Raw genomic sequence first — 143,703 nt, 5'->3', positions numbered from 1 at the left:
GCACCTGAAAATATGGTGAGCCTAAATTATCTTTAAAACAAACAAAACACTAAATATACTTAAACATACGAGACGTGGGATTTATTATAAATAACAATGGTTATAGGTAATGTATATTAAAGCTTTTTCAATTTTTTATGCTGAACATATAGTATTTACGTATGTGCTGCTGCTGCTACCTCTTTAATACTAAGGTACACTGGGAGCCGCATAATGCCAAACCGTGAATGGACAGGACTAAAATGGAAACCGTCCTTCTCCCTCTTAGCATATTTGCTGAACAGCTGAACCTCACTGGACTGGATCCAGCCCTCACTGAAGGGAATGGAAAAGAACAGCACAGCCAGCTGGACCGCTTATCCCAAACCAGGCAGGGTTCGGCAGCCTGTGGATGGCCCCACAGGGCAGGACTCTGCAGCTGGGGAGCTGTGATCGGAGGACATACAGTGGTCTTTGTAGTACATGCATGTAATGCTGCTTCTGAGTTTATTCCTCGTGTCTCTGGAAGAACCAGCCTTTTATGTCCTTAAAATGCTACACTCCCACTTCTCCTCCCTTGCCACTGGGCCACAGGTTTTAAAAGTATAATTTGTCTGATAATACAGTAGCATTTGGTCCTCTTTTTCTTTAAGTGAAAAGTTTCTTTACAAAAGGGAAGAGAAAAGCACAGACTTATTCTTAAAGAATCCCAAGAACTTGTCAAAAACAACTACAAAGTTAGGGCATGGATTTAAACTTTACTTGTTTTTCTACAGCTTTTTGCAGAAAAGGTGAAGTGTCAACATTTGCTTTGAATATCCAGACTGTGAGTATTAAATGTTAACAATAAAACAGTCAGATGCTTCATGCTATTCAAACTAGGCTTGATTCTTCAGAGCTTTATTTTATGGAAGGCTTTTTGTGGATATATAGAGAGATGTATACGTGCATGCGGATGCTAAAAGACAGACAGACACACATTCACACAGGCAGCATTCATCCTGCAAAGACTGCACCTCATCGGGGCTATACGGACGTCAGTGGGCTGCCGACCATCCCTGGGCACGCAGCCAGCGCTGTCCCTCAGCGAGACCTCCAGGCTCACAAGCATCTTGTCAGCCAAGCGTCTTCCCAGAAAGATGGGTGATTGGCACAAGGTGTTGGATGCAGATTTGGGATCCTGGACCCCATCCCAGGAAAGCCATCAAGCTGGGAGTGTGGATGTGCCAGTTATGGGGGCTCATTTTTGGCGATGCAAGTGGTGAATGCGAACGACCCAAGGAGGCCGGGCTGCACACAGACGGTGCTAGGGTACTGCTTCCTTTGAGCGCTGCCGTAGCAGTGGTCTGACACAATACATCTTAAGGAACATTTATGCTGTGTTCACTGCGCATTCAACTGTGGCCACTTCAAAGGTTTAGCCAAGTATTTTATGGCCATGGTAAAGGCTTCTTATTGATTTAAATTGCAAGCCTGGCTCCCGTCAGCTTCACTTGAGGGCAAAAATGCAATAAAATATCCCACAGCAGAGAGACAGACGTATCGCATTGAAAATCTTGAGAGATCCTTTTTACTATAATCACCTTCAGCGGCATGCTGTTTTCCTTTTTTTTTTTTTTTCCTTTCTCCTATAAGGACAAGGTTATCTTAGAGATGTGTCCATCTCTATAGATTTGGGAGGGGCCACACTTACAATCTGCCGGCGGGTCTGTCCAGTGGCAGGCATGAACCAAATCCCGTGGGGTTTAGGTTTTTCCCTATTTGTCAGACACAGGCATGACATTGCCGGGATGACATTGATAGATTGGCAAATGCTACCGTGGAGTTACACAGTTTGGTCGTACGGTCATTTGCATATGCAGCGATCAAACCCCAAACGACTAGGAGATGTGCGAGGCAGGGGGGACCCTGAGTGTGGGGGACCCATGCCCCCCATTTGGGGACCCACTGTTGGGACCGGGGGACACCATCCCTGCTGCAGTGCCTGGGGAAGGAGAGATGTCCATACGAAGCATTGCTTGTCATGTTCTTGCCGTGGTGATGCTCTGGTGGAGCTGCAAAGGAGGTCTCCTCGTCGGGGGGCCGTGAGGAGACAGGCGATACTTGCTGTGTACTTCACAGGCAGTTTCTTTATAATAATTTACCTGAAATGCACCCGAGGTGAAGATAACCTCCGGACACATCCGGAAAATAGCAAATGACTGCTACGTATCTGACATTTGAAATAACATGTTTCTGGAGAGTTGACATTACAAGAGTCATTTCACTTCAAAATGTTATTCCTAATGTAATTTTTTCAAATTCATACAAGGCACTCGCTAGGATTCTAGCGCAGCACCGGAGTCGCTCGAAAGACAGAGGTCAAATTCATTTCATTTCTTTTATGTTTTCCTCTCCCCGCTAGATGAAACAAATGATTGAGCCGGGGACGCTTGGCAGGTCGGCGGCCGCGCTCGGCGGCGCCGTCGCGAGATCGATTTTTCCCCGTCCGGGGGGCGAGCTGCTTGGCTGACATCTGTCGCCGTTGTCATGGCAGCCCACGGCGCGGCCGGGGTCAGGCCTGACAGGGAGGCCTCCCCGCCTCCGCCCGCCGCGCTTCAAGGTTAACAGCCAATGGACCAAAGAAATAGGCAATTATAGCGCAGTCAATTCTGGTTAGGGAAATACCCGAGAAGTAAATATATCTGATAAGCGGATGGAAATGAAGCGGCCCGGCGTGGGTTATGGGGGCTGGCGGGGGCCTCACTGCCTCGTCCTGCCTCTGGCCCAGTGGCCTCCTTCGCCTGCCTCCAGCTCTGCCCCTCACAAAGGGTGGCTTTCCTCGCTTGCCCAAGGACAAGGACGGGCTCCATTTGCTGAGGGAGACAGGCAAAGGGGTGTCTCTCCCACCGCCCAGTCCTGGGGAGAGAAGACGGCTGAGGGGCCGCCGCCATTTTGCACCCTGCACTGAGGGCAAGGAGAGAGCTTTCATGCTGAGCACAGGGCATCCTAAAAACCTCCTGCGGCCGGCCCGCAACCTCACACTGGCTTTGATGAAACACCATTGCTGCTTATGATGGAGAGTGCTGTATAATTTTTAGTCGATTTTCTTGAAGCAAGACCTGAAAGGTGAAATGCGCTGGAATAGGTTGCACAGAGAGGTTGTGGAATCCCCCTCTTTTGAGATCTTCAAAAGCCATCTGGACGTGGTCCTGGGCAACCTGCTGTAGGTGTCCCTGCTTGAGCAGGATGACCTCCAGACGTCCCTTCCAACCTCAGCCATTCTGTGATTCTGTGTGGAAATAAAGCATGGAAATTTCCAATTACAACAAGCATATCTCAGGAGTGCAGCTCCTGGCAATGTCTCCTCACAACACATTGAAGTTCATTATAGCAGTTATATTTCTGTCACCTGCCCTTGATGGCATCCCCTCGCTGCTAACCCCCTCCCAGCAAGCTGCAGCCAGGTTGTCTCACCCTTGGGCACTTTTAGTCACAAGGCAACCCACTCAGGTAGCCCCAGTGCAGGCAGGGACGGAACTGGATGGACTGGGGATTTGGACTGGCATGACAGTCCCCAAACGTGGGATTGCATAAAGACTGCAATCCCACAAAGAGGGAGAGCCATGATTCATATCTACATGGTGCAATTATACCTAAATACCATTAAATTATTACTCCATGTGACTATATAAATGTATAGCTGTACATATGTGTATGTCATAATGTGGGTGTCTGTTCTGTTGATGGCCTAGCCATCACAGATAGGCTGGAAACACTTTTCCTCCACCTCTCCACGCCCGGAGAAAGCACCAACCCCCCCATCCCCAAGAGCTGCAGGGGCTGCACTGTCAGAAATGCTTGCATTGGTTCTCGTACTGTGGGTGTAAGCCTGCCGAAGCCAGAGCCCCCTGTCAATCACCCCCAGCTCCCAGGGGGACCGGCGCAGCAGAATGGGGGCTTGTTTGTCTCGGCAGCTGCAGCTACTCCAGGAAGACCGTCTCTGAATCAATGAAAACATTCAGTTTTAATGACCGCAGAAAATAAATCCCGCAAGATCATGAGTTTGTTTCAAATGGTGCATCAAAAGCAATGCTGGCATTTCCTTCTGAAGAATTTTTCCCAGCATCTTGGTGTGGTAACCATCTTTCTCCCTAACCTTCTGACTTTAATCCAGAGCTGTAACTGGAACAAGATGAAACTTTCCATTTCTGACAAGAGTACAGCAAACAAGAGCTAATGTGAAATTTTCAGAATCAGACCCAGTTCTGAATGGCTTCCCTTTCTGCATGCATAGGCCAGGATCCCTTGTGTCTGCAACTCAGGTTGATTCATCATTTCTTCTGCCCATATATGTTTCTTGCTCTGTCACCTACAGGGCTCCTGTGTCGCCCCTCCTGTGCTCAGCCATGTGTGAATACAGGGGTCAGGGCAGGGAGCTGAGGTACAGATCACTCCTCTAGCCTTAGTGCAAAGGTCCAGCTGCCAGTGCTCTGCAGAAGTGGTGTACTCAGGGCCAGAAAGCTTCTTGCTGGCATTTATGAGACTAAACTCCTAACCTCTTTCCTATCACTTTTTGGATTTGCCTTGCACACAAAATAAATTACTTTTGTGTATGTTGTGTTTCTAAAGACATTAAAGTTTGGGAAGCCAAGCTTTGCTCCTTTTTTTTTTTTTTTTTTCTTTCCTAAGGCTTTCTTCAGATTTGCCCTAAGCAGTCTTTTCCACCGAAAAATAGCTTACAGAGAACAAAATGCTGTTCACCAGACTTGTTATTGATGACAAAGGGAAGTACCAAATCCTGAAGATTTTTTATTTTAGTTATTAGTGTCTCAGCTGTCATCCTGGTCTGAGATTCTGCTGATCTTCTGTTGCCCTACTAGCTTTCTGTCAGTCTCCTCAGCATACTGCCTGGGTACCCAATTATTTGACATTGCCCCTCAGATGCCCTCTGGACTCATTACATGGCCATTAATGTCTCTACGTTACTGTCTCCATCTGCTAAGGAATTACTTTCAAAGTATACTGTGTTTTCCCTAAGATCTCCCTGTGGTACACTAAAAAAGAAATATTTATACCTAAGAAGGTCACCACCTCTATTTAGTCACCTGTTGAATGGATTCAAGATGCTTTGATTGCAAGCTTTCTGGGGCAGGGCTTGCCTTTGTGTCACTTGTAGATATTCAGTGCCTAGTGAAATGATCCTGTGCTTCAGAGGGAGTCTTCATCTACTGCTGAAGCAGAAATAATAAACACACAAAAAAAATATGCTTCCCAGATCTGGGGTCAGAGTGATACCATTTTTCCCCATTTTGGTCACATTTGTTGTCCCACAAAAAAATGATTCATGAAGTCATTTAATTTCTCAATCCTTTATGTGATCAACACAGTGAAATTTATAATGCCCATATACTCCGTGGAAGGCACCAGCATGTTGCAGCATTTTAACCTTTTAAATATTCTGTATTTCAGCTGGCTAGCCATCCTACCTCTTCTGCACAGTTCACTGCAGCTGTAAATAGTGGAGGAAAAAGAACAGACACCCAATCAAATTACAGAAAGCTGAAAAGGTCATAACTGTACAATTTACTACTACCTTTTCCAAAATACATGAGGCTTTAAGATCCCATTATTTTCTCTTCAAATGCTTAATTAAAAGAACCAAAAATTGTTTAACAGAAGTACATTTGTGGAAAAATTAGTAAGGCAGTCCTCGTATGAGAAGTGTCACCAGCGTAACTGTTTCTTTACAGTCTTAATGTCAACTACTCCTGGTCTTCCTTTGTTATTAAGAGATGACTTGATGCGTGCCAGGTCCTGCAGCTGCCTTCCCTGATTTTTGGTGGAGCATCACAGCAAGTGGCCAGACCTCAGCCCCTTACCCTTCCTCTGCCTATCTGTTCTTACATGCGATTTGGTGATAAACTGGCACCTTTCTTCAGGAAGAGAAATTTTGCAAACATGCAAAGTTTGCTGCACAGCTTGCATCATACTGGAGGACAGTAATAAGTAGGAAATGAAGAAAACAAGAAACTGCCTTGAGCTTTTGGGACACCTAGATAACACTACCAGCTGCGTTCACTTGAGTAATATGCGTGGAGCCTTCTTTTAGCCTCTGTAAGTGACATTGGAAAATAGCCTTCCATCCATGACTGCAACACGGCCATTTGTTTTGCAAGTCTGTTTGGTCTTTTTCCTGTCAGGATCAATGTCTATAGAATTGCAAGAGCCTCCTCATCCTCTCCCCCTAGCTGTCCTTCCATCCATTGTAAATAATTCAAATGATTCCTGTCGCAGACAGAAGGCAGCATCGCTGCTCTCCTCCTCAGTGCATAAAGAAATAGCTCAAAGATGACAAGCTGCCACAGCTCTGTCGCCCCCAGGTGTGGGCTGCTGTCCTGGGACTCCGTGAATTGCAGGCAGAAAAGTCATTTTTGCTCTGTGTAGCTTATTCAGCCATTTCAGCATGTGGAAAAGAGACTTCTGCTACTTTGCCATTTTAGCTGACTGTTCTTTTCTGTGAAAACATTGGCAAATAATCGTTAGGATGTATTTGCTCTGAGACTTCGCACTTTTTTCTTTCTGTTGAAATCACATTTATGTCATGTTATGAATTTTCACATGGATATCTTTGACAGTAAGTTAAAGCAAAAATAGCAGAAAATGAACAGAAGATAGACACTGTATTTTTTACACCACATGTGAAATAGGGAAAGGGGACAAAAATAAATGTAAAAGGCATAATGGAAATAACTTCTCTCCTATTTTTCCACACCTATCTAATGGAAAAGTAAGTTTAAAGAGTACAAGAATAGTATTCTTTCTGTCAGGCTCTAGGTATATTTTCCTACTAAGGAAAAAGAAGTAAAAGCATGTGGAAGTTTCCTCATTTGTTTTTTGGATTTTTTTTCTTTTTCTTTTTTTTTTTTTTTCTTTTTCTTTTTCTTTTTCTTTTTCTTTTTCTTTTTCTTTTTCTTTTTCTTTTTCTTTTTCTTTTTCTTTTTCTTTTTCTTTTTCTTTTTCTTTTTCTTTTTCTTTTTCTTTTTCTTTTTCTTTTTCTTTTCCTTTTCCTTTTCCTTTTCCTTTTCCTTTTCCTTTTCCTTTTCCTTTTCCTTTCCCTTTCCCTTTTCCTTTTCCTTTTTCTTTTACTTTTACTTTTACTTTTACTTTTTCTTTTTCTTTTTCTTTTCCTTTTCCTTTTCCTTTTCCTTTTCCTTTTCCTTTTCCTTTTCCTTTTCCGTTTCCTTATCCTTTTTCTTTTTCTTCTTCTTTTTCTTTTTCTTCTTCTTTTTCTTCTTTTTCTTCTTCTTTTTCTTCTTCTTCTTTTTCTTTTCCTTTTTCTCTTCCTTTTCCTTTTCCTTTTCCTTTTCCTTTTCCTTTTCCTTTTCCTTTTCCTTTTCCTTTTCCTTTTCCTTTTCCTTTTCCTTTTCCTTTTCCTTTTCCTTTTCCTTTTCCTTTTCCTTTTCCTTTTCCTTTTCCTTTTTTCCTTTTCCTTTTCCTTTTCCTTTTCCTTTTCCTTTTCCTTTTCCTCTTCCTCTTCCTCTTCCTCTTCCCCTTCCTCTTCCTCTTCCCCTTCCCCTTCCCCTTCCCCTTCCCCTTCCCCTTCCCCTTCCCCTTCCCCTTCCCCTTCCCCTTCCCCTTCCCCTTCCCCTTCCCCTTCCCCTTCCCCTTCCCCTTCCCCTTCCCCTTCCCCTTCCCCTTCCCCTTCCCCTTCCCCTTCCCCTTCCCCTTCCCCTTCCTCTTCCTCTTCCTCTTCCTCTTCCTCTTCCTCTTCCTCTTCCTCTTCCTCTTCCTCTTCCTCTTCCTCTTCCTCTTCCTCTTCCTCTTCCTCTTCCTCTTCCTCTTCCTCTTCCTCTTCCTCTTCCTCTTCCTCTTCCTTTTCCTTATCCTTTCTTTTTTTTTTTCTATTTGGCCCCAGACACATACATGGGGAGGATATAACCGTAATGGGGCTTGGATGGAGGGGGTCCTGCTTACATCAAGTTGACTGAAGCATTGTGGGGCTCTGTTTAGCCAAGAGGGACTGAACCCAGCACTGGTATGCATTTGTGCTGTCACAAGACAGACGTTGGTCATACATACCAGGGAGCAGACAGCAATGTGTGCAGTAGGCCAGTGGGCAGGGATTTTCCTGAGGTTACCTTCAGGCTGTGCACTGTATGAGGATTCACAAATATGACATGTAGAATAATACCATTGATATAAAGATACCACTTCCAGATTTCTTGACATGCAAGCATACCAGCTTTCTATTCACTGAGCTCAAACCATTGCAGACACAATTCTCAGGTATGCTATTTTGTTTGAAAAACATCTAAACCTGGATTTAACATGCCTGGTAATGGAGAAGTGTCCCCAGCTTCCATTAAACCATTCTCATGGTCAATTACTGTCTGTGCAAACACTGCAGTATTTACTTGATAAAAAAAAGCTTTTGTCCTCAACTTTAACTTGTACCCATTTCTTCCTACTTCCTACTTCACTTCTTTGTGTCTCTTTTTGCTTCCTCATCTCCTTTTACTCTCAGCTATTGTTTTTCTTCTTCATCTCTGTCAGCTTCACTTCTTACCCAACTTTGATCGTGTCTGTCTTCTCAGCCTTTTTCTCCTTCTCCATTTCCTCTCACAACTTCCCCACTTCTGAATTGATCTGCTTTGCAGAATTTCGTTGTGTCTGACTACAATTGTGGCACACAGCCAGCTGTGATTTAGTCACCAGCAATTTGTTGCTTTACCATGATGAAATCCTGCCACAAACAGAATTCCATCATATGAGAAGAATTTCCTGTATGGAAATTATAAATTTGGATGAGAAGGATATTTCTACTGTGGTAACCCCTCCATCTCCACCCCATTCTTTGCAGAGACAAAAATTGCATTTACTTCAGTGTACGGGAATGCCAAACTGGTCCTTTTGGAGAGGGGAAGAAGTAGTGCAAACTACTGGTAATCAAGATAAATCAAGCCATGACGTAGAACATAAGCACTATGCTCCATTCAATTCAGCTAGGGAGCTCAACTTCTTCAGCACTGTAGGTTATTTTCCATTTGTAATTAGAGCAACAAAGAAACAGCCTTTCCCTGTTCTGCTCCATCAGCACAGCCCCAGCAAACATCCTCATTTTCAATAACTCTTCCCCTTTATCTCACTCTGCCTGATGCCTAATAAGCTGATTGCTATTTACTTTGGACCAACAGCTAATCTGTTAATGATTGATTTTAAATTTTTACAGCCATTTGTCTTTGGCAGGACTCGAGAGTGTGAGCAGCAGTCTTTCCTACCTGATGAATTGGCTTTTCTTTAAAAAAAAAAAAAAAAGAAAAATAAGATTTAAGTCAAAAGTCTTCACTGTTATGTTTTGCTGACAAACAGCTGATATGCAGTGAGCAAAGCTTAGAAGAAACAGCAAATCTTCATACAAAATTCATCAGCCTTTGAAACCATCAGCAAATAATATAAGTGGACATTTTGTTAATAGTTGTAGAGGGGTAAAGACCTACTTATGAAGTAAAACATAATTGTACTATAAATTCACAGGGTTTAAAATTCTTAATTAACAAAATTGATGCTCGTAACCAGGACTAGGTAGGGGAATATGAACTAATACAGCTACTGTCCTCCAAAATGATCTAAACTGTATACCATATGATATATGTATTACCATGATATATGCCTAAAAGTGAATTTCATTTCCCATTAAAGGACTGCCAAATAGACAGTAGTTATTTTAATTGGTACAACACAGCAGTGCTGTGCAATTTAATCGTTGATTCTAAAAATGGAAAAGTGAATAATAACGGCTTAGCCTGTATATTCTGAAAAGAATAGGAAAAATTCTATACCAGGAAGCTATGCATATTTATAAATGTTGTTTCTTCAATGAGCCACTTAGGGATAGGCTCTGCAAGGAAATAAATCATGTTTAGAATGACTATAGCACGTCTCACGCGTAGATCTCAAAGCACTTTACAAAGCCAGGCAAGTTGCATGATTATAGTTTTGCAAAGGGGAGAAGCCAAATATCAAATGGGCGATTTCCCTAACATCCAGAAAGACCCAGATCCTGATTTTGGTTCAAGACCCACACTGGAACATAAACCTAATCCAGAACACCTGTGAAGCCACTTTATGCTAAACTATCAGTAAGTTTTAACAATAAATGTCTATTAATCAGTGAATGACCATTCTCTGTGTGTGCATATATATATATATATGCCTATTTTTAAAGCTTTACATGTGTGTATGTATACGTGCCCAGGATACAAGTACCTAATCAAGGATAATCTGCCAGAAACAAGAAGGCGAGGATCCAAGTACATAATGAAGGATAACCTGACAGAAACAAGGAGGCAAACTAACAGGTTGTGCAGCAGGTCTGACTCCTCACTGGCGATGAGATAGCAGAGGAAAAGAAGGTAGTTTGATTTTCTTCAGTCCTACAACGCAGCTGTGGTACCACAGGTAGCCTCAGACAGGCCAGAGTTAGGGAAGTCTAAGGACTACTCCCAGCTATCCCCAAAAACAGGCCAGTGCAGATGGAAGTTGTGATCCACTACTTCCATATATACATTCTGCATAATTTGGCTGGAATAAATGAGCTGTATCCAAACATAAACATCCCAAACCTCTCAGCTCCCGGGCTCAAAGCTTAATATCTAACACAGAAACTTTGAACCTATGGCTGGCTTAAAATGAAAAGTAGCATTTTCTTGAAGAAAATAAACACAATTGTAATTAATACAACATTTTGGTAACAGCAGCACAGGGCACCGACCATCAGTAGGAAGGTTTCGTGTTCCAGTGACTGGTTGCATAATTGCAAAGCACCAAAAAGGACACACTGAACTGTTTGAAAGATGGAAGTTCTAATCTCATTAGTATTTTAGATGCCACAAGATGTGGAAGCTCCATCTGCCGCCAGCAATGTCATGGATAGAATCGGGACGGCTTGGGAACAGGACTCATGGGCTTCCACAATGGTCTATTGACCTTCTGGTGAAGCAGATACCATGTGACAGAGATTGCCTATCTCAGCAGACAGGATGGAAACAGGAGAAAGTGTTAAATATAACCAGGTAGACAGTGATGAATTGACATGCTGAAAAATCGAACGCTTCAGTAATCAGCCTAAGGATCTGATATCAACAACATTTTTCAGTTTTGTCCGAATTCATTGAAAGGTGTAGTTTAGCAAGCTCACTTCTTGTTGGTAAGACCTTTCATCTTTATGCAGGTTTTCTGATTGGATTCTGAGACGTCACCACTGGGCTCCATGTCATTGCTGTTCTTTGCATAGAAAACAGACAAAACATTTGCATGGGAGTACAATGGCCTGCACAAATCCAGAAATGGCTTGACTTACAACATCCATTAAAAATTTATGACCTTTCCCTAGTTCCAGTGAGAAGTTAGGGCCAAATTTCATCCCAACATTTACAAATATGGTTGTGCAAAGCTTCCAAGTGATTTCCAAAACACATCTGTGGTCCTGATCTGACATCAAGTACACATCTCACCAGGAAAGAAGGAATCTGTCTTCAGGCTTTGCTGCAAGTTGGAGACAACATTTATTGAAGCAGGCTCCATGGCAGTTCCCCAAGAGAGGATTTCAGCAAACTGCAGGTGGCCTGGGGGAGCAATTTATCCATAAATATACTTTCACAGGTTTTTTGTCCAGTTTGAGGCGAGGTAATGTTGGATACCCTCTTGCCAAGTTGGAGATGAGTTCCATCCTCACAGCTCTGAGTTCTTCCCTGGATGAAAGCTGTTTACTGAAAACTTGAAACAATGAAATATTGCAGGTATATTTAGCACACTGAAGGTTTTGTAACTATAACTCTAATTACAGAAGTCTAATGAATGTCTTTATGGCTTCATTAAATCTCTGGGATATTTATATTATCCAAAGAAATAATCTCCATCCATTAAGAGTGCATAAATCCTGAAGCAGAACTTTAAAAATTGCTATAGATATGCTTATTTCATTGCAAAACACGTATAGAGAATTTAAAGAAATCCATTAATAGGATTATATACCTTTCTTCTAAAATATATTTTGAGCATAATATTTTACTACAGAGGTCTGATTGCTAGCAAAGAAATGCAGGAGAAGACATTCTAAAGTAATTACTCAGATGGTCAAATGGACAAAAATTGTTCAAATAATGTTTGAAAGATCTTTCATAAGGGAGAATTTTAGTGTACTTTCTGTCTGTGTAAAGAAGCCAGGTTCCCTTCACCTCAAAATTAAATGCTAGGAGTGCAAATGTCAGAAATCTGGAAGTGTAAAAAAAGGAAAAGAAGGATTTTTTTTTTTCTCAGAGTATATTTATCTCGAGCGTGTGCACAGGCATTAAAGGTTCTTAGAACAGCTATAAATTGGATATGCAAAGCACCAGGTTTGCAACAAGATATGCAGTTTTTATGGAATTGATTCTGTCACCCAGACAAAGGGGCTGATGCCACCTGAGATGCCCTTGGGCAGCTGTGCTAGCCTTCATCTACCACTCCAGAAAGGCCTGGGTCTCCCAGGCAGCCAGAACAGCCCCCTCGAGTGGCCAAGGACATCTCCAATGGTACTAGACACCCCTGTGTGGATAACTGAACTTCACCCCACCTATCTTCAGACACATCTCATGCAGTGTTAGCCCAGAAGACATCACATAACTCAGTCCCTTGGAGCTCTTCAGGGCTCCGCTCTTCTTCAGATACCCACCAAAAAGTGGGTCTCACCAGCTGAAAAAAGCACTTCTGAGGTAGCCAGGGATTTCATGCTTTCCTTTCCCTTCCCCACTTCTGAGGAAAAGTAAGCCTCAGATCCTTACCTGCCCTGATTCTCTCTCAGATACAGTTAGATCCTGACTGCCAACATGAAATGATACTTTCCATTTTCTCTTCATTTCTCGGGAAGGGGAGATCATATATATGTATCCTGCCTCTCAAATCCTATATGGGCCACATCAGATCCATGTTAGGTTTTATACTATTGCATCATTTCCTACTAACATGGCAAAAAAAAAAAAACAAAGAGTATTCTCCCCAGACTGACTGGTGTAGCTAGGAACCTCCTCAGGAATTCATTGTAAAATTATATTTATATGCTAATCTCAAGTACAACCCAAAAGTGCATGAAGAGTACATGTCAGGTCCTCAGCACTGACTATTTTACTCTGCACATCTGCTTCTATTGGGCAGCACCATGTGCTTATGTAGGCATAGCACAGATAACTCTGCACAGCTCAACAAATAAACAAGCAAACAAATAAATAAATAAATAAACATTTAAAAACCATCAGATGTCTGGGGAGAAGGTAGAAATTTAGAGCTGTGTCTTCATGCTAACCATTCTCTTCATCTTCCTTAACAGAAAAACAAAAAAAAAAAGAAAAAAAAAAGATTTTTTTTGTGCCTCACCCCAGCCTTACTGAACTTAATAATAGTGACTCCTTGGATTTCAGACAGCTTGGGTCAGATCTTTAGTACATTTCTATATACACTAGGGACTGGCAAAAATGCCTTAGAGCAAGATATGTAAGTAGCTTGACCTGGTTAACTTATCAAAATGATTGCATAATTACTTTTTAAGACGTAAACACTGGGCAGTGGAGGAGTTCTTGCCTATTTATGTCTTCAAAATGAGCCTATATACCTTTCTGGAGCATCCATTTTAACTAACTGTGGCTTAACACTTGGGGATACTTCCCTTCCTCTTAGCAGTAGTGAAAGGCTGCAAAGCTTTTCAGTGTTCGGTGTATGTGTTTTTTTCTTTTATATCTCAATTTCATGATGCACGTGGTTATGAGTGAAGGAGTGAAAAGGGCCGTTGGCTAAAAATGGTGCTAAGATTTGTGGGAGGGAAGTTCTTGAGCAGTAACAGTCTTCAAAATTATCAAGATAGGGTGAACTCATAGTATATATGCGTATGGAATGTGCTGGGAATGTTTGCAGTAGTAATAAAGATTGTCTCATATGGAGTTGGGTTGAGTAATTTCTACCTAAATGCAACAAGGACATCAGTTCTGATATTTGGGATCTCTGAACACTAGCATCATCTTTAATAGTCAGCTGAGATGGTCTGACCTAAACATTTGTTTGGAGGCATATTGTGAAGCAGCCAAAGACAGATTTTGTGAAGAGCTTTTCCAATGATTTTTTCCCATTTTGGAACACTTCCCACTTCATAGAGTCACAGAATGGCTAGGGTTGGAAGGGACCTTAAAGACCATCTAACTCCGACCCCCTGCCATGGTCAGGGATGCCACCCACTAGATCAGGTTGCCCAGGGCCCCATCCAACCTGGCCTTCAACACCTCCAGGGATGGGGCATCCACAGCTTCTCTGGGCAACCTGTTTCAGAGCCTTACCACCCTCTGAGTGAAGAATTTTCTCCTGAAGTCTAATCTAAATCTATCCTTTTTTAATTTAAGACCATTCCCCCTTGTCCTATCATTATCCACCCGAGTAAAGAGTCCCTCTCTATCCTTTTTATAAGACCCTTCTAAGTATTGAAAGGCCACAATGAGGTCTTCCCAGAGCCTTCTGTTCTCCAGGCTGAACATCCCCAGCTCTCTTCTAGGAATGGGCAGGCTGGAGCAGATCACTCTTGAAAATCAATTAGTGAAATCCTGGGAAGGGAATACTCTTACCTCATGCATTAAGAAATATGGCAGTTGATTAGACATTACTGATCCTTTTGAATGTGATTAAAGTAGTGTTATGTGCACTATAAATACGGTGATATCGTCCAATAAAATTGCAAACTTTATAAATTTTGTCATTCTAGGAATATAAGTAGAAATGGCTATTTTGGATTTAAGTTCCTGAATATTGTTGATGATCTCTGGATCTTTCTTAGTTTTCTTTGGATCTCAGTAGCATGCATTTTACCTCCAAAGATAAAATGAGGTCAGACTTTTCTGCCTGTGAAGGTAAAACTATGCAGAAAATGAAAATGCTCCCAATATTCTTAATACGCATCTTTTCTCTTGACTGTCAGAAGTCAAGGAATTTAAACTTTTTAGAAAATAGTATATTCTAATGGAATTTTTATAATGAACTTCAGTGGACCTGTGAAGCCAATATATTGCAACTTTAAACAGCCTTTCACCATAGGGTCCAATTGTCAATGTATAATGTATTAATTTAAGTTGTAATTGCAGTCAAAGACTTTCTCTCCTTTTCAATTAAACATACTCAGAGTATTATGAGTGTCTTCTGAGACAGCTCTGAGGAGGCTGATGGGCCTCCAATTTTAAATCTCTATTTAAAATTTCATGTTTTCTTTTCCGCTCATCTCTTGGAACCTTCAGTATCATCTTTATTTATTAAAAAAATCAAGCTCCCAACATATTTTCCTACTCTAAAGGCAAATCTACCTGCAATGATAAAAATGATCTGGCCCACTCTAAGTGCATTAACATTTACAAGTGCTCTGCACTTAGCAATTGCTGTTACACTATTACTTTCCATAGGTCCTCCTCTTACAGGAAAAGTGAGAAGTGAATGACCACAGCTGGAAAAAAAGATGGTGTTGCACACATATGGGTAATTTTCTTTGGCAGTTGTTATCTGAGGCTCAATTTTAGAAATTTATGTTGAACCTGGTATGTTCTAGTGACTTCAGACACAGCTTCAGGCCACTTCAGTGGCCAGGCCAACTGAAACATTAAAAAGCTTGATCCACAAGTTGTGTTTCTAGATGGGCAGACATCTCATGAGTGTTTGTTTGAAGATCATTCAAATTTTATTACTCAGAGCAAACATCAGTAGCGCTTATTTCTCCTTCATCCATAAAACACCCTTACTTTATTCTCTGTAAACAGTTCATCAACCTGCTCACTCTAATCCTAGATGCATTCACTGATGTTTATAATCCTGTCCTGTGCACACTTCAACCCATTTAATTTTGTACTATACCCCCTCTAATTTCATCCTAATATAGAAATCAGCTTAACTCTCGCAGAAACTCAGGAAAATTAGGAGAAATTATATAACACAGAAGTAATGTTCCACTAGGACATAAAGGTTGTCTTTCTTGTGGTTCACTAAAGCTACTCCTCTACAATGAAATCGGACCCCTATTTCTTTCTACAGAAACAACATTCACTGTAACTGCAGCTGCCATCTTCCAGACTTGCTCCTTTTTCATTTTCTGCTCCTGCTTCCATCTTGTGCACTGTGTTTCTCCTGGCCTTTTTCTATCAGTCTTCTGCGTCATTCCTTCTTTCAGAGAAGAAACAAGTCCATGATTTAAGATGTAACGCCAACTCAGAAATCTTCTCTGAAACATCTGCTTTAGCAGTCAGAAGGGAAATTTCTAACATGAAGTGTGGTTTAGGCATCAGACTCCTTTTACCTGTCTGTGCAGGGGTTCTGCTGTCTGGATGGTATCAGGTAGAACCTGATAGCAGAGTAAATAGATAGCATGGCCCTGAAAGGACCTTTTTCTACCTTCAGACTATTGATTTTTTTTTGACTGTGCCTCTCCTGGAGTTGCATTTACAACCTATTTTTTTGTCATCTTTTCTCCAGTCCTTGCAATTCTAAAGCCTGTGTAAGGACCAAGGCTGCTGCAAGCAAGAGACACTCTCTGGAGGATAAACACCAACACTGACTTCTTACCTGTTTCTGAAGGCTTTCCAGTCTTCTGCATGGTCTTCATGGCTGTGGCACAGGAACTACTTATCCTAAACCTGTTAAACCATTGCTGTAAGGATTGAGACATATTAGAAAAGTATGCGTTCTGTCCTAGCTGCACATTGGTCATGGGTTTACCAAATCATTTCAGCTCTTTTTGTCCCAGTTTCCTCATCTGTTCAAGAGGAGGTTTACAAATATTGGAGAGGTATTTTTGGAGATGGAAGTCACAGAATAAATAGGCATTATTATGGCTTGGGTCTGCATCCCTTCTCATCCTGCTCTTCATCCCTTCCCATCCTGCTCTGTACGACAGAGAGTTTTTCTCTCTTGCATAAGAAGTTGATCTCTATCTGGAATGACTTTTCCTCACTTTGACTCTTGGCGCCCTAGATGACAGTGGCAAAACTTTGGTGTGACATCCTGCTGTTTTGTGAACACCGTATGGAGAAATATAAATGTGTATTTATCCACAGTTTCTTTATACAGATCTGTATATGCATGTGCATACACAAATATAAGCTGTCCAGTCTACAGAACGGCACTGTTGAAGACATTCCTCAATTGGTAGAAAGGATGAGAAGAGTGTCCATGTTCCTGCAGCACCCAGAAAGGTAAATATGCCTGAAGTGGGCCAATTTGGGTTCTTCCACTAGGAACCACAACAACTCTGGTCTCAGTGGATCTGCACAAGACACCGTCATTATCCCCGGATCATTGACACAATAGACCAAAACAGCTCCAGTCTATCGTGTCAATGTGCACTTAGGGAGTCCTTAATCCATGGATCATTGGCATACAATGCTGTAAAATCTCTGTAGGAGATGTTATGGTGTAGCGAGTCAATGCACACTTAGGGACTCCTCCATTTGTGAATCATTTACAGTGCATCGTGCCAATTTATACTCGGGGAGCCTTTAATCTGCAGGTTGGTGCATTTAGAGTGGCCCTGTATACTAAAAATACTTGTAGACTTGTTGTAGTGTAGATGCAAAGTTCACTTTCTTAAATAAATTTCAGTTTGCTCAAAAAGGACATCCTGAAGGCATACAGATTCCAGTGGCACAATGATGCATCATGTCATAAAAATCCATAGCTTGCTGGGTTCTAGGGAATCTTTCAAAATCTCATTGTAAGAACAAAGGCCAAAAAAAGCTGCAGCTGTAACCTGTATGTTTCTGACCCTCCTGCAAGTTTTTAAAAAATGCTTGAGCCAGTCTTTTTAACATGCTGCTTACAAAATAAATTAATCCCGCGGGCCTTCTGTGCTAAAGGATCATTGATCATTTTCATAAGAGCACAGAAAGTATCCTTTTCTGCAAATAATGAATGAGTCGGTGATCCAAAAATGTGAAAATTGTGGCGGCTAAATACTTACCCAGGTGATGATTTTTATTTTTAAGTGGCCTTCAGTTTCACTGCACACATTGGAGAACTTGCAGACGCCCAGCTACCTAATGACATCTGCTCTTCCAGTCAAAAAGCCATCATTTGCTCCTATGGTGTCGCAACCACAAGTGGATCCGGTTACTGAAAGCAGAAAAAAGACAGCTCTCCTTTTAAATATCCACCCTCCAGTCTTCAGCCTGGTATAAATCACTGTCATTCCATTGACTTCAGTGGGTTTATGCCAATTAACACCAGCTGACAGCCTAGCCCCATATTTAGTAAAAACTAGTTTCCAAGGCTAATGGGGTTGAATCAGACCTTTTGCTTACCAGGCAGCTTTGCCACAGGGAATTTTTCTTTTTTTTTTTTTTCTTTTCAAAAATTGACTTAAAAATTACTGAAGGCCAGTCTGACCTGCCTTGTTATTTACGATCCTGCGGTTTCTTTTATGAGGATGGAGTATGTCAGTGATGCCCCTTGCCACCGGTGAGCACCACTCGGCTGCTGCCTCCCTCCCAGCCGTGCACTCAGCAGGAGGGCACAGCACGTGCAAAACACGAACCTTCCTCACCTAGTAAATCTACCTAAAGCCGAAGCCCTCCTCTTCCTTGAGACTATGACAAAATGCTGCGGGCTCTCAGCCTGGGATGAGAATGATGTTTTGGGGGGCTTTCCTTGCAAATCCAGCGTGGGCAAAGCGTGGCCACCCGGGTTGCTCACTGCTCACGACTCCCGTGATACCTGTGTGTATGTGGGCGCGGGTGGGCGTGCAGCAGCCTCAGCTGCGTGCTCCCCGGCTTGGAAACAAAAGCACTTGACAGGGGCAAGAGTGCAAGCGCAGCAGGAGCTGGGGAGCCAGCCAAGCAGTAATCCAGGGAGTCAGTAGATCAGCTGCGGGGCTGGGGGAGCGAGGGGGGCGGCGGGGAGGGAGGGGGAGAGCTGGCAGGTCTATTTGAATATCAGGCTCTGCCACACTCGGGGCTCCGCTGACAACTTCATTACCTCCGCGTATAAAAATGACTGCAGGGTAATGCAAATGGCTCGTGCGGCGCGCGCTCGCCCGCGTCCTGCGTGCCGGCTGCAGGCCGAGGAGAGCCGGCAATGACGGGGCCCGGAGGCAGACGAGCTTTTGTCCAATTTAATAGGATATCTCTTGGAGGCATGGTCCTCCCCTCCCGCTCCCCATGCATTATGGAGTCCAGTGACCCGGCTTTTCAGGCTCGGGGAGGGAGGGGGCTGTCTCCAGCTTGACCTCCTCTGTCAATCAGGGGAGAAAGAAAGCTGGGGGAGAGGGAGGGAGGGATGCCCATCTATCTATAAGAAATTTCTAATGAATGTTAAGCAAATTTCCTACAGCCTGACATGGTGATCTAATTAATATTATAGAAATGTCGACGGAATATCATTCCGCAGATAGGATTTATCACCTTGAACTGCTGCATAACTGATGGTGAAGGAATGGGCACCCCCGTCCCCCCTGATGCTGATTAAATTAGACATAAGCATCAATATGTTACTTATTGGAGACTAGAATTTCATGCTATTACTCTTCAGTTAATCAGAGAGCTGTATCTTTTTTTAAAAGATATCAGACTCCCAGTTCTGCTTGTCTGATAAAACAGATGAAGGGTTTGGCTATATGACACTCACTGTGGGGGGGAAAAAATCCCAAAGAAATGTGACCTCAAGCAGGCTGAGAGGTCCTGCGATGACCTTGAGGAAGCTCATCCTGAACACATGGGACCCAAAATGCAGGGTGGCATTGATTCAGATGCAAGGAGCAGCAGCATCACCTTACTGCCCTTTTGCCGAGCATGAAAAGACCGGTGAGGAGGAGAACTGCCGTTCCTCTGCCCAAGATGTTTGGAGACGAGTACCCTCCTGCTGCACAGCATGCGGCCAGGTGCAATTCCCTTGGGCAAGGGCACCCAAGAGCTGCCTCTTTCTGCCTCTTGCCCCTGCCAGCCACAGCCCACCAGGCTCCGTCATTCACCTGCCTGCCAAAGCCTACAGACCAAGCCGTAAGCTTTTCCCATGAGCAGTTTCATCCTAATCATTCATTATTAATGAATGTGAGTAGCAGATTCCTCTTTCCACGGCAGTATGTAACACCTCGGGTTGATTGTTTTCTTTCTCTACCTCCCTTTGTTTAGCCTCCGTCATCCTTCCTCAAAGGATGTGCGCAGGCAGCAGTTCCTCTCCCAGAAGCTTTGTTTGGTGCTGGGAGATCAGGGCACCTCGGTGCTGGAACAGCATCAATGCTGATACCAGCAGTGGAGATGACTGACTTTTCCTGTGTCTAATGCCTAACAGAATGATTATGCAAAAAAAAAAGAATAAAATAAAATAGAATGCGTTAGCTGTCATTATATTTTGCAGCGCCGTGGCCATCAAAGAAGTCAGAGCTGCTCAAGAATGTGTAACTAGACGAAATGGGATGAGGCTGAGCATAGGAAAATTGTGACAGAATATCAGGAAACATTTCCTCACCGTGAGGCCTTCAATTGTGTAATGGTCACCCCAGGGAAGCGATAGAAGTCTTGGCACTTGAGTAATTTAAAATTAGACTGGGGAAAGCACAGGGGAATATCCTGTTGGGAGCAATCCTGTATTGATAGTTGAATAGGCAGAGTCACCTAATTGGTCTTTTCAGGCAGAAGTGGGAGGCTGTGATGACTGATCTGTCCCCTAGGCATTAGGTTGCAGAATGACCATTTTGCATCACTAAATGCCTGTTCCCGATTTTCTGGTTGGGCAGTTTAATGCATTTCTAAGCTTGACTAGCAGAGATGAATATTGTTGCATCTTACATGGGGCATAAAAATGTTCAGCTCGAAAGAAGCTCTTACGGCAGATAAGAGGATTTGTGATTCTGATCCCAAACGTTGTGATTAAAATCTAACAGTGTGATGCAAAATGTAATGAAGGGCTGTCAGTATCCTCTCGTTCATGGCTCGATTTCACAACCCACTTAATTTTGCAGGGCTACCAACAGCAGCGACCCTCCCAGCCCGCGACGCTGGCAAGCCCTACCTTCCCTTACCACCTTCTCCCTTGGGCCAGCACTAAGTGGTGGCAGGGCTGCAAGGTCAGCTAGATCTCTAAAAATGCGAACTTACCCTGCGACACCCCCTGAAGACGTGCGCTCAGCCAAATCAGCTCTCAGAGCAGCTGCCTGCAGAGCTGCATGGATGCTGAGGCCAGCAGAAGAAGGGAGGGATACAGGAGAGCAGCTTCGGGTTGGGGGCTTTCGCTGACAACCCAGGCTGAGGCCAGCTTCTGCTGATCAGCAAGCCTGGTCCTCCTTATTTTAACACTTTGGGAAAAAAAAAATAAATAAAACGAGGCACAGCAAGCATAAGCACTTTGCTGTGGCCGTGTGGTCGGTCCCCAAGAGCTCTGGCTAACTCAGGACCAGAGTATGGTGCCCTCCCCTCTCATCTCCCCATGGAATTTGGGTCCAGCACAGATTTGCAGCGTGGCATTCAGCTCCTCTCCTGGAGCAGCCCAAGAGCTGGGCTTCCAGCCTGAGCTTTCTGCAGCCCAAGGAGATCCTGGGTGTCTCCGGAGGGCGCTTCACCTCCCGTGTCTTAGGCTTAGCCTCAAGCACCAGCTTTAGCACAGCATGGGTCTCAATGGCTGTGCAGGGAGCCCAGATGACTAATTCAGATGAGATACCTAATTTTCAACAGCTAAGGCAAGATGGGGTGAATGCCTGTCTTTGGATGTAGGGAATTAGCCCGTGAAGAGCTCGTGCTAATGATAAGTTTCAAAATGATCTTGAAATATTGTTTTAAATATACATTTAGCAATCAAATCTTCTTTTGGAGTGGGAGCTCTGAAAAATACCTTTTGGGACTGAGGAATGTTCTTCATGGTCCCACAATGGCAGTTCTCTCTCTCAAACAGGTGTTTCATCTATCTCACGCATCCCCCCAAGGTCCCAAGAGGCACAAACTCACAGATTAATTTTGCTTTGTTTTTTATTAACAAGGACTTTTTTTTTTTTCCTTTATCTGCAGAAAGCAGGAACAACTTGATGGCAAGCGAGGAGCGGGGAGGGCAACGTGGGCCACTGCCCGGTTGCCAAATCCAGCGGTTTGGCTCGTGCAGTCCTGACTCCAGGCAGCTCCTGGCTGTGGCCACCCACCTTGGGCAGCTCAGGAGGGTTTGTGATCACACCAAAAGTGCTCCCGTGTCCCAAGGGAAGTGAGAGCTGGGCCGTGCATTGGCTTGAAACGACATGCAGCTGCTGAAGAGCTCCGCGCTGAGGGCCGTCTGTTTGCAGGCTGACACCCAGCACACCTTCCCAGAGCAACTTAAAGACTCCTCTTATTATAGATATAAAGTGGCGACGAGGAGAACGGGTAGCGATTTACTAACACCCTTAAGTGATGAAATGCAGAGAGGGAGCAATGGTAACTTTCCTTCTCGGCGACTGCTCTAACCTACACTAATGAGTAGACTGTTAGGGATTTTCTTCACTTAGCATTTCTCATTATTAATAAATTTTGCACTGACAACTATAAAGTGAACACTTTGGATTTATGCACCTAACCTAATTACATATGCTGCATGTACGCATTTCATTATTTACTTGACAGATTCATTCCTTGATATCATAAATAATTAAAGAAGGATCAAATATTAACAATCAGATACACGTTAATTCTACTCAAATCTGGGGAAACAAACACATTTTATTTTCTGTTCAATAAAAACAAAATAAAATGCTTTCATTAGAAGGATTTAAAAAATAGGTAAAGTTCTCTACTGTCATTTTTATTTTGCATAGAGTGAAAATTAAAATGTCCAGCTGCTATCCAGTCCCTTTCCAGGAAAGCACACGGCAATTTTAATAAGCATAAAAGGTTAGTAATTCCTTTTTGACGGTTCCTAAATGAAACATTTTGCATTAGTGTTTGTCAGGAAACCTCAGAGGGATGTGACTTCAAATGTAAAGTCTGATCCCGTCCCCAGGAATGTCAACAGCAAATTCACACCGACTTCAGGCAGGACAGCATCCAGCCCATTATTTCCCACATGTTAGCAGTTCATTTTTTCAGCCTAAAACCCCAAATTCTCCCCCACCCACGGGGCTGCATCAGTTGCACAAGGGCCTGATCCTGCCCTGCACTGGGTGCCTGGGGGTGGAGAGGAGCCCTGCGTGCACAGCACCCCTGGGGTTCAGCCCCGCTGCAAACGCCAGGCGAAATTCAGCTCCTGCCCCTCCTGGTGCATCCCCCGTGCAGGAGCAGCCACCCAGGGCCTCCAGAGCCAGGTCTCTTCTCGGGATTGCTCCCACTTCAGCCCCGAGTTATAATTAAATCTTCAGGCGAATTATTTGTGACGGAAAGCTGCTCCCAGCCACAAACCCATACGAACTGTCTTGCTTGCTGCACAATTTAAATTGGTGCTTAAATATTTTTATACACGTTATTCAATATCTCCATTTGATCAAGAATATTCTCCAATTTGAACAAATTTACTTTTGGATATCACATCCCACGATTCCATCATTTTAAAGGTGTTAAAAATTCATAGATTGCCACATTATTCATCATGCAAGATTAATGCCAGCCTGACAGGTTTTGCAAAGACCCGTGTTTTTTCTGTTTTTTTTTTCTTTTTTTTTTTTCCTAAGTGCATATAGCATATCTGCATGAGATGTACCTCAGTTGCTGAATATTGATTATTCACATCTCCTTTCTTATTTCTGATGCTAAAGAGAGAATATTAGGGTGTGATTGTCAGGGTTAGTGTCGCTCTGACCTACACGTGTACTATTAATAATTTATGAGTTGATTTGAAATAGATCTTGGTGAAATGAGCTGGCAATAAGCAGGGCTGTCTAAGATGACAAAGATTCAGAACAGGCCAACTCATGTACACCAGCATCTCAGTTTCAATCCGAAAACAAAATGAAACAAAAACTCCCTGTGCCTTATGCGGTAGTCGGGGATTTATTGCTCGAAAACACAAAAACAAAGCACTCTTCCATATTAAAAGTTACGTCTGGATGATGCAATAGACACGTTAGTCAAACTTCTTAAAGTGCTGAGCTTATTCAGCTACATAAATGCGTACAGGACGGATGGATGGGCAATAAAAGGCATGGCAAGCTGCTGGCCAGCCCCGCGTTGCCCGGCGAGCATCTGCTGACAGAGCCAGCTTGCAGCCTCCTGCCTCCGATCAAGGGTTGTCTCCCTGAACATGGAGATAAGAGCAGCGAAGGCCAAGCTCTGCAGGGGCAGCTGCTGGGCTGGGTCGAGGATGCCTGGCAGCTCACGGGATCAGCCCAAAAAGCAGCACGGCGCCAGCTCGCCTGGGAGCAATGAGCCCCATCGGCTGCATTGGGTTTTTCTGTCTCTGCCTTCTCCTCTTCTCAGCTGCAGGGCTCAAAGTGTCCGTGACTCAACGAGGTGCATTTCTGGGTTCCTTGTCACAGCCACATCCCCTTAGCTGGGGTGGAAATATGCCACAGAAGATTTTATGTTTTATTTTTTTACATGTTGTGATACAAAAACAAACGCGGAAAGCAAGCATATAACCGACCTTAACATTAAGGAGACTGCCACCTAAACCACAATCAGGGAACTGTTAGGCACAGGCAAACTAGTCACTACCTCACTCCAAACCTGAAATAAAGATGTTCAGCCACGGAAATTACATCCAGCAGCACAAGCTGCAGCGGCAGAGAGCGGCGCGTCAGCCCCACGCGGTGACACGTGGACAATGCGACGGGATGACACCGCTCCTCTCGGTGGGAGTGCTTTCTCTGCCAGTCTCCTGGGAGTTTTGTAGGAAACCTTCCCTCTGAAGGTGGCAGTGAGCCCTTTGGAGGCCTGATTAATATTCCCTCTCGGTGCTGCAGCCCGCAGGTGGCTGTTGTCTCGCAGCCAGCACTGTGCGCAGTAGCAGTGGGAGCAGGGGCTCAAGAAAATAAAAATCCTTTATCTGCCTGTGGGGTTTCTGCACGTGCACTGTGTCAATACCTGCCTCTGCAAGAGGGGAGCTTGAACTCCTCCGACCTGCCCAGGGAAACTACAAAGCATCACACGATCCAGCAGTGGAAACAGGCAAGTGGCTCCCAGGACGGTGCCGCCTCTCAGCACTGCTCCCCGAGGAATTGCTGCTCGAAAAACCCCATCAAAGCAGCGCAAGGAGGGGACCAGCAGGAGCAGGTGACCCAGCCACAGGTCACATCCCCAGTACGACCCTCAACTGTGGAGGTGCCCAGGGATGTGGAGGACAGCGACACCCTGGGCTCCTCCTTGCCGTCTGGGAAGGACACAGAAGCAGAAAGCTGTGGAGGATATTCTCTAGGATCTACATTTCACTTCGGGAATCCATATCTTTGGGGCCTCCTTCTCACATTATCACCCCACACTGCAGCTGGGAACTAGGGCAATGCCTCCAAAGAAATTCCAGGTGCTGCGAAGGGTGATGGCCACAAGTGCAAGCACATCACCACCGACACCGTGCACTGACTGCCCAAACCATTTTTCACTAAGTTTAGCAGCCAGGCCTACACTTTCTTGGGTTTCACCCAGGGAAATCCCAAGTACTCGGTTCACAGCCCAGCAAAATGCTTTGTAGGCTCGTAAGCCCAGAAATCTCATCTGCTAGCAGGATGCGGCACATCAGCGCACATCCAACTCATCAATCCCACATGTCAATGAATTTGCCATCCTCAGAAGGAAATGCGAGCCTCGCCTTTTCACAATGGCTCCAACATCATCCAGGAACAAGGAGGGACAAACTAAACCAAGGCATTTCCTAACGTGTCTCTTCTGTGGGAAAGAGGAAAGATAACATTGTACTTGGGGCTTTTGGAAAGGACGAGAGCTTGCTTATTTACAGGCAGTGGCCCGGGCTGATAAATGCGTTGTAGGAAGCCGTGGTGATTAGCAAGAAGCAGGGCAGGAGGGAAGAGCCCCTAAAGCTCCAGGCACAGCACAATGCTCTGGCCTTGGCACAGTCTTCGCCTCCTGCTCAGAAGTCACCGTCACTTGGTACAAACAACACAGAACTGGGCGCAAGCTCGCAGGGCCTTCTGGTGAAGCATTTCTGTCACCACCCAGAGAAAATAAAAAGCAAAATATGAAAGCAAAGTATGAACCTTATAAGATTCATCTTGGTTTTAATTAAACGGGTTGTTGCAATATAGAAAATATATATATATATATTTCTAAATGTTTGGAGTCGATTTCTGAGACTTGCTTTTACAGTGGGATGGGAGGCCATGTCGTGCTTCCCATCGGCAAAACAAATCCGCCAGGTGTGAGGAGATCTGCACCAGCAGAACAGGGAACACAGCTTTTATACGGTGAGGTTAAAGCCCAGGTTTGCAGCTTTAGTTCACACAAACAGTCTTACCCCTGCCAGCAGTCCCAATTATTTTAATAAGTTCTCATGGATGGATGAGTAAAGACTGAAAGAGCAGGCCAAAATCAATCTGTCCTGTAGTTTTCAGCCAGTGTCAGCCCTTCTTCCTTCGGTCCAGTTCCAACGATAACACCAACATTAACGGGACTGCGGCACTGCTGTATGGGTCCCTCTGAGAAAATTCTGTCAGTGCAGCTTATTTAACCACCATAAACAAGGTGCCCTAATTGCCTCTTTCTTCTCACCTCTGTTTTTTACTTTATTTTTTTAATTAGCCAGCGGTACGAGTAACCCCCTGTTTTTCCAAACTGGGCATAAATCTCTGTCCGGAATGCTTCAACCTGAGGGATAATTAGGCCCAAGTTTCCAGATGCAACAGATGTCTGGGGGAGTTTGGTTTCCCAGCGCCGGAGTTCAGAGTGAAGCAAATTCCTTTCAGGTGTTTCAAGTCAAACATCAAAAACCAGGGCCCCGCCACTACCTCCTCCAAACGCTTCGTGCTGGTGGTGAGGGCGAGATTTTTTGGGAGGAGCTCAGCACTTGGTCCCTGCCATCGGGGGAGAGGAAGGGTCCCGGCTCCTCCCTTGTCTGCAGCAGATCCCCCGGACATCCCCACGCGTCACCTCACCATTCCTCAGTTTCCCCAGCTGTAAAATAGCAGATCCTGTTTATGGCACGCAAGGCTGAATTAATCCCTCGTTGCAAGGGACTTTGAGAATTCAGGCAGGAAAGCTTTATCATAAACACAGAAGAATTAGTGACTTCCTATATCCAGCCATTGATATGCAGGCTGTGATGCCAAGGGGTTGCTTTGACTTCCTAACAAAATTCAAGCCATCCAAAAGTCAAACTTGCTTCAGAAGTCCCTTTTCTTGTGTGATTGTGTTTGCAGCATTTTGATGGATGGACAGACAGCCACACCCCACCTCCCTTCCCAGTGCCCTCGGCCTGTACAAACAGCAAGAGCTGTGGATCTTCTACAGAGGGGAAAACAATAAAGGAGAAGATTCATATAAACAGCACATATAAGGATTTTTTTTTTTTTGCCGTATAATAGGAAGCCATCCTATTGCTATGTACAGTTTACTCTTCCACCAAAGAACTCTCTTGGGGCTAAGTACTGCTGTCCCAAGGTGGACATGCGTAGAGTTGTTTTCCTGTTGGGGCACCCAAGGGGAGACATGTCAGGGGAGTGATGGTCTCCTTCAGAGGATGAGCCAAAGCAACAATATCTGGATAGACAGCCTCCCTATGCGAAATTTAGCCTTTGACAATAGCTCTCCCGACACCTTGGGTACCTCAGTCTCATAATATGAAATAATGGAGCCAGAATTTGGCGATCAAAAGCAAGAAATAGTCATGTATCCATGAAAACCCAGTGCAGGGAATTGAGGGGCTAAAATATCTCAGGGGGTCCAGACCCAAGTGAGAGGTGTTGTGAGGAACTCAGGGCCTCATGGTCAAGTGTTTGACATCCTCACCTGACCCAGGCTTTTAAGAGACCTTACCTACATATGGCTGCTGGCAGAAAACCTTTTTTAGTGTGTATTGCTCACATAGAGCAATTGATCTTAGAGGTCTTTTCCAACCTAAATGGTTCTATAATTATTAACCATTATCATGCATTGAGGACTCAGGACTTAAAGTACACATAGGAACTCCAAAAACATGAATTTTTAGAATAGTAGGAAACAAATCTAGAACTTCATGCACTACTGATTGTCTTTCAGAAACGGACATGCATTTTAATTGCAGTTGGAAATTACTGTTTGAAAATGTTCTTTAATTTAAAGCAGGTATTTTTCTGCTTTCAGGAAAAAAAACTAACCATAACACATTCACAAAGGCCACCTATTGGTTCAAACAAGAATATCATTTTTAATCTGAATGGCATTCAGAAGACAAAATTTTTTCAGCTTCAGGGTAAGCAGCACAATGCTTTTTTTCCATTGACTTCAGCTGAACCAGCCACTGATACTTCTTAACCATTTCTACTCTGAAATTTCCATTTTGCATTTACACATAAACTGAACCAGGCCTTCTGTACTGGGATAAGGTACAAAATAGCCAAAGCAAAGATGGTTTTGCTCAGAAGGTGTAACTGTGGTGGGTTATTTGGTTGATAGTTTTCTGTACTCTGTTTCTGTACTCTGTTTTACTCTGCGACCAACCATCAAAGAATAAACTTAGTGTAAGAGTCAGACCAACCACCCATCTCAGCTGATGACTGTTCTCTTACCTACAAGCAATAGTGGAGTGGAAGACACTGCTAGTAATGAATATTAACTATTTATTTTGCAAGCACCAAAGTCATGGGTGACACTGACAAGTTACACCGCTGTGGCGCATTTAAAATATACCCATGGAAAGAATCAGCCAAAGCACAAACACTTATAATCACAATACCCAGATGAGTTTTAAAATGCTTTGTTTGGTTCTTTTAAACAATGCTAAGCTCGGACATACGCCGGCACGTTTAATTTAACACGGAAATTAGTTCTGCCTGATCAACATTTTAACAGGAGGATTAGAGCTAAGTGTGTAGCTGCTGTAGAAGCCACGTGCTTTGCCGCTCCTGGTCACGAATAAACATGCAGAGACTGGGCTGACCAGGGCCCAGCCCGGCCATCGTCTGGTGGCTGCACGCAACGAGTGGGTGAGCTCGCCCTCCCGTCGGGGGGCAGCGTGGCACGAGCAGGTCCCCAGCACCAAGCACTCGACCCCAAGCTGTGGCTGGGTCCAATCGTCCCAGCACGATGGCAGGAAACAGCACCAAGGGGCCCAGGTGAGGCTGTCCAGGGGATTTGGGCCTCACAGCCCCGCTTGCTGCTTTCTGTCCTCAGCCGGCACCTGGCACCACTGCTTTGAATGGCCGTGGTTCTCCTGCCGGTCCCCCCTTCCTCGTTCGTGCTCTTCCCCCGGCTGTTATCCAGAAATGACCCACAGGCGGACGCGAGTGACCACGGTGGGGTCACCGAAAAGCATCGAGCCAAGAAATGACCGGAAAAGGGAAAACGCCCCCGCCACCATCCAGTGGCAGCGGCCTGGGAGCGGGCACCCTCCTGCAGCAAGAACGCGCCGGTGCCTCCTGGAAGCCTGGGGGCCGCGTGCCCAGGGTCAGGCTGCCAGCAGAGGCCGCAGCACAGAGCCCAGGCCTCGCCCCAGGCCTCCCATGGGAGGACGGGAGCCCCAGGTGGAGCACAGCCCCCTGCCCTCGCCTCCGGCCAGCACAGGACTGCCAGCGCTCGCCCTCCTCTCCCTCCCATGCTCCGCTCCATACACAAACACATTTCTCTTTTTCATTTTTTTTATTTATTTATTTTTCGCCTCTTTCCCATTCGCCCTGTAATGCCGAGCAGGGCTGCTGATTACAAAAGAGGCGGCTTGACTCCAGCAATAGGTCTTCTTCACTAATCCTCACTGTCACGGAAACTCCAGCTGCTGCAGGAATAAGAGGCTCAATCCATATTTGCCAGCTCTAATATGAAATCTGTCAGGGCCCAAATTAATGAGTTCCAAATTCCTTACATCACGATAACAGGTTAAGACTGGTCAATTAATTACACAAATCCTCCCCGACTCATTGTGCGTTTTCGGGCGGGATTGTGCCTTACGTAACGCGGCGACACCAGGCCCCCGACCCCCCCCGGTGCCATGGGGAGGCTCCGTCCTCCGGGAGGCCATGGGGGTGCCCGGTGCCATGTCAGCCTCCCCGAAACCGCTCCTGTCCGAATGGGACCCGACATGATGCCGTACTCTGTGTAAATAGATACGTGCATGGGTAATGAAATAGGGTATGGCGAAATACATACGAAAAATGACATAACATTTCACAGAAATTTCACAGAATGTTAGGGAGTGGAAGGGGCCTTGGAAGATCATCCAGTCCAAGCCCCCTGCCGGAGCGGGAACAGCTAGATCGGGTCACAGAAATAATAATAAAAGGATGAAAAATAAAGCAAAATAAAATAATGTAAAATAAAGTAAAATAAGATTAAAATAAAATAAAATATAATAAAATAATAAAATAAAAATAAAAAATAAAATAAAATAAAATAAAATAAAATAAAATAAAATAAAATAAAATAAAATAAAATAAAATATAAAACAAAATAATAAAAAATAATAACAGAAAGGGAAAAGGGAAAAGGGAAAAGGGAAAAGGGAAAAGGGAAAAGGGAAAAGGGAAAAGGGAAAAGGGAAAAGGGAAAAGGGAAAAGGGAAAAGGGAAAAGGGAAAAGGGAAAAGGGAAGGGAAGGGAAGGGAAGGGAAGGGAAGGGAAGGGAAGGGAAGGGAAGGGAAGGGAAGGGAAGGGAAGGGAAGGGAAGGGAAGGGAAGGGAAGGGAAGGAAAAAGGAAAGGAAAGGAAAGGAAAGGAAAGGAAAGGAAAGGAAAGGAAAGGAAAGGAAAGGAAAGGAAAGGAAAGGAAAGGAAAGGAAAGGAAAGGAAAGGAAAGGAAAGGAAAGGAAAGGAAAGGAAAGGAAAGGAAAGGAAAGGAAAGGAAAGGAAAGGAAAGGAAAGGAAAGGAAAGGAGGCAATAAAAGAAAAAAGGGAAAAAGAAAAAAAGCAAAAAAGAAAAAAGGGAAAAAATGAGAAAAGGGGAAAAAAAAGGAAAAAAAAAAAAAAGAAAAAAAGGAAGAAAATGAGAAAATCCGATCAGATCGCGGCGGGGCTCAGCACCACAGCAGCCCACGGCCCCGCGCAGCGCCGCGTTCAGGGAGCGCGCATTGAGCGCGCGGCCCCGCCCCGCCCTTGCCGCTCCCGCTGCCCCACAGCGCCCCCTGGCGGCGCGGCGGCGCGGGGCGGGGCCCGGCGTCTCCGCCCCCTCCGTGCCCGCGCGGAGGCGCGCGCCCCCCCCCCGCGGTTGCCAGGGGCAGCGGTTGCCACGGGTTACGGGAGCGGGGCCGCGCTCCCTGCCTGCCCCCCCCCGGGGGGCCGCGGGCACACGCGTGGGGGGGGCGCGTGGGGGGGGCACACGGGGACACGGCGGGGGGGGGGGCGGGGCGGGGCGGGAGCGCGGCGGGACCAGGTAGGGCCGGGCCGCGGGCACCGGGAGGGGGCTGGGGGGGGGGGGCACGACCCGGGGTGCTGCCTGCCGGGGCCGCCCTCGTCCTTGTGCTTTTTTTCCCTTTTTTCCATTTTCCTTTTTCTCCTCATTTTCCCCTTTCTCCCTTTTTTCCCCTTTTCCCATTTTTTTTTCCATTTTTTTCTTTCCCCTTTTTTCCCCTTTTATCCTTCTTCTCCCCTTTTTTCCCCCTTTCTCCCTTCCCCCCCTTTTTTTCCTTTCCCCTCCCTTTCCCCCTACTTTCTCCCTTTCCCCTTTTTTCCTCTTTTCTCACTTTTCCCTACTTTTTCCTCCCTCTTTTATTCCCTCTTCCCCCCCCCCCCTTTTCCCCTTTCCCCTCTTGTCCCTCTTCCCTTTTCCCCTTTTTATTCCTTCCCCCCTTTACTTTTCCTTTTTTTCCTTTTTTTTTTTTTTTTACTTCTCCTTTTTCCCTTTTTTCCCCTTTTTTTCTTTTCCCCCTTTTTCTTCCTCCATTTTTTTTTTTTTTTGTTCCTGCCCCCCTCCCCTTTTACGAAGCCCACCCTGCGGTGGGCACATCTCCAAGCAGCGATGCCGGGGTCCCAGCAGGGAGGTGTTATCCTGGCCGGGAAGGTTTGATCCCAGGGCAGCACCGAGCAGCCGGAGCAGCAGAGAGGAGCTCAAGGAGCCGAGAGGTCTGTCTGGCCCGAGCCATGCCCTGGCTCTGCCCTCGTCTCTTCCCTCGAGCACCGCACCGGGGCCTTCCTCAGAGAGAACCAGCTTGGGGCTGGAAATCCTCATTTACGCTTGGGGCAGCACTGTAAAATCCAACGGGGAAAAACCCTCTGCAGTGACACCGCCACTGATCCTGATCCTTCAGCTACAAGGAAACACGCACGGCTTTATTCCAGTCACCGCCGGACACGCTGGCTGTATCTATACCCTATATTTTGACACGTCACAAATGCTGTGTACTTCTATCATTTAAATATCGTACCGAAAATAACTGCAACATATCACATGTCAAAAAAAAAAAAAAAGAACCTCAGGCACAAAGCATTGCAGTGTTACATAGTAGGATTTAAGAGTATAAACTTTCTTAATGCTTACAAAACTGCACCCTTCTTTAAATTAGGATTTTCTTTCCCTAGGACAGTTTCACATCTTCCTAGAGAGCATATTTCATGACCCCATATAAGTAACAGGTTGCTTAATACTAGCTCATAACATCCTGAAGTTACACGTTACACAATTTGATAGTATAGATGACTGGAGTTATTTTTATTTTACCAAAAAAAAAAAAAAGGGCAACCAAAAGCAACTTACTACGTATGTACACATCACAAAAATAGCTGAAAAGTAATTATACAGGGTAAGTCATAAAGTGAATAGGATATTGATAGAGGGGAAAAAAAAAAAAAAACCTTAACGGCAGGTTTAAACACAGGATAAAAATGGTTACATGATTTAATTAATTAAAAATTTTCAAGAAATCATTCCATAAAATGAGAATATAACATCTACACAGAGATAAAGTGCAGCGTTTGAGTGCAATTATTTGAGTACAGAATTATTGCCATTAGGTGAAATTGGCAACAGCAATGAGATGAAACTAGCAAACCAGAGCTTAGCCTGTTTGAAAAACTAGCAGGAAATAGCATTATTCACAACTAAGGAATAAGAATCGAAATACCGCTGCTGTTTTTCTAAAAATCAAAGCACATGATGGTGTTGAAAAATCACATCACTCAAGTCACAAAAGACACTGAATGTTTTATATTTAAATATAAATTTATAATGCATTTAAATGTTCCCAATTAAGATGTCCTAAAGAATTTACATGCCCTTACATGCAGTTGATGCAAAAAGAAATACTAGAACATAGAATGCTTTTCCCTCCCCTTTAAAAGGAAAAATTCCAGTACTACTAGCTCTACAAACAACATTCAAAAGATAAATATTTAAACAAATTTATGTCAAAGGCAGGAAGAAAGTTCTGCTACAGTACTCTCGTTTTTGAACAGTGACAAAGGAAATAACAGAATAACAACAGAGCTATTAGAAAACAAATATTTATTTCAGAAACATCTCCATTTGGAAAACACGTGCCAGCACACAAACACAGATCAGCTCCTGGAATGGCAAAAAAATAGCCACAGAGGCTGGCCAGTCCTTGCGTTTCTGCAACGTGTGTCAGATACTGAGGACATGGTAGCAGGGCAGAATTGTAAAGTGCATCGTTTAATTCAGTCTTTTAAAACAAAATAATAATTAAAAATTAATAATAATAAAAAAAAATACTACCCTACCCAAGTCCTGTGTTAAATAAAAGCATTAATATATTTCTCAGATACGATTCCAGGTTTTGGTTTTTATATTTTCCCCATCTTTTAAATACATTTTCTAAACGATTTTTTCTAGTAATTTACCACCTTAAAAAAAAATAATTGAGCAATCAAACCATCTCCATGTGGCAGTAATAGCAATTTTTAAGCTACTTTTAGTGATAACTTGTTGCTTTAATTAAATGTTATCACTTTTGCATTAAAATAGCTTTGCTGCTAACTTGCACACAAGCTGAGATGGTGAATAGATACATTTGTGCAATTCAATAAGACTAAGCAAAAAGAAACAGGGGTATTTATCTTATGAAAGTGCTACCATCAACAGAAAACAGTGGCTTAAAGCAGTTACCTAAGAGTTGTTATCCTCAGGCTATTAAAACATGTTTCTAAAATTACACAAATTCCCAGCTGGATGCTTTAAAAAACCATGCCCACACATGCCTATGCTACCCTTTATTAGGTGGCCATTTATTAATCTATTGTTGTTGTAATTCACGGGCTTAAAATGCTTCTTCTTTGAAAGTATCCACAGATTTCTTAAAAATGTACGTATTTCTTAAAAATATACGTATTTCCATTTTTAGGCCGGGCGCTGAAGTATATGGGAGCTGCGCTGGGGCGATTGGACCCCCTAGCTCTTTTTAATAGCGGTTAAATGTCAAATATAAATACAACACCACGGCGAAACATACTCCTTTGACAGAGCCTGGGACAAGACACTGCGCAGCTGCTGTTAACAATAAAGAACAAAACTGACGTTTAATCAAAATGAGCGTTGGTGGTTACAACGTTGTGCTCGAGCCTGCCTTTTGTTTGTGGGGGGGGGAAAAAAAGTCGGTAGTGCAACGTGCTAACTACAGCGACAATGAAAGCAGCAGCTCCAGTTATTCCCAAGGACTGGAGGCCCACGTTTGTGCAGCACGTTACAGCTGCGTGATGATCATCGCGTCGGGGTGGCAGATATCCTCCATTTAAGCTGCCGAACTAAAACATCCCTCCTGACATCTTCATGGAGGTGCCCGAAGTTAAAACACGTTGGGCGGAATCCTGGCCCTCGTGCAGCCAGTGGAAAATTCAGCCGCTGGTCTTAATGGACTTCATCCAAGATTTTTCACTGGGAATGAGTATCCATAATTTCCCTGGGAACTGAGAATCTTCAGCAACCCCAGAAATGATGTCATTTTTATTAACATTTCCAACTTCTAAGCAACCGTGCTCAAGAATTTTGGCCTTCAGTTCTCATACGCGATAAAACTAGGCTTTCCATAAACATTACAGAAAGACCAGAGGAAGATGTATTTATATCTCGAATTGTCAGCAGCATATAGTTTGTACAAATGTTGTTTTGCTAATGTTGCTGAGCTACTTGAAAAAGTTAATACCTTGTGGGGTATGTAATTTCATCACCAATGTCAAATGACTTCTGAAGATGAAACTTCTCTGCTGCGAATTACAAAAAGATGCTTTGAATATATTTGATATGACCAACTTTCAAGCTGAGGAATTAAGTTATCTTTATTTTTCCAGATCTAAGACATGCATTCACTACGAGAAATATTTTCACAGCCATGCCAGTCAATGGAACATGACTGACCCAATACTGAGATTTTAACAGTTACAGAAAACTAAATGTAATAGGTAACATGTAGACCTGAATCGATGCACATAATAAATCAAAGGAATAACATCAAGGTCTGTTTGGAAAATTCTGTAAGGACATGTGGTTGTATTGGCAACGAGTCCTTTAGGTATGTGTTACTAGCAAGTTGCATTTACGTGGTATACGTAACTAGGAAATACATCAGAAACTACTCTGTGCTGTCCTTGGGATAGGAATACAGAAATGATTTTTCATGATTCTTCAGAAGCTGGGCTTGCTTTACATCCACAAGAAATGCTGTCATCACTAGGTCCAAGCCCGGAGGATGAACTGCAGAAAAGGGGAGAGGGGAAAAAAAAAAAAAAAAGAAAAAAAAAGGAGGAAATTGGTTTTCACAACACACTCAAAGCCTGAGTAACAGAGGAGAACTTTAATTATCTCCAGTCACAAAGAGAGACAGGAAATTTGGACTTTTAATTAGCCATTTGGAGTGCAGTTGGATATTTTTTTTAGCAAGATAATTTAAACGCGAATAATTCAAGTCTGACTAAATGAAATTCACATAATCAGAATGCAGATAATTGAATTTCTACTGCATTCATTAATTCAGTGTGGAGGTGTGTGTGAAGACTTCTATGATGAGCTGTCACAGCTCAATAAAATCTCAGTCAATTAATTTTTTCATTATCTTAGTATTACATCAACAAAAAAGTGAAGCATGCGCGTGTGTATGTATATATAATCTCAGAAAGTAAGGAAATACAGAAATCACCTCTCCGAATCAGAGTCTGCATCATTTTTTCCTTTTTTTCTCTCTTCATCTTCTATAGGAAAACGTCTGTTCAAAGAGGCAAACTTATGAATCGCATCAGCGACAGAATATTTGGTCTGTCCAGATACACAAGCTTCCATATCTTCTGGACTTAGCTGAGTCTGTAGGAAGAGGTGAAGCCTACTGTCTGAAAGCAATAATGCATTTTGTAGAATCCTGGAAAAAAGAAAAAGAAAAGCGAAATCTTTTTATAGAGATACACACACACATTCCGAAGCGTTTTACCAGAACAAATTCTAAATGACGTCCTGCTTTTAAGTTTTTATATGAATCCTAAATCAGTTACAGAAGGTAATGAACATATTAAAATGATTAGGTGTGTGTTACTTACTTACTACATTATTTGGAGTTTTAGGTGAGTAAAAACACGAGGCTAATAGTTAAGCACATCTGCTATAAGAATAACTTCAAGGACATTTCTCCCATTTAACCATCTGTTATTACCACATGGATCAATTAATGATTTTTAGGCAGTTGGAGGTATATACTCTTATGAAAATTTGCTCTCTGATTGATAACTGTCTATATAAATTTTTAAATGGCTAAGCTTTTCTTTTTTCTTTGGTGGGGGAAAGAAATGTGTACAGAGACAGAGGACTTAAGACACACTCAATGCCAGGACTTTGAAATGCCTGTAAGCAGTAGAGCTGACACTCGCCAAAATCTGTTTACACTTTTACAGATACGTATGTTTAAGCTAGAGTGAAAATGCTGGTACTGAACAATATTTTAAATGCATCTATAAACTGTTTTCAGGGAACCTTAAATACTACTTCATTCTAGCTATGCTTTTCAAAAGCCCATTTTTATATTTGGCATATATATATTCCGAGTCAAGTCTTCAAATACATTTAGCACAGAGCATTTACTTACATACAGTATGAGTAAAGAAAGTACAACACATTCCAGTAACACAGAAAGTTGTAGAGGTACTTTTACAAGGAGTGAGAACTGCAGATTATTATCACTATTTTGAAAAAAAAAATGCAACCTTCCTGCAGCATTTATCTACAGAAGGAATTCTTCAACACATATATCCTGGAATATATAACAAGAGACTTTTTGTTTACGTGTACATGTAATTTTTTTTTATTCATATGACTAAAGTCATCGGAGCCTATGACCATGCCAAATAATGCTCCATGAAAATTACTTAAATATCTTTAAGCAAACCATAACTATTAAAGTCATTATGTACCTATTTCTACCCACTTAGGTTACAAGTAGTTACCCAAGAAGTCATCACACCATGCAATAGGAAACAAGAAATGACATTAATGCAAGAAGTAGTAAAAGCAGTAAGAAATTGTGCATTTGATAGGTACTCCAACTAAAATGAAATGTATAAGTGATTAGTTCCTTCTATCAAACAAGATTAATGATGTGCTTGGACTGAAACATTTTAAAATACAAATACATTCTGAAATCCATGCTCTTAAGTAGCCAACATTACAACAACATTTAATTAATATACTAAAAAATGTCTGGCTTTATCTAAGCCTATAAAATTCTGTCAAATCAAAATAAATAATAAGAGATATCTAACTGAAAACGTAGGATATTTCTGTACTTGCATATTTCATTTGCCTAGGAAAACACACACACACTCCCAACCACATAATTCAAACTTTGTTATCTTCCAATGAGGAAATATCTCCAATGAGTCTAATGATCTACCAGGTGCGTATAAAATTCAGTCTCAGAAGGACCAGATTTTGCTAAAACTCGAACACATTTTCATTCCTCCATAGTCTTTTTAATCCTATATAAAGTCTTACAATTTTACTTAAAAATAAATATAGCAAATAGAGTATACCTCCGTGAAATCAATGCATGCAGTGTTTAAATACACTGAAAAACTTCTTAGCAGTCAAAGAAGCAACCAAACTCTGAGTAAAAATGATCCAAAACACAGAATTTACAAGTCTACACACCTTGACAGCAACAGCCTCATGAATAGTTTGAAAAGTCATCATTCACTGGCCACTAAAAGAGAATCTCAGCCTTGACTCTTGATAAACATAAATTCCAAAAGACGACAAACATTGCGACAAAAAGTAAAAGACAAAATATCATCCCACACAATAAATCCATGCTTATAGTTTATGCACTTGGAGGAGTAAATTTTCTCCTCCCTCTCTTCCTCCTCTTAGAAACAAAAAAAGTACAAAAAAAAAACAACATCTCAGAGCTTACTCTGAAGTAACTATGAGTTACTAGTTTTCCCAGGCTTGGGAGCACAATGAGGGGATGCACATTGCTGCAATTCTAACATTTGCGTGTCTAATACAAAGTAACACAGCAAAAGCCAAGATATTAAATTCTGCCCATGGCATTCAGTTTCACAGATTTTCCTCTTCCTCTACCTTCAAAAGTTTCCTGCCAACCAGCGAAAACACGAGTAACTAACTGCTCATGAGATTACACTACACTTACAGCTTTGTTGCTGTTTGAAATGTATTTTATTTTCTTTATAAAATAATGGGTAATCTTTAAAATTGATTTTAGACGGTTTGAGGCATTACACCAGAGAAGTAATGAGCACTAATGTCAATGATATTGGACACAAATTCATTTTAGCTTTATTTCATGTCCAGTACAATTCTGCTAAGCCTTGAACTGCTAAAGCCCTGTTATTAACTCAGCGGTAACCTAACACAGGGAACAGCAAACAAAAGTGATAAGAGTACAGACTGATCAGGACCTCAAGGCTACCGTCCTTTTTCTGCAGCTATAATTCAATTTCCAATTTTACTTTACATTGGACTCATTATTTCACAGTCATTTTCTTTTCTGCTTCACAGTGCCATCTGGAGGTGGAATGAGTGAAGGGAAACCAAGGGGAAGAAATAGAAATGTGGGCAAAGCTAATCCCACATGTACATTTGGGGGCGGACTGTAGGACACCAAACAAGCAATTCGTTTAAAACCCTCCTGCAAGCAAATATACCAACACCTTTCACCCAGTCATATACCCTTGAAACACTTCTTCCTCCTTTTAATTAAAAAATAACTTCTGCTTTCCCCCCTCACCTGAACCAACAGGTTAGATCGCTTTTTAATTGCATCCTTCAAGCAATCAAAATGAAAAATAAATGCTGTGCTATCCATAAGCATTACATTTTCCTGTTGGAAATGCTCCCGTTCCAAGGAAACAACCACACGTTTGTCACCAGATGTTGTAGTAACATTAAGTGCTGGTACAGCAGTTGCCTTTACGGGCCTTCACTGTCCTGGGGACACGTTGTGTGAGCTGTTGGGAAAAACAGATTTGGCTCCAAGGCCTTCAAAATCTAAACTTCAGAATGCAACATACAAATGAGAAAGGCAGGAGAAAAGGTCGAACACCCTGATGCTCGTACTCAGATACACGTGTGTGGGGTTTGAACGCAACCAGTAGCACTCGCGGTGTTTCTCGAGCAGTTTTATTGCAGCGAGTGTCAATGCCGAGCTGCAGTTACAGGGATGTGAGTCAGTTCTCTCTGCAGTCGTGCTAATGCAAGAGTCATGGCTCACTGTGCTAATTCCTATAAACTGACTGGACGCGTTCAAGAGAACAACAGACTTTCTATGCATGCCTAGAATAAGAATGCAAGGCTAAATCCTGCAAGTCTTTATCACATCAGTAGTCATTACTTGTCAGAGATCTCACTCCTCTCTGCCAGATTGCTCACATGCATAATGACTGCTTATGTGATTAAGGGGGCTGCAGGATAAGGCTCTACGTTTGAATTAGAGATAATAAAATCATTATTTATTCGTGGCCATGCGAATCTTTGTTTGTAAGCTTTCAGTAAATGCCCGTGATCTCTAGACCTTTAAAGAAGAAGGGCAGAAAATGCGACTTTCCAACCCGAAGAAATAAGGTCATTTTTGAGGAAACGCCGGGTAGTGTATGAGGAGCATTTCTCCTTCCCCATGTTACAGCAGAGCATTTACAAAAGACAAAACATGTGCTTTGTCTTATTTGGACAGGGTCCAAAATCTGGTTTTCTTCAACATGATTTTATTAGGTATATTATACACTGTTCTGCTGGAGGAGAGCAACATATGGCCGAACAGTACAACTTAATCCTAACTAAAGATTTCCTGTATCTACTGTAACCTAATACAATGACAGATGCACACTTGTATGTGTGTGGAAGGTTAACACTCCGATTTTGTTTTCAACAAATTTACTCTGCCCATTTACATCATATCATGAGGGAAAGGGGAAAATAAAACTTGAGAGACAACAGATCACAGCCTGGGCTGTGGTGCCCTCTATCGAACATCCGCTCAGCCTCTCGCAGCGAGCACTGGGCTCCACAGCCCGCAGTAAACAAAGCTTCATTTCCTCCTTTTAAAAAGCCTACTGCGCCTCCTCATTCATTTTTTATAACAGAGGAAATGTTACTGATAGCAAGCAACTGTGAAGCAACTGTTTAGGATCTGATAATGAATACATTTAGGAATTAACCGACACATGCCTGCAAAGCATTATTCACCGCAATGGATTTGCTTCCCTTGCCAGAGAGGAAATAGTTTCAAGGTTTTGCTCCGAACAGCTCCACTGGAAAAAGGCAGCCACCATCCACTGGAGGAAATCCTACCTGCCCCATGGCCACCAGTGCTGCTGCCTGTTCTGCGCTGACAAAGGAGCCTCTGAGGCCCTGGGAGGCTGGGATCTATCCTCTTCAGAGCCAGTCTCCCACTTCCCACATCTGCCTGTCCCCGTGGGGACTTCTCAACCCCTACACCACCTTGTGCTTGCGGGACCACAGGAAATCTAAATCCCAAAGTTAAACCTGTGCAGCTAAACAGGGATGAATGCAAAAGGGATCTTACAGAACCCAGTATTATAAGGTAGTGTTTTAATTTGACCTCCAATTTAAGAATAAGCTTTTCTAGTGAATCTACAGACATCGTCAAATCCATGAGGATACCTACCAGAAAAAAAAACATACATCATTTTCCTTATTCTTACAAAGTAATTCATAATTGAAAATGGGCTGGCTGGCTTCCGTTAATGCAAATGGGCTTTTGAAATATTAAATTATGCCCAGACAAGAAGTAAGCCTTACAGCTCTTCATCATTCAGAGATAATAACCTATAAGACAAGCAGGTCCTACCCTGTATTTGTGTGGTAAAGCCAAAACAAAATGCGAAACCCACTTCCAGACTTCACCAAACTCTAAGGCTTCCGTTTAGTTTCCAGCTTTCGGCATGCTAAGCATGAAGAAGCTACAAAAAGGCCCTTTCTGAGTGCCTCACCATGCTACCTAGTTCCATAGTGGCATGTGAAGGAGGACAGGAGAACTCTATAGCTGCCTACATACAGGTGATGTGAAGGTGCTCCCAGGTCACAGACAGGAACTGACTCCTCTGGCACGTGGCTACCGTCCTGGCAGAGGCTGCAGCAACCTTCTCACACTGAGCAATGGGCAGAAACAGAAATGGTTTAAAATCTGAACTCCATTGTCGGGTATGGCTCGGATCCTGATGCTCTCAGAGTGTACTGAATATAGCTTGGGTTCCTGTATCACCTTGACAGATACACATAGGTTAGGATCCAATTTCTTCCCTCTGTCACAAAGAAATATCAGCAAGGGCTGAGAGCTTGTGCACGACGACTGCTGCCATTGCTGGGGGGAATGAGGCACTCAGCTTTGTGGTTCTGAGTGACACCACGCAACACAACTGCGTCCTGGCTCCTTTCCCACTCCTTCCCAACATACCAGGGATGTCCTCCCTTCCCTTGTCGCTGCCACACTAGAGAACTTGTAGCATCCAGACCCGGACCTTATGTAAAATCAACTCTGTCAATATATATATATATATATATATATATATGTATGCATATATTTCTTCTGACTTTGCATAAACTATATATATACACAACTCTATATATAAACTGCCAATACGTAAAGGCAGAAGAACTGGAATGGTGTCAGCAGTACTAGCTGGAGCAAGTCCAAAATCAGCAGTGATCACATGCAAGATTTAAAGATATTGCAATCGTCAACGAGTTCCACAAGAGAAAGAAATCATAACCTTTGGTTGAGACTTATTAAAAAAAAAAAAAAAGAATAAAAAAAGAAAAAAGCATCATGGCAGTCTAGTTCAGCCAATAAAAACATGCCTTCTATAAATAGCAGTACATCTGACATGCCAGCCAGCAGAGGGCAATGGTACGGCACATAATTTGCCAAGCCAATTCATCACAACACAACTGTATCTCTGCAAATTCCTTCCAACTATTCCCCCGGGCTGAGAGAAAAGCCAACACCTTTCTAAATGGCATCCAAGTTCAAACATTTAAATCATCTCCTTACAACAGAGATGCCTCTTTTCTCACTCCTGGTCTAACGGCAGCAAGGTAAAACGCTCAACACGCTGTCATTTTCTTCTGTCAGTACCCATTTAAGACACAGACATCCACAAAATTGGAGAGTGATGATCTGTTTTTAGAGAATCTACCTCTGCGCTTTGCCTTCTGAAGCACTGACAGCAGCTGTAAATATTTCTGATGCTGCAATATTGTACCGTGTTAACAGATGAGCCTCTTCGCTATTTTAAAATGTGAGTGATTTTGAGAACGCACTGCTCCGTGGGGCAGCACACCTAAGGCTGTGTAAGCACAGTTAAGAATTGCTCAGACACAGGGACCTGAACTACCATACTCTAGCTGACCATTAGTACTAACACCCCTAGAAGCACAGTCACTATTTCACTGTTTTTCTCTCATGAGGTGAAGAAAAATAACTCTAATCCTTTTCTCCTTTCCTTTCCCCATCTTACATGCCCTCAACCAGTATGTAGTGACCACCCTTTTGGCACAGATCCTGTATATAACTGTACACAGAAATATTCCTGCAGCTCCTGCAATGGCTAGCTCCTCCTGCCTTCAGTTATTTAGCCTAACACACATACCTTAGGACCGATCATTTCTTGTCTGTTATGGAAACCTGTAACTATAACATACTGAGTGGAAAAACAATGGGTCCGCTATTCTTCTGCCCCCCTGACCACAAGGCCTAAAACCTACTAAAATGATTATTTTTTCCTTTGCTTACGCAGTTTTGATTCATGGGAACACTGATAATAAAAGAAGATGAATGTCTCTGTTCTGTTTTACCATGCCCTTAACCCGAACAGTGGCTAAAGACAACCTCCAAACTCGCTCACAGTTCCTGCCATAGCAACCCTGAACAGATCTGCACTCATAGCAGCAGTGGCAGGATATTAAGAGAACGGCAGAGAAAGCAGAAGATTACACCGACAGGGTCCCTGCCACTGCAGATGGTAAAGGGGTTACAGCATTGCAGTACTAAAACTAACACAGTGCCTCCTTGTAACTCAAGTCAGAGGCTAGCTAAGATTGCACTGCTCCTTTACACTACCCCTTTACATAACCGCACAGATGAATGATCTTACACAGACTGCAGCTGTAGTGAAAATTATCACAGCTGCTAGAGCTTGTTTATGTCAGTGGGACTGGTAAACACAGTAATTGGCATTATAGGAAATATATGTGTTAGGAGATCTCACTGTAGAATTTTCCCAAGCCCCCAGCGTTTTAGCGCACAGAGACGTTCACTTTCCATGAATATAAAGATGGCAAGAAGTCTATTTATTTTATAAGAACATCTAGCTCTTTCTTGGAAGCTATAAATAGACATCACTATGAAAGACCTTTCAACCTTAGTACTGAATCACAATGCAACATAAATCCAAAGCAATTAATTTTAATCAGTCAATGAAACACAATGGGAAAGCCCAAGTTGAGGTTTCCTTGCAACCAGCATTGCTGAAGGCACGTATGTGAAATATGACTTTGTGCAAATAAAGCAAAAAATAAAACCAAATGAGTTGCATATCTAGATGACCACAAGGTGGCTCTCACGTACCGGAGATGAGTTATGTTCAATCGGAAAATTGATGACATCATAAAAATGCCAACATCTCTATGATAAGCTGTACTTACTTTTCCAGGAATTCTTGCAGACCCTGCCGACGATGGTCCACGTGATGCGGATTGTTCATATTGAAAAAGGGAGATTTAGATGGCAGTTCGGGCACCTGTCTTTATAAACAACAAGCAAACACACAATTAAAACCAAACCTGAAACAGTGGAGAAAAATGCTGCAAGAAAATGCCAACCCCTCGCATTTGAAATTCATGAGCCAGGTTCTAGAAGCTCATGAAACTGAACTGGAGAATGCAAGGTTGAGAAACTGGAGGGCTTCTGACACACCTCAAAAGGAAAAATAACTCAGATCTTTCTGGTCCAGCTGTTAGGCCTGCAATTGTGGCTGGCTGGGTAACTTATGGCCTTTGAAGAACCTAAGCACATGCTAAAGCACACAGAGGAGGTACACCTGTGCTGTTGTTACCAGTCAGTTTAAGCAGAAAAACCTCAGCTCAACACGGCCTAGTAGCCTGCCTTGGCCAGATTGTCCTTTCTGCTACCTGTATGTAGCAACAGGAAACACAGCTCAGATCTGTCAGAAATTAGACTGGGGTTCACCAAATAAAGGCCATCAGTACAAATCACTTTTTCTGGATTTAAAGCACGGAAAATGCCTTGTAAGGAATAAACTTGTATGGGTGCGAGGGTGCACTTCCAGAAAGCATCCTGCATTCGTACTTCTCATTTTTACAGTTCTCAGAATTAAGATAAAACAATGCTCCTCTTCGACGTCTTACTGACAGATTATTTTGTAGATATCTACTGAAACAAACCAATCATAAAAAGTTGCTCACATGAGCACAGCATTGCTCTGAAGCCTCTGCCGAAGCCAAACAAATTCTCGAAAGCGTCGTCTGACACAGGATGTTTTCCTTGTAAAGCACATACTGTTTGTCTGTTGAGAAATTAAAAAAGAAAAAATTACATGTAAAGCAGATTAACCTGACATGCAGGCATGATACCAAAAAGCGTCTGAGATTCTAAGCCTTGACACACCAATGGAATGCTTGATAATTAATTCAGTTTAGGTTAAGGACTATGGTTTATCTCAGACAGTACTGATGATAGTTTCTATAGTTTCTCAGTGAAATATATTCATCTCTTTTTTTCCTTTTTAAAGGAAGAGATCAGGATAATGGCACAACTTGCAGTAACGAGAAAAAAAATCTCAGAAAGAAAAATTTTAGCAGACAATGCCAAACTTTGCTAGGAAAAAAAATATATATTTAGTTTTCTAGTTGAAATCCTGCGAACAGCTGTTCTGACAGTGTGCAATCCTCCTTAAATCAAAGGAACTGACATAACTCCTTTCTGCAAGCAGCAGCATTTGGTAACTTTCCCACAGAACACTACTACTCCACTAGAAAATGTCAATTCATCAAAAGAGAAACAATTCATGGAAATGAGATGCTTTTTCCAACTTTTCTGAAGGAGCATACATTTAAGTGAAACCCAGCCTCCCAGACAGGACTCCATTATAAAATTGCCTGCAGTCCAGCCAGCCCTCAATAGCCTGCCAGGAGCCACGGCTCTTACACAGGCACATAATGCAGATTGTGCAGGGCCCAAAGGTGCCAGCTTTCTAGAACAGATCCTGGCTACCTCACAGCTTAAGAAACCAAATACTCTAGGAGCTGGGCAGAAGGGGTATCCAGCTGTTCTAAGAATCTGGCAGATGCAAGACTTTAAATCCAGCTAGTAACCTGGGAGTTAGGACTGACATAGACTTGGTCTCTGAAAGTCCCAACAATGTTCTGGTAGATGTTGCCTGTCAGCTTCTGAGATGCCCAGCACTGAGTCACATAACAGTATGTCTAAGTGACTTCACCCCGACTTAGCAGTTGCTGAGAAAGATGGTAATACACTTCTATTGAGAAACACCAATGTCTACCCCACCCATCACCAAATCTGCAGAATGTCTCTTTAGCAGAAGTCAAAAATATAATTGCTTTCGTATCAGTACTTAAACCACACTGCAGAAGTTTAAGAGCTGATTGCCGCACAGGGTGAAAGTACTTGTCTTGACAGATATTGAACAAGCAATCGTTTGACTGCTCACATTACGCTAAGTGTTTAGCTTTCCCACACAGAAGGGAAATGCTCTCTGCCTTGTGTCAACCCATCAACTATGTAACTTTGGTGCTCTCAAACACCTCGCTGGATAGTTGATGCACTTCAGAAAATTTATTTACATTGTAGTTAAAAACCCTGGATCTAGATTTAGGAAATTATGATAATTCCTTCCATATATCATCCATCAAATAAGAATAATCAACAAAATAAAATGATGTACAGGACAGATTTAAGACACAAAAAAAAAACATGACTCTAAGTGCACTCCCATTAACTAGACTACAGTTATGAACCTGAATGTACTTACTTGACATATACCATCACCACTAAGGTGGTATAATATGAATATCAAGGTATGATGAAAACAAACAGATTGGAGCACCAAGTAACTTGGCAAATAGAAGAGTTGAGGAGAATTTAAAGTAAAAATAACCAGATACTTACCTGAAAACAAAGTTGTTTTTAATGTGAACACCTGAACATCAAAATTCTTTTATAACGGTAAGATATCACTGACCATGACAGTCTTCTAGTTGATAAGTAAAGCTAAGAATAGCGTCTGTTGCAATACACAGTGGAATGCAAGTGTGAATGCAACACCAGGTCCTACTCCCAGCTCTTTTATAGACTTTTCTGCATGGTCTTTCTGGCCACCCTACCCTTACCTGTTCCACTGCATCTCAGCTGTTAAAAGGAGAATAATAACCTGCAGTCTCCCATAAGTGTTGTAAAGAAATTCCATTAATATCCGAAGCGAGCCCCAGCTCAGACAGAAACAGCAGTATGAGTCCAAAGAATCTCTAGCGATGTTTTTATACTCACGTGAATAAATATCTCGTAGTCTATGTAAGAATGCCATGAGTCTTCCTTCTGTGTCCTGGGGTCTCGCACCAAGACAGTAACAAATTCCTGCAAGTGCATAATAAAAATCAAGCAATTAATTTCAGAAGACAAAGGGAGCCTGAAAGACTCTCTTGATTGCTCTGCTGTTCCACAAACTACTGTGCTCAGATTAAAAGCTGAACTGCTGTTTTATTGAATTTTGCAAGCCTATAAAAGGAGAAGCAAAAAGCAATGAATCATCTGAGCTATACCACATGCCCAGGAAATTCCTTGCCAAACTGCTAGCTGAAGAGGAATATTTCAGATTAAGTAATACTGTGAAGTTATATACATGCTTCATGTGTGGGAGAGTTGGTTATCTCGGTAACTACAAACAAAAAATCTAATATTCAAGTCACACATCTGAGATAGAACTAGGCAGGTATTAAAACGGGCTTTTCCCATCCCTGCATTCAGCATTCACATAGCCTTTTATTTGACCCTAAACTTCTTCTGTCATTTTATCTACCTTCTTTTAAAATCAAGTATTTATACCAATCGATTTCAGGGATCTGAGGTAAGTGCTCAGTACCTCCACAAGGGGCTGAAGCCCTGCCTTTGTTCTGAACTTAAAATTTCTTGCTCCAGCCCACTGGAAAAGTATGGTATTTTCCATTTTCAGGGGACAATATAGAATATTTATCCTAGATATTGTCATATCTAGCTTATTTCCTTATAAATCATATGTTTACACAACAACCTAGAGCATTCCCAAACAACTTAAGAGTGATCCCAAAGGAGTGAGAGAGGCCTGTGGGTATTACTGGAACATAATTAGGCATCATTAATAGTAATTGGGAGCAGCTGAAGAATCACACGCCTCTGTGTATCACCAGCTAATAACAACGTGAAATCCTGTATCAAAAACAAACACGGTAAACCTGTCTGTTCATACTAAGATGGAAAAGGTTTCTTTAAAATACGAAGGTTGGAAGTGTCTCTAATTACCTGTTATTTCCACAGGAAAAGACGAGGCTGCGCAAATTCAATTGTCTAAATAAGTGATTACCCCAAAGAGCTAAGCCAACGACTTAAATAATGACTTAAAGAAAAGCATATCATTTTAAGCTGTAGATATATTTTTCCTAAGAGGAAGGCACTGTGCTCCAAATCCAAGTACAGGAGTCGACTACAGGACAAAGGACAAAGTTTCTGACAAATAACATGCTTTTTTAGCAGCTCTCTTTTCATAAACGAAAAAATCTTAATTTTGAAAGCTCTCAAAATATGTCTCCTTGCCCAAAACACGGATGTCAGAAATAAAACCTTTACTCTTCAGCTAGGTCCCCCCCACCCTCTCTCCCCACCATGCACACCACCAGCAGCAAACGCAGAACAGACCGGCAGGAGCACAAGGACACCCTCAGCAGGAAAAGATGCATTTTTCCTGACCGGTCATTGCCCTCCGTACATGGCAGGGAGGTGTTTGTGGTCTCAATTCAATCATTTATCATGCAGGAGCAGCTGATTTCATGGCAGAACTGTTTCAGAGATGAGGAACCTGCGGCCTGATGGAGCCCCAAGTTTTATCTCACGTAGCCCGGCTCTTAGTCACAAGGGTGCTTTCTGCACTATTGCTGGGTACCATTTGGGGGCCTCTCAGGAGCTCCTTGCCAAATAAAGCCTGCTTGAAAGTCTCCCGTCACCTCTACTGCTTCTTTCCCCACTGAAGAGCCCGGAGGCCTGATTCTCCTCCGCTCTGCACTCTCTGCTGATGTTTAACTCTGTGCCAACCTGGTACAAAAGGAATCAAAGAACAGAGCTGTGACCATTTCTACCAGCTGAGGGTCCTGCCTTTGCTAACAGAACGACACCAGTGGGTTATTCCCCGTCCTGAGCAGATCCTGAGCAATGTACTAAACAAAGGATATACAATCATTATCAGTCCAGTTTTTCTTTTCCTCCTGCCTCAGTTTCCATCATAGCATACCTTCAGTCCCATTGCAACAACTTTTCATATCCATAATCTTATTTTCTCCTATTTTTTTTTTGTTTTTCCCCAGCCTTCTCTTTCCCCGCGTCCCACTCTTCCCAGAGCTGCAAACACGTATAAACATTTTTCTTTTTTTTTTTTTTCTGAGCCCCAAGTACATCAGTCCTGCAAGCCTGAAGAAGAGTAACTATGCCAGGAAGCTTCAAGCAGGACATTGCTCTCCTCTTCCCCTCAGCTACTGCAGCCCAGGAGTCAGAACTGTAAATAGCCTGTTGCAGCCCAGCCTCGGGTTCCCTTCCTGCCATCCATTGCCGTATCATCTTCCCGTTATGCTTGCTGTTGCCTAAATTCCTCAAATTATTTCATTTCCAAGCACCCTTCTCCTTTTCAAGGAGTCAAAATAAGTGAACTACTCCTTTAAAACCTCTATTATACCAAAATATTATGACAGAAAGCTACTATTGGATATGCCGTGGGATAGCAACGGGATACCTTGCAAATGATTCCAGGCCACGTGATTTCCACACGAAACCCTGTGCACTTTTAATTTCCAGTTAGATGGCCCCCAAGTATCAATACTACACAAGTCAAACACCTTTCAGGCTCCATCTATACAAGAAACAAGACCCACTGTGCTTGTTGCGGCAGTCAGGTGTCTGGGTAGCAAATCACTGCCCCAGGAGTACAAGTGTTTTACGGTTACAGCAGAGCACCTCAGTAAGCTGCCATGCTCAAATAAAGTCAGTGTGAGCTCCAGTTTAAACACCTTAATTTCAGCGGAATACTGGATGTCCCCTTCATTTACTGAAGGATACCAAGCCAAGGCTGAGGTCAGAATGAAGCAAGACAAACATTAAGCAATTAGAAAAGAAAGCTAAAATGTCCAGCCTTTCTCAAGACCTCCAGTACTTCCCTTCCAGCCATGGTGAATCCAGCAAGTTCTCCTTCCAGTTCTTGCTACACTTGCTGCTGCTCTGGAAAAGCCATATTACACACATGAACCACCCCTTTTCCTTTGAGCCTTCTCCTGTATACAAAATCCCACTTGAATAACAACATTGGTTGAATCCAACCAGCCCAAACTGTTGACTGTGGACACCACAAAAGGCATTTACATGGCCACCAGCTTGTACAAGGCCAGTATTCACGCACAGGCTACGTTAGGGCTTAAGCAGAGTTAGGTGATGGCATATTCCCCTGGGAGATGGCTTTTGTAAGCCCATCCACTGGTCACAAACATTACACAGATAAAGCAGCTTGAAGTAATAACTACCTTTCTCTTTTGTATGTACTCTGCTCCCTCCCAGTCTTGCTACAAAAATTAGGATACCCTTAGTAGACATCTGTCTTCAAACAATCTGCTATTCACCTGGGACGGGTGAGGCTGAACTCTTCACCCACAGACCACATGAAGACCAGCTTCATCTTCTGTCACAGGACTGCGTTGCAGGCCAGCCTTACGAATGGGGAAGCAGAACCCAAAGAGAACCAAAGTTTCAGGGAAGTTTTACTACAGTCAGCTGCAATCCTTTTCAAGGTGTCTTCTTCTCCTTCCCAGTTCAGTTTGTTTTTTCCAGAATTGCAGATCTAACTATGACACCACATTATATACGCTTTGCCTGTTTTTTTTTTTTTTTCTGAGGGACACAATATATGGATATGTCTATTATACATGCAAGAACAATATGTTTTCTGCAATGCCTAATGCAGACCAGAATTTACTGCTGACAGCCCAAAGTGCCTGAACTTGGCAGTGGAAGCCTCCTGCATTGGGAACTATACAGACTCAACAGAAAGTTACTAGTGAGTGGCATCTCTCTTTATTCCTTCTCCCTGGAAATTGTGAAATTCGTAAGCAAAACATTTCCTATCCAAACTGCTAGCACTGTAACTTTCAGCTGGGTTCCAGCCATCACACTGGCCCAAATAGCCTCATGAACAACTTCACATCTGCCCCAAAACTGAATTCACAGGGAATTTTGTTGAGGATGACTGAGGAAACACAGAAAGCCACGTCTGTCTCTTGTGAAAAACAACTCTGCAGAGTTACTGTACGTGCAAGCAAAGCAAACACATGAGTACAAAAAGTAGTCATCACTACTTAGCAAACAGGAATAAGCAGAGCAGCTTCTCTGGCGGGATGTGCCTCTTAATTCATGGCTAAAAGGGCTGTGATTTCTGTGCCTGCCAGCCTAGGCTTGGCACCATGGGCACTTCACTACTCTGTCGTTAAGAAGTGGAGCAGTCCAAGCTGTTAGGGTCAAATATAAATGACAAAATGGCCAAAGTGAGCCCGAGGTCTGGTGGGTACCTACCTCTCATAGTTACAGTCCCGTACAAAGAACGGGAGTGCTGGCAACAGAGGAAAAAAGAGCAGCACTAAGGTCATGTAGACACAAGCACTGAAGACTCAACTGTTCCTCTCCCAGAAGAGGAGTTTGCCATAAAAGCAGCTGAAGGAAACAGAAGACTTTTTCTTAAAAAATAAAAATCTCCTGTTGGAGATGTTTTTCAACAATGCAAGGGATTGCTCAGAAATAAGGCATAAGCTAGAGGCTCCAATATGTAGAATTTGACCACAAGAACTATGTTTCTGAGAAGTCTATTTTTATTTTCCCATTAGGAAAATAGGAAATCTGACATGGAAACATCTATTTTTAATATGGGAACAATCTACCACGACAGGGAGGAATAAAAATAATCTTGCATTGGATGATTATGTGCTTCATTCATTCCAGCTGCGTTTAATTCAAATCTGTGTGCTCAGGACAGCATCAGGTGATAACCTCATGCTCCATGGTGCCACTGTTACGTGTCAGATTAGTCAATAACCTCCAAAGAGTCATTTTCCATAAAACCTCCTAGAAAAAGAGTTTCCCATCAGGTTGTCTGTTAGTAAAAGGATCAATCACAAATGAAATGGGGCTTTTCATACTGGGTGTATTGGGATCTTCACGCATGCTGAATAGTAAGGCTGGTAAGAAACGAACAGCTGAGATAAAATGATTTGTTTAAACTTTGAGTTCACTGGCACTGAGCAAAAGAGAATGTGCAACTATGATACTTGTGGTCCACATTCATCCGGAAATCAGAGCTCAAGCCTCACTCAGATCATTATGTCTTAAAAAATACCTGATGACTGATGGAGAGAAGACTGAAATCCAAGTCCTTCTCTCCCACATGCGTGTCTGAATCACTTACGCAGAGTCATTTACTTTCTTCCTCTGTGATCCACTGAATATTGAAGGAACTGGCAGTGCATCACTCCAGAATATTCTGGAGTTTGACAATTTAAGCATAAAGATGAAAACAAACATTTCCTGGCCTGTGTGAATGCCCTAAGACACTCTTTTGGTGGATAAAGAGAAAGAGAAGGTAAGAAAAGAGATACCCCGGCATATTACACCAGGTGCAACAGGAGGTTTATTATATTTGTCCAGTATTGGCATGCAGGTGAGAGAGGCAGAAAGCATCTCCTTAATCAGCCCTGAAAGCTTCTCCTTTATCAGCCCTGAAAGAGCTCACAAGTCAAGCAATAAGTTACTCAGCAGTGTCCAGACCAGCCCATGCAGATTTACTGGTGCTCATTAAATCTTTATCCTGAGGAAGGCTTAGACACTTCTGGAAGGGAGCTATTGCCACAGGTATATGAAGCAACTGCTTGAGGGGTGCTGAGAGCTAAGTTTTGGATTTAACAGCACACAGCTAAACTAAAAGACATGTATATGCTAGTTTTCTGTGAATATTGACATTATTTCTGCTATTTAGAACATAAATACCCAACACAACCATATGACAGCCACAATATCAAAGGTGCAGATTGTCAGTTCTCCTGATTTCACTGATGGTAGCAATGGTAAAAGACTGACTCTCCAGAAGGTGCTGCTCCTGTAAAGCTCCAGTGGTCAGCTGCTTTTAACTCTTCTTGCAATGTGCTAACAACCTCGGGGCATGTCAGTTCAAGCACTACAATATCTGGTTCAAGTACGTGGGTTTCCTATGTGGCAATAATTAGATCATACAGAGATTCTCTGCTAAATCAGTAATCAGGAGTTAGACTGCTGTAACCATTGTATAACTAACTGAGTTGGGTTTCTTCCCACAAAGAACAAGGGATCCCTGTGGGGTCAGCTGCAGCAGAAGCAGAGCCAGGGCTCCAGCTTGTTTCCTAAAATCCAACTCCATTATAAAAAAGAGCAGTACCTCCATGGAATATATATACACTGTCTTCTCTCTGTGTGCCAGGTGAATCCAACTTCTCACACTCCTATGCATCCCCACATTGAATTCCAGGCCAGGATGCACACTAGCAATTAGCTGCAGCTGACAATTCTTAGTGTTCATTGGTTAAAAAGAAGCATTTCATTAGTGCCTTGCTAAAAACAAACCAGTCATGGAGCCTACTCAACAGCACTTGAAAAAGGAGGAAACAAAGCGTCACTGTGGTTCTTGAGGACATGAACCACAGCAGTGGAACAAGTAGCAGATGTGCATTTCAAAGGAATCCTTCCTCAAAACTGCCTGCAGGGTTTGTTCTTCAGTCCTATTAACCTGTTTTCCCTGTGGGCTGTGGATAAGGTCTGGCTCCAAACATTACTACAGAATACTAATGTTGATTCAATTTTGTCAGTAAATTCATTGCATTCAAAGACTCATCCATATATATATTTTAATTGCAAAACAATTTGTATCCTTGAATGCTTCTGTAAACTCATTTTAAAGTATTATTTCAATTAAATGGTTTCTGACTTTAAATGGTTTGAACAGCAAAATATTACTATTTTCAATAAGAATTACTGTTTTCAGAAAACTTTTACCTACAGCTGTCCATTAGTATTGCCCCACCAGTGACAGCAGACATCAGTACTGCCACAAATGAAAAGCTTTTGTCTCTCATGGACATGAGTGGTCTTTGAGGTCTCTTTTTCCTGTGTTTCTCCAGCACACTTAAGTCAATGGGACCTTGTTCACATCTTTGTTCTGCAGCACAAATTTTAAATAAATACAAATATCAAAAGAAATGGTAGTAAAATAGGTGAGTATTTGATAGACCCTTATTAGTTGTATCTGATTAAACCCACTTCATTTACTGGCATCGCTCAAACACATTGACCTGAGCCTGCAAAACAGGAATCACCATTTGCCATATATTACCTAGATCCATTTTAATTTCATTTAATTCAGGTCCTAAAATGAGATAACCACACTGGAAGTTACAAAACACCAATTATGTGTTTTCTCTTTCTACCCAGGCAGCACTGTCTGACAAAAAATTCTGCAGTGCTGCCTTTAGTGCAATTTCAGAGTAGGATCAGCTGGGGTTTAAATATCCTATCCGATTGTCTTCCTTTGGCTAACATCAGCCCTCATGTACACAAATTAAGAGGACTGGGGGGCAGGAAACTGCATTTCTCAGTTTAGGCAGAAAGTCGGTTTCACTTCTCACTCCTCTTGTTTTAATATGATACAAAGTTTAGGTTGCAAATTTTACCGAAAATAGTTTAAAATATTAACAGTAATGCTATTGCATCATCAGTCCTTAAGATAACTGTCTTGCTTGATTTTTTTTTAATAATTCTAAGAAATCTTGCATGTCTCTTCAATGAAGAAAGCAATATGGCAAATTTCATGAAACTGTCATTTGGTGTCAAAGGGTCCTCCTGAATAGGCTGGAACACCCTGACCTAGAAATGCCAAACGACAAGAACTACAGGATTTTCAGGATCTTCCTTAGGATGTTCATGGTAACTACTGAAGTCTGCACTGTATCATTCAGGTACCTAACTATTCCTAATCACATCAAAATGAAAGCAGCCAATGTTACGGTGGATTTGTGTAAGTAAAAGCAATCAGTCTCAAAGCCAATGGTGGAACTGAGGGCATATGAAAGTGTCGATTTAAAACTGCTTCAAGGAAGTCAGTTTCGAAGCAGCATGTAAGACAAACCAAATTCAGTCTGTTTAGCCCCAGAAACTTCTTTTCCTTTCCTTTCTATCTTGCAGTGCCCACAGACTACTCTGGGGACTGGGACACTGTCAGAAGTATAGCATGGCATAACTCTGAAATTCTTGGTGTTTACCCCAAGGTGGAGCATCATGCCATGGTTTGTTCCCAGCATTGCACCTCTTTTATATAGCACATCCTAATCACCAACATCCAAGAACTCCAGAGACTTCACTGCATTTTTAAGTGGAGATTCTCCAAAGAAAAGTTGTTCTGACTTCAGGTTTGGTCTGCTATATTGAAGAAATAGATGGCTTTCCTTGGAATTATGCAGTACACAGCTAGTGGTAAATGTTAAAAGAACAAAAAATTGCCACGACCAATTATTTTACTTAATCTGACAGATGACAAACGGTAAATCTCAATGAAATACACTCCACAACCATCAAAATAAAATTGTTTTTTATTAAAGGTTATGTCACTTACTTGTTTTTCATGTTTTGGTGTCATCTTCAATGTCTTGTATTACAGTAAAAATTGATCTGAAAAACAAAACAGAAATCAGCATGTCATTTAAGAGTTACTTAAAAGGTCATTATCGCTTTTGCTAGATGTCAGTAAACTGTAGGAAGAGCCAAACTCAGGTCTATATATGGCAAAAAACACGTTTGCACCAGAACTGAGAATGTGTTCATTAAAATATCCCATTTCCATGCCCTTTGGATTCGTGGTGGGCAGATTCTCTGCTTGGCTGTGGCAGAAGCACCGGCTTAGTCCCTTTCTGGGGCTGCTTGAAATATACCCGGCCATAACCCAGTGCTCATCGTGGCACTGATGCTCTGCACCAAGCTCCCAACAGCTCCACACATCCAGCATCCACAGCGGACAGCCCTTGGCTTATCCTTTGTGAAAACACAGTGGAGGCAGCACTGCCCGTGCCTTGCTGGGTCTGCATGGCTACAGCCGAGGTCTGGGATACGCTACAAGGCGGTGCCATCCACGTTAGCTGGGCTGTGGATGCTCCCTCGGGGAATACACGAAGTTGGCAGAATCAAAAAGCCTCTCTAAGTCGCTTCTCTGAAACAGAGAAAAGCAGGGAGACGAACCCTTCAGACTCTGCATGCATGCTAAAACTCTGGCTAAATTTCACAGCATTTGTGGTTTTAAAACCTCTGTGTGGGGAAAGTACATAATTAGACCAAATCCAAAAATCCTGTCATTAACTTGCATTTTAAATCCACTCTTTTACTGGAAATCCTGATAAGATCTTAACTACTTCTGCTATTGCACAAAGCAGCCAGTTTGCTCAGGATAGATACCACAGGGAAGATCAAGGCAAGATTTATTTAGTGCTGGTTTGCATACACACTGCCTGTGTGTACATACAATGGCCAGGGGGAAAAGGATTTGCATTTTGCCATTCCCCTTTACCTCTCCCACATGCCACCCAGTCACCCTCAGGTAACACATCCACTGACCCCCCCCCAGCTACAGAATTGTGCAATTTCCTCATCAGCTTTTAAATGCCAGCTTCCCCTTTCCAAACCAAACACAGCCAAAAGCTTCCCTCCTCCTCCTCCTGCACCACCAGGGCACAGCTCCCTGCTGGGAACGCACGGGGCAGGTAAACCTCAACCCAGGGAAGCTGAGCAAAACCCTCATATTGTAAAAAGTGAACTTGCAGCTTTCTTACACAAATGCCTACATGTGAAAAGGGGAGATACAGAAGGTTTAGGTTTAGCTGTACCGAACTTGGAGACGCACAAGTTATTGCATAATTACGTATTTAGGCGAAGCCCAACTCAATACTTGCTCAATGCCTCTTACAAACACACCTAGCTGTCAAAATACAACTCTACCTATGTTAATAAAATACAAAGATATGCACGCTCAATTTCCTGGCCTTACAATTTATTTATTTTTTGAAACAAACACATCTTTGTCAGATTCCTGTAGGCTCAGTTATAACAAAAAAAAAAAAAGGATATTCTCACTCCAAATGTCCATACGCCAGGCTTCAGAGATGGTGCCACCAGCACAGCTCCCATCTCCATGAAGATGATGCCACCATCTTATTTCTGCTCTTTGAATTCTGTAGCTGGAACTTAACTGATAAAAACACGGGACCATACAAAACACTCCCACTAATTTTTTTTTCTCCATGGCTTTACGCTTAACTCATCTGCAGGGTGCTGGCAACAGGTTGCTGTCAGTGCCAAACAATGCAATTAAGGGGCCTTCAGGAAGGCAAGCTAGTCAGATATTCAGCTATTTGGTGTGGTTGAAGTGGCACAAAATAGCCGAACCAGGCCGCAAGAATTTGGCTCATCATTTATTATTGTTATAAACACAGGCGTATGGCAGGTTTGGAGCTTTCCTTCAGCCCACAGCGCAGACAGCACTGTGCAGGCCTCAGGCTGTCACCAGAGGAAGGACTGCTTCTGCCTGATACCTAAACCAAAAAAAAAAAACAAAACAAAAAAAAAAAACCCACTGGTTTTGGTTCTAAACCCCCCAAAAATGTATTTTTTTAAAACAGAAACTCATGTTTTTCCAGTTATATATTTTTATTTTCAGATTCTGCAGCCTCTTTCTCTTCAGTCTCTTAACTGATTTAAGCAAGTAATTATGCAAGCCCAAAATAGCTCATTCCTGACACTGTTTGTAAATGACTGGGCTGAAATAACACATTGGGTTTTGTCTTCTCCTTCCTAATGACCAAGTTACGGGTTGGTACAGGTTAGAAAGAAGAGCTTAAACTCCAGACAGCCACTGCAATTCTAAATATTTAATGACTAAAGTTAGCATTTCACCACCAAAAAGCTTCCTAAAATATTCAGAACACATCATTTTTTCATCAAGCAATCTGAAAAACGGAATTACAGAAGCAGAAGAATACCCTGGTACTTGGCTGTACACACGGATATGTTGTCTGAGCAGACAAGAACCTACGACAAACCAAGGAACTGGATGCAAAAGGGAATAAACTTTCTAAGCTGCTGCACTGCAAATATTATCCTTAGCTAATTTAATAGCAAAGGTTCTCTTGCTTTAGGAAAGAGATACAAAACCTCATTCACAGCTTTAAAAATTCACATATTGGAACAGCAAAATGCATCTTCCATCGCACACGCTACAGGCAGGCAGGCTGTCAGCACAGCAACTTCCACAGGGATTAACCTCAATGCAAGCCCACCAAAGCTACATTTTTTTAAATTACACTGACTTCAGCAAGTCCAAGATCACACCAATCACCCTGCAGGCAGTTTAAAACATACTGAATTAAGTATTTGGTTGTGTAGCAAGACCAGGACTTCTTTAGCATAAGTAGAAGTTGGTGGAGCAGAACAGTTCAACTGCCCGCTTAACAAGATGTGTCTGCCTACAGAAAAACCCTACCCAAAATACCAGTGATGGAGAGAAGTAGTTTTCAAAAGACGAGCACAAGGTTGCCGGTCTTTTTACTCAAAAAAATTCGACTGGCAGAGAAATGAACCAGTGCTGAAAAAAAAAGAACCAAAAAAGTCAACGGTAGGTATGGTTTTGATAAACTGTTTTCTACTGTGACTGGAAAAAAAACACATCACTGAGTAAGTTTTTCTTCTGTTTCTGATCTGTTTTTATTATTATTACTATTACTTAGTTTCATAGACTTAGTATAACACCTGTTCCTTTCAGTGCGTGTTTTTGACAGCTCTTAATTGCATAACCAAAGAAACCCCCAGGGAACGGCTTCACAACTGCCAACAACAACAACCCAAAAGCAAGAAGGTTAGGTAGGGTGGCTTGCCCGTAGGAGAAAGGAAAAAAAGAAACACTACACAAACACCAGGAACAAAACCAAACAAATACCTCTGTTTTTCTTAGGGATAATACATAAGTGCTATTAAGTATTATACTTTATGTCATATATTAGAGTTGCTTTTATATTTTAAAATCTAAATTAAAAGAAACTATGTTACTGGGGAACACCCTTTCATCTTCCTCCTCTCAAAGGAGGAAGTAACTTCTCACCTACATTCCCAGAATGAAAGATTGCAACTAAAGCAAGAGGCAAAGTACATGGCGGCGAGCTATGAGACCTGCACAAACAAAGCCGAGCAAGGGGCACCTGCTGCTCTCGGCCTCGGGAGCTGATTCAGCCTGGGGACCGGTGTCTCCAAGCCAGTACCTGAGCACAGCCCTCCCGGCTGCCTCGCTAGCAGCTGTGCTTCATTGCACTGAGGTTTCACCACCAGCCCATTGCTAGGTAGTGGCACAGGCAGTACGTTTGTCTGCTCTGGGCTTGCTCGGCAATGGCACGTAGCCAGTGTTGATCTTCAGCTCAAGAACTACCCATCCATCCATCCATCCACTCACCCACCCACCTTTGGCTATCTCTGAAAATACAGCTAAATATCCACCGTCAAGCTTTAGGAGGGAAGAGTGATTTATTTTTAGGCTTTGGTCATGACTGAAAGTCCTATCCAATTGCAGGCAAAGTCCCCAGCTGCACTTCAAGGTTGTTCTGTCATCAGTATCAAATGAAACTTGCTTTCAAGGCTTCAGGTAACCAAGAGAGAGATCACAATTAAATCTTTAACTGCGTAAAGATCTTTCCCACATTTTAGGTCTTGTTCCCAAAAGGTATGTCATCCATATGGATTTGTAAGGAAAATAAACATGCAGGGGGTGGGAAGAGGAAAGGGAAAGACATGAAGAATGGAGCTGTAATTAAAAAAAGGTGCTAGCTCTGGAGAGTTTATCAGTAACTGTACTAGACTGAAATACTTCCATGCTAAAATGTAAGTAGCACTTAGGCTCAGAAGAGGATAATGCAGATTTCTCCTGGGGAGCATGTGCTGGATTTGCAGAAGACTCAGTCATATAGAAGTGACCATGTAGAAGAAGGTCGCTATAGCTGTTTCAGGTGAAAGGATAACAAGCAGCAGAAAGCAATGTTGACTTGTTTACGGAACAAACTAACAACAGCCATACTGTATTTATTGACTGAAATGTCCTTCTAGTCCAGCAGCACCTTAGTTGGTGACTTGTAGTGGAGCCTCAGAGGGTAAGAAAAAGAAACTTTTGACTGCTTATTCCCTAGTTTTGGAGAAAATATTCTGAAAACGATGTACAGGTAGCATATATTAACACATAAAAAATACACCGTTTTGTGATGACCGCATCATAACACAGCCTGGCATTTACAGGATTTCAGTACACAGTCACCATCATCACAGAACTACTGCTCTCGTGGATGGGAGTCAGCAACCGACCTCAAAAGTACAAACATTTCTGCAAGAGCAGTGGGCTCCATTTTCAGCGTACGGGTGTGCATCAGTAAAGGACCACAAGTCGTATCAGCTGAAAACCCCAGCCCAGGACTAGTCCATTGCTCCAGACCGAACCGGACGGTTCACAGCCAAAATGCTGCCGAAGCCCAGGGATACAAGCTGTGGACAGGCAGCAGTGGCTCTGGTCACGGGCTGAAGTTAGCAATCTCAGCACACCTAGCGAGGTAGCCCAGCTGACACATGCAAAAACATCATGCCACAAAACAGCAACCTTCAGTTTTCAGCACCATCACGTTGGCATTTTTTAGCTTTTAAGTGTATTACAAGAGGCAGTCGTGCCCACCACCAGCACCCCGTGTTGCAGCCAGTTTTACCTCCTCTGCATCTTACTCAAAAGCTGTTCCCCAGGTATTTGGGGTAACCCTGAGTAAGCAGACGCCTTCTAGTTCACCTGGTCCAGCTTAATACCCAGGGTCAATCTGACTGCATTCAGGAGAGGAGTCGCGAGCTCTCCTCTGCACAAAGTACATAAACAGGAGGGTGAGGACTGTAACCTTGGGTTGTCCAGGTCATGGCACATCCTTCCTCCCTTCATACATCCTGCCGGTTATCCGCTTCACCTTCCCCCTGCAAATCACTGTAAGGGTCTACTTGTTAGACGTAAAAAACATATGAAAACCGTAAGCATTTTTACGTTAACTCTGCACAGCGCTCAGATGTCTGCAGACTGCTTAGTGATGTCCACAAAAACAAAGCACCCCTCCAGCAAACCCACCTCACTTCCCAGGCTAAAAGTACCCTCTTCACTAGTGAAGTATCACAGAAGCAGCAGAGTCACTTCATTGCTGAGCAGGACGCAAGGACATCGTCTAAAGAGCTTTTAAAAGAGCAAGAGCTTTCCAAAATTCTGACCTCCAGCTGCCACTGTCAAGGTGCTTAGTTAACTGCTCTTCCCCTACAGGATTTCACTCCATTTGGTTGCATAATGCTCGTTTACGGCCACCAGGTAGAAGACAACTCCTCTTTAAATACTATGCTGCCATTTTCTTTTTTTTTGTGATGCAATCTTCCCAGCCCTTAAGACCTGTTTTATCTAGAGAATGAATTTGATCCATTAAAAAAAACAAATTATGAAAGAAATTTTCATTCATTTCGGAAAAACTTGAGAATCAAGTAATCAGCCAAACGTGCCAATTTCCCCTTCACCCTCCACAATAAATACGCTATATGGATTACAGTGTCAGGTGTGGGTCACAGATATCCAGTTTCAGTAACATTAGAGCACACTTTGAATTGCATGAACTTAATAACATATTGCTGGACAGCAGAGTGACTCACATGTCAAGCCTCTTTGAAGTTTCTAAGAGCTTAAAGATAAACAAGGAAGAAGTACCAAGAAAAACGTTCACAGTACAAGGAGGCACTGGGTTTTTTCACTCTCCTGTTCCTATTAGAGTCTCTAATTGCAGACGTAGCTCACCCAAAGGACTTCACATATATTCTGCAGCCTCAGTGGGTTGCTGATCCCAGGACAACTATTACATTGCTTTTCTCCCATTCGAAAATACTGATAAGGCTAACTCTGGCAGATTCGGATTTAGGCAATGACTAGAGAGGGAAAATTGTGGGGAAAGACCCTGACAGGACAGTATGTGCCAGTCTTCATCTTGCTAACTAGTTATTGCTCAGGGCTGATGTTTGTTATGACTTCCACAAACTATGTGGGGACTGCACAAAATTCTCCTTCAGCTCAGGCTCCTGTGCTCTGCAGGCAGTGTATAAACCTGGTCTGCCATGTCGGCCTACCTCTGCAACTCTTTCCAAATATATGGGAAGTGTGTAATAAGTAGTGTGTAATAAAAAGCTTAAACTACACTACATGATTCTGCAGCGTGACAAATTGTAGGGTTTGTTGCTGGGATATTTTCAGACTGCCAGTAATAGACAAGGCAGTCTGAATGGAAGTGTTGGTGACCTTCAGGATAAATTCTTAATAAGCATCCTTGCTTTAGGGAATTCTGGAGATCCCTTTTCTACAAACTAAGAAAAACTGATAGATGCTGAAGTATCAGGACTCCAGAACATTGATTAAAATCCTGTCTCGTAAGATCTTAAATGCTGCTTCTGGAAAAGGATCTCTGTTCAGAGAAGGTATGTTTTGCTTCCTTCCAGAACTTCATGTTTCTTACAGGAATTAAATATTTTATTTCATCAAAGTAAATGAAACTACCCTAAAAATATCATCTTCCCCAAGTTATCTCTCTTTAATAACTAAGTTTTACTTACCACAGGAAAGATGGGTTGATAGCAGCTTTACTGCTGAATAAGCACAGCAGAAGTCAGCAAACGCAGCGAAGGCTTATTGCAACATTTCTTTTTGTCTCATAAATGCAAATGCTGACATCACCTGACCCTTTCTTTCCTGACTCACTCCCTGCAGCATTTTGAATCTCACGTGTCAGAAATTTCTCATTAGTGCGTATTTCAAATGCTTTTAATTTATCATATGATTTTTCTCTGCTGTCAAGCTCTCTGCTGCTTAAATTGCTGATAGGAATCACAACATGTCTTATGTTGGCTTTCTTCCTGCTGGGGATTTCCTTAGTCTAACAAAACCGTTATTTTTGTGAAGCACAACCTGGTCACATATAGGAAGTGGCGGTACTTGCTCTTGTCCCTAAAGAAGAAAGTGAAGCACAAGTGACAGTCTTGGTTGCAACCACAGAATAAAAACTACCAGCCTAATCACATGCATCTGGAGAGACAGACGTGTGACAGAGCACAGACACAGACAAAAATAAAATTATCAGTTAAGTAATTATGCCCCGAGACAAATCAATCCTAAACAGTCTCAATAACTGCAGCTCAAAGCAGCGGGGAAGATACATACTCAGCCAATACAGCAAGTTCACCAAGCATTTTGATCAGGTCTGTTCAAAGTGCTGTCTTTCTTAGGTCTTTAAGTTGACCAAGCCCATAAGAGATCATTACAATGATCCAGCTGGATGTCCTACCTGTGACCAGTCCCTAACACAGGGGCAACTCACTCACGCTCTCTTCCACTGAAGAGCTCATCAGATGGCCTATCACTACTGCAAAAACTTAGTCGTGTTGCATTCGTGTTGCTGCACTCATACGTTGCACTTGTTTGTCAGCTAGATTTACTAACAGTTAACCATTTAATAACGTATTGACAGTGAATTCAGCTGGGCAGCTTGCTCGTTGATCAGGCTTTGTTCTCTTTCTCTAACTCTGCTAGCCCTTTGCAGCATGAAAACAATATTTTGGAAGCAAATAGCTTTTACATAATTTTACTCATTACTAAAGCAGACAGTTCTGAAGAACAAACAGCATTTGGCAGGAGGAGCTATTCATGAGAATGTCCAAGAAAGAAATTCAAACTGAAAATCGGAGATTCAGCCATTACCACTGGATTTTCTGCTTTTCATTTCTTTTGTGCCTAGTAAAAGTTAAGATGTCATTTGGGGTACATTCACCTAGGTTACAGTTCTTACCACTGTTGCACCACAGCCTCACAAGGTCGGCATCAGCCCCTGGCCAACTATCAGCATAGGAAGAAGTCTTCTAGTATGGAAAACTCCTTTCAGAAGCTAAGAGAGAACAGCAGGAGTCATGACAAACACAAACACAAATAACACAGTTATTACACCCATGCAGCTCTGCGATCAGTCTTGTTTGCATATATGGCCAGATTTCCCTCTGTGGATGGAAGAGGGTCTCTTAAACTGGAACGACAGCATCAATTTATATAATCACACCATTAGTTAAACAAGCTGTAGCCCGGTTTGTCATCTGGACACATCTGAAGTTCTAGTTTGTGGTCCTATGGGCAAATCCTCAATAAGTGTCTGTCTGGCAGCTGCTGGGAGCTGCCAACACCTACATGCTCCTCCCCAGCTCTGCTGCCGTGAAGAAAGGTGAGGATGCTGCAGGGACGGTGGCTTTCAGCTTGGGGTTAAACACACATCTCAAAATCAAAAAGCAACCGAAGCAACTCAGCTACAGGAAAGGTCCAAAATGGGCAGCAGCAGCCACACATCTGCTGTAGATGGAAAACAGTAGAGGAATCCTCTTTGGATGAGCGGGTATCCATTCTAACCCATCACCACCAGCAACTGTCCTGAAAAACTGATGCAATCAGGCTGCTATGGCCAACAGCCACAGAAATAACAGCGTTCCTCAGAATTAAACTTTGCTAAAAATCCGGCATCAGATCAGGTATCAGATACACCGAAACCAGTCATCATTTTGCACATTGCCTGCAGACTCACATCTCAGATGGTTAGGGCAAGCTGGTCAGCACCCAGGGTTAGAACTACGGAAGCTCTAGTGATCCTCGGTTGGTCAAAATAATTCTGCCATGTTCAGAAACACGCTAGTGATTGTCACTGTCATCATCTAAAAATGTTGGCAAGACAGTGCTGTAAGCAGAGGCAGGGTCTTTTATGAGAGGTCAGAAGTATACTTGGAGAAAAAGAACAATTAAATAAACTCTCAGTTTCATAGCCAGTTAAATTGCTGGGATTGTAAATGCCAAAGCTGCATTTTTTCCAAGCAGACTTGTTAGTCTAATAAAAAATATTTAACCCAAAAAACTTGCCTTGGATAAGAAGTTCCCTGGCTCTGAAGAGCCTGGAGAACATGGAAGAATCAATTTTGAAATAAAACCATTGCTTTTACCCATATACTATAGTATAATATATTAACATAGTTTTTCAAATCTTGTATTTAAACTCAAATATGTAATGGCAAAAAGGAAGAAGATATCTGCCTGCTGACTGAAATCTGAAGACTTTAGAATTTCTTAAAGATAGTCTACAGTACTGCAAATACTCCTTTCAGTTGCATTGCACTACTTACACTGTTTGGTGTACTTACTGAAGGGTAGAGTTTTACTGAAAAAGTCAAAATGCTTTCTTTGAAAGCTGACCTGAACTATTAGCACCTACTTGCCAGGGTATGCATTAAATCCCCGTGATTTAACTATGAAAAACTCACTGAAAAGACCTTCTCTGGGAGACAATCTTGCATCCCTACCTCAAGACGTTAGCTCGGACTACACGCTAGGGCTAAGTGCCCTCTTCCTGGCCAGCAGGCCAAAGAGATCTTCCTTCCAAATCCACCTGTGACTACTAGTGAAACGGCAGTCAGAAGGTTAGTCAGAAGGCTTAGTTTTTGCGCAACCATTTGTGTGTCAAGCAGTTCTCCGTTAAATCCCCCAAGGGGGCATTTTGGCTATAAAACCCCTAATTCTTGGATCTTACTGCCCCGAACCAGAGTCACAGTCTGGGAGGAGTAGGGACCGTGTAAGCCAGCCACCTGGTTGCTTTCCCCATCATCTTCATGGCAGCCCCCACAAGGGCCTTCGATCTCACCATGAATTTCCCCTCCTGGCTGCCCAGCAGCCCTGCTGATTCAGCCCCTCATAGTTACACAGCGACCAGTCCTCGCAGTGACCCACCAAATGTAAGGAAGCCGTAAATTCTCAGGCAGCAGACCGACCCGTGTCACAGCCATCAAATGCAGGCCTCAGTAATTCACGCCTGAAGACACGTGAGGGCACTTTGGGCTGTGCTCCTCCACACCACCAGAGACAAGGCTATTACGTTTGGCTGTTCTCAGCGCGAGTATGATCGCAATGACACCGCGCACTGATGTGACTATTTATATGTGTGAATGCCCAGTATGTCACGGGTTCTGGTATTATCAAAATGCTCCACAGCACACAAGGCTCACAGCTATGTGTTTCTCAGCTGTTTCCCTTCTCCCTGTAAAGAAACCCTAGCACACAATTTCTAACCTTGCTCTTGAATGCCTCATGAGTAGAATTTAATTTCTTCTGGGAAGAAGCACACCGCTCCTGGGAAAACAAAGCCTTCCCCTCTAGGAAGACAGCTGGGGATCTCATCAAACAGGTACCAAAGTCATGACTAACCAAAACCCACACGGACCCATTATGCAATTAAAATGGCAAGGCTATTAGAGTGCCCCAAGTTATAACCCTGTGACTGACGCAGCAAGGTAGGCCAGCAGCTAGGCCCCGGGGGAAAGGAGGGGCAGGAACGTGAACTCCAAGAGCCTGCTGACAGGAAGGTCAGGGTGTGCTGCTCTTCCCCGGCTCTGCAGTAAAATGGAGGCTTTGTTACGGGAAGGAGAAAAGCACCTGTTCTGCTCTGAAGTACAGAATACCTCCGTGTGAGCGTGCCCTCCGAGACAACTCTCCGGCAGAGAAGAAAGGGAGAGCGAGGAGTAATTTTCATAAGCCACAAAACCTTTAAATACCAGGGAACAGGAATTTCTTCATACCACTTGGCACAAAAAGCCAACACTGAAAGTAAACTGCATTCTCTTTCTACATGCAACAGTTACTGTGACAAAATCATTCTTGGTTTATTTGTACTTAAACAAATGAAACTCGTCAACTTGCACCCTGCTGAAGCACTCTGTGGCAATCCATTGTGTCAGTCACCAATACTGCTTTCACAAAGATGCTGGAGCAAAAAGAAATGCCTTTCAAAATGACCAAGCCCATCCTCTTGGGCCAGACCCACAGGGTCATGCTGAGTAAAGGTGTGTGCAAGGTTCAGGTCTACCAATGAATGTACCTCTCCTCTGGGGCACATTCTGAGGGACACATCTGAAATAACCTGTGCTGAAGTGCCAGCAAGAAAGCAAACCCTGCCAGCCTACAGACACCTACCTGCATGACACCAATCCCAAGACAAAACCTGTTCAAAGACAGGCTTTTGGTAGAAGAGAACAAGCAAGAGCATAGGATCTACATTATTTACACAACGATCCCCCAAGCAGTGAAGAAGCATGTAGAACTGGAGGTGAGCACAGAGCCAGCAGAGAGGTTGGCAGACAGAGCACAGGCTACTGGCTTCTTTAGCACACACTCTGTGGAGAACATGACCAGCAAAGGCCAAGAGGAAATTGCTTTCTGAGACCAGAAATCCTTCCCTGGGACCAGAAACCCTGCAGGCACTTAAGGTTTCTGTGAAGACTTACCACTAATTAGACCTCAAGAAGAGAAATATCATTTTGAATTTCTGTAAGCTGAACGAGAATCACCCAAGTAACATGGTGGGGACTGCAGGACCATTTGCAATGTTTTTCTTGCATTATGTTCTCTTAAGTCTCCCAACAATCCCCCTGCCCTTCAGAAACCCAGATAAGTAGAATTCAGATACCTAACCATAAGCGTTCTGTGTCTTTGTGGATGCTCACTAGGTACTGTACTTGCTCTTCAGGTGCTGCCCAAGAAAAAGGTGGACCAGCTGCTGGTGAAGTGTCATGACACCAGCCTCATGCAGACATCTGGGTCCCCCTGGACAGCCCTCGAATGGCCCCAGTCACCTGTGTCAAGGCAATGTAGTGCCATCCCTACACACTGCAGCCTCTCCCACCACGAGGCTCGCTCTCTATGCTCGGACTGTCGCAGGGGGTTTTGGCTCTGAGCTCTCTCTGCAGTCCCTCCTCTTGTTCCTCCCCTCCCACTGGGGCTTGACTTCAAAAGCCCAAAGAGCTGCTGACCACGGCTGTGAAAATGTTGGAGCTTCTGCTGAGGAGCAGAGCGTGGTGACAGCCTTCTTGCTCAAGTGCTGTGACCACTCATGCAGCCACTACTGAGATGACAAGCTTTTTATTTTTGCTTCCCTGTTTCCCAATGTCTCTCTGTATGCAAATCGTGAATGTTTCATAACCATATAAATTAATCAAGGGGGTGGTGGTTTTAGTTTTTTTTTTTCCAGGCTAGGGAAAGCTCATTAAAAGCATTTCTATTCTTAAACACTGTGCAGATTTAGCAAGTAATATTACAAATACACAGGCCTGGTGCCAAATAGCATGCATCATACTTGTACATGTTCTCTTTAACTAAGTTCTCTTTAACTAAGGTTTTGTTTGTTTGTTTTTAAGAACAAGCAAATGTAGCATGATTTGCTGCTCCACCCCAAGAGTTATTCTGCCAACGAGTCAGAAAATTCCTAGAGGACACAAAGCTGTGCTTTCCTCTTAGTATTTTTAGTAACAGAAAAACAAAACAAGTTGCTCAGTTAGTTTCTTCAGATAATAAAAAGGTACAAAATGTCTAACAAGTGGAAAAAATAATCACAATATCCTAAATTAACCAGATCCTGCATTTATCTGTTTACAAAAAACAAAAGCCTATGCCTACTACACACCACATGCATGGAAGTAAGATCCATGTGATACATTGCAGAGACATGATGCACTGCATTTGTCACCTTTCCTATCCTACCTATCAACTCCCAGGAGGCAAGGAAAGCTTCCTCCAGCAGCCCGTGCTGCTGAGCAGATGCTCACTGACTTCTTTGGGATTAACTTTAAAAACAAACAAACAAACAAAAAATATCACCACCAAAACACACACACACACACAAAAAAAAAAAAAATGCCAGAGAAGTGTTTCCTTCTTTCATACGAATAAATTATAAAACCAAATGATAAAAGCAAAGGTTTCAGTTGCTTGAAATTATGGTAATGGGGAAAAGCACTGAGCAAAAATTGACTGAAATGGGGCTGCAATTATGATTCAGCTCTTTACTGTCAGAAGTGCCCAACTTTTATACCAATGCTCTTGACAGGAACGTTTTATTACCCAGGATCAGAGGAATAGCAGAATAACAGGTGAAGCAAGCATATTTGGCATGGGCAGGTGCAGCCCTTGGGTGAGAGGGAATGCTGCTCTGTGCAGGGGGAATAAGCAACAGGGGAAAGGAGGGAAGCAGCAAGAAGTGCTGCAGGGTTGCTCAGCTAGGAACAGGATGCAGGAAACCTCCAAGCAGCACCTGCCACAACCCTCTCTGGGTAGGAAAAGCTATTTTGTACGAGCGTCACGTGAAGCAGCAGCAGCATGAGCTCTGTAAAAATGTCTAAGAACCTCACCTTTGACCTTACTGTGATCTGGTCCTCACCCACACAGTGCTACTACCTTACACCATGTCACCGGTCCCCACTGGATGGTGACAGTTCTCCAAGAGCATTCACATCACGTTTTTATCAGCTGATGATTCAGTGCTCCATCCCTTCCCGTGCCTGAGAATCACTCCGTTTGACCCAACCGCCAAGAGGCTGTTGCTCTAAACTGCACATTGCTTCGAAAGGGAGACCCCAGAGCACTCGGAGCCTGCAGCTGGGCACCGCTCTGCTGGTTTCGGACCCCAGCACCGCCTGTGTGCTGCAAGTGGATGTACAGAGCTGCGTACAGGTGCTGCCTTGAGAAGAGCTGCTCTTCATTAGCTAACGTGGAAACGCACAACTGAAAACAACTTCTAAGTGTATGAAAGGTCAAAGAGAGAGGCCTTGAAGAGTAAGGGCAATGTTTACCCAGCTCTGCCTGCGAATGAGGGAAAAACAGAAACCTGAAGGGCTGCTGAGATGGGATCCAGGCAACGTTTCGTCAAACACTGTAGTGGTTCTGCTGCAGCTTTACTACTGGGCTGTTCCTGACTGACTGAAGCATGAGCACATCTTTAAAGAGAAAAATAAGAAAAATGCAGCATGCAAATCAATTACCATCTTACGGAACTGTAAGAATTATTGCGGCAGGTTCTGTCGCAAAACAGCTGATTTTAGGAAGGAGTATCTGCTAGCTGGCAAATACTGTTTTCCAGTGGTGTAGGGGCATTAATCATTAACTCCAGTAGCCCAGCAGATAACCGCAGTTAAGCCATATATACAGACATAAATGAAATAGGAACTATTACCCATGTAATTTACAATGGATTTTGACTTGTATGAACATTTGGAGGTATTTCATTAAACAAATAATTTTTTGTCTATGTTTAAAGTCTGTTGTTTTCTTTTTATTTCATAAATTCTTTGGGACCAATGACTGCCTGTTTGCCTGTGTTTGTACAGCTTCTACCACAGGGCACAAGTAAATGAATAAGGCTTCTAGGTGCTACTCTCTTCTAATTACACTATAGCATTGGAGAGATTATGTTGTTAGTGCTTTAGTAATAATATTTGCAGAACATATTTCTCCTTTTAAAAAAAGGAAGCATTTTATTTCTGCAAATAAAATTTAGAATCATAATAGCCTATAATAAAGCTCACGTATACTACAAGCCCTTAGAAGTACGTTCATACAAGTACAGTACACCGATATAAGATCTTCAAATTGAAATTCATTAAAGATAAATCCTGCTTAGACTCCGAATAAAATATCCATGATAAACAACACACTTAAGGATTTGAAACCGTAAGTATTACTCTCATCTTCTACACCTAGAAGACATCAGTATTTCAGTTTTTTTATGGGACGGCGTGTTCAGCTTGAGTCACTCAGGCTTTTCCTGCATTACTTTTGGTTTCAGTTTCCCCTCGCAGGTATAGGAAAAACATCCTCTCTACTCCATCGAGTTCCTCTCAATCTGACACACAACTGGAAGGCGCAAACCCAGGCCGCTGCTCCCCTTGTGCGATGCCCAAGCAAGCCCACACGAGCAACGCAGCGTTACGCCACGTGGGACGAGACATGGGGTGATCGGCGACGTGGCCGTGGGCCAGGCGGGGATCCCGAGCACGGGCCAGACCCTAACCCTCCGTGGTGCCACTCTGCGCTCCGTGTGCCATCAGAATTTGGCAGCATGGCCCCAGACCTGTCACACACCAGAAGTGGCACACGCCTGAGGGGGCCGTGAGGATGCTGGGCCAGGCCGGCGGGTGCAGGACAAGAAGTGAGGAGGCAGCCAACCCTTCATCCCTCCATCCCTCCATCCCTCCATCCACAGGTCACCATGCCCAGCAAGAAGCCAGCAGCACGAAGCCTGCTGTTGGCACCTCCTTCCTTTTACAGGTTTTATGTTGTTTTAAACATATCGCCACCAGCTCGCTTCCGACCTTCCCCCAAATCCTCAGCGCTTTAGGCAGCACACGATTAGGCGCAAAATAAGGCCGTCTCCAGATTAACAAAAAGATAAATACGATGCATTAAAAACACAGTATTATGCATTAATACATATAAATACACTATAAATTTATATATAACACACGTAATTATGTGCATAGCGTATATATATTACACAGCGACGAGCTGCCCGGCGCTGCCCGCTGCCGGCACCGACACCCACCTCACCTCGGGGCGCGGCGAGCCGCCCTCCAGCAAGCCTCGGTAACGCACCCTGGGTCGGTCGGTCTGTCGGTCTGTCCGTCCGTCTGTCTGTCTGCCCGTGTGTCCGTGTGTCCGTCTGCTCAGCAACCACAGCCGGAGCCGCCCCTAAGCCGGGCGGTGCCTCGCACGTCAGCGGCACCGGGAGGGCCCGCCCGGCCCCGGCCCGTGTCCCCGTCCCCGTCCTTGTCCCCGCCCGGCCGCCGCCGTCACCTGGGGCCCGTCCCCTCGGCAGGAGGCAGGGACGGGGACACCCGCCCCGCTGGGAGGCGAAAATGAGCGAAAAAAAGGTAAAATTGGGACTGCCGGGGAGCTCCGTGCGCAGGCGTGGAGAAGGGGTCTGCGGGAGCTGCGGCGTGGGGCTGCTGAGGGGATCGTAAAGAAAGGTGGCTTGGGGGCCTTTTAGCTAAGGGATTAAAAGAAATAGTAATTAGGACCGATAAACCCAATAAATTACATATGTATATCTTTTAGAGGAGGAATGAAATCTCTCCTGAATGTTTATTCCCTCAGGAAATCAAAATGCCAGTAATTTTGGTTGGTTTTCACTTTTTTTTTTTTTTTTTACCCCAATCACATCTTTGAGAGCTAGATGTTATCCTTTCAAGAGTTCTTTTTTTTTTTTTTTTTAAATAAAGGACTGATACTGCGTGAAATATTGGAGATGTGCCAGGAAACAGCGCTGTGACTTCGTGCCCCATCTCTGCAATAGCCCATCCGTGGGTAGTGCAATCAGGCTTCTAAAAAGTAACTAAAGGTAGTGCAGTCTGGCTTCTAAAAACTGCCTTAATGAGCCTAGGGAAATCGTTTCCCTGTGAGATGTTGGTCTCTTGCTGCTAACGATAAACATGTCTTTTCTTTTTTTCCCCCAGTTCCTCCACCCGCTAAGGCAGGGAAGGCCGGGGCGCCTCGTGCCCTTGGAGCTCCCAGACGTGTTTCCCGACAGGGAAGGCAGATTTGCAGGCAGCATCTTCCTTGTGAATCGGGAGTCCTGGAAAATGCTTCTGGGTGCTGGAGCATTGCTGCGCACCTCTGGCCTATGCCAATTTCCAGGGACGTCTGGGGACTTAGCATGGCTCAGGAGCTGGTCCCAACGTACAGCTTCTTTGGACCACTGCTCTGGAGCAGAACCAAGATTACTGAAATGGACAGGGGCTGTGTCAGAGCAGCTGCCCTCTGTTACCAGAGAATAGTTCAGCTCACATACAGTTTACTGCTATAGAGGGAAGCATAAACAAAGTACAAACAGGGCCTTTGAGCCCCTGTTACATGCAGACTTAACTTGTAGTCAGGCTTCACGTGTGAGGACCCAGCTAACTGTGTTATCTCTGGGAGTTCTCTTCATTTTTTGCTGACATTTATTCAGAGTAGAGGTGTATCTATTACAGTGATTTTAATTTTGCTTTAAGTGAATGGAATTACTTGAAGCAGCAGAAGGTTGTCAGGAGGAATTCTCTGAATGAATAGGCTAGGAAGGTAAAGCTAAGGTTCTTCCTGTGTGCTGAAATCATTTTAAGAGTAATAAATAAAAGCACCTTAGGGAATATACACTAATTTGAGTGGAAGGTATTACTTTTCTGTTACAACAAGTAGTAAGAGTTTCTACTTCCAAAGTGATGAAATACTCTTTTCTTATCTATGTACTGTTAAAGAATCACCAAAGAATCTGAGCAACTTCTCTGATTTTTAAAAAGGAGAAGTGATTTGAATATATGTTTACTTCATTCCTAAATATTGAAAAACGTACGATATTGTCTTAGTCTTTTAATGTAATCTGTGGGTTGATTTTTCCCATAAGATACGAAAATATGAAGCAAGTTCTGGGATTAAAAAAAAAAGAAAAAATATTAATTTGTTTTGCAGCAGAAAAGCCCAAAATTTTCATCGGATAGGAGCCATTACACAAAACAGTACAGAAACATGTAGAGATCAATATGAACAACAACTTACTCGTAATGATGAAGTACAGAGATTTCCAGGAGTGTTAGATAAAGGTGTCTGCATCAACCTTTTTGTTCTGAAACATTTGTCACTTTTGGTTCAACAATGATGGCATTGGAAACCTCCTGTAGTCTAGACAGGGCTACAAGTGGCTGCTGGCATCTGTCTGTCCTGTAAAGTTATTTACAGCCAATTTTTGTGAGAGGATGGTGAGAGTTCCAAGGTCGGCCATCAGATTTTGTGGCTGTTACTTTCTGCCAGACAGTGTTCTGGTTCTGAGTCCGTTTTGGTTCTGAGAAATGATTGACAAAGAAAGGCCAGATAGAAAAGACAGAAATGAAAAAGGAAGACCAAGGCTAGCTGGCAATTAAATAGCTTTCTGCAGGATTGCTAGTGTAAACTAGTTTTCAGAAGGCGAGTTCTTTTTATACTTTAACATAATAAAGATAATTATCAATGAGATTTATAAATCTCTCCGTTATTTCAGCATATGTGTGAAATAATGCCGCCTCTAAACCACACAATTTTGCCAGGAAAAAATCCCAATTAGATACAGTCACATTTAGCAAACAGAAGATGTACAAGCAAGTGTTCTTAATGAAAAAGAGAAAAAATCATTATGATAGGGGACACATGTCTCTTCCAGAGTCCTGTTCAAGCTTCCAAACTGTTTGTTTATACCATTTCAGTGCTCAATTCCTTTTTAAGGCTTTTTTGTTGTTGTTGTTGTGTCCCATTTCAGTGTCATATTGCATTACCTCTTTCTATAAGGGTGTGGTGTGCAGATATTTTCCAGGAAAGAAACGAGATAGGAAAACATCAGAACTTACCAAGATGACTGTTTGCACTGAGCAGCAGAGCTTGCATATAAAAGGACCAGCTGCTGATCACGTAGCATCCACATTTTGTGGTTCTGAAGTGGAAGATCTGTCCAAGACCTCCTTGATGAGTTTCTTCAGAGAAGTGTGTTCTTTTGTGGGGGATCTATTTATTTATTTATTTTATAGCTTAATTCACCCACTTGTCACACACAGAAAATTTTAGTAATCTGTCATCTGCACTGAAATTTCCTATTTTATGTTCGGTTCTCTACTCATACATGGATGACTGGGGCCATATGCTCCAACTCCTTTCCATTCTTCCTCTTGCCAGCAGAACAGGCTCTCGGTTTGCATTGAGCTATGTAATGCTGTCTGGTGAGAGATCCAGAGGGACCTGTTGGATATTGCTCAGAGCATCTACGCCTGTGCTACTGCAGGGGAAACAGCTATCAATTCAGCAAGCAAAATTTGGGATAATTGCATCTACTAAATAAAATATTTACAGGAAAGAATCTATTAGTATAAAACATAGCATCCTAGGAAAACATCAGGAAAGACTGAGAAAACAGGAGGAAAAATAGGAAAAAAAAGACCAAAAGGACAGGGAAAAGAGAATAAATATTCCGAGGAAAGGGATAGAAATGAGAGGTAAGTGGAGTCTTATAAAACTGGTGTAAACAAGGGAAAGTGATGACTTAGGCTAGTTCTGTTGCCCTAACTACATTTTCTGTGAAGTTCTCATACTATTTTTGCCCCGCTGTTTTCACACCAGTGGCGTTGTGCCATGACATGATGCTCAAGAATGCGTTTCCACCAAGGTTTCTCTGACAGCTTCCCAGGGATGCAGCTCTGGTGCTGGTGTGAACGGTGGAGGCTTGCTGCTGACATTATCTAACCCGCTGATCCGAGGGGATTTCTCTGTCTACACCTACAGCTTCTTCTTGATGCTGTAATAAATCAATTCCAGTTACTGAAGCATAAGATGTTTTCTCCCTGCTTCAGACAAACAAGGGGGACTTGATTCTACAAGAGCTCTTAAAATGTGCACTGAAATAAAGTATTACCCTGCTATCATGACATCAGTTCAATTTATTTCAGATTAAAACTGCTACAGCTATGGCAATCCATTGCCTCAGAAGAGCAAACCTAAGTGCATCTATGTTAGCATTTTATTTCAGTTCTGTTACACAGTTTTGAAGCAAATTGGGTTGACATCTTCTCCTCTTTGTCCCGTTGGTGGAGCATCCCCACGACACGCAGAGGAAATGTTTCACCTGAAATGTAGCAGGAAGCTGTGCTCCAGCCACAAATGGAGTGCCCTAGAAATACAAACCCGACGAAGCAAGCACAGTGTGGAGGCTGGTCTTCCGCTCAAACTAGGGTGCAGTGCAGAGCTCTTCCTGTTGTGTCATCCCGCGTGCTGACACAGGCATCGCCTAAGTCACGCAGTGATTAAAACACCAGTGCTGCTGGCCCCATGTTTATGGCCTCAGCTATTTCACTAGGCTGGGATAAAGCTCAACATCCAGAAGATGCTGCAGGACTGCTTGGATCCAGACTGCCTGGCCACATTATGAAAAAAATAATTTCAGATACAAAAGAAAATTACTGAGTTCACAAGATACCCTTCCTTGGACTAGAGTTAGAAAACAAGCACGCAGGGAGCATTGTGGACATAAAAATAAACGTTTTTAAAACTCCTGTAATCTCCTCTTCGTAGCCAAAGAGGGGAGGTGATCGTGCAACATTAGTCTGTGGTGGGATTCTTAAACATTGTACTTAGGAAGCCCAAATAAATAATGACAGTAGCTGTGTTACTGCTTGCAGTTTTAAAAGATTCTTGGTGCTTCGGTGCTGTGGGAGGTGTAAGGGTTAAGAAAAGAATGAGAAGAAAGAAAGGAGCTCTTCCAATATTTTTGTTTGTGTTCTATGGTGGAAAACAATTTTCCCCTCAACAATGTTGTCATTTTGTATTTGGCAAGTATTGATTATTTATTTATTTATTTATTTATTTTTGTAGCTTGTTTGCAGTAAAGCATGAAATGAACACATTTGCTGGTACTTGTAATTTTTAGCCCTTTTCTAGGTGCATGTATAACAGTAAGCAGTTGAATAGATTTAAATACTCATATCCATGAGCACAGCATTCCTTCAGGCAGGTTGGACAGATGTTCTGATACCTAAAGTTGCTGGAGGAATGAAACCCGTAGCCTTGGGTTCTCCTTTTATGTGAGCATAGCTCAGGGAGGAGTTTTGATGAAAACAGAACAAGCAAGTTAGTAGTACGCTGGAAATTTTAATGCCATTAATGTAGTAGCTTTAAACTTGATTTTGCAAATGCAGTGCTCTCAGCAGCATCTACTAAGTTTGCAGTCTCAAAGGTGCCTGCCATAGAAAAGCAAAGTCTGCTCAAGCAAAATTGGGTCAGACGGAGGGAGTGAGGAAGGGAAAGAGGGAGGGAGGGAGGGAGAGAGAGAATTATTAGCATTCACATGGAACATGAAGGACTGTTTATTTTGTTTCAATTTTTCCCCCTTAAATAATTCCAATTTTCTGTATTATATCTCATGTGAAGACAAGCTAAAATGGAAGGCCTCTGTGTTTCTAGAGTGAGGAGGAAGAAAGGTATCAAATGAGAAGAACAATTAGTAAAAACTGCACGCTATCTTTTTCAACTCCAGCAGAAACCAAATGCTTTATTAAAAACTGGAAACCATCAAAAAGAGCTACAATTCTTTGCCATCCTTGCTGTTGCAGAGAGTTAGCTGGCCGAACTGCAAGTCTTGCATGATTTTCTGAAGTACAAATAAGCCAGCATGAAATAAACAAGAATATTTTTAAAGGGACTTCTCCTTTAAACATTTGATAGCAGCAAAGGAATACAGACTTCCTTTTCCCTTCTTCTTTCTAACTTTGTTTCCTACAAGGTGTTTGTTGATTCCTCACTTTATTTCTGGCCAATTTTGGTTCTGTTTACTTTTGTTTTTCTAGGTCAGGTTTAACAGATTAACAGAGAATCACTATGTTTATTTGCACAGATCCACCAGGCTGACAAAATCAGCACCCAGAGCAAATGCCTGAGCAACAAAATATACAGCCTTCAAATCCTGCTTGATACTTAGGACTATTTCAGAGCAGATGATAACGGTGTAAAACAGTGGTTTGCTGGAAGAGTCTCAGGTGCTGTTTTTCCATCGGTAGTTTCTTTCTGGTTCTTTGCCGGCTTCTTCTGAAATAGACGTGTACGGTGGTTGTTCTTGAATAGGAGGATTCCAGATAAGTGTTATATTTTCTTATTTCCCAGTTTTCCCTCCTACTTCTGGCTCTGCGTACTAGGATGCAAGGCCCCAAGGCCGAGTCACTGACTGCCCTATTTTCCCTGCCTCCACCAGGGGCTCAGTAGTCCCTCAGCCTCCGTGGTCAGGGCAGATACAAACATCTCCTTCAGACATTTCAGGCTGAATACAATTAAATTTGTCCTCTGAAAACATCTGGGCTCCAGTGTCTGTAAAGGCAGACGAGGACAATTTCATACCTCAAGAGGGAGGCATCTGGGTCAGACTGTCTGTAAATGATAGTTTTTTCTTTTGGCTTGGCCATGAGCCGTTGGCCATGTGGTTAGCACAGAAACTGCGTGGCACATGAAAGGTATACGGACTAGGGATGTGGGCTACTCTTCACTCCCCACCATTGTTCTGATACGTTCATAAAAAGAGGTAGAATAAGAAGAAACTTGCAATTTTGCCAATCCAAGGACTCTTGGTTAACATATCCTGTATTTATATTCTTTTTTTTTTTTTTTATGGAAAGAAAATTCCCATGCGCCATTCTTTTATTTATTCCACATCTGAAAAACCATGACAACATTATCCATCCTTTGTCAGCCTTAGAGGGAGACCTGTTTTGAGCAGATTGTATATGTGTACTTCTAAATGAGCATCTGTTTCATTTGGCAGGTTAATTTTCACCACGCTGCGGAAGCCTGTGGAACATGTCTCTCCTACCAACCTCACCCAGAGCCAGAGGAACAGAGGTGGGGCTGACCCGCTGCCATGACTCCTGCAGTGGACTTCCAGGCAGTGTCCATGCAATGACTTGCTACGGCAACTTTTTGTTGCCCACAGGCAAAAGGAGTTGAGAGTAACTAGCGAGGGGAGCCAGGGGAAGCCTGAAGGGAAGCCAATAAAAAGGCCAGGAGGAATGAGTGGTTTTGAGAGGCATTTGGGTTGATGGTTTTTATCTGAGATGAGCACAGACACTGGGGACCAAGTTCGCAGAGAATATTTTAAGAGAAGCTGTAGCAAGGTGGCTACAAATGAAGTTGGAAGATTAAGGACAGCAAGGTGGGTAATTAGGAGAAGCAGGTTTGGAAACACAAAGACCTACTGGGCCTGGCATTACTGACAGAAGGGTGGTGTTACTGGGGAAGTGACCACTTTTCATAACAGCTGAAGCATGTACACTTGTTCTAATCACACACAGAGAGGAAAGAACGTTTCCCGCTGGTACTTTGACAGCAAAGGGTCAGGACTTAAATCTGTGTCAAAGACCCAGCAGCTGAACAAGTTACCACACATCAGCTGAGTTACAATAACCGGTGTTGGTTCATTGAAATGCCATATCGTACTATCTAATTTAGCAGGAAACAAGAAAGATTTAAGTGAATGCTATCATCTTGCATTCCCTTCTTTGAGATCATGGTCTGTGGGCAGCTTCCACAGCTCAAGGAGCAGATTCCTGCTACTTTGCAGGAATTCTCGTGCCATTATCTTCCCTTAGCCCCATCGCATGGTCTACATGGATTTATGCTATTGTACCTGTCATTCGGGGGGCTAATCTTTTACCAGAATAAATACACCAGTACAATTCCTAGTACTAATGTATTATGCTGTTTTAAAGCTATTGCAAATAAGTATAACTTACCCTTTTCCTTAGCACAGACATAAGCTTATCTAGTGCCAATTTAATGAAGTCTTTGACAAGGTGGTATTATTTTAGACATACCTGCATAGTTAGAATGGTACAACTCTCATACAGGGGTACTACTCTCATCTGCAGACAAACTCCAGCCCAGCGTTTAACATGTCAATGGCTGTCACTTTCAATTATATCAATACCTCGTTGCTGCAACAAAAAAAAATCTCAAGTACATATGGGTGAAGCCTACTGAGCCAGCTGATGTTAACCAGAGGAGATGGCAAGCAAAAACGTCTGGTGCTTAGAATCCCCTCTTGACTCTATTTTAGGTTTGTCTCAAGGGGTCTTGTTTAGTCTCTCAGCGGTTAGTCAAGTGTATCAGATACCTGCTGCTGCTCAGCACAGCTACATCAGGCAGGTTTCGCCCTCCTTCTTGACCGTGTACTCTGCACATTTTGGAGGAGTGCATCCATTGCCTTAAAGGCACTGCACTGAATAAATTCATTTTTTTTTCAAATCTGTATAGAATAAGCAGTTATACTCATGTAATATTTAAACTTGTGATAAAATTTACATCATATGCACTAGTATATTTGAAATGGCGTTTTGATTGTCCCATAAACAGACAGAAAACACATTCTAGGGTGCAAGTGGTGCCGAACTGCTGTTGCTTCTTGGCAATCAGCAGACTTAACTTTGTGAACTGCATGGCTGACTTGCAGCAATATCTCAGCACCCCAAGCAGCTTCTGGCTAGCTATTACCTCATCATGAAGCCACGCATTCAATGGGTCGATTTCCTTCACTTTGTAAATTTACGATGAAGGAGCAGTGCACTTTGTGCTACCTTGCATTGATCTATATAAGGTGGTTACTGTGAAACGATCTAAAGTGGGGAATTCAAAGCCCAGCAGGCACTGTGCACCAGTTCCTCATGTAGATGCACTTGTTTTACATGAAGAATGCTTTTGTTTGCTTTTAACATATTTCATTTCTCATGTGTCTTAAGTTAAACCACACAAATGCATACTTATTGCAAAAAAAGTGCTCCCCCAGGGAGGTGTTGCAGAATAGATCCTCTGCTGTAGCTGGTCTGAGCTATTTCCTGTGCAGGCAAGTCCTAGGGTGTACATCGTTTCTTTGTCTGCCTTAATGACTTTAATGGGAGGTTTATTCATTATATTGTGTGGCCAAACAAGCTAAGGCCAAAGACTCTGTGACAGATGTGCTCCTTAATTAGATATGCTTTCAAGTAATTGAGGGACTCCTCAGTTTCTGCTTATGCCTAAATTACTTCTTTCTGATTCCAAATTCCAAAATATATATTTTTTAGTTTTTTAATTACCTTGTAATCACCAGTGTGGATATCAGGGGAACTTCTGTGGTGGAAAGAGTGGTAAGAATTTCCTAGTCAAATTGCTACAAAACCCTTTGGTCTGGCCTTAGGATTAGTTGGTGCAGTAATGTTAGTAAGGAGGATTGCAATGCGTCCTGTCTTCAATCAGCTTGCGACAGGGGATTCCCTCGTGCACTTGGTACAATTTCAAATAAATATTTCCATGCTGCTCTGTGCCGTTCTCACTTCATTAGCACAATTAAGCAAGGAAATAAGTCTTGTTACATGGATTTTTTCCCCATAAAGTTGCTGCATTCAAAATAGACGCAGGCAGTGAGCAGTCTGTACCGCTGTAATTCAGCAGTTTCAGATAGCAAGTAGTACAGAGGATGATAAGGAAGAGTAGGAAGCCTTCAATTGTTTGAATTTCATTTCTCCAGTACTACAAAGTATCTTTTAAGTTCGTAATTGTGTCATTTGAAATGTCCTACAGTACTGCTGGATTTATGTACATACATTGTCCTCCACAAATTCAAGTTTTAGTACTGCCTTTAACTTCAGTTTTGCCTTTGCAATGCACTGCCTAACAAATCAAATTGCCTCTTCAAAAAAAAAAAAAAGCATCTCTTATTTTGAGAGAAGTTAATATCTATCATTTGAAAGAGTGGGGGACTAGGAATTGAGCCTGCAATGGTCTCAGCATTGTAGGGTTTTTGCAATAACCATAAGACATGAGAAATGCCCCATATGTCTTCTTTCCACGTAACATCCCCAGTATATGCTACAATCATTCCATCCAAATGGGTAAAGCTCCCTCTGCTATTTGCATCGTTTTTCTTCAGCCACCTTGCTGCATCCTCAGCCTTGCATCAGCAGGTCAGCTCTGTGAGTCCAGTCCAGTATTTACCAGTGGTATTGCAAAAGGATGGGGAAATGTTTCAGTCAGAACTGTTTCAAGTGCTATTTTAGCACAAGAACGTTCTTGGAAAGAGAGCGATTTATCAACGTGTAATCTTTCAGCCAGTTTGGAATATCTGCATTTTACGGAGGCAACATTTCCAACTGCTAAGAAACTTTCCCAAATCTGCTTACCAGCATTTGCTGCGGCTGTTTTGTTGTTCTCGCACAGGAAGCAAATGGATTCTCCTAGTGCTCAGCATTGCTACAGAACAGCTACCCTGCAGTCCCCATGTTTGCTGCCTGCTGCTACTCCACAGCTGTCCCAGATGAAATTAAACAGCTCCAGTCTCCTGTCCAAAAGTTCAGTAAAGCCAGTTAGATGCCAAGGGAGCAAATAGTAAGTTGGATCTCCTAGGACATCACACCACCACCAGTGTGAATACCAGCCATGAAACTGGCAGCAGGAATGTAGCCACGGCTGTCACAAAAACCATCTTGAGAAGCTGTTATTTCTCACAAGAATTATTGGTGGGGTAAGCTATTCCATTACAATATCTTCTCTCTGCTAAGGGTTTGTAATATTAATTAGCGTTACCTTACGTATTTATTCAAGTTTCAAAATGCTGCCATAACTTAAATGTTATCATTTAGTCATTGTTCATCCTAACAATACATTTGGAAACTTCAGCATGGATGTTGCATGTCTGCCATGGGATAAAGAAAACCAGTGTCTCTTTATTCCAACCTTGAACCATAGTTACGCAGCTAATATTGAACGCGTAATACTACCTTTATTCTCCAGGCCCAGTTACTTCCCTCTGAATGAACACAACATCCTCTTAATGGGGGCACAAATCTTCACGACAGGAGCTCCGACTGCTGATCTACTGGCAGCGAATTGACTAGTCACTAGAAAGCAGCGAGCAGGATTAGATTCCTGAAGGATGGCCCAGAACCATCTTGAGGGAAGTCACTGTTCACCTCTGAAATCCCCAGGGCACTGCTTCCCATTCCGTTCTTGGTACTCTCTTGTCCCAAGAGGAGCATCACAAGGAGAAGGCCGTACAGAAATATCCACTTTCACGATCCCTCTTCTCCAATGGCTGTCCCCGTTACACCACAGTGGACAGGGTACTGGCATCTTCCACCCCTTCAAGGTTGTCCACCAAAACGAGGCCATGCACCTGAAGAACTTTTTGGTATTCATGGCTTTCAGAAAGATGGTGCGCAGCGCTTTGGGAATGGCACCGAGACTCTCAGCAGCAAATTCACTGTGGAGCACTGAAACTGGAGAACGGCTACTTGGTTCATTTGCCCCCAGTCCGGAATATTCCAGTAGGTTGGAAACTGCATCCTCTGGTGCTGTCAAAGGTACAACACCGCAACGTAGCACACAGGCTATGAGTTCTTCGCAGTGGGAACAAAAGGCAACTTCACCTCCCGGGCATCATCGCCCTTCTGAGAGGGGAGGAACAGAGTGGGGCAACCTGCTGGTAAAACGCACCAGCCGCAGGTCCCTTCGGCCGTGACACTTTGGGGGAGTCAGCAGTGGGATGGCCGCAGGGTGGCTGACTCCCTGCAAGGCTCCAGACACCTTACAGGTCATACACAAGCAGGTGTGCTTGCAGAGCTCCTCTGGTTCCCCATCACGGGTTCCTCAGGGTCTCCGCAGGCAGCACGGGTGCAGGCACCCCACCTGCTGGAGAGGACAGGGTGCAGGCAGATGCATGACTCAGCCTGGAGTGCCATCTGTTGAATCACCAGGCACGCTTACATGCTTAAACCCAGAAGCCGCATCTTGAATAACCCCACGAGCCAGTATCTCATTCAAAAAAGATATGCTTAACTATTTTTTTTTCCTAATCTGAGGGGAAAGCATACATTTTCTGAGCAGTGATCTGCAGAATACTGACATCCTAGGGTCTGTGACAAAACAACAGAATTTCAAAGGGAAGCCCATGAATTCTGCAGATATGCAATCTCCCAAATATATATATATATTTAAATCTAAAATCTACAGCGTATTATTCTATTAAAGCAAAAGCTTTAAACACCTCCACCTGGCTTATTAATACTATAATTATTAACACTGGAGTGGCACTCAGGCGAATGGAAGTGTTTCATCTGGCTTTTGTTCAGAAATGGTGCATCTTCCCTACGTTACCTGGGCTCCATGATGGAAGAAGCAAATGGTTTCAGTTCTTTAGCTTCTCAATATATTTAGCATAAGCAACATTTCGCGGTTCTAGGAAAACCGGCATCACAATTAATTCCCTGTCTTTTGATTGTTATTTTAAAAGGTGGGGTAGTAGTTCAAGCATTCTTTGTATTTCAGACATTAAAGAAAAAAAAATTAGCAGTCTCATTCTGTCCGACTTTCAGTAATATGCCTTTTCTACACGAAGACAAAACTTTCTGATTGTTGACCAAGACTCAGATCTTTTTGAGGAAGACTTTGAAGCAAAAATACATACACATCTCGACTCTGTGCATAACAGTGCACCTGAAGGAAACCATTTTGGGGAAGGAGGAATTCGATCTAGATGCTAGCGATGCCTCCCCTGCTCCAGAAAATTGGAGTGATTGGTACATTCAATAAAGAAAAGAAAAGTAACCCTGCCTTCTAGTACAACACCCAGAAGGGCTATCCTTTCACCAGGTAAAAATTCTTTTTGCAGACAGTGCAATGAACGTAAGTACTTGACCACTTACTAAAACCATCATCTAATAAAAAATTTCATCGCAATAGGTTATTGCATTCTCCAACACCACACCATCAACACCAGTGTCTTTAGACTTCAGAGTATGAGCTCCCAAATGGATGGTGCCATCTGGAGCACTGGGAATCACATCCAATTCTCTCACCATGTAAATGTTAATAAATCCCACAGCACCTTCCAAGGAAGAAAAGCACCCTTCCTTCTTGTACGGGGGTAGATAAATTGCAGGCTCTTTCTCTGGGAGAAATGCTTCAGTTTTGCTTTGCATGCACTGCTTTTAGCTTAAACCATTTACTGTTTGAAATAAGAGCTCAGAATGTTTCGATAGAAGTCCCCGAAATGGATTTTGGGAGATGTTTTCCATTTGAACTTCAAAAAGCTCTGATGTTACCCAAGTTGACCGCTGGAATTGTCCTAACGGCGGCATGAGCACCGTAAAGCTCAAAGCTTCTGCAGCCTCCTCCCAGGTCCCGCTGAGACACAGGTACCACCAAACACTTGTACATCATGTGCTGCCGCAACTGAAGTCTGGGAAAACAGCAAAACGCTATTAAACTGAAATTCCCTGTAAACAGCACACATTTGAGAAAGATAAAAACAAGTAGTCAGCATATTCGCTCTGCAAAACGAAGCGCTGTGGCACAGCTCCTCGAGCTACCAGAGATACATCTTCATAAACCAGCAGAAGCGCGGCTCTGCTTGGCCCTACGAAGTTTTGGTGCACTTTGGCTTGCAAGGTGCAGCCAGTCTGTGCAGCAGGGTGTTTCATGTGGGGGAGGCACCTCTCAAACTTGGGGGCATCTGGCTCGGCTGTTAGTCGGGGTCCTCCCTCAGCAGAGCAGACATGTCTTAATGGAATCAGTTCAATGCAAAAGCTGAGTAAAAGGAGGTGGTGTTCGGTGAAGAAATTCCCAACTGAAAATATCAAAGGTAAGGAAAATGCTGAGGATGTTGCAGACAGCTTTTAGAACAGGGAAGGGGGACAATCTTTAAGAGTGCCAGAGCCTAATTTAGGTGAGTAAATAATAAGATAAATAATAACTTGCATTTAAACAAAAAACGTTCTCTTTACACTTGAAATTACAGCAACTTACATTGAGTCCTAAATGTATATAATCCGTTAAGAAGACTTCAAGCAGTTTTAAAGAGAACTGGATCATGAATCCAGAATTATCATGAAGCATATAAAATTGGTTTCTGCTGAACTGATAGAATTAACTTGCAATGCTGGTTGCTTATTTTGCATATACTAAGAACATTCATTTTATTCCATTTAACAGCAGTTCTGCAATGAGTTCATTAAGGAGCAAGCCAGTCAAAACTAAAAGATGATATTTTTTCCCAGTGAAGAAGAACTGGGTCATGAGAGGTTGATGCCACAATTAATTACAGTTTAAATTTGGGAAAACCTAGCACTACCTATAAAGAACACATGCTGGTAGAACTCTTCAACTGGAAAACTGATTGCAGTTAAAATTTCTCAACAAGAAGAAATGTGGTTTTGTTTAAACAGAGTATTTTCTTCAGTCAGGGAGAGGAGTAGTATAGGAGCGGAGACAACTAAATACAACTTCTTGGGGGGTGTGGGGGATGCTTTGGGGGTGGGTTGTGGGGTTTTGTTTTGTTTTGGACAGTAGCATCAACACAGAAAGATCACGAAAAGACAGCCTGCAATCTTTGTTTCAGTATGAGGAAGGACAATGAGCAGAAACCTCCGCACAACTCACTAACTACAGAAGATATTTCATTTATTTAATCAGTTAATTTTAAATTAATAACATTTGATAATGTCTTTTTGCATATGTACCCAGCACATTCAGCATAATTTTACATAACTTGTAACTTTAAAGTGTTGCATTTCATTACCGTCAAAATGCAGTTTGACACAAATGGAGGGGAAATAAAAAGGAAACATACCAGTCAGCATTTCTACCATCATAATGTAAAAAAATTAGATTTCTAAGTGTATAACAAGCCGTATAGTATTTCAACGTGAATACAGTGCATTTTTACAGATAGTCAGAAGGAAGAACCAAATATAATGTAAAAGCTGTATCTAGATGCAAAACCACATTTTAAAGGTTACAAATCATTGAGCATCAACCTTTCAACAAAAACCTTTACGTCTACCACTTACAATAACCAATAAATTGACTTTTTAACCTATATTGATTCAAATCAGCAACTTCTTATAAACTTGATATCCACACTTGAACAATGTAAAGAAACGGCAAAGTTCAGACAATCAAACACAAACTTGAAAATAACTACCTTAAGACTCTGAACTGAAAACCACTTCATACTGAAGAAACAGGCAGGAAAATGCATGCTGCTTTAGGATTCTTGTTTAGTCTGTCTATTTCTCAGACAACTGGGTAAAAAAGCAATGATTTAAGAATCCTATACATGAGGTGTGTTAATATTCCTAATAGAGGCCCCAAAGAATTAAGCCATGAACTCTGTAGAAGACTTGCACATATGACAAATGCAGGGTAATTTGTCAAAGGAAGAGGCAAGAGAAGCTAGCTAAGCAGTGAAATTTATCATTAACTGGAGTAAGGGAACCCCTGCACTAACACAGATAGCAATTTTTTTTTTTCCCCACAGCCACAAACAGTGACTGAACTGTGCCCAAATCCAGTAAGTAAAAATCTTGACAAGGCTGTTACATATTAAAAAGGTAATTTAGCATCAGTTTAACCACCCATGTTTAACTGCAATTAAGTGTTTTACAAGTTTTAATTCACTACGTAAATGGCTTTTGAAACTACATGAGAACAAGTATTTTTAGTCATGATTTATGAAACTGTATCAAAAGAACATCAAGCATAGATTAAATTCCTTCATTTGCTCTTCAAAATACCATGTGAGGTTTCCAGGAATATTTTTATGCATTTTTTTAAAAAAACTTTCTAAGAAAGCATACTGAGGGAATCTTAACCATCTCTCCTAGGACTCTGCCAGTAGCACATTACACGATCATTTTAGTCAGAACTCTAAACTGAGAGGAATTCTGAAACAAGGATGGCCATTGAGAAACAAAGAGGCAAAGCTCAAGGCAAACTCTGCCATAGTAATCAGAACACAAATAAAAGAACATGCACAGATGAAAGCAAGTGAAAAGTGGGAATGACAACTGGAAAAAGAGTGGAAAAAGGCAACTTTCTTCCTCCTGAGTTCCCCACCCCTTACCTTGGCCCTTCTGAGGGCATTCCCCAAGAAGCAGATAATAAACTCATTTTAAAATTTAATCAGGAAGAGAAACAAAGTCTCGTTTAAAGCATATGACTTAGAATCTTGATTAAAATATTAGACTTTAAAGGCAGAGGGCTATGTAAGTATTTTCAGGCCACTGCTTGAAGCATAATTCTACCTGAACCATTGCTAGTATAGCCCTGTATTAAGACCTGAAATTAGAGCAAAGGCTGACGCTGTCAACAGATCATTTTTTTCCCCCAGTACAACCACAGAGGCCACTTGGCCTTGTGACCGACAGCCATACCCAGGCCGCATGGCTACTATCTGTGACTTAAACAAGTACCAAAGCACATTCATTTCACAGCACAAAAAAGTTGGCCCTTCCTGACTGAAAAAAAATTATACCTCAGGCACTGTTCACCAAAAATATAGAGAACCAAAGCCTGGTACTAGTCTGGTATTGTACTTACAGAGTAGCAGTGGAGTAATATTAATCAATCTACCCCCAAAAACAACTTACAGTTAAATACATTACGAATTGAGAGCTTAACATATCAAAAGTTCAGAAATATCATACCGCTTCAAAAGAGTCACAGCCTATCAGTATAAAGGAAGAATATAAAACTATTTTATTGACCACTGTTCACCAGTATTTACAATAAAGTAAACAATATACAGTCTGATAACATTCAAATTACTACAAAGTTAGTTTTCACCTGGTCTTCTTGGGACCAAGTGATCCCAAATACTAAAAAGAATGATTCTACAGGTTTTAAGGGCTAGGTTTGGGTAAAGAAGATACATGCACATCAATAGTATAGAAGACTACAAAACATCTGTGAGCTTGTTTAGACATTCATTATGATTCCGTAATAACTATGGAAGTTTATGAATGTTTTATAAAAGCTTTTACCTAATATGGAGGAAGTAGTAGTATCAAATGCTCTCTCATGATAAATGAAACAAGTTGCAGAAAGCTTTTATTTACTTGCTGTTGATGCAAAACACACTACTTCAAAAAAATATCAAATTTGAATCCTGTTAGAATGTATGTTTCTCACATTGCTAATAAATCAAATTTCAGGTTTTAATATTCATATATATAAAAAAGCAATGCAAACAATTATTGTGCTTCATCTTCTGGGCATGAATGCCAAGTTAGTCGCTCTTCATAAAAAGCGATTACGATCTGAGGACACTTCACGTTAGCTTCTTTGGCCAGCACCAGATCTGCCTCATCAGAGTCTTTCCTGATGTAGAAGAGAGGGGGATTTAAGAAAATGCATAATTATTAATTCAGTAACTTATTTTCATACCAGGGTGCTTTAAATTATTTTAACAACAATGGGTTTCAGGAAGCATACATATTCATAGAAACTTAGCAGCTCTTTACGCATCATAAAATTCTGAAGAGTATTGGCTAGAAATCAGTTTTCAGTATTTCTTTCACAACAGCTATCAATAATCTCCATGCTAATGGCGAGATTTCATAGCCATATCTTCTTCCCCTTCTCATGTTCTCCTATTTTAAGGAAAGTGCTGTTCAAAGGCAACCATTCATACTGTTACCAATTGCAGTACGTAATGAAGTAAGTAAAACCTTGCTAATTTTACTTTTAAAGCATAATCAAAACTTCAAATTCAAAGTGAAACTTTTAACACACAATAGCATCAGTCTTAAGAGGTGCTATTTACATCCAAATTGTATTAAATGTTTATGCAAGTAACTTGCTGCATTTTATACTGCTATTCCTGCTGCTGTCTTGGGGTAACAAAAAAAACATTCCAATCTGACATGCTTCAGGCTCCTTTTTAAAGTGTATGCTGATTTTACAAATCAGCTTTGTGCTTACGTACTTACATCTACACTCGTTGCTTACAATCAGTTATGGAAAAACTAACCAATTGCAAGTGGACTAGACAAAAATATGCTCCTTTTTAATGTTTTCTTTTGCGCTTTATTCTGCCAACTATCCCTACAGAAATTTGAAGTCATGATCCACATTTTCCAACTCTGAGTTCCACATACTAAAGAGAATTTGAACAGTCAGAAGGGAAGCAGAATCTTCCCATGCACTGATCTTCAACAGTCCAGGTACACTGTATGACAAACCGATTCTCTGGAAACCACTCAGTTTGACACCATTCAAAAAACCATGTCTTTCTCAAAGGCTGTTGAAAACCATCATTCTTATCACCCCTACCACCTTAAGAAATCTGCCCCCCAGCAAATGCTAATTCAATCTCTTCTATTCTCAACACTGGAAAAAAAAATTACCCTACTTATTCACTGCAGAAAGACAAGTCTTCTGCCAACACACTAGCTAATGGCACTGTTTTCCCCCTACCCTCCCAACACCACGAACTCCCCCCATCACTTTTCCCCTGTTATAGGCCCATAATGGCAAACTCCTCCTTCACATTGTTTCTTCATCACAATTTCAGCTTCCTCCACTAGTTGCTTCCAACTTTCTATCCGGATGATTGCATGCAGAACAGTAGGCACTATGTTTGATTCAAAGGTTGGCTATCCAGCAGCTAGATTCTGCTTATGTAAAAGCGGAGTTCGGCCTGCCATTCCCTCAGCAAGAACACTACCGAGATCCATCTTTTCCATACAAATACCATTTTCCCCATATTTTATCTGAATTTCCCTTTCAAATTTCTATTTCTGTAAAACTGAACCAAGAGAACCTAAAGCCATTTTGGTTCTGGAAGAAAGGGGGAATAAGTACTGAGTGATTGCACAAGTTTTGTTTTTTTCTAAGAACACAAGGTTAATAAGCAGACCACCAGCATCTGCCTGCTGAAATGAAGTTTTTTCACCAGCTAAGTGCAACTGCCTGCCCTCCTGTAATACAGACCCGAACTATGGATGGAAGACTTACCATTTCATGAGGAACATAAGCTCTCCGCTGCTATCCGTAGCCCCAATTATCCGCTCAGGATCAAGACCCCTCGCAAACCCTCTTGGCTTATCAACCTATTGAGCAAGTTAGAAGATCATTATCTACTTCAAGATAAAATTGTATTTTGGCTTTAGAGCTAGATACATGCATTTGTCTGCATGCGTAACAGAACAAAACAAAATACAGCCTTACATAATTACAAAAGCTATGATTACATATAATAATTGCCTGAAGATGACATTTTTTTTTTCCTCATGACTGGTCTTCAGATCAAATCGTTCAGATGCAGAGCAAGAATAAAGGAATTCTACATCAATGTTTCTAGCAGTTATTTCTGAACGCTCAATAGATGAAACAAGCAATCTAAAATCCTTATAGTAGACAAAAAGACAAGGATGGCTATGAAAAGCAACAAAACGAGCAAAGCCAAAATGCAGTCCTGGCAGCGGGAAGAACCTATCCCTTTCAGCAGAACAACAGACTTGGGGATTTAGCTTGGCTTAAGCCAACTGTGCAACTGCACCCACAGGGAATACCTCAACTCCTCTTGGCTCACTGAGATCACACCAGTGCTGCAGAATATTACAACTGTTTCCTTTATTATTTCCTCTAGTTTCACAACATCCTTTTTCAGTGACCACTACTGCACCAGGTCAAGCCACACAACTGACTTTAAATACTCCAAATAATATTTTGTTTTCTGTACGTCAGTATTCCTTCTGATGCCTTTGAACACCACCCATTTTTGACAGCACACATCCAACAGCTGTCTTCAGTAAACCACTGCCATTGCCAACCAGCTTCAATTCAAATTTCTACAGTTTGAAAGCTTAGAGAGGAAAATGGGAACTACTAAACACACTTTAATACGTGCATTATTTTGCACTTACTAGCACTAAACTTACCATGTTCATTCATTCAAACTGTAGGCGAAACCCAAACCTTTACATGTAAAGGTAGATTTTCTTCAGTCACCCTTTCTACACTTTCTCCACCATCAAGTCCAGCATAATCTAAATAATTGCCTGGTCTTCACATTTTGCCATCTTCCCACTTACCCATTTAATCATGTGCTTAATCATACAAAAGCCAGAACAGAACTTCACCTTGTTGCATTCATGAGCACTTTGCTCCAATACAAACTGACCCACTTCCCACTGTTTGTCAGTAACTCTCAACCAGTCTTACTTTTAATTATTCAACAAGCATCAGGGGACAACGTCAAAACTTCTGGTCATATAGAGGAATGTCAAGTACTCATCTTTTACCCACTATTTTGACAGTCTCATTGACCACTATGTATCATTACAATTTCCAACAACTGTTCCAGATACTGTGCAATTTTCACAGTTTTAAACCCACGTTTGTTTCCAATTCTCCAAGTCATGATAGAATTTTGAGGGCAAGGGATTGGATAGATAGGAAGAGACACAGGAGAAACAAAGCTTAGCGCACAAACATATACTTACAGAATCACGTTTTTTCTTTGATTTACTATCATCAGATTCACTATCTGACAAAGATTTCCTTTTGGCACCATCTGTTTTTTCTTTACCAGCTTTCTGAGAGTTCAGAAAAGCTTCAATTAACTCTGGACAATCTAAGTTTTCTTCAGGTTCCCACGTGTTGTCAGCACTGAAACATACACACATTTATATAAAACTAGGAAAAGAAGAAAAACATAAAGCTAGCCACATGGCTCACCTTAAGCAAGTCATTTTTTTCTCATTACGTAAGTCATCTTTCTTAAACCTAAGGATGCCTCTCTCATCATCTTTCACAACCTTCACATATGCAACATTCGATGACTGAAAGAAGTAAGCTCTGCTAGTGTGAAGAATATTGTTCAACTCTTCTTAAGGTACAGAATAAGCAGCTCTGTTAAGTCCTTTGATCTTGGCGGGAGCTCAGACATTCAACTCTCGACCTACCCATTGAATTAAACTGACTCCCCTCCTGGCTCCCCTAAAGACTGTCCCTTCTATGTACCAGAAATGCTCTCAAAAGCAGTCTCTGAGCACTGAGCTTAACTGTATCTCCCTTCTTTGCTTGACTACAGAGAGTAAAGCTCCAGGTCTAGGGCTGGCTATTGCAAATGCTCCAGTCAGCATGTACTCCATTAAATAATTGTTTAAGTTGCCCATGAACATTTCCTACAACAATTAAGCACTTCACCAGAAATCCTCATGTATAAATACTGACACAGTACTACAGCACAAACAAGGTATCAACACATTGTTTTCAGTTACTAAAACATATTTTTACAACTTTAAACCAGACCCCTGCATACTAAACACACTGCTGTTTATGCAGTCATCTTTGCACAGATTTCAGGTGACAGAATTGCAGAAAGTTGCAATGCAACTGCTTTGCGAGACACACAACAATAAGGTAGCTGCACATGTAACTACTTATGTTCAAAAGCTAGGTTATATGAACATTCGGTGCATCCCCTTTTTTCAGCTGGTAAAGCACAGTTGTGCTTATACAAGGTCTGGGAGAGAGACTGACAGGTACCTTTTGGGTATGTCTAATTAAGGCAACCATGACAGAGAATTCCTTTTCTAAATTCATCTAATTCAAGAGAAGTTCAAAAAAGTAAACAATAAGCAAAATATCTGCCTTGAATGCACTACTTCAGAGCTGCCTACAGTTTGAATCCCTGCAAAATTTATTTCTCAGAAATAACATTCGTTCCATCCCATGTATAAGTGTACCTATATTATGACAACTGTCAGTCTAGCTTACCTTGATAGATATTGACACAAGCTAAATCAAAGAACAATGGCAAAAGAATGATCACCGAAGACTTAGTAGGAACCTTGGAGCATTTTTACGAAGCATGAACACTAGGCTAGATATCGTCTATTTTATTTTCATACTTGACTGCCCCACTTGAATACGTTTATGGATGCCCTCCCCTTTCCACTCTTTAAAACGCATCCCCCACCATCCAACCCCCCATCCACGCAGCTATTTCAAACAGATGGTTAGTATTTAGCATTGTATCAGAAAAAAATACTGTGGAATGCCTTACTCTGTAAAGCCTTTCCATTTCAAGTAGTATTCCACCTTTCCATTCACAACACGTCTGTCCAGGACTTTCTCCACAACAAATTCTTCAGGCTCCGCCTCTTCAACTTTTTTACCTTTGCCATTTTGTTTCTTTCCCATTTTGTGCTACAAAAGAAATTCAGATTGCCATTATTCATTCTCCCGCTTTACACAGTTACTTCACTGGCCAAATCCAACTTTGGTCAACAAACAGCAAGGAGTGGTGTACTTATTCACACTATAGCCAGAAGCTCAGACTCCTTTCACGTTAGTGCATGAGGTCGGGTAACCTGAGCAAGACATGTTAATATTTTGGGTTTTCTTCAGTCACTTAACAAGATACCCAACACTTAACAACAGTTTTTATAAAGGTGAAATATTTTTGTCCGTACAATCAGTGCCTCCACTCCCCTTATAAATTTCATTCCCAGTGCTACATGCTCGAAATTTTATAAAGCTTCTGTAAGTTAACTCTACGCCTGTGAAAGGGCAGAGGGCAAGAAACAGCGTAAGGCAGAGTAAAGAAAAGTAATAAGGGAATTGTGAAAATGCATAAAACAGAAAGGGGATGCTACTCAAAAAAAAAAGTGGTTACTACGTTTTCCAAAAAAGGAGAAGCTGATGGGAGCAAAGTTTATGATGTAGTGCTACTATAAACAAAGTATTCAATAATGAGTGATAATTATTGAACAGGGTGCATGCTCCAGGATGCATGCTAGGAGCATTCAACTACTGCAGTCCCTTCTCATTCTTAGCCACGCACCGATGTAACTTACATTCAGGTGTCACAAAGGTGCCAAACTTTAAGACAGCTACACTTAAAGTACAGCACTTAACATGTAAATGAAGTTTTGCTAACTTTTAAGTGTTTTAAGTTTACATTTGACACTTTAAATAATATTCTTCAAGTTCTTAAAATAAATATTACATCCACATCATCCTCAAGGCATTCCCAGTTTAATAAGGCACAATTTAATAGTTATAGAAGGACACATTTCAGAATTTCCTTGTTTGCAGTCTCGAAAAGGTTGGAACAGGTCTGTAACCTTGTCATATCACATTTCTGGAGCATTAACAGACCAAGAACAGTTTGGTTGCCATTTTGGATTGCTCCTTATAGGGAAATTGTTAAAATGGCAGCCAGAAATTAACGGGAAAATTATTAAGCTCCAAAAAACTATACAGTCATGCAGCACCCTAAATGAGAACTACTTCCTCACTAATGCACTTCCTACATATCAGAAACAAACAAGCAAAAATCATGGATCACTGATGTTTATGGCATTTTTCTAGCCTTCTCTAGAATTAACGTGGGTTAGTTTGCGAATACTGTGAAGCAATTTTGAAACTAATTTTTAGACTTTGCAGAATTTTGTCTTGATGTGGTGAAAGGCAGAAAAAAAATATCGGTTAGGCGCAAAGAAAACTGTCTTCTTTTTGCAAACTGAAGAAGCTGATTCTGTCTTTCCAAAGCCTACTCTTTGTGCTCTTCCTTTTTTTGTAATCAATTTTTCCTCTCCCTCCCCAAAATACCTTTACTCTGGTTAGCAACCCATAAACTGAAGGTGCAAACAACGAAGTAAGGCAAGGAAAAGGTTCGAGTTTCCCTTTCAAACAGCAATTTTCTGTATACAACTTGTGTGACGCTTGTTTTGATTTGGGAGTATAGAAGGGATTATTTAAAACAGAGCATGTACTTCCAATTAGATTTTAACTGCCTGCATACTCCAGGTGTATTTTGGAACACGGTATTCATGTCTGAGAAGCGTCAACTCAACCACACTGGCTTTTTTTTTTTTGCCTGCACATGAAAAAAGAACGCAAGACCAAAATTAAGTAAAAACATGAATATGCCCAACTCACCTAAGAAGGCTGCTTATTTTAAGAAATTAAAGTATTAAAAAGAGAAATGGGTAGAGATGAGGAAAACAGCAACAAAAAAAAAAGGCAGGAAAAAAAGTGACACAGACTCACTATAGCATGGTATTATCATACTAAATACTGGCAATGAAGCAAGCAGGCTACAGGTAGAACATCTCAATCTGTGTTCCCTGTTGGACTGAATTTCTCTAATTCAGCGGAAGACCATTTTCTAATATTGTTTTCAGCTTCACTCATTCTTGTCACTTAAATGGTTTGGACCTCTGTATGAAAGTAACCTCTTTATTTCTGAAAATTTTAAAGACTTTAAGTATCTGTATAACCTTCCATAGAAGAAAATGAACATTACGGGATCTGCTTTTTTTTTTTTTTCCTTGAAGTTCAGTAAGCAAAAGCAACGTCAAGGGTACGTTGCTTTTTGTTTTATATATTAGGGGTTTAATTACATCTTCTGAACAGCACTACTTTCCAAACTCTTCTTGAGCCTTTCCAACCTAGTAAATAATATCTAACTGCAGTGCCTGGAGAAATATTGAACGTTCATTAAAGAACTCTAAGTTCTGAGATTATACAAGCCCATGCAAATCTCAGCTTACAGGTGAGTGCAGCAGCTGACTCAAAAGGTAGAAATGTCCAATAGAGCCCCGAAAAGTCCCTTCTTTAGGGTGACCTGTTTTGAGAGTTAACTTGGGCATTTAACCACTGGATACTCATCTGTGGCGCATTTCCCACTCTGCATTCAGAAGCTACGTGTGCCAGATACAGATGTTCCTCAGTGGATAATCGCTCTTTCTCTGAGGGGCAATATTAGAACGCTGACATGACATTGTGGTGAAGTGTTTCAAGATACAAGAGGTAACAAAATCAGAATTACAGTTCCAGAGCTGAGCTATCCCCTAATATATGTAGGTTTCGCATAAACTACAAAATGAAGCAGAATTAGTTACGGTTCCCATGGGAACCATAACTGATTTTCCTGACCTGTGCAGCAAAACCCTGAACAACATCAAAATATTAAAAATACTGCATTCACAGACTCTTCCCCATCCCTGAGGCACCTCCTCCCTGGGCTGGCTAACCACTACACTTCCTCAAATTAGGGAAAAGCGGGCTATCAATTACTGACATAAAGTTCAGACATTCATCTTGATGAAATCCTTACAGCTGTTTTTTATCATATCATGTAAAGCAAGCACCGCGCTGCACTGTGAAGCCATGAGTTGATGCAAGTTTTTAACGTGCCTCAATCTGGGTCAATTAGCAACCATTTTAGGAAATTTAAGAACCGGCCTTTTGAGCGCATTGAAAGTCAGTTGTTCTGCCACCCAAATGGTGACTTGTGTATATGCATTCTTCCTTAGCTCCCTGCCTCAAGCAACCTTGGATGCATCTCATGCTCTATTTTTTCAGTTCTTTCACACACGTGTATCTATGCATATATATAAAATAACTAAATTAAATGGCAATTAAATCAACTTCTGCAACCAACTGCCCTTAAAAGTTCATATTTTAACATCAAGCAAAGCTTTACAGGACTTGAGATCCACGAATGCATCATTAAAATGGTCCAGGAGGGGTTTGCATCTGATAATCTCTGCTCCTATGAAATTCAAAGAAACTGTTATTTGTTAACAATCATTTTAGAGGGCATCTTAACTAAACCACATCATTTCCCAATAGTTATTTTTCTTCTGTAAGGACTGCCTTTTCTCAGACAATTAGTTTTTCCTGAATAAACTAGAAGAAATTAAACAAATACATTACTCTTGTTTCATTTTTACATATACGATAAATTACATGGTATCCTGAAAGGAGGCTAAAAAAATCCTTAGTGTTTTCTACTGTAGGACACGTGAAATTGTGCAGAGCCTTTTTTTTTTTTTTTGGTCTTTTTCCCAATGCACCTCTGCAGAAATGGCAGATTTGTTAAAGCCAAAGAAAATGTCCTTTCTAGTAGCCTTACTTTCTGGATCTGAATTTTTGGTCAGAACAATGCTGGGGAGGGGAGATGTGGATGTATCTTTTAAATGGAGATGCCAAGTTATAAGTTTGAAGAAAAATATGTTGATTAAATCCTTACATACTTTAGGTGTGCATGAACTTACCAATGTAGTTTTATTGGAGGCCATTTTTATTGCAGACTTGCAGAGCTTTTACTAGAAAAATGCATGACAATTAAAAGGAAGTTTACATTACTCAAAGAAAGGCATCCCAATACAAGCATGGTCCTTGTTCCAACCCCCATGTATTCATTGCATATAACATTTCTAACACGGATTAAATCCAGAACAAAAAGTAGATTACTACTTTGTCCGGCATAACCCAGCAACACACTTTTACCTAGCCAGGATAACTGACACTTACAAAGTGGTACATATGGTTGAAAAAAGGCTTTTCCCAAGGCCTACTAAGGCACAGAGATGTTTCTAGGGAAAAGGGGGAGGACCATCAGGGATGCTTATTTCCTTAAACCCAATGGAACAAGAGTTCAGATTCTAGCAGTTAATTAAAACACATACTGGGATGTGTTAACTGTGAATCTGGCGGGGAGCAGCTACACATCTGCAGTGTAACAGAGTCACCCATCACTCTTACGTGGTAGTGAGTCCTGATGAGCAAGTATTTATCTTAATGCAACTGTAACGTTGCCTTCTGATTCTCAGGATTGCAAGAATTCAGGTCCTACGCCAAAATTAGCTCAGCTAAGGTGTACAGATTTCACCTGGGCAGATTTAACCTGTGTCGACCACAATCCATCCCCTTTTCCACGACATTTCTCATTACCGGCCACCTCTTTCAGCGTGCATTACCCCTGCCCCACTGCCAACTATTAAACTTAAGAATTCCACATAAGCCAGGGCAAGGCAAAAGAGAGAAGTCCTCCGAGGCCAGCCAAGCCCCCCGGGCTCCCCAATCCCGCCCCGTTCTCCTCCGGCAGGCCCGGGGGCGGTGGGAGCAGGGCCCTCCGGGGGCCCCGGCGCAGCGGGGCTCGCCTCGTCCGCGTTTGAAAGGAAGGAGAGAAGGGGGGGGGGGGGGGGAGGGAAGGGGAAGAGCCAACAGCGCTAACGGATAGGAAAATAAATAAATAATAACGATTAAAAAAAAAAGGGAAATAGTGTGTGTGTGGGGGGTGCTGCACCCCGGGGGCCCCCCCACCCCACCGCACCCCACCCCGCCACGTTTCCCCCGGCCGGAGGCTGCTGGCGGAGGCCGGGCTGCGGAGGCCGCCCCTCGGCGCTGGCGGGCTCCGGCTTTGTCTGCCCGGCGCCCCCCTTCCTTCCTCCTCCTCCTCCTCCTCGTCCCCCCCCCCCCCCCTCCTTCCTGCCTCCCCCGCGGCACAGCCCGCGGGGCCGCCCCCCTGCCTCCCCCTCCCCGAGGCCTGCCGCGGATCCCGCCGAAAGGGAAAAAAAATATACATATATAAAAATAAATATCAAATAAAAAAAAGGGGGGGGGGGAGGGGGGAAAGCGGGGTGCCGGCCCCGAGGCGGGGGGGAGGGGAAGGGGGGGAGCTGAAGGATACAGACTTCAATGGTGCTCGGCCGCGCCGCTCCCCCGTCTCCTCGCGGCTCTCGCCCTGCGCGCACTGAGCGGCGGCGGCGGCAGCGACATCCGAGGGGGCTGGGGCGGGGGGCGGGGGGAAGGCGGGGGGGGGGAAGGGAGGGCGGCAGCGGCAACCCAGCAGCACAGGAGGAGGAGGAGGAGGAGGAGGAGGGGAGCGGCGGCGCAGGGCGGGCGCGGCGGCGGTCGGGGCTGGGCTGGGCGAGCAGTGCGCGCCGGCGGCTGACGGGGCAGAGCGCACGCCGCCGCCTCCGCGCCAGCTGCGAGCTCCTACCGTCGTCGCCGCCGGCACAGGAGGGGGGCCAAGACGTCTCTCCAACGGGGGGCGAGCGCAGGACCGCGCCAGGCGTCCAAAAGAAGGAAGATGCCTCGCGGCGACAGGGAGAGCGACTGGGTGAGCGGCGCGGGGCGGCCGCCGCCATTTTGGCCGGCGCCGTGAGGGAGGCGAGGAGGGCGGCGGGGCCCTGAGGAGCGGCCCGGGGGGCACCGGCGGCGGCTGCCGGGGGTCTGTTGGCTGAGGGAGGAGGAGGAGGAGGACGAGGAGGAAGCGGGGGGCGGCCGCAGCGCCGTGCCGGCACTCACCCTTTGTCGCGGGGCGCGTGGAGAGGCAGGGAGGGAGGCAGGGAGGGGAGGGAGCGGCCCGGCGGCGCGGTGCGCCCCCCCGCAGCGCTCTCCGGGGCCGGTACCGCTTCTTCCCGCCCGGCCGCGAGGGGAAGGGGCCGCGCTGCCGGCACTGGGGGGGTAAAACAGCGTGATAGCCCCCTGCGGCTAATTATAGCCCCCCGCCCTGAGGTGCAGCGCTTCGGTAATTTCCGGAGGGGGGGGGGGGACGCGGTGCCGAGCCGGTTCGGAGCCGCTCGGGCGCGTCTCGCGGGTCCCTTCCGCCGTCGGAAATTGCCGAGCGGGCTGCGCGGTCTACGGGCGCTGCGGCGTTTTCTCTCCGGAAATTGCCGAGCGGCCGTCTGGCCCGCTTCGGAGAGTTCCGGAAATTGCCGAAGCGAGGCGAATGGTCTCCCGGCCGCGCTTCGGCTCTTTCCGGCGGGTGCCGAAGCGGATGAGCTCGGCGGCGACGGCTCCTTCGGCTCATTCCGGAGAGGGTCATTCCCAGCGGAGCCGATGAGTTTTTATTACGTGATAAAAACACAGAGGGGCGTTACGCAGAAACACTGCCCCTTCGGATTTATCTAAGCTCCGGATCCGAGCTTTTTTTTTTTTTATTTATTTTTTTTTAAACCGAGCCATCGGAAGGCAGGAGGAGGAGGAGGAGGGCGCTAGCAGTGCGCGGAGCTCTATTTCAAATTACGTAACAGCTCGGGCGGCCATTTCTGACGGGTTGCGCGGCGCTCCCGGGCAGGAACGCCGACACCATGAAGAACATGGTACGTGGGCAGGGCGGCGAGCGGCTCCTCAGCAGGACGGCTCCTCAGGAGGGCACCGAGCGAACCTCCCCGGGCCGAGGGGGGGGCGCGGAGCGGAGCGGAGCTCCCGCCGCGCGGGGAGCGTTAGCGGCGAGGAAGGTTCTGGAAGCAGCCGTTGGTGCTGCCGCGCAGCCCTCAGGGGAGGAGGAGGCGGCGGTGGATCTGCGGGCGGGCGGCGGGCTCGGGAATTTGGCGGTGGCTCCCGGCCCGGCCGCGGGGGCTGGTCAGGGAGCGAGCGCTGCCGGGCCGCGGTGGCGCCGCTAAGAAATGGCGGCGCGAGGGGGAGGGGGAAAATGGCGGCGGGAGGCCGAGGGGGGGGGGGGGGGCTGCGGTGCTGGGGTGTTTGCGGGGCGGGGAGCGGCTGCTGCGGGCTCTCCCCCCCCATAGATCCGCAGCGGTGGGTTTCCCCGCCGCCCCAGGGGTTCAGCTGGGGTCGGCGTTTCCGCAGTCCCTCCCTTTTTCCCTGCTCGCCTTCCCAGCGCACCGCCGTGGCTGCGGGCGGCGGCAGCTGCCGGGCGCCATTTTGCTCGCCCCGCTGCGGGGCCCTGCCGGCCTGGGCGCCGCCACATGGCGGAGCCGCCGCCGGGGCTGCGGGGGGAGCCGGCCTGCGGGACCGCGGGGGTCTGCTCCCTGAAGGGGGGCAGCGGGGCTACTGCCTGGGCCGAAGAGAGGGGAGAGCCTTCCTGCTTAGGGCCTGCCGGCCTTTTGGCGGGCTTGGCCATTAGCTGTTGCGAGATCCCACCCACCTCTCGCCGTTAACCGTTTTGGTTACTCGAGCTCCCGACTCCGCAGAGCTCTGCGGACAGCTCGGCGTGTTTATGCATGCCTTACTACTACGTGAAATGCATCTTACTGCTCTGATGGTCAATTTTCCAGTTAAGGCTTCACGTTTTTCCAGTCCTGTGAAGCGTCGATTTAAGGCTACGAGAGAAGGTTTAACACAAACTCTAATGAAGATTCCAAGGAGTTCATAACATTTTCTCTTTCATTCTGTTCCTGCCACAGCATGTACTATGGAAACTTCTAAGGAGGTCTTTCTTCTAGCTTTTATACTGGGGGGTGTGGGAAATGGGTGGTAATGGGTTGTGGTGGTTTTTTTTTTTTTTTTTTTTTTTAACCAACTGAGTGCTTTCATCGAGATTCTGAGAGGGACTGGCTTAATTATGCTTTATATCAGGGATGTTACCGGTTCAGCGTAAATTTAGGATTATCAAAGATTGCTGGACCCTAGTGGGAGTTTAATCCCAGATTATAGTCAGAGTCTCCTAAAACTGATACGGTTAAGACAGTCCCTCTCCATTGAGCGGCTGTGCGTGTGTATGAGCGGAACAGCATGTTTAGGATATTGTCGCACAGAGATTCCATTTAAGAAGCAGTGAATTTCCTTTTTGCCATGTTCAGATGTGTGTGTTTAGATGTTGCTTCAGGTACAGCATGTGCTCTATGACAGATGTATGAATTCTTTGAAACTTCCCGGTGTTTTGCTACTCTGTTTAATGTTTATGAGTAATGCATGGTATATATTTGCCTTTTAAAAAGTGAGTGTAGTTGTTACAGCCATCTCAAAGATGGCATTACTTTTTGAAACTATTGAATTACTATTTTTAAAAGTAAGTCTAATATTTATTGGAAGAATCACTATGCCTTCTAAATTTGCCTGATTTTCACGTTTTTGTATCCTAGTTTTGTTATTAGACATAAAGGAATGACTTTATAGGGAAAAGTGTCTCCTGTGGGCCTAGGAAACTAGAAAGTAGTCCCTAATCTTTAAGCAGTTGTACTGGAGCAATTTAAAGAGAGGTTTTCTGGCACTTAGTTGTGGGTTTTTTGGCATTTAAGCAATCATTGCTTAAAATTTCTCTGCTAGTCTACTCAAATGAGGAATGATGGTGTGACTTAAGTCCGAGTGTGGTATGTAGCATGCTTTCCTTTATTCCATTTAGGAGATGATATGAAAGCATGGGATTCTTGCTTTAAAACTCAATTCGATCTAATTTTAGTCATCTGCACAGTGAGGAGATACTACTAGCTTCCTGTGTGTTTCTTAGAAGAAAAAATACTTGGAATCTGCTGTTGGATGTCGTGCTTTTAAGTGATACTGAAATCAAATTTTCTCAAATGCCATAGTTAATTGGAGGGGGAAAAAATAGATTTTATAACAGTTGAGTTCCGTGTCAGCTGGTAGTAGGCCAATAACAAAAACTGATCGGATGTTGTTGTCTCTAGTAATTGTGTTGTTCCACGTTACATGTTTTTACATCATGCCTACCTTTGACAACCTCAGAAACCATGTTGGTCTTCCTGTGGACTGGCTTAATGCTTTTGAAAGCATTTGTACACTGCACTTTTTTTTGCTTTCTAGATGTTACTTTAAAAAAAAAGGGAAATGTTCTTCATTTTTAGAGTGACCAACCAGTATGAAGCTGACATAATTAAACCTGGCAGGACAGTTGACTCTATCAAACAAGATGATGAAATTATTACGTTCTGTGAAAGGGGGTTAATATTCAGTGCTTTTTTTTTTTTAGTTTGGTATTTGACATGTGGACTAGTGAAATCTATGATACAGTGGTATTCTTGCTTACAGCGATGTGCTATCTTCTTAGGATAAGAATATTTTTTAGAGGGTTGGAAGGTTGACATTTTGTGTTACCATATTGCATACAAAATAGTAAACGTAATACCTTGTTATTGGTCTTGGGCTTTTTTAAATGACACAATTGTTTTGTAGATAGTTCTGCTGAATAAGTTCAATGAAAATTGCTCTGAAAAGTAATAGTCTTTTATTGAAAACATACTTTGTACCTAAAAGGGAAATGTGATGTTTCCACTTAGTTCTGATATCCCTGATGTTGAGAGGGGATGCGGTTAGCACTAACTCTGGTTCAGAATGCAAAATAAATTTTACAGGTGGTCTAGCTTCCTTCATTTTAATAATTAATGAGGGGATATGAATCAGTGACCCATTTGAGAACATATTTAGCCATATTTATTTATATTTGTTAATGCTTTGGTTAAATAGTATCCATGTGCAATAATTTGAGCCATAATGATTTTTAAAAATGAATGCTATCTGGAATAAAAAGAGGCAGTTCAAATGGATTTATGTTATTTCTAATGAGGACGCTTTGGTACTTTGGAGCGTTTTTTTCTCCAGTGGGGTTTTAAAAGGTGTCTGATACCGGTCTTTGAGAGGACTTTTCTCCTGGAAATATTTAAATTTGGCCCTTTGCTTTTAATATTTGGAGGGAGAGATGGGAAGAGAAGCACATTATTAAGATCTGTTTCATGAAGTTGGACCCAGAGAATTGTGTAAATTGCTTAATTTCTTGAATACTGGTAGAATGCTTTGAAGAGCCAAACCTAATTTTGAGAAATGTCTCTTAGTGAAAGTTTTTGACTTCTAAGAAAGTCTTACTTACTGTCTGATTATGCTGGTGCAGGGCAAGTATTGTAAATTATATTAATGTAATCATTTTTTCTGTGATAGAGGGAAAAGGAGCAGTTCCGCAAGCTGTTCATTGGCGGCTTAAGCTTTGAAACAACAGAGGAAAGCTTGAGGAATTACTACGAGCAATGGGGCAAGCTTACAGATTGCGTGGTAAGTTTGGCATATTAATGCACAACAATGACATGGAATGTGTAGAAATTGTAAAAATGGGGAGTTGTTTTTTGAACAACTTAACAAAGAGAGCGTGCAGTTTTCTTCAGTGTACATACAGTTGGTTCATACGTAACAGCGTATCAAAGCTTTGTGCAGGTTTCCTCTTGCAAAGTCTGCTGGTAAAATTAGCAAGCATTCACAATCTGTTTTTTGTAAAATCTCTCATCTTCAACCACTTGTTACAACTGTTCAAAATGCACTTCAAGCGATGACACTGAAGTTAATTAGGGAGTACACAGAGCATGATTGCATCTGCAACAGTGTGATCTGTAACCTTTGGTAGAAAGCTGATACCATGGTAAGCAGCCCCATGAACCTGGGGAAGGATGGCTTTCTGCAGCCTGGGATCTTCTGTATGTTTATTTCTTCTATTGCAGGAGTCGTTCCACTGAATTTGTTCAGGAAGCTGTAAATCCATATTTCATGAGCCAATTTTTAAGTGTGCTCTTCAGGGAGATTGAAAGAAATGCTTGATTTTAGAGAAAGCAAATATAAATCTAAACATGCATTGCTGCTATGGGGTTTTTGTTGGCAGAGTTTGAGTTACTGGTAGAGAATTAGCGATGTTCTGAATTTCTGTGATGCTAAGCAGCAGTGCTGCTTGTGTCCTTGATAGCTTGCTGCTTTATATGTAATTGTATTTTGAAACCAAGAAATACTCAAATTAGGTTTGTATGTTTTCTCCAAATATTGTTACTGTTAAGCTTCACATGAGACATGTAGATGTGGTTTAAACTTGTTCATTGTTTTTAGGTAATGAGGGATCCTGCAAGCAAAAGATCAAGGGGGTTTGGTTTTGTAACATTCTCCTCAATGGCTGAAGTTGATGCAGCCATGGCTGCAAGACCTCACACGATTGATGGAAGGGTGGTGGAGCCTAAGAGAGCTGTGGCTAGAGAGGTAAATACGGTTTTGAAAGCAGATATTTGTGCTTTGAGAAATGAACCTCTGTTTTGGTCAGATTAGGTACGCTTCATTCTTACTAGAAATTGTCTGGGCTTATATACTCTTGGTTAAAGGGTGTGGCTGGGGCACCGTTCCCACACTTTTGGTCTGTTAATTTACTATATTACATAAATCTCTATTATTATAGTAAATTCTTAGTTATTTTGGTTATGAATCATGTCTGCAAGGGATGCAACTGAGGCCTGGAAAGCATTGTTAGCTGAAACGTGTTGAATGTAATTATGCAAATTCCAAACCAACTCTTCTCTGGAATGGTTACTGTTACTACATCTCAAATTAATGAGCTCCTGTCAGTCTTCTGGGTATTTTTCAAAGGTGACTGAAGTGACCAAAAATAGAGAGCATAGTGCAGAAATTATTTATTTTTTCCTTCCCCAGGGGTAGTGTTCAAAATCAACCTAGGGACTACTCACGTTTTTGCTTCAGGCATATTTGGTTTTAAACTCCAGGCTATAAGTTAGGTGGGTGCACGGGAAAGCAGCATAGCATACCTGTAGGCTTTTCAGCTGGGTTACTGGGGCACAGAGATACTTCAGGAGCAAGTACAGATTCTAGGTGACTTCTGTTCGCTGCCTTGTCAGAGCTCTGGGAGGATTTAACCAGTTCACGCATAATATTGGAACCATTTTTTTAATGTGTTTGGATTGATGAACTGGAATTGAATGAAGTGCCCCATAGGTCAGGGAAAATGGAAACAACCAGAACCGTTACTATTAGCGATTCCAGTTTTCTTTACATTCCCTGAAGAATGCAGGGTTAATTAGTATTTGGGAAATCATAATTAAAGCAGTGTATGTACATACTGTTCATACGCATAAAGCTGTTAACAAGCTTGAGGGCTGTCATACTTACCTACTGCAGTGGCTTGAACATCATGCTCAAAACAAAACCTTTTTTTCCTTTTTAATTCTATTGTTTTTTAAAGGAATGTGAGGAGTTGTGTATTTCTATTTTGAAGAGGCTAAAGAGCATGACTGTACTTGCTGTAGTTGAAGCTTTGTTGAGATGCGGAATGTGGGCTTCACTGCTGATGGAGAGGTGGACAGAGGAATCTGATGCACTTCTGTTTTAAGTAAACTAGAGCACGATTTTTAATTTTACGTTAGTGGATACCTTCAGTTCTTTCGAGCAGTTGGTCGCACATTTTTCTCTCAGTCTACTTAAAGGCTTTTTATTTACCTTTAGGCATTTAATAGCACTTGAACGTGTGTCTTCATCAGGGTGTTTAAAACTTCCATGCAGGTTGGGGGAGTAAAAGCATTGCCTTCCACCCTACAAAGAGGTTTTAGGGACATACACTGTAAGAGAGCTACCTCAGTGTCTGAAAGTTTTAGTTTATTAGTATTGCATGCGTGAAATCCTGGCAAAATAGCAGTTGAAAAAATGGCCTTTCTTTGTGGTAATTTGGAACATTTTTGTAACAGGAATCTGGAAAACCTGGTGCTCATGTCACTGTGAAAAAACTATTTGTTGGTGGTATTAAAGAGGACACCGAAGAGCACCACCTTCGTGACTACTTTGAGGAATATGGAAAAATTGACACTATTGAAATCATTACTGACAGACAGTCTGGTAAAAAGAGAGGGTTTGGATTTGTTACATTTGATGACCATGATCCTGTGGATAAAATCGTATGTGAGTAATCTTCATGTCACTGTTCCATCTGATAATACTAACGTTTACAGTCACGGTAATTGTGTGAAGCTAAGTTTTTAAGTGCATGAATATTTGCCGTGTCATAGCTCTCCTGAGTTGCGTGGGAACACGTATTTTAAATAATTAGTGGATTCTTTGTTTAAATATATTTTTGGTATTCAGGGGTTTTAAAACAATTAGATGAAAAGTGTATGGATTAATTTGGAAATTACTTCGTTTTTGGTAGTTGGCGATTCTTGTTTGTTTCCAGATGAGTACTTCAGTGCTCATCGTATTTTATTTCTTGTGGTTACAGTGCAGAAGTATCACACCATCAATGGCCATAATGCAGAAGTAAGGAAAGCTCTCTCTAGACAGGAAATGCAGGAAGTTCAGAACTCTAGGAGTGGGAGAGGAGGTATGTGCAAGTAATGCTTAGTGCTTTATAGTTCATTTTTGTGTTCGCTTCCTGTGATTTCACTGCATTAAAACTGTCAACTGTTAATAGGGAACTTTGGTTTTGGTGATGCACGTGGAGGTGGTGGCAACTTTGGTCCGGGGCCTGGCAGCAATTTCAGAGGGGGAGCCGGTAAGACAGGCATGTTTGTAGCACTTTTTTTCTCATTTACACCATCCTTCAGGTTTCGGGTAACTTTGTAAGCTACTTCTGTTTACTTTAAATGCAGCTATAACTGCTGAAGTGTTTTGTTTTTTTTTAATTTTTATTTTTTTAAATAACTTGCAGACCTCTTGCATAGTATGCAAATTGACTATGTGGCTATTGATGTAACTCAAGCGATCTAATTTTTAAAGAATTTTATTAAATGCCAAAATTAACGTAAACTCAATGATTCTGCTAAGGAATTTAGAGACTTCTTGTCTGTAATCATATGCAGCACTCATGAGCTTTATGGTGGAGGGGTTCTTTCTTGAACACGGAAATGATGTGAAAGCTAACTGGGTGTATACTATGTCCAAAATGAACTCAGTACTTTACAAATGCAAGAGGTAAAGGAAAGATTAGATGAGGTGTTTCACATGCATTTTTCTAAACCAAGTGCTTGTGAGATTTGGTTCTTAAGGTCATAGGGGTTGGATAACAAAAGAATTCACTTAAATTCACCTGTACCAAATGATCTTTTTTTCTTCCTCCAATAGATGGATATGGGAGTGGCCGTGGATTTGGTGATGGGTATAATGGATATGGTGGAGGACCTGGAGGTTAGTTTACTTCTGTTGTGGGGTTTTGTTTTTGCTTTTTTTTTTTTTTCAATTTTACTCTTTTTCTTCATTCTGAAATGCTTATACATTCACTTACTATTCATATAAAACTTACTTCAATTGCCAAAGCTATTTTGTTGGCTTTAAGAAGCACACCTAGTTGTTGGCTCACACTATAACCATATGGTTTGCCATATAAAGGTGCATCTAGATGACTATGTATGCCCTTTTCTTTAGAATGGCAGCATTTCGTAAATTGTCTGGAAAAAAGAGATTCAAGTCTCTTCATTGATGCTTTTAGGCAGTCTGACTAGCGGGCTTTATTCACAATTCAGTTAGGGTGGGAGTTGGATATGTGCCTTCATAAAACTACTACCACCCTTTTCTTCCTCTGTAGACTTGTAAACAGAAACATATCCTCCATTTAGAGTTGGGTTGCCTTCTACACTGAAAAGTTTATTTTAAAGGATTGTATTGTCATAGGTGGCAACTTCGGTGGCAGTCCTGGTTACGGAGGAGGAAGAGGAGGATACGGTGGAGGAGGACCTGGATATGGCAACCAGGGTGGGGGCTATGGAGGTGGTTATGACAACTATGGAGGAGGTAACCTACTGGCTTGAAAGGATAGAGTGTTTCAGTTGTAAATCAGTGCAAGTCGCTTGAGATTTGGGAGGTGTGTGGGTGGGGTTAGCAAGAACAACTTTCCAAACAGTTTAAAAAAAAAAAAAAGCAGCTAATTTCATATGCTGCTGGAATCATTGTATGATCTTGTGTTTTATTTAAATGTATAATAATGAGATAATTCCATGCGTGTTTTAGCTTATCTGGGCATTTCTACTCTCTTGTGTTGATAATGCAGGCAATTACGGAAGTGGAAACTACAATGATTTTGGAAACTACAACCAGCAGCCATCCAATTACGGTCCAATGAAGAGTGGAAATTTTGGTGGCAGCAGGAACATGGGGGGACCATATGGTGGAGGTATTGTTTATGTCCTGACCTGCCTTCAAGCCAAACAGAGTGGGCAAGCTCTGGCTCTTTGGGGAGGTGGGAGGGAAGATTGATGGGTAAAAATAGCTAGATTCTTCAACAACAAACAGATGCACAATACCTGTGTTTGTTCTGTGTAGTATGTGAGATGGCTACAATTTTTTTATTGTTCTTTGGAGTGTAAAGCATGTACTGGGGAAAACGCATCCCTCTCCCTCCCCCCCCAACTATTACAACATGTCTTACAGATACCGATCTGTAAAGATCTGTAGGAAAACTTTCTTTGCTTTCATTGCATACTCTTCATGGTCTACTCTATACTCCAGTTAATGTCCACCAAACTTCCTGAGATTTTTCCCATTTCCCTTTTGTTTTAGTGCCACTTCTTTTCTGACACTTCCTGCTTTCAGTTGTCTAAATGTTATTTAATATGGTGTATAAAGCCTGTGAAATGGAAACTGAAAGACGAAACCCTTTCTTGGTCTCAAGACAGTATAGGGCATCAAATTACATGTGGCCCTGCTGAATCTTCTAAGATTACAGCATGTGGCAGTTTTTTGGTGTTAGTAAGATGCAGACAGTGAAATGTTAAAATCTGTGTTGGATATCTCTGGAAGTAAATTGGATGCTAGTCTCGATAGAGTGATCAGAAGCATTTTTGATTTGAGAAGTGTACAGATGTAACTCTTCTGTTGCTTGTTTTCCTGTAATTGCAGGAAACTATGGTCCAGGGGGCAGTGGAGGAAGTGGTGGATATGGAGGGAGGAGCCGTTATTGAGCTTCTGCAAGCTTGCCATGGGTAAGTATGTTTTTAAGTGCTAAAATTGCAGTGATTCGTGAGAGTAGCTGCAGGAGTTAAAAGCTTTTTAGGATATTATCTTTCCTTTAAAAAATGGTTAGATGAATAATTTCATAACCTATTTTTTTTACTCTTTACTTCTGTTGAAACAGGCTTCACTGTATAAATAGGAGAGGATGAGAGCCCAGAGGTAACAGAACAGCTTCAGGTTATCGAAATAACAATGTTAAGGAAACACTTATCTCAGTCATGCATAAATATGCAGTGATATGGCAGAAGACACCAGAGCAGATGCAGAGAGCCATTTTGTGAATGGATTTGGATTATTTAATAACATTACCTTACTGTGGAGGAAGGATTGTAAAAATGCCTTTGAGACAGTTTCTTAGCTTTTTAATTGTTGTTTCTTTCTAGTGGTCTTTGTAAGTGTAGAAGCATTCCTTTGATAATGTTAAATTTGTAAGTTTCAGGTGACATGTGAAACCTTTTTTAAGATTTTTCTCAAAGTTTTGAAAAGCTATTAGCCAGGATCATGGTGTAATAAGACATAACGTTTTCCTTTTAAAAATTTAAGTGCGTGTGTAGAGTTAAGAAGCTGTTGTACATTTATGATTTAATAAAATAATTCTAAAGGAAATATTGTGTAATTTTAGATTTTTTTTTAATATTGTAAAATAAGGCAAGGAGTGGGTAGTATAAGGTCCCACAAATAATATAAAGCTATTGTTGTACATGTAAAATTAAATGCTGGTCAGAAAAAAAGTATGTTGTCTGTAAATGATCAGATTTAAATATCTAGATAACTTAAGGGATATCTCTGCAAGGAGAAACACGTTTTTAGATCTTTTAGATGCTGCTTCTTCAATGGCAAGGAAAGGAAATATCCCCAGCGAGGTACTCTTCCAGGGACACAGGTCTAGTACAAGAGAACTCTTGAAAACGTCACTAAGTTCAGCCAGTCTTAAAAAGCTGCGCTGTATTTCTGCAAAGCTTTAACTACGGTAGTGTTATAAGGATGCCAACGAAGGCTGAGGGTGTAGAGCAAACTAGTTCTAAGCATCAGTTAAACTTCTTTAGGTAAGATCTTATTTACTTTTTCCTTTCTTAATGTTCCAAAAATGAGAAACTAATTTTATATGACAGTATTCTTTCAGTATAGTGATTATCATTATGTAGTTTAACATAGCAATAAATTTGAGTTAACGATTACCAACTGAAAAGAAATTTGTGAATCCTGTTTTTCTTGTATTATTAAATTTTTTACAAACAAATTTTTGTTAATTTCAGCTACTTAACATATTTTTTTCCTACTGGAATCTAGCTATGATATGAACCCTGGACAAGCATAGACTGCTGCCACTGTACTCTGCTACAGTTGAACAAATGAGACCTGCAAGTGTCCATTAGTAAAGCTTTGCAAGGGTTCCATCCCTGGTGTTGGTAGTTAAAATGGTAGGTCACAAGTTAATTAAATCATACAACTTTATTTTTGCATCCTGCAACATTTTATTTTTCTTGGGAGTCTATGCATTATGGTGGTTGCAAGGTAATGCAATGAAGGTAGCTCTGTGCTGTTGAAAATGAACTATGTTGTTATGTGTCTTGTCTACTGCAATCTGTTTTATATAACACATTTCATCCTGAAGGTTCCCAAGTAACTTTAGACTGTTTACGTGTAAGGAAAAAAATTGCACCACAGAATACATCTGCCTCTGTGAAGGAATGTGTCGTCCATTCTTATAGCAACTGCATAAGCAGTTCTTTAGGAGGGGAAGTGAAAACTTCAAATGAAACTGCAGGTGGTATTTTATGAGTGTATAATGTAATTACTTAATCTGGAATTTGGCTAGAATGATGAGGTTTCCACCATTTTTTATAGTTCTTGCAGCTAATAAACCTTAGTGCCAAATTCAGTCAGCCTTACTCGCAATTGCATTCAATGTTTGCTCCTCAAATTAATGAAAACTCACCAACTAATGAGTTATTCAGAGTATGGGTGGCATACTCTACTAGATCTGTTTTTTAAATTAAAATCAACAAAACCCACCAAGAAAAAACAACAACAACAACAAAAAAATGCCCACACCCTAACTTCAAAGTTCCATTGCCTTTGACAGGCTACTACCTACTGAAGAACGTGGACTCAGCTAACAAAAGTCCTGTTCCTTTTGTGTTAGACACACCAGTGAACTGCTTATTACTTTTTTTTAAAAAAATGGCTGAAGTTCCCCTATTGGTAATTTGGTTTAGACATATGTGATAAACATCTTCAGATACACTTTTTTTTTCTTTGGCAGGAAGGTGCCATGCTGCAGGTAACTAATGAAGAAGTGGTCAACCACAGAAACGCTTCAAGAAATAAGAAATTCTGTATCATCAGAAAATAGTTGTTTTTGCTGCCTTCATTAAAAAACCTAGAGGTTAAATGAATACTGATAAAATATCACAATTAGTACAGCTCCCTGTAATGCTGGGTTTTTTAAATGATAGTAATAATTGTCTTGTAAACCTTTCGAATAAAATCCAGATTCGGTAGGAGAAACAAATTACTAATGTTAAAAATAGCAAACATTCTGTGAGTTGAAGGTTTAACTACATATTTTTATAACTTTCATAGCTTTAAAATAAAGTATTTTTATACCAAAATAGTTCTAGTGTAATGCTTAATAAAACTTAGTGTGTGTCTAACATTAAATAATGTTCATGTGCAGCTTTTAGACCTTCCATGATTTGAAACACGCCATTTTGAGGTGGGTTTAAAAACCACGTTAACTTGGCAAGTGTATGCACAGAACTTGTACCTCTGAACACAGGCACCTGTTCTCTGTTGGGAGAAACAGTGCTACACATGAAACATGCTGATTATTTTTTGCTTTTGGACAAAATTGCTTTAAAATAGCTATGTTTTTTATCATTTTTTTAAAATATCTCCTCCTTTCCTGTTAATGAAACTAACCACAAGACAGTTCATCAAAATGTGTTAGGACAATAACTTTATCCTTCTTACCTATAAAGAGCTTTTAGCATCAATAGTGAAAGACGGAATGGAAAAAAGAGTTCCTGCTGTACCAGAACTGTATTACTGATAGCGGCATCTTCTGAAAAAAACAAGCATGAGCTTGGGAGAGCTCCGGTTGGGAATGTATTGCTTAAATAATTTATTCTAAACTTGAAATGTATATGCTTAATATTAGTAAAACCGTGATGTCTTTAACCTTCTTTATATAACTCAGACGTACTACTTAATGATTCAAAAATATTTTTTTTGTATGTTTTTTAAGTTGAAATTTGAAATATTTGCATAGGTGACCAGTGGGCTGCAACGGAAGCAGAAAATGAAGACATTCAAAATCTGCTTTATTTTGCTCTTTCCAGCAGAATGAGTTGACCAGCTGATTAGGAATTTGCCTTCTTTCCTGGAACTTAGATGCTAGTTAATGGAAGTTTTCTTTACAGTTGACAAGTCCACATTCAGATCACATAACTGAAAAAGTACTTCAAAGGGGAATATTCTTTGTTTGATGTGTATGCTTTTTCAATAGCTTTGCAACAAGGTTCCAAAGTTCCTTAATTATGTATGTTACATTTTCCATGTGAATGTTTTAATTTCCATCTACTGGGAATGGGCATTATCTCTAGGGGGTAGTAGCATGCAAAAACTAAGTTACTGGATGTCTGAAGTCTTGAAAGCTTGGAGCATTTGAGTAAGTTTCCTGTTGTCTTACTGTTAAACTTCTTTGATTTCTTTTTCTTGGTGCATAACAGTTAAAGCAAATGAAAATTGGTGTTTTGCTGATGAGTTCAGTGAGACGTGTCATCATTGAGTCAACCTAATACAGCTAGCATTTCTGAATAAAAACTGAATTGGTCAATTACTGCTCCTTAATTTTTAGATAATGTGTGTTTTTTCTTTTTTAATTTACGTCCCTCTATGGACTCACCTTTACTTTGAAAATGGAAAGTAATGTTGCTGTTTGGTATGTTGAAATACTTGAAGAAAATCAGGTTGTCAGTTGTAGCAACAGCTTGCCAAAGCAAACCTTTGCCACAAATAAGTTGAACGTGCAAGATAATATAACTTGTTGGTAACCATTGTTGGGGTGGGGGGGTTGATAAAAATGCAACATTACGTGATTGAAGCACGCTGGACTTGCATGTATAAAAAGTGATGGTGAAAAGAGGTTAATATTGGTTAATTCCAGCCATGCAGACTTTGTGATCTCAGTTATTTACAATGAAAACTGAATTTCATTCACAGTCCCTGCTACTTGAGTTTTAAGTGTTGTGTTGAAAATTGTTTAGAAAATGTGAGAAATTTTTCTTGATGCTGTAAAATTAGTAGGGATGGAACTCCGTCGTGTGTAGGGAAGAACACATTCTTTTAGTCTTGATTAACATACATCTTTTCTGGGGGATGAAATCATATTACTGGGGGCTGGGGGAGGGGTTGTGAAACCAAACCCCCAAAAACACACGTGAATTTTGAAGAGTGCCGTCAGCTGAGTTCATTTTTACAACTTGACCACATTAGGGAAAGAGGATGATTAGCAGGGAACATAATGAAGCAGTACATTCATTCTCTGTTACCTCAGTGTTTTGATTCGGTTTCAAAGCAGAATGCATGAGGCAAGTGAAATCCTTTAAGTGTTATTTTCTTTTTTTCCTTCTTTCTCTTGAAGGAGATGTCAGGTTCTCTTCTCATTCATACAGTGACACTGGTAGAAATGCAAGGAGCTTCCCTGGGACCCCCCTCATGTCCTGTTGACCTGTTTTGCCAGAAGCCACACTGTCCCTTTTAACAGTTGTCCTCTTGCTTAGTAGCTAGGAGTGCCCATTTGCATTGCAGCAGGAGTTTGTGTTCACAGAGGTTATTCAAATCTATGTAACCAAGAACTAGTTGATTTATCAGCAAAAATGAACAGTTGAAAGTGACTTGTCTGACACTGCTATGAACATACTGGGTCAGTAGTGACTGGGGACTGTGTAGTTCACAAACATACTGTGTGACCTCCCATGCTGCTACCTTGTGTGAATAGGGTGACTTGTGGATAAGTTCTTTTAAAATTGCTCTTCTGCTGAAGTTTTCACAGATGCGTTTTTTTTCTTCTCCTTCGCTTGCTCGCTCTTGGTCAGTATCTAGACATTCTTGTATGAAAATGAGTGGCCGATACATTTGATGGATTTCCCATAGCTATACTACATCACTGAAGTTGCAGTGTGTTTACAAGGTATACTACAGTAATCGAAGGCTTCACACGGTTGTGTGTCGTCTTGGTCTTTGATTTATCTACAATAAATAGTTTTCTCATTACAAAGCAGTGCTGTGTGTCGTGTTGCCTCATTTATAGACCTCTACATACTCTGTCCTCAAGATTCTTGATACGGAAAACAAAGGAAGGCTCTGAGATAGGTCGTGTGTACTTTGGAACAAGTACCAAACTTTTCAAACTGACGAGCTGATATCGATGCATTGTCCTCTTTTTCCTCTCTGAAGTTTTTAACTCCTGTTTACCACACCTAAAACTAGATTGTAAGCTCTTTTGCAGAAATGGTCTTAATTTGTAAGATTCATCTTCTGTTTAAAAAAAAGGTTTATTGACTAAAACAAAGATGTGAAGCTAAAGCTGCACTTTGTTGCAGTACTGCTAGCAGTCTTTCAACGTGTGTGCAATGTTGGAGCAGTAGGCTGTGTCCTGTGAGGGACTGTTTGCAGTATTCCTCTGTGTAACTGTTCAGCCTGAGGTTTCATAACGCTGAGGGCATTGCATTCTAATAAAGTACTAAGCTTGTGTTGTTTTTTCTCTGACAAATACTCTGTAGTGCCTGTAAGTGTTGCTACCAGCAGTAATGCAGAAAGTCATGTTTTTCCCACCATCTACTGTTTTTCTCTGTATTCTGATCTGACCTTTTCTAACTTTACTGCTTTTCATGATTAATTTAACAAAAAATTTTTAGCACTCAAGGATTATGGAGACTGCTTTACCATGGGAATGGTTTTAAAGAAACTCCCATGCTAGCGACAGGTCAGTTGCAGAAAGGTAAGATACTCAGAGATGTATTGGCAGCTTTTAAGTGAAATTAATGGCAGCTTGCTACTTGGAAGGAAGAAAAAAAAAAGCTTGTTCTGAATTCTGCCTATAATTTTGTCTTTTCTGGGGGGTAGGTACCTGAAGGTTTGGGAAAATTTAGTAGTACAGCCAGAGGTAATGTTGAAGGTATCATCAGCATTGTTACAACTTGCAGTCCACTCAGTAATGCACTTGAGAGCTTTTGTAGGGGTAGCATTGCTAGCTGAGTTCTCAGAAATTTATATTAGTAAACAACTTTATGAAGGTAATAGAGTTGTTGATCAATAATAGAAGTGGAATTAGCTAAGGTCAGTTCATGCTAATTTCCAGTTGCAAAATTGCAGGTATTTTTGGAACCAGTGGAACCGGGGCCTTATTTTATATTTATTTTTTACGTATGAGCTGTAGTACACTGCTTTTGATTAGTAGTATTGCTCTTTGTAAGAGTTCAATATGGTGCTTTATTTTCAGCATGTACCCAAATTTAACCGTGTAACTTACCCAGCTGGATGCATGCTTCATTTCGTTAGTGGCTGGCTTTGCTGAAGTTCTCAAGAGCCACTCTACTTCTGCTACTGAAGGAGGGGGCATCAGCATTTAGATTTTTTTTCCCTCCTTTTTTTTTTTAATACTGGAAACTTGCTTTGTGAGGTCCTAAAAGTGAAATACTAGGTCTTCTGGTTTAATTAGTTATGGGACTAACTTAATACCCATCAGAATTTGTGCACGTGGGCATGAAGTCAACCTTAAGACCTGGTCCTGGAAAGGTTACGTGCATGGAGTCTAAAATGCCTCATATGTATGTCATTTAATTCAAAGATGACAACCATGATGACTTGCACGTATAAAACAAAAAAAATCTGGCTCTAGAAGTGAGGCTTACAATTTATACTATGTATCTGTTATCTGTTCTGGATTTTGGCAGAAGTTCATGAACTAGTGATCAAAGAAAGTCCTGGTAAGTACCAGCAAGCACAGATACGCTTCACCGTGGTCATTAACTAACATCAGGAAATTGCAGGGCCTTGCTGATGGAAAACTCCCCTATGAATTTCCCATATCAATTTGAAGGTGTGGTAAAATTGAGCAATAAAAGAACAGATACACACATGCATGAATAAATCTTTTAATATAAAATGCAAATTGTTCAAAGTGAACACTCTTGATAACTTAGTATATTTTGTACTCTGAGGCACTGCTTCCTTTTTAGAAAGTACCAGTTGACTGCTCTGCATCTGCTACTCAGTGTGAACAGCAGTGCAAACATTATTTAGATGCTAAAGGCATAGTTCAGTTATTTGAAAGATACCCTGTGACATTTAATTATATTACATACATGGTTAGTTTTTCTGATTTGTGGGTGCGAGTATTTTTTTAACATACCAGAGCATAAAGTTGCTATATTGCAGTCATACTATAACCAATGAGCTTTTCTTTTAATATCACTTTTATGGGTTTTGCTTATGAAAGGTATCAGAAGTATGCGTTGCTACCTAGTTCTTAACACTAACGATGATTTAAACATCTCAAAAACTAGTATCCCTCTAACATTCCTTTCTCATTATTACATGTCCAATTCTTTTTTAGGCCATCTTTTAGAAAAGGATAAGCTATTGTGAATAAGCATGTAAATGAATGTCTTTTTTGTAGCACAAATAAACATCAAAACCAAAAGGCAGTAAATCTCTTGCATCAAAGTCATTATGGGAAGTGGAACCTCATTATTGTAAGTACAGATAAATGAATTAAATTCTAGTCAGTTGTTTAAAGATAGGTTTGGAAAAAGTGTTTCTCACCACCCATAAACTGAAAGGCACAAACTGGTGCTTACAAAATACCAGTTTTAGAAAGCTAAAGCGAAAACCTGAAGTACTTCTGTTGGGAAAGGTATCCAAAGGGAAGGGAAAAATCGAAGGCACGTAAGTATATGTCACAGACTAGGAAACACTATAGGAACTTACCACCACCCCCATCCACAAAAATCTTGGGAATGATACAATCGCAGGGGTAAGACAGTATTGAATCAGGTACTAATTACTCTTCAGAATCTATTTGCAGAATGACCACACTAGTTGTAATTTTATTTGGTACCTTATGTTTGCATGTAGCTATAACTAAGTATATGAGAAAAATGCAACAGTCTCCTAGGGTTCTCTCCTCAAAGGAAAAGCGGAACCTTTCTGAACAAAGGTAAAGCACAGCATCTCTCTTAGAAATGTACATTTTCACTAAAAGTGAACTTAAGCTATGGTCTTTCATTGCTAAACAACAATAATAGAAAAAAATTAAGGTGATGTTGGATATTAAAAATCAAGTACTTGGGCCTAAGAACATTTTTCTTCTCTCTGTAATTTTGATCTGAAGCTTGGTGTCCTTGTTATCCCCCTCCCCCCAATATTCTTTTTACTTCGGTTTCTCAATCCACAGCGGTTGGTGATTCTCCAGTATCTTCCAGTAAACTGCCCTAAAAATGACAGGGGGGAAATGGGATCTTTTATACAATGAATGTACAAAACACAACCGGTGTTGGCAAGTGGCAAGAGAGAGGTGGAAGGGTGCTGAAGAAAAGTGAAGGGAGTTTGATTCTATGATCTTCATGGGTCCCTTCCAACTTGGGATATTTGAAGGTTCTACGTGAGAAAGAGGAGCGGCAAGGACAGTGTGGGACTGATAAAAGGGGAGAGGTAGAGATGGAATTGTTGCTCAAGGCACATCAAACTGCAGCCGACGTATTACATCTAATCTGAGCTATGAAAAGGTCACTCTAGGAGCGCTGTTGGTCCTGCCCCTTCCCTGGTAGTGGTATTGATGATCATCATTTCATTCCAGGGTGAGCTGGTTCAAGATGCCCAAGTGTTAGAAAGCTAATGTTGAAAAGAGGATAAATAGCTTCCCTGCAGAACTTAACCAGTGAGGATAGTGATGTAAGAGAGGGAAAGAGGGTAGGAACTTGATTTTAAGGTCGTGCTGACACGGTATCACTGCTTTTCTTCTCACAGGTTATAAAAGCTTTTGGGGCTGCTAAATACCACATTTGGCTGAGCTTCTTAACTCAGGTCTATCATCTTCAGATTTCAACTTCTTTACTAATCCGTTTGAAGGAAATAGCCCCCCAAATCCATATTATTCATACCTTCTGCACATGTCTTCTGACTGGAAATTACTATTCAGTTTTTGTTTACAAAAATAAAGCTGCTACATGACTCCTCAGCTTTGAAATCCAAACGATAAACAAATGCTGCGGTAGAATTAAGGTCCCCCATTTGCAGACCTGTGTTACAGTTTCTGGCTCCAAGAAGTACAAAACTACTGCACCAATTTACATCAGGACACTTGCTGACAAGCAGTCATAAAATACATGAATTTAAAAAAAAAAAGCTAAGACTGTAAATACATCACATAAAAAGCATATATGATTCCTCCACAACTAAGCACCCCTACTGTTGTGCAGAAGAACGCTTTTCTGCCTGCAATATGCTGAACATTCATCATAAATCATACTTTCCACACGAAAGGAACAATGCACCGCAAATACCAGAATGTCTTAAGTTCTCTCCTAAGCTTACGGGGAGCTCAGGTAACAGAAGGAAGCTTTGCTGTATTTTTCCTAGGAATTTACTGTGTTCTAGGCCACCTGGTAAAAGCAAGCATTCAATTTTCAACAGATAAATTGTCACAAGATGGCAGTGCACTGATAGTCTTAAATAAAATATGTAATCATATATTGTTATAACTGCATAAGGGTTACAGCCAAATTCCTTTTGAATTATGGAAAGAACAGAGAAAACTGTACCGACGAACTTTTGAACCCTGATAGCGTGGAATGCATTACCAAAGTTGAACAGAGGAGGCAGCTAATTTATGGGGCAGGAGGCACTATCCAACCTAGAGATTCCCAAGACCAGGTGTTCCAGCTGTAAGAAAGAAACTGTATGGAAAACACTAATGAACCTATAGGGCTCTTAGAACGGGAAGCATATGTAAGATGCCATTGGAGTACTGCAAAAAAGCAATGTAGGGAGTAGCTTTGTGGCTAATGATTGCAGCTATGAGCTGTGGGAGAAGAGGGTACCTCCAATTAAGATAACTCTTTTTTTTGGTGAAGATGGGCATCCAGAAAGTAAACAATAGTATCAGAAGTCCAAAAGATAAACAAAGCAAACAAAATGGTTTTGCTGCTAATGTTGACTAACCTGACTTGCAATGAAGATAGGTTTGTTCTTGAACACACTTTCCTTGTCATAAATACTGGGTCAAGTACATAAAACTGTAACCTTTGGCTGCAAATGCTTACTAACTACTAGCATTGAATACCTTACTGTTGTTTTAGAGAAATACACTAAGAGCTGCTGTGTAAATATGAATTGGTATTAGGTTTCAGAAAGGAAATCATTAGCTGAATTAATTAAGCAAGCCATAGCAGTTCCATCCGACTTTGAACATTAGGTCACGTGAAAGACAGGACTTTGTAGTTTTCAAATCCCAAACAAGTTATTAAGGAAAATTTTCTAGTCAAGCCAATGACAGCTGCTATACAAGGTGGATACTAGCTTGTTTAAATTCTTCAAGATTTACTGTATTGATTTGCTCACATATTCCCTGTTTTTTAATTAGATAAAACAGAGTAAATCATTATCCAATAACCACTGAGTGTATTCCAATCCATTAGTTATACATGTGTTTACACATTTACCTCTAGCTCGTTTTGTCTGCTACGACAGAAGCTGGAAATAATCCTCTAAGGACAGAAGGGAATCTACATAGTTGCTGTTGCTCTGTGACAGAAAAAAAATAGAAACACTTTGTAAAGCATAGTTATCTTACACAAAAGAAAGTAAAACAAAACAAACAAATTAAAAAAACAAACACACAAAGTCCAGGAAAGAGCACAGCTGTGTATCACTGAACCACAGAATGGCTCAGGTTGAAAGAGACATTAAAGATCATCTAGTTGCAACATATCTGCCCTGGGCAGGGATGCCACCCACTAGATCAGGTTGCCCAGAGCCTCATCTAATCTGGTCTTGAACACCTCCAGATCACCTAGTTCCAGCCTCAATCAGCCGGTGTTTGGGATTTCACCAGCTGAAAACACAGCTGGTGACCCCACCATCAAGTCTTCATCCTGATGAGACACTGAGCAGAACAACTCCATGGCAATAGTGCCCTACTCCGCCCCAAAAAGCGGAACAGACCTTTCCTTCTCTTTGAGGCTGCACCACCTGCTACTGTGATGAAAAAAAGTCAAAGTGCCAGGGCAGTAGTGAACAGAGGGGCTGACAAGAAAACCAGATCTGATGTTCTCAACCCTCATAAGGACTCAATAAGAAAACACTTTGCATAGTAGCCTTCAGACAGAACAAAAGACAAAGGCCATCTGTTTTGGTTTAACACCATGAGATTCTTTTCTAACTTCTGGTTACAATACATACCTTCAGATCCAAACAATCAAGTCTCCCAAATGTCATTCTGTAACCAAGCATAAAGCTTCACATAAATGGTGAAAGCAGTGTAATTTAGCATTCACGTCTCAAGCATTTGCATATAAAAAAAAAACAACCCTTACTCAAACACAGCACCTTCATGATGGAAAAAAATAATAATTGAGTAATTAGTTAGTTACAAGTAATTTCTGTAACCTTTAGAATATTTCATCTATATAAACTATACTGGAACAGGGGGATTTTCAGGACGGCGAACAAGGTCATCTTTTACAAAATATAGTCCTAGGTCAGTCTTGCCTTCCTGTCCTTGCAAAGGACACCTCCAAATCCTAAATGAGGAAATCAAATATTCCTTTCAAACCATTTACTCAGTTTCTTGCACTACTTTTACTTCACTGATAAAATCAACATTCTCCCTCACTTCCACTTTAGAGTTTTCCCTTCTTTCATTTTTTTCATCATTTACTTGATTTATGTTTTCTTCCTCCTCCTCCTCTTCCAGTTTCAACTGATTATTTTCTTGGTGTGGACAAGAGTTATCCAAAGCTTCCTGACATGCTTTCAAATCAACATCCTGAAGACAAAAATAAAAGTCCCATTAAGAAACACACTAACAAAACTAATCTTTAAGCACATATTTAATTTTTAAACAGCTACAGCATTTCAAGTAAAAAATACACTGAACAATTCATTCACAGAAATTAACTGAGTATACGCAGACTTTGGGGGCTGAACGAGGTCACAGTTCTCAACTGCAGACACCAGCTTTGCTTTAGGTACACAGGCACTGAACCCATCCATGGTAGAACTGGACATTCAAAACCACTGGCAATGAACTATTCTGAAACAGACACACCATGCTGTGATTTCATGGAGAGTCTGGGCTTTCAGTATCATCTGGATGTCATTCCACAACAACATATCCAGACCAGTTACATACTAAGTGATGGAATTTTAAAATAGGCAATTAGAAACATGACCAGTTAACAAAATCCTCCTTTCAAGAAAATATATATATATTTTTCATCTCCAAGGATGAATTTGTTCTGATTTAGTGTTCTCAGAAGCATTTTTCAAGTTATATCTGCAGTTGTATTGGCAGAGATTTTTTATTATTATTATTTTAAGGCTGGGGTATTGCTGGAGTGAGAAGGGATCACTGCTAAGCATTTTGCATATCTGAACTCAAAAAACAAGCAAAACCAAAACAAACAAACAAAACTGTCATATTCCAGCTTTAAAGAGTAAGTCTGAGCTATTAAAATGTGCGACTCTGCGGAATGGCAGCCAGGAAACCAGGTGGCTACACTGCGTTAGTTCCATACATTCCTAGGAAAATGCTATGGCCGTAGCAGAAAAGCTCTCAACAGCAGCAAATGTAATGACTTAATGTCCTCTTTTCTCACGATCAAAGCCTAAACTATACAAAAACTGCAGCTGTAACAGTCATCAAAATGTGTATGAGATTTTTTTCAATTATTTTCATACAAAACACATTCAAAAATGTAACACACGAGTCTAAAAATAAGACTCAAAGTAAAAAATAACATTTGAGAATAAAGTAATATTCATTTTATTTTAATTCTATTACAAATATTTATTTTTAAAAACATTAACATTATTTTTCAACTATTTCAGTTTTTCTTAATTTCTTCTCATGGATTAGAAGGGACATTTAGTTTTATAAGCAGTCATTTCTAACAACAAATAGGGCATTCATCTCTCTCTGATGTTAGAGATACTTGCCTTCAACAAAGCCCAACACAATTTCTACCTACTAAAAATGTTATTCCAATATATCACTTCTTTGTGTTTTATCACATATATATACACACGTATCAATATATCACATCTTCTTTGCCATTTGAAATTAAAAATGACCAGATGAGTTATCATCAAATCTCAAAAAACAAATGTACTTTTCTACCACAATTGCACAAAAATGCAGGACTCCTCTATCTGGTAAAAGAGCAGGAGAGGGAACTCACTACAGAAGACGCTGCGGGCACAGTAACCAGCTACTTGCAAACATTTAAATGAGTCCAGAGGAGCTATTCGTAGGCATGAAATTATTCCTTCAACTGTGTTTGCAAGATCACGGCTAGTATTCAGTATTACAAAGCACCATCCTAATACTTGTTCAATTAATATACTCCATTATCATCCTAACTGATAAAATCCATCATCATCAAAAGCAAATAAGTCAAGGACAACAGCTATTAAAGACCTTAAACAGCTCCTCTTGAGCTGAGCAGTATGGAAAGCTGCTGCTGTAAGGTCGAGTATTCACCTCCTGAACACAGTAAATCCATCACCCTACTGGCTGATTAAGAGGTAAATGGAGGAAACAGAAACTTATTATCTATAACATGATGCCTCAAAAACTAATTGTAAGCATAGGTTTTGAACAAAGGAAGTATATGGATAACAACTTGATGGATCCTATTAAAATGACAAGGGGTACAAATCTATTCTAAGACCAGGGAAAACAAAGGCTTGCAGAAATTTGTAAAAAGCCCACAGTGTGCCCCACAGATCATTTAAAACCCTCAGAAATCAATTTGCTGAAGTACACAATGGAGACAGTCCTTCCCAGCACCATCACAAGGAAACCTGGATTTCTGAACTTCTGGGGCATTTCAGTGAAGTGCTCTACATGGAAATCATATAACACAACTGGAACCTTTTCCTCATTACTTAGTTTTGTTTTTTTAACAAAAATCTCCTGGATTATGCTGCTAAAGACTTAGTCTTTGATGTTAGTCTTTCCCAGTGGAGGAAAAACAGCTGGAAAAAAAATACTGCTCAGCAACTGAATGCTTTTTTCCAAGCCTGTGTATCACTTGGGATGATTGCTGGTCTGCTGCTATGAGGAGAAGAGAAAGACCTCCTCCAGAAACAGCCATGGCATGTTTTTAAGTACAGCATTTCTTTAAAGATAACTTAATTTTGCAGTCTGAATATACATCTAATGACAAAAAGGGATTACATGTAAATACTACTTACTTGGTGCTGCACTGCCACACCTAGTGTTTCTGTCCTGTTTCTTATTTCATATTAATGGTAGCAGAAGAAATGGAAATAGACTCATAATAATACCACCAGGAGCTCAAAATCTAGATCAGGATCACATCAGTCAGTCTCTGCACAGAAAAGACAACCAATTCTCTTCTCTCTTGATTGTGGAAGGCTTAATATTACAGCCAAGTACATTTATTGCAACAGCAGGTGTGGAAGTTCACACCTCACAGCAGGCTGTTTACAAACTAAAACAGTACCTGAAGACAGCCTCCTACTTACATTTGGAAAGATTTCTGCACAAGCAGAAGGCAGGAGACTTACAGTACATAAAACAAAACAAAACAAAAAATCCAAGTATCTCAAACTCTTATCTTACTTCTGCCATTTACTAGTTTGGTTGGGCTACAGAACACAATCTGAGATTAAGTCCGATTTAGTGAGTTATCTATCAGCCTCATGTGACAGAGGGCTGGGCTCTAGCTGTGCCCTTTTCCTGAGATATGACTTGCCACAAATCAACTATCAGCTTCAGTTTGTCAGTCTTTGAAACAAAAAATATTAATTTATATCAAAACCGCTACTTAAGGTGGCCCAAAATCAATGCAGAGGTGAGAGAAACTGCAATTTTATGGGTAGCCCAACCTATGCTTTAATTGGAAGAACGTTGCCTGTTCCAGCAGTGGACTTGACTTTGTGGGACTTGACTTTTTAAACCCCTTGTACCTTCTGCAGCAAACCATAACAAAAATTAAGATCACAATCTACAAGACACCGAATGCACAAAGTTCTTCTTTTAGCCCACTTCTCTTTGAAGCCACTCAGCCCTTCACAAACCCTCTTATTAAACTTAGTTAAGTTCTGGCTAATCCAGGAGCACAAACTAGTGCCGTTCAACTATTTGCAGGCATTCCTCCACTGAAATGTTGTTATATCCCAGTGCTTAAAATGTTAAAAATAACTAAATAAAACTGAAAAATACTCTGAGTGAAGCACACAGCTACAGTGTGACTGCTCTCAACCGGAGAAAAGTTTTCAGAAAAAATCCTACCTGGTTTCTACTTACTTAAAAAAAAAAAAAAAAAGTTTTGATACCTTCCAAGAAAACAAAACAGAACAACAACAGTGTATCTCAAAGTATTCTCAGTCAGTGTAAATATTTGAAATGATGCCCAAAAACCAGGACGGATTCACTGCATCCAATGCATTTTTAATACTGTGAAATTCTGATCTTTTGCGCAGTGTTCAAAAAGCTATGCTTGTAAGAGGTCTTAAATATCGTGCTCCAAAATGCCCTGCCAAAATACAAACATAGTGATTACAGTGCAAACAATAAGAATTATCCACTGTACATTTTCTTCCTTAACTTTTTTAGTTTATAAACAACAGCAATGTTACGCTGTTAAGTATTGAATACAGCAGACAGTCTTTAACCTAGCACCGGAGTTCAGCCCTTATAAAGGGCTTCAGGATCTGTTGTACAGAATGTAATGCATCCACATACGACAAACATTTTTGGTTTGGATGGGGGCAGAGACTTCCTTCTCTGTCTCACCCCAAGTTGGAGCCTGCCCTACGTACTGCTCGATGACCCAGCACTGCAACTGCTGCCCTCATTCAGACCCTGGCTCATCTGCTGATATGGGCGGCATCACTGTTTGGGGGGTTCATGCAATTTGGAAAATAAAAATGTTTTTCCTATGAGATTCAGGCCACGGATAAAGTGAAGAGCTCCACGGTCCATCCCTAGTAATCTAAATTATTCCCCGTGTGTATCCCTTGAGAGATAAAGAACTCATCCAAATTTTATCCTCCCTTTCTTCACATGTCATGTCTGCATAAATATACAGACATATTAATATACACATGAAGTGTCTATACACAGATTGATAGAGAAAAAAAAGTATTGAATCAAGCAGGGCAGCTCTTCACTCTTGCAAGGTCTTTGGCCAAGACGCTGTACTACAAGCTCCTTGAGACTTTCTATGGATTTGCTAATACTCTACCATTTACACTGGACCTATATCTGTGCTACACACATCTCGTAGCACCATGGCTTACTACTTCCACACGCACAGTTTTTAAGGTGCTCTGGAAAACCCGTCTTGTTCATTTTGCATACGGGCCTGTGGCTCAACCTGGCAGCTTCCAGAAGCGTTGTCAGGGCAGATTTACAGTGGGAAGCCTAAGGAAATCACAGCCTTCTTTTGGCACAGTGGGGTATGGACCGCATCCCAGGTTGCATGCCTGTGCGGTCCTTATCTCTTTTTCCCATTGGTATCACACCTACATCCCGTGTCAGCTGCATGTCCTTTTTTTTTTCCTGTTTTATTGTTTTTATTATTTATTATTTTTATTTTATTATTGCTTTTATTGTTTTTTCCTGTTTTATTGCTTTTTTTATACTTAAAACTTTAAAATGTACATCCCCACATAGTGTCTCAATTTAGTATTTTCATTAAAGCTCATTCCTTGAGCAATCCAATAATAATTTGCAAGCACACAGGAATGTCTGGTTATTTTTTCCCTACCTTTACCTGTATGAGTAGGTCAATAACCTACCCAATGTGATCTCCTTGTGTGAGCAGGCAACAGAAACAGGTTTTCAACAGTAGAATTCAGAGAGAATACACTGTCACCATTTAAGGAGCAAGCAGTTCCATATTAAATTCTCTCTTAAAAAAACAAGACCACAGCCTATTTTTTCAGCCAACTATGAAGAAGACGACTAAGTAATGAACACTGTTGTATCAGGAAAAAAGTACAATGAGAAGTAATCAGCACAGACATGAGGTTCATACCCACCCTTTTTAATCTACTTTCCTAGCAAACATGACCACTGGAACCTAAAATCATGGGCTGGGGCATTCTGCAAACGGTAGGACCTAGGTCAGCTTTCATTGCTACAGATGCTGTTCTTCCATTGCAAGATGCCTTGCATGAACCGATGCACGCTTTCCTGGCTTATTCAAATCAAGTTTACCACTTTTTTTTTCCCCCTGCAAGGATGTAACTCATGGCTCCCATGCAGGAACCCTGGTACCTTAGTCTCAATCTTACACATCCGTGAGAATCAGATCTGTAAAATGGAACGCATGGAGCCACTAAACTAATACCCTGAGCCCTACGAGCACATCTACAAACCATGTGCTATGACCTGCAGTAATGTAGGACAGTGAATTAAGTACAGAATTCAGAATAAAAAACTGTTTTTAATTCTGTCTCAGCTTTGGTACAAACTCTCTTTCCTGATCCTGTTAAATACATCCATCTAAGAAAACAGGCAGCAAGACTCTGAGATCATATGTTTATTTTTCTGGTTAAAAGGTGTATTTCAGAAGAAATGTATTTTGTTATTTTTATTACCAAGGTAATAAAAAATATTGCAGAGTTTACATTTTATTAGCAAACTTCTGTTACAGAAGTGGGCTGAATGAAATAGTTTGATTAAAACAGTTAATCCAAAGGTGAGAGCTGATCTCAGTCTGCTGGGCAGCAAGCCAAATGCAGAAACACACCTGTTAGCTTTACTCATTGTCAGACTAAGTGCTCAAACTTTTAGAACACTGCGTTACGTTTTAGCACGGGAAAAAAAAAAAAAAAGTAAAGCAATCCCACACACTTCAGCATGCCCAAACTGCGTATTTCAGCCACTGAATTCATTTTCTTTTTCATCTGCGTTCATCTTCCAGAGTCATTTGAAATACCAGTTCCCTAAGGATGAGAATCACCAGTTCGCATGGTGTTGCCAACAACATTCTCAGGAGCCCAATGAATGAAATGAATCCGGGAGTGGATTAATCTGATTGTGTAAAGCTTTGATAAGTTAGCAATCACACAATAACAAGCAGAACAAAGCCATCACTTTGATCTGTTTACACATAGCCCTAAGTCTGGTCCTGATCTATTAGAGATAAAAGAAAGGCTAATAATACCTCTGATATATTTTTACAAAAGGCAAAATAAAGGTTATAAATCAGCAAGAACACTTTGAAATTCATTCCTCTGTTGCAATAACATTTTGACAGCACAAGTAGACTTATTCAAACTTACAGAGGTCACCTTTAAAACTAAGATCAACTTTTCCCTTTGTATTTCTTTTTTTTGGACCTGTCATGCACTTCAAAACAACTCTGGTGGGACAGACATGGTAGTTTTCACTTAAAAGTCCATTTATGTCTTAGCTCAAGAACTTAACACTACCTTGCCTTGGTCCAATCACTCTTTCAACTTAAACAAAACATGCATTAAAAGAGAGGTCCAGACCTACATTTAGCAAAGAAATTCATCATCTCTCTATGGAAACAAGTGATCCCTTGCAGTTAGGGCGTGGAAACTAATTTTGCAACTACAGTTCAAAAAAACAGCCAAGTGAACACACGGGGAAATAGAAAAAGAAAAAAAAAAAAAGAAAAAGAGAGGAAAAAGAAAAGGAAGGAAAATATGAAAATCTACTATACAAGACAAATTTAGCAAGTAGTAGTTGATGCAGGTCCCGTAATTCATAATGAGAACAGGTATTCATAATCATTCAAAATCAACTTGAAAAATCTCAGTAGCTCAACTTGGGCTTTCAAGACGTACTGATTATCCTTCTAAGTCACAAAACCACCATCTTGGCATTACTGCATATTTTCTATCTGCAGAGGGTATCACAAAAGTATCAGATCGTAAATTAGATCATAAATTATTCAGGCATAACGAAACTCTGTGCCTGCCAGTGACTCGATCCAGAAAGGCAGTCCCTGCAACTGAATGGCTCTGCTGAGCTCCTTTAAAGTTACAGATGTGCACAACACTTCCACAGGCATGGGGTCTGAGTGGGGGCAAGCAGACAGAAGTGCAGTAAAGACTGCATCCTCTACTACTGAAACTGGCCATCACCACCAGGCATTCATCGCCTACCTTATTTTTTCAAGGTGCCACACTGATAATGCAGGCAGATGAAAAGAGACTAGAGTTTAGTCACAGCACCGTAATAAGCCTAGAGTGACACTGAGAAATGTTACTGGCAAGTGTAAATACAGGACTGTGACATACATGTGCCCTTCAAGAGGTGATCTGTGCGGTTAAGTCGATAGTTGTGACGCGCTGTGGAGAAGCCGTATTTCTGCAGCTATTTTACATTCCTGAGCTGCCTGTATGCCCCACATGAAGGAAAGGAGGGCAATTCAGGAGGAAATGCCGAGTAAAAGCGAAAGTCCTCACCTTGCCATCCCGACCTGCCGATCACACACCGCATTCGGGACACGGGAGAGCTCTCACAAGGGGGGCTCGGAGCGAACCCTCGCTGCTCCTGCGCCTCGAAAACCACCCCCTGGGTTGGCAAAACGTGATACCGCGTTACTTCAGGGCACAAACCCGCTCCCTCTCCGTGGCAGCGACAGCACGTTGCTCCGGAGCCTTCCCGCGGGGCGCAGCCCCAGCCCCACCGCCTCCCTTACCTCCGCCATGGGGCTGCCGCCTCCCTCCTCCTCCTCCCCCGGCCGCCCCACCACCGCTCCTGAGGGGGCGCAGAGCCCGGGGCCGCCCCCTCATGGCCGCCCCCCAACGGCCGCCCCCCAACGGCCGCCTCTAACGGTCGCTCCCCAACGGCTGCTCGCGGGCGCGGCGCCCTGAGGCGAGGGGAGCCGAGGGGGTCGCCGCCGCCTCAGCGCCCCCGGGGGGCTGTGGGGAGCCCCGGGACGACGAGTGGAGGAGACACGTTAGGAAGTTCGTTAGCTTGGGGGGAAATAAAGATAAAAACGTATGAGAGGTTCTCCGTCTATTTCTGTAACTAAACTTTTTGTCTCCTCCATCCTCTGAAAAGGCCGTTTGCTGCTTCTTGCCATTTCAGATTACCGGGGCGTCTCACACTGGTTTTGGTGTTTGCAAGGTGTGAGGCTGTCTGGGCAGTGTCACTTCTTCGGCAACATCTGCATGTATAACAGACGCAGTCCCTCAGTTTTCTGTCGTCACAGATGACATCTCATCTTTTCATCTTACCCTATGTGATGCTATGCAATGGGTGTGTTACAATGCTCTTGGTGCTCTCTTGCACCTTATTTCTTGAATGCCAATAAAATAATTTTCTTTCAAGAATTGAAAGTAACTGGAATCTAATAGTCATATTCTGTTGTCACCTTCTTTTCCACGCCAAAGTGACATCTCTGGATTTTTAACTAGAAGTATAACCAAAGGGAACAATGCTTATTTTGCTATTGTAAAAATAAATTGTGTGTCTCAACCCAAATACAGGGGACTTCACATTACGTTTCACAGGACAAATGCAAAGACAGACATTGCTAGAACCGGTGCTTACATTCCACAACTTTTTATTGGCAATACGCAGAATCTCCAGTACCACCTGAGGGTTATTTGTATCACAGCACATGGCACGCTTCTGCCTGGCCCAGCCCTCGGTGCGTGGTTCGGCACATCCCACCTCAAAGGAGACAAGAGCCTCTTTGGGGCCACCATAAACCAGTACAATGATGTACTTTACATTAGTAGGCCCATTTAATCACTTAATATTTTCCTTTAACAAAGTGGTGGATTTAAAATGGTTATCAGGGTACAGAAGCTCTGTACCGTTGTTTTTGGCTGGTAGTGTTTTATCTGAGCTGAGTTTTGAGTCCTAGTCCTCAGCAGTACACAGGAGTAACTGAAGAGGGACCAAAACCCAGTTAACTTTGGTTGGAAATAAACTTCACACAGAGAATATTGTATGGTAGATTTAGGGATGGTATTCAGGTTTCTTTGGCTCCCAAAATTCAGGACTCCAAAATCTTACACTCAAAATGCATCCCACAGAGGAGGTTTCAGCGTCAGAGACCTCATGTGTCCTGTCTTGGTCAGTGCCACAGCCATTCTGCATGGCAAACACTGGCCACAGAAAAGTCATCCCCCCTCATCCTGATTTGCAAAGTCAGTGTTATTTCTGTGCATGTTTGCTAATAAATCAATGCAAATCCCACTATATAGATGATATTGTAGCATGATTCTTTTAGCCCAAATCCCTTAAAAGATCCCCCCCAACCTCTTAATCAAGTTCAGCACAACAGCAAATGTGACAGCTGATAGCAGTTTGCTGTGGTCTGGCAGCTCATTTACCAGTGAGAAGAGACAAACAACTTTTGTAATCCTGACTAAAGGCTTGATCTGAATTAGTAAAAACGTTCTGAAGCAAAAATGAAGACCTCTTTCTTCAGGTTTGCAGTAGAGTAACTTCACAAGAGTTGCTCCTGAGTTACTCATGTGGAAAGGAGACTTGGTCCCTGTGGTATCTGGTCCCCCAGACTCATCCTTGCAGAAGGAGAAGCAGGGCATGCAGCCTGGGTGAGCACCAAGCTCTGAATCACCAAAAGCTGCATGGGTGTCAGGACTGGGAGCTGCAGGTGAGGCTAGGTTGTATTTCAGCCATTTACAGCTCTTAAATGCATTTGTAGTCGTTTATTCCAAAGGAGACTCTTAACAATTTCAAGTGTTCTGCTAGTCTTAAATACAGACAATCTAGCATATAGGTTTTTTTTTTCTTTCCTTATTGCTAACTTTTGATAACAATTTGTTTTGTTTAATAACATATCAGGAAATTTTCTTCCATGTGACATTTCATGAACCATTTTTGATTGTTTCAATTTATAAATACACTTCCTTTGAAACATACTTTTAATCAGGATAAGTAATTTATAGAAAATTGTCTCTCAGAGAAGCATTAGCATTAATAAGTATAGTACTTAATTTCTAGGTATTGATTCTGCTGCATTAGATGGGTGCATTACTCCCCAGCATGCCTTTTTGCTTCCTTCCAGTGTTGAAAAGGAGGAATGGCCTCTTCAGGGTAAGAGTGTTCACAACAGAGGCCAAGCAACTGAGTAGAAATCTTTTGCAGCAGCTATCTACAGTAATGCAAGTGTTAAGTTCAGGCTCTTATTCAGAGCAGGCAGGTACTGACAGTCACAAACATATGAATGTCAAGAATTTGTCTCCTGGTTTGACATTTGCTTGTCATTCTGACTGTGACCAAGTAGTAACATTTTTATTACTTTCCTAATGGGTGCCCCTCTTTTAATTTTACTTCATCCTTCTTTAAGGACAAGAGATTCTATAACTGGTACTATAACCACTCTCTTGAAAATCCTTCCAAGCTTAAAGGCATCAATTATCAGGCTTAACAGTGTTAGCTATCAAAACACATACATAGAAAAAATATATTCTTAGTTAATTTGTTGCCAATTTTTTGCTTCTTGCTTTGAGTAAGTTTAATTTCTTAAGGGTGTTTGCATGGATAGGAAGGAGAAAAAGAGAATGAATCTGCAGCGGCCAGACCTGGTGTATTCTGAATTAAATGACACAAGCTGATCATACACCTGGGACCCACCTTCCTACGTTTCACACTTTTACCCCATGACTTGATCCAGCTCTCCTTTATGTTAGATACACAGTTACTACACCAGTGAAATCATCACATAAGTACCTGGATGGATCATGTATCTTACTAAGCTCTTACTACAAATCCTTTGGCAGGAGCCTGAAGTAGCTGCATTAGTGCTTTGGAGGCCGCAGTTTATAGAGCTGGATGCAGATCATAAGGGAGGCTCGTTAAATTCTCTCATACCATACGGGTATGTAATGCACACACGCTTTGGTGCCTCATCCCTCAGTTTGTCCCCTTGCCATCTCTGGCAGGTAATCTCAATAGCAGAAACAGTTAAATGACTGATTGTTGGCTAGGATATATACAAATATCTATACTCAGGGGTGGGAAGTCAATTGTTTCTCAACATATAATGGCATAATTCCATATACTGAAAAAGTAAAATGCTTTGTCCCCTGGACATCAGGTCAGCCACTCAGATTCAACTAGTTAAGTGTGCAACAAGAAGTAACGTGAAGCTGTAACTCACTTTTTGCAGTTCATCCTGATAACTGAAGCCGTTGACTCTCTTTCTCCAAGTCCTTACCTGAACTCCCTCCCTTCCTCTGGCTCGCAACCTGTGGATGCACAGCAGGCTCCCACAAAGCGATGGACCTACGTTTTGTCTTTCAACTGATACCTTTGCCCACCTACTTTGTGTATTTCTCCCTATCATCCAGAAAAAAAGAAAATAAATGTGAATTCATTTTAAAACTAAGAAGGTATTGTGTTCCTTCCTTTACAAAAAGTGCAAAACCCAGCAGATCTCCAAAGTTCAACATCCAGCTCCCAATTCATCCTCTGTGAGGGAGGCCACTTGCCCTTGCCCAGTGTTCTTCGTGCAGGAAAATACACCCTTTCTTCTTCTATGGGTATTTTTAATTTACATCGACTGATTTCAGTATAAGGACAGTTGGTGGCTCTTTACAGATCGGCGTTAGGCACCTGCTTGCTTTTTTTGAATCCATGCCTTCATGCTTTCTTCCTTTTTCACATAGTAGTTGGGGGCCAGATGAGGCTGCAGCTCAGCGGGAATTCCTCCTGCCAATGCAGTCCCAATGGCATGTGTGAAGGAGACTGTGCACAGACACACTCAGAGTACAGAGCTAGTGGAAATAACAGCTGAGACCTGAGGAACACTTGCTGTCTTCCTAGGGAAGGTGATAAATGAGAAGTGACCAATTCTCCCATAAAATAAATAAATAAATACATTTAAGCCACCAAAACCCAGCAACATTAAACTCCCAGCAGGGACACTAGCTGAAAGCCAAGGAAAAGAAGATATACACACACACAAATCCAAGGAGGAAATCCTCAAAACAATCTCAACCAGAACAAAATACGACAAAATGCAGAAAATAAAATCCCTTGATAGAGGTAACAGGAATGGGTTGATTTTGTCTGGGAGTCGGGAGGGGGAGAAGACAAAAGGCATTGCTTCGTGTGGTTTGCACTCATAGGTAGAAATCAATACATTTCCATTTCTTTTGTTTCTTTTTCAGATGAAGCAGTTACTTTCATGGTAGCAACATCTGTGGGATCCAAGGATATTTAATGTGATAAGAGGTCTGGATATTTTTTGGAGGCAGTCAATGTCTCGATAATCTTGATAGCCTGAGGCACTGTCTTACTGTTGGTTACTAACTACCAAAGTACAGGAAAATAAGAAAGACTTGATGCTTTCAAGGTCTGCTTGCTTTACATCTAAAGCTCTTGGAAGAAACAAGACTTTTTAATATATTTTTTCATTTTACGTATTGATGCAGTGGTATGCCAAGAACAATTTATCACCAAGACCGCAGAAACTCAGGACTGAAAGACAAGATGGTGCAGGGTTTAAGGGGGAGATTGGATTGTGTTTTGCAGCCACAGCAGTTAGAAAGACAGTATCCAGCTGGCAATCGTGTTCACAGCTAAATGACAAATACATTTTGACTCAAGTTGATTTGCTGGAACAAGAAGAGTTACATAGCTCTGAAAATTTCTTCAGTCTTAAATGAGTTAGCAATTTTAGGAGCTTAGTTTAGACTGAAGATTTCAACTGGAAAGTGATGATTTCTCTTAGGCAGAGGCACACTCCTGGGTCTAAAGACTGATTCTTCAGCATTTAGGAATCCACACCTGTCAGAAAATATTTTGTTATGCCTGGAAAGAAGATTTCAGCTCTGACGTTTCTTACTTAAGCTGCAGTTATATTATTGTCAGCTGCTTGAACAATTCTTGAAACCTCCCTCCTGATTTTGCTTCCCTCTTCCAACTGTGTCTGATGCTGAACCACCTTATGAAACTGTTAATTTAATAATAATTCTTTCTTGCCTGCTGTATCTGCTGCTCAGGTCATTTAAATGATACCAGGGTGTTCTTGACTTCATTTTAAATAATATATAGTTTTTTATGCTACTCTTAGATGAGGAGAAAGGAATGAGACACTGTCTCCTAAATCACAGCCCCATGTAATTACAGCTAGGCTAAGCACTGAAGGCCATATTCTCTTTCATTTGCACTCACTGAAATCAAACCTATTGCAGTATTCAACTGCTGTAGATAAAAAAAAAAAATAATAATATTCCCTACCATTCCGGGTGTTACACTGTCATCTTCATAATGAAAAGCATTATTTTTCTGGCAGGGCATCCTCCAGCTAGGTTAATAACACTTTTGGTTCTGTTGTCCCTGAAACAGCGCCTGGATTTCTGCATGACAAGAGCTCAGCTGCTCCCTGTGTTTTGACGTGTATGCTTTGGCTTTGCCCCTGAACTTTAGAAGGAAAGTCTCACAAAACTACTCAGTAAAAACATTTCTGCCTTACTCAAGGTGAGATGTCTGACTCAGAAACAAGGGAATTGTAGTCACTGCCTGTCTGCTACCTAAGTTTCTGCAGCCTGAAGTACGTAAAGGATTCCTAGGCTGGACGAGAACTATCAGTAATCCCACAATATTGCATCTGCTTTGTGCCCCAGCACAGGCATGGAGGTACCCTCTACTTCTTCTGCTCTGTGCTGCTCCAGCTACACGAAACAGATGGCAAATTGGAGGGAACCACACAGAATATACGTGTTATAATGGCTCTTTTGTGTTTAGGCACAAGTGTGACTTCTTCCTGCCCTGCACACCTCTGAATTAAACACCTACTCTGTACTGGAGACCAGCCTGGTGGCTGAAGTCCTATGAAGGAAAAACGGGGGTCGGGTTGGTTGTCATGTTTTTCTCCTGTTTCCTAACCTCTTCAGCATGGCTTTGATGCAGCCCAACCTCGGTGCTATTGCCTTCAGGACAGTCCCCGCAGGAGCCGTATTTGCTGTGCTGGACACCAGCAGACGGCTGTAACAATGGTCAGCCCCCAGCCACAGCTGGCTTGTCCAAAGAGGAAGCTTGGTAATGGACTTGTAGTGTTAGGTGGATGGTTGGAGTTGGTGATAATAAAGGTCTTTTCCAACCTAAATGATTCTATGAATCTCACACACTCTTTGCTAGAGGTAGCTTGTGCATTAACATTTTGTTTCCCTTATTCTTTATTTTTTAAATGGGTGTAAAGGCCAAAGAAATGCTGCGGATTTAAAAGAGGAAACAGTTCCAAGCCATCAGGCAGCTAAGGAGGCATATTTGCTCTGTGTTTGGCACTAACATAGATAGCTGTTACTTATGTTTCATATTCATCATGAGATATCTTTCATTACATCACTCACTAGAGTGATACAGAGCTGTTGGCCAAAGCATACATTCACAGGCGTGCTTACCAAAAATACTGACATGATGCATGCAGCCAAGTATTTCAGAAATAGTCCAAGTGGCTCTTCAACGCTTAACAAGGTCTTTGTCTTTCACGTCAGCTCTGTTTACCATATCATGCCACTTACTGCTTTTGACAAATGTCTCGAAAGATTTTAGGAATAGAGTTTGAGCATTACAGTGACATGAACCAAAAATTCAGACTTCCTATGCCAACAGTGAAAAACAAAATTTTAGCTTTGGCTGTAACGGAAGATAACACAAACCGCCAGATTTGGGCGTCCCTGTAACCAACACCACATCAATATACGTTGATGTATATTCTCAATGTGTACAGATATATACAACCGTATATTCTCTTATTCATGTTGAGTGCTTAGTATTTCTAAAAAAGTTAACTCTAGAAGTATATCCCAGGACACCAAACCACTGTTGGGTATCTCCCATGTTTTCTGGACCAGCAGTGGGAAAGGAGCCTGAATGCCACTGTGCATTCCCTACCTGCTTTTACCAAATGTGGACCCAGGCACTCCCACTGGAGTCAAATTCATTACTCACATTTGCTTTTTTCTTTAGACTTTTGAATCTGCCCCACAGCAGTCCTCCTATTTAGCAGCCATATATTTGTGGGTGTTTTTTGTTTGTTTGGTTGGTTGTTTTTTTTTTCATTGACTATAAAGATCTGTAACTTGTTTACTCTTCTTCCAGTATTATCCATATTTTCTTGGCAAACTTGTAGAAGGAAATTAGGAAAAGGTTATGAGGAAATCAGAAGTTGCACTCTGATTCCCTCAGTGGAAGCAAGATGTCTGATTCTAGTAATTTGTTCTGACAAATTAAAATTTATTTTAATAACAAAATTATTCAGGATGGATAATAAGGTTATTTCAGAAAGATTTGCCACTTGTCTAGAACCCAGGCAATAGAGAAAATCAAATGGACTGAAAAACAGAGGTTACCAAGTTCAAAACCAACCTTTAATTTTATGGCTCACTTTTTACATTTAAAATTAACTGGATGTGCATTCTGGCAAGAATGATTACATTTAGATAAGAGCATGGAGGTCCAAATCTGAGGTCAGAAATCAAATGTGTATTTTCCACATAGGATGGCTAAGCATCTGAAGTGATCGTATCTGCCATTACCTGTAGTTTTGTGCCTACATTTAAAAACAAGGAGCTTTCCATTCTTGTTCCTGTTTCAAAATTTGGTTCACACAACTCATTTATTAGAACCTTCTCATCTGAGTATTCAGCTGCACATGATGACACCCAAAACCAAGGCTACACATGCATGACCAGCTGATGATACAAGAATAGTACATCAAAGAAAGTGTCTTGTAGATGACTGGTCAATAAATCTGCTTGACAATTTAATTGGTATAATTGATAAAATCCATATAACTACGAGGGAGGAAATTAAATTACTTTATACAAATCAGATTGGGATTTAGATTAAAATTTTCTGGGTCAATTCTGTTTCATGCAAATTATGTTATGGAAGACCCCCTGGTTTGGAACACATTTATTAAGCTTTCTCATAAAAAGTGTATTAATTCATGTAGAATGGCAGAGCCTTGTATCCCTACACACAATTTCCCATGCGGTCTTCAAATCTCCACATCTGTACACATAAAAATGCCGCAATAACCACAAGTAGCATTGCTGTTTTATTCTTACATGATCAGACTATGCCTTGGGAGACACAACAGGTTGTAGTAATGCTCTAACTAGAGAGTGTTAAAGCACCATTCATCTGTGTTATTCACAGAGCCTTTTACTATTAGTGGTGAAGAATTAGGACTTAATTCAGTCCTAAAACAAAGAGGAATGGAGGTCTGTGGCTTGCATAATACAGGTAGGGAGAATAAATAAGTACATCAGCTTCCTCTAGCCTTAAAACACATGTGAGGAAATATAGGTGTGCTGCTTTTTTGGTTTTTGTTTTTGTTTTTTTTTTTTTTTTTCTCTTCTGCTCTTCAGGCTTAACAGAGAGCAAAAGAATAGCTTGCCCTTTCTAGTATGTAGTAGGAGTGGAATGATTTTTGCCAATCCTGTTGCTTCTGTGATGATGCGTCTGGACCTTCTCAGGTCCTGTGGGAGAGGTGTGATTGCTCCTGCTAGCTTTCAGAAACCTCTCTATATTTCTGATATGGGAGAGTTTAATGGAAGAAGGTCAGTAATCCTGGCATGCAGCCTTGGGAGTACTTGAATGCACATTCCCGTGAAAGCAGAGATACATACGAAGCCCCTGTACTCCTGAAGAGGAAGGACAGACAAAGCCCAGAGCCTGCTTCAGGGAGGTTGCAAGGCAGTGACTGAGCGAGGATGATGCTTTTCACGGGAACATAACACCATCTACCAGTTGTCAAGGAAAAGCAATGGTCGGAGGCCTGCTGCTTGTGTTTACATGACTGCATACCAGCTGTACAGTAATATTGTAATAAAAGCTGTTTGGGCAATCATTGTTATGCTGGTGCTGTTTAGCAGCTTGCTTCCAATATTGCATTAAAAAAATTACATATTTCATATAATCAGGTCTGTCTCTTACTTAATCATCCTACTCCACGTATAAATCTTTAAAATGGACAGGTCTATAAATCACATGCATTTTTCATTTACCGTTTATTCTAAGCCAGGCAGTTTCTTATTTAAATTGCCATATGAATAAATCTAATAATCCTTATTCACTTACATCATCTCAAACTTTAAATCTAGTTCTGACTGAGGTCATAAGTGAAATCAGTATTAAGGGCAAAACTAGCAGCTGTAACAACTATAATAGCTCACCAAATTATATTAACGGGCTGAAATAACATTAAAAATGAGGAAGAATTGAATTACATTATTAAAGCATGCTATGCTGAATCAGGCAAACATTTGGCCTAACCAGAGATCCTGAATGTGCATGTACTGAGTTTATCATCACACTAGTCCATATGCCCTAGATAAATGAGGAATAAAGACACTTTCCCAAATGTGGCTATTTATAATCTGCATTCGTATATGGTATTGTACAGATTTTTGTTAATGCAATAGCTAAATTTGAAACAACTGTCCTGACAGCTAAAGCCAGAAATACTCTTATTCTTCTAGAATGGACTGTTTTGCTGGTCTTATATAGGGTGTGATTCTGATCCTTTTATTCAGCAATATAGGAGACCTCATGGAAGAGCTATCAAAATTATTCTTTCAATTTCTTAAAAAAAAATCACATTTTACTATTAAAAAAAAAAAGCACTGACTCAAGTAATCCATCTGTATTATAAACAACTTATGAAAAATTTGTACGAAAATTCGTACACAAAGGAAAGTATTTCTTTAGTGGTGCAGGAAAGAGTTACATGTCTCAGAGAAGGACTGGAAAACATTCAGCATTGCTCCGAAGTGGTGATGAACTTCCCAGGCCTTGCTTGTAGCACTCGCCCAGGTGTCCCAACACATGCCTCTGCATGGAGCTTCCTGCAGCAGGTTCTGCAGGGAAGTGTCTTTCTGGAGCTCTGTCAGAAAAAAAAAAAGCTCTAATTCACATTCTCACTACTATTTCTAATAATAAGAGGGCTTTCAGCTGCTGTTATTTAGTGTTTGGATGGCTGCAGCCTATAAACTGGAGCTATATCATTTATTACATCTACTTATTTCCAGCACTGTTGGAAAGAGTGTAAGGAGCTGGGCAGGATCCTTCCTCTGCTGAGCCCTTCCAGCTCTGGCAATGCAGAGCATAGGGTTTCCCATTGCCAAAAGCTGTGTCTGGGCCATCATGTTTATCAGCTGCTCATGGGTCTATTTCCTATGAATTTATTAAATTCTCTTTTCAACCCATTTGCGCTTTAGATCTCCACAATGTTCTCCCATACTGTTTGGGGCTGTCTGCTGCCTGATAATTTTATTAATTGTCCCTTATATCATATGATCTGAGTTATGACAAAGAGTAAGAAAACATTCCGTATTTGCTTTTGCTGTGGTTGTCATACTGCTATGGAGCTCTCAGCCCAAACCTTCAGACACCTACCCTGCTGAAATCAGGCGGTTGTAGGAGGGACAAAAATAAGTATTTGGGGATATACACAGACCTGAGGGATGTACACAAACCTGAGCTATTCACTAGTAAACGCTGCTGGGTTTTATGTGCCTTTATTTGGTCAGATTACACTTCATTGCTAACAGGAGAGCTGACTACCAGGAATCTGGGAGGGTTCCTTCAACAGTAGTTACTGTTGTAGATTTCCCCAGTTTTGTGCACTGCTTTAGGACAAAGCCAGCTCAGTTTGCCTTCATGCATCCTTTTGCTGCAGTAATGGCTGTCAGAATTAGGCTAGTTTGCACAAGCGACAAAGAACTGCTGCAAATAATCTTTTTTCTTTTTTTTTTTCCTCACTGCAATTCAGAAAAAAAAATCAGGTGTAATTATTTTTTAGTATTTATGGAACGAGTCACTATAATAAAAGTCCATGGTCAGTGCACAGTAATTGCCAGGGTGCTGTGGGGGCCAGCGGGGTGGGATGGGCAGGACCCCATGGGCAGGATCTGTCCCATCGCCAGCCAGGGGAGAGCAGTGAGGGGAGCAGCCCCCGCCCGGGGCATCAGTCACCTCCCTGGGGACAGTGGCAGACGAGGCTGGTCATGGTACAGAGCATTGGCACAGCGGTGCAGGGAACTCCCAAAACTTGGCAGAATCCGAAACGAGTTCAAACCGCAAATGCTGGCACTGCTGACCACTGCGGGCCGTGATACCTTGTAATATATCTTGTAAAATAATTAATGTTTAGAAATGCAGGGCTTTGTGCTGTTGCCCAGTGCGATGTCTTCACTGGGAGATGGGCCATCTGCCAGCTGTTAGTGATGGTGACTGAAGGTGCAATTATTGCAGTATGAGTCAGCGAGGTCTTGCATACAGCAAAGGCATGATGACATCTTCCACTAGGCAGAAAACCATAACAGTGAGGCTTATTAAAATATTTGATAACCCTATGACTTAAGACAGCATTGAATACTTGCCATAATTTTGTTTGGTTTTAGCCGTATCATTATCGTGATATTCTGTTACGTTTTAATTGTATTTCTGCAGATTGGACATGAAGGACCTGCAGATGCTTCATGCTGAATCCCTGTGGAGAACACGGGGTCCTTCTAGATTTTAAATATACCTGATGAGCAGAACCACATCTGTGTGCACAAACAGGATACAGCAAACATCTGCTGCTCTCCACCAGAAGGGACAGCGCCAGCTTCATAAGCAATTCATGACAACCTCGAGGAAAATCATATTAGGCCTTTGTGCTTTCATTATCCCTCCTATGGCATTAATATTTTCTACGACTTTGGGAAGACTCGCAGCTGTCAAAAATAAATCAGGCGCACTGGAGTTGCTGCCTTTCACTGCAAGAGGTCTCCAAGTGATTATCTAGCGGAGTCCTCGTGATTCTCCCCATTCACCTGACTGTTCTCCAGCCAGCACAGCCAGTACTCACACCCAGAAATGCTGCTCTGTGCATGTCAGGTCTTCTTTCCCTCAGCAGGCAAGTTTAACACAAAATGCAGCATGCTGCCCCTATGCCAGTCTTGTGCAGCCCTTTAAGGATGGAGGGAACTTTCATGGACAAGCACCCTCAGGTTCAGTGATAATTTATTTTTTAACGAGAAGAAGTGAGGGGTTGGGGGAGCAGGCATGGGAGAAGCAGCAGTGCTGCTGGGAATGAGTATGGAAAAAAACAAATCCCCTTTTGCATCCATCTCTGCTCGTAAGGAACATAGTGGGAGCCCCGCGAGCAGAGCGGGTTAACAGCTACTTTCCTTTCAGCTGCCACAGGAAAAAAAATAACTCAGGGGCTGCCGGGAATTGCAGTCCTCGATTACACCAGTCTCCAGCAAAGAATCCTGGCAAAAATCCCAGCTGGAAAGGGCACTGTGTTTATAGGGAGCTTTCTCTGCACACAAGGGTGTTTTAAGGCAGTCTGAAGAGCCAGCTTCTGCCCCAAAACTCTGAGAAGCCTCCACTCCTCTGTCTGGGTGCTGAGCTGCTCCCTGCCCAGGTCCCCCAGGGAAGCCCCCTCTCTGTGTCTCCTCTCTTACTTGCTCTGCCTGTAATCTCAGGAGCAGGGGCAGCTCCAGCCTGCGGATCTTGCCTTTGCCCCCCCTCCAGGCAGCCCGTCTGCACTGCCAGCCACCCCAAAACCGCAGACTGGGATCAGCAGACATGGGGAAGTATTCCCTTCTTCCAACACGGGGAATACATATTTTTATTTATTCATTTATTTTACTAAAAGAGGAGTGTGGGTGGGTGTGGTTAAATTACCTTTAATTTAACGGTTGGCTTGGTTAACACATCCACCCTGAGCAGACATGAATTTCGGACCTTCTTCCCCATTAGAAAGAGGTTTAACCTTCTGTCTCTTGGAGAACACCTTAATGACCAGCACACAGGCATAAATAAATGACACCTTGATGGGGAGCCAGCCGCTCTCACCTGGCACTGAGCAGGGAGGCGGGAGCCTTGTGTTCCAGGTGCTGGCGTTGCCTGTGGTTCCTCCAGTGCTGCACGGCGGCGTGGCTTCAAAGGCTGAGCAAACCACCCAGCACAGCCAGCAGCCAGGTACTTTCCTGACTATAAAAGAGAGGAATTTGAACCCTGCGTAGGACAAGAAGGGAAATCTTCAGCCTCATTAGGCTGCGTGCAAAAGAGAGATGGCAGCTCCTGCTTTAGCTCACCTGGTTATAAGTCTGTGTATGGCGAGGAGGTGAGACATGGAATCACGGAACGGCTCGGGTTGGAAGGGACCTTAACGACCATCTAAGTTCCACTCCAATGCCGTTTGTCCACCAGAACCCCCAAGCTCTCTCCACAGGGCTGCTCTCAGTGAGTTCTCCCTGTCTGTCCTCCTGTCTGGGAGTCTGGCTGGGGATATTCCAGCTGCCCAGCTGCCTGCGAGCTGGAGCAGGGCACCAGACCCATCCTGTGCTGGGCATGGAATGGGTCAGACTCATCCCCAGTGTAACTCCACCAAGCTGACACATAGCAATGAGTTAATTCATTGCACTACACGTCAAAATGATGCACATTTGCACTCAAAGGTGAGAGGCATCTGGGGCATCATTCATGTTTCTCCCAGCACAGTAATTTGTATTCAGCACAAACAGGGAAATGATGCACTGTGCTGTATAATATCTTCTATGTCTTAGTGTCAGTGATTAACTTTCTATAAGCTCTGACAAGCCTCTACATTAATAGGAACAAATGAAATCACAGAGCAGTTGAGCCCAATTAATTACAGGACCATGTGGTACCATTTCAGAATGAAATATGTCTGTTGTTCCTTTTTTATTTTTTATTTTTTTACAAATAGATAAATAAACTCATGTCAATGCAATGCCTTAAGTGTCTGTCAGTAAACAAAGCAGCATTCGTAGGCAGGCTTACAAGAGATCTATGAATGTAATTTCTGAGCTATTTTCTTGCATTAAATGGGATGCTCTAGACTACATTTCCTCTCCAATAAAACACTAGAGGCCCTGCAGTGGAAGAAGTTATTAATATTTTTTGAATTGGCATACTGTAATCATGCTCTGTGCCTTTAAAACAGCACCTAGCAGTACCTGCCAGTCTTCACTGCCAAGAGATAAAGAACAGCGAGCATACTGTGCTGTATGAGCTGACAACAAAAAAAAAGGGAAATTAACAGTTGAAGTGAAAAGTCTTGCTTCTGTCAGGCTTAAAAATGCCTCTGCTTTACAT

General features: G+C 42.0%; 3 protein-coding genes and 3 long non-coding RNA genes across 28 annotated transcripts; 3 read left to right on the top strand and 3 right to left on the bottom strand.

The window, feature by feature from the left end:
• Nucleotides 1-33,153: 33,153 nt before the first annotated feature.
• On the bottom strand, nt 33,154-71,579 carry SNX10 (sorting nexin 10). 8 transcript variants are annotated; one of them, XM_048070332.2, is made up of 7 exons: nt 71,350-71,579; nt 55,440-55,495; nt 47,018-47,104; nt 44,917-45,017; nt 44,137-44,235; nt 36,110-36,325; nt 33,154-35,667 (listed from the first exon to the last, which is right to left on the bottom strand). In XM_048070332.2, the coding sequence occupies exons 2-7, from the start codon at nt 55,461-55,463 to the stop codon at nt 35,589-35,591; spliced, it is 606 nt and encodes a 201-aa protein (XP_047926289.1). In that variant the 5' UTR covers nt 55,464-55,495; nt 71,350-71,579; the 3' UTR covers nt 33,154-35,588. The 8 variants fall into 8 exon arrangements, with proteins under 8 accessions (XP_047926289.1, XP_066847952.1, XP_047926291.1 ...); XM_066991851.1 differs by having other exon boundaries at nt 44,137-44,231; nt 71,350-71,496; XM_048070334.2 differs by having other exon boundaries at nt 71,400-71,490.
• Nucleotides 71,542-87,240, top strand: LOC125183528 (uncharacterized). 2 transcript variants are annotated; one of them, XR_010829192.1, is made up of 4 exons: nt 71,542-71,677; nt 72,026-72,144; nt 78,106-81,834; nt 82,104-87,240. It is a non-coding gene; the product is annotated as an uncharacterized lncRNA (long non-coding RNA). The 2 variants fall into 2 exon arrangements; XR_007165691.2 differs by lacking the exon at nt 72,026-72,144.
• Nucleotides 87,241-87,825: 585 nt separating this feature from the next.
• On the bottom strand, nt 87,826-99,470 carry CBX3 (chromobox 3). Of its 4 annotated transcripts, none has more exons than XM_048070328.2 (6): nt 99,207-99,470; nt 97,169-97,219; nt 93,166-93,308; nt 91,598-91,763; nt 90,108-90,202; nt 87,826-88,469 (listed from the first exon to the last, which is right to left on the bottom strand). In XM_048070328.2, exons 2-6 carry the CDS (start codon nt 97,190-97,192, stop codon nt 88,343-88,345), a joined length of 555 nt encoding a protein of 184 aa, XP_047926285.1. In that variant the 5' UTR covers nt 97,193-97,219; nt 99,207-99,470; the 3' UTR covers nt 87,826-88,342. The 4 variants fall into 4 exon arrangements, with proteins under 4 accessions (XP_047926285.1, XP_066847950.1, XP_047926286.1 ...); XM_066991849.1 differs by lacking the exon at nt 99,207-99,470 and adding an exon at nt 98,591-98,710; XM_048070329.2 differs by lacking the exon at nt 97,169-97,219 and having other exon boundaries at nt 99,207-99,457.
• On the top strand, nt 98,785-114,636 carry HNRNPA2B1 (heterogeneous nuclear ribonucleoprotein A2/B1). Of its 10 annotated transcripts, none has more exons than XR_007165686.2 (12): nt 98,785-99,018; nt 103,533-103,643; nt 104,460-104,606; nt 106,097-106,307; nt 106,624-106,725; nt 106,816-106,905; nt 107,466-107,528; nt 108,012-108,131; nt 108,388-108,510; nt 109,236-109,318; nt 110,640-110,770; nt 111,616-114,636. XR_007165686.2 is itself a non-coding variant. In XM_048070327.2 (12 exons), the coding sequence occupies exons 2-11, from the start codon at nt 101,056-101,058 to the stop codon at nt 109,295-109,297; spliced, it is 1,047 nt and encodes a 348-aa protein (XP_047926284.1). In that variant the 5' UTR covers nt 100,010-100,265; nt 101,048-101,055; the 3' UTR covers nt 109,298-109,318; nt 109,471-109,955. The 10 variants fall into 10 exon arrangements, 9 of the variants coding, with proteins under 9 accessions (XP_047926279.1, XP_047926280.1, XP_047926281.1 ...); XM_048070327.2 differs by lacking the exons at nt 98,785-99,018; nt 110,640-110,770; nt 111,616-114,636 and adding exons at nt 100,010-100,265; nt 101,048-101,073; nt 109,471-109,955; XM_048070325.2 differs by lacking the exons at nt 98,785-99,018; nt 110,640-110,770; nt 111,616-114,636 and adding exons at nt 100,011-100,141; nt 101,048-101,073; nt 109,471-109,955.
• Nucleotides 114,637-116,313: 1,677 nt separating this feature from the next.
• On the bottom strand, nt 116,314-129,691 carry LOC125183527 (uncharacterized). 2 transcript variants are annotated; one of them, XR_007165688.2, is made up of 5 exons: nt 129,293-129,691; nt 129,057-129,165; nt 120,819-121,404; nt 120,080-120,161; nt 116,314-117,850 (listed from the first exon to the last, which is right to left on the bottom strand). It is a non-coding gene; the product is annotated as an uncharacterized lncRNA (long non-coding RNA). The 2 variants fall into 2 exon arrangements; XR_007165687.2 differs by lacking the exons at nt 116,314-117,850; nt 120,080-120,161 and having other exon boundaries at nt 120,174-121,404; nt 129,293-129,444.
• A 1,049-nt stretch (nt 129,692-130,740) lies between these two features.
• On the top strand, nt 130,741-133,190 carry LOC106030226 (uncharacterized). Of its 2 annotated transcripts, XR_010829194.1 has the most exons (4): nt 130,741-131,224; nt 131,575-131,667; nt 132,354-132,451; nt 132,743-133,190. It is a non-coding gene; the product is annotated as an uncharacterized lncRNA (long non-coding RNA). The 2 variants fall into 2 exon arrangements; XR_010829193.1 differs by having other exon boundaries at nt 130,744-131,224; nt 132,354-133,190.
• Nucleotides 133,191-143,703: the final 10,513 nt, after the last annotated feature.

Source organism: Anser cygnoides, chromosome 2, assembly GCF_040182565.1.
Source record: "Anser cygnoides isolate HZ-2024a breed goose chromosome 2, Taihu_goose_T2T_genome, whole genome shotgun sequence".
NCBI lineage: Eukaryota > Metazoa > Chordata > Aves > Anseriformes > Anatidae > Anser > Anser cygnoides.
This window is presented reverse-complemented; position numbering and strand designations above follow the sequence as displayed.

Excerpts from the sequence above, each read along its gene's own strand:
- SNX10 (XM_048070331.2), bottom strand. The coding sequence starts at position 47,735 with ATGACAATATCTAGGATAAATATTCTATATTGTCCCCTGAAAATGGAA. Across the intron at positions 44,236-44,916 it reads CAGAGCAATGCTGTGCTCAT|ACAGGTGCCCGAACTGCCAT; the intron begins GTGAGCAACTTT and ends TTGTTTATAAAG. Across the intron at positions 36,326-44,136 it reads CTGCAAGAATTCCTGGAAAA|GATTCTACAAAATGCATTAT; the intron begins GTAAGTACAGCT and ends TCTTTTTTCCAG.
- HNRNPA2B1 (XM_048070322.2), top strand. The coding sequence starts at position 98,989 with ATGCCTCGCGGCGACAGGGAGAGCGACTGG. Across the intron at positions 104,607-106,096 it reads AGAGAGCTGTGGCTAGAGAG|GAATCTGGAAAACCTGGTGC; the intron begins GTAAATACGGTT and ends TTTTTGTAACAG. Across the intron at positions 108,132-108,387 it reads TTATGACAACTATGGAGGAG|GCAATTACGGAAGTGGAAAC; the intron begins GTAACCTACTGG and ends TTGATAATGCAG.
- CBX3 (XM_066991848.1), bottom strand. The coding sequence starts at position 99,046 with ATGGCGGCGGCCGCCCCGCGCCGCTCACCCAGTCGCTCTCCCTGTCGC. Across the intron at positions 91,764-93,165 it reads AAATGGAAAGGCTTTACAGA|TGCTGACAACACGTGGGAAC; the intron begins GTAAGGCATTCC and ends TGTATGTTTCAG. Across the intron at positions 88,470-90,107 it reads CTTATGTTCCTCATGAAATG|GAAAGACTCTGATGAGGCAG; the intron begins GTAAGTCTTCCA and ends CTTCTACATCAG.